The 144,179-nt window shown below is 42.4% G+C and overlaps 5 protein-coding genes across 7 annotated transcripts in view; 3 read left to right on the forward strand and 2 right to left on the reverse strand.

Moving 5' to 3' along the window:
- LOC117397352 (myotonin-protein kinase-like) overlaps window positions 1-39,266 on the reverse strand; it is a 48,487-nt gene extending 9,221 nt beyond the window's left edge. The window contains exons 1-13 of one of the 2 annotated variants that reach the window (XM_034911118.2): window positions 38,504-39,266; window positions 26,118-26,209; window positions 24,938-25,021; window positions 23,899-23,994; window positions 18,465-18,613; window positions 16,757-16,850; window positions 15,581-15,781; window positions 14,272-14,520; window positions 9,882-9,961; window positions 9,630-9,726; window positions 7,147-7,280; window positions 5,016-5,113; window positions 3,093-3,154 (exon numbers count right to left, since the gene is read on the reverse strand). In XM_034911118.2, the coding sequence (XP_034767009.2) occupies window positions 3,093-3,154; window positions 5,016-5,113; window positions 7,147-7,280; window positions 9,630-9,726; window positions 9,882-9,961; window positions 14,272-14,520; window positions 15,581-15,781; window positions 16,757-16,850; window positions 18,465-18,613; window positions 23,899-23,994; window positions 24,938-25,021; window positions 26,118-26,209; window positions 38,504-38,666 (1,599 nt within the window). In that variant the 5' untranslated portion in view covers window positions 38,667-39,266. Of the gene's footprint in view, window positions 2,135-3,092; window positions 3,155-5,015; window positions 5,114-7,146; window positions 7,281-9,629; window positions 9,727-9,881; window positions 9,962-14,271; window positions 14,521-15,580; window positions 15,782-16,756; window positions 16,851-18,464; window positions 18,614-23,898; window positions 23,995-24,937; window positions 25,022-26,117; window positions 26,210-38,503 lie in introns of those variants that run through there. The other variant, XM_059004792.1, reaches the window with a different exon arrangement.
- A 17,375-nt stretch (window positions 39,267-56,641) lies between these two features.
- LOC117397833 (relA-associated inhibitor-like) lies at window positions 56,642-94,530 on the reverse strand. Of its 2 annotated transcripts, none has more exons than XM_033996736.3 (13): window positions 94,239-94,530; window positions 78,671-78,774; window positions 75,692-75,804; window positions 74,000-74,486; window positions 73,136-73,225; window positions 72,030-72,121; window positions 66,079-66,391; window positions 64,215-64,639; window positions 62,857-62,988; window positions 61,313-61,446; window positions 60,458-60,624; window positions 59,803-59,996; window positions 56,642-58,316 (listed from the first exon to the last, which is right to left on the reverse strand). In XM_033996736.3, the coding sequence occupies exons 2-13, from the start codon at window positions 78,705-78,707 to the stop codon at window positions 58,278-58,280; spliced, it is 2,223 nt and encodes a 740-aa protein (XP_033852627.3). In that variant the 5' UTR covers window positions 78,708-78,774; window positions 94,239-94,530; the 3' UTR covers window positions 56,642-58,277. The 2 variants fall into 2 exon arrangements, with proteins under 2 accessions (XP_033852627.3, XP_033852618.3); XM_033996727.3 differs by having other exon boundaries at window positions 64,215-64,642; window positions 94,239-94,529.
- Window positions 94,531-97,904: 3,374 nt separating this feature from the next.
- Window positions 97,905-100,396, forward strand: LOC117395957 (optic atrophy 3 protein homolog). Its single transcript, XM_033994710.3, has 2 exons — window positions 97,905-98,097; window positions 99,415-100,396. The coding sequence occupies exons 1-2, from the start codon at window positions 97,956-97,958 to the stop codon at window positions 99,732-99,734; spliced, it is 462 nt and encodes a 153-aa protein (XP_033850601.1). The 5' UTR covers window positions 97,905-97,955; the 3' UTR covers window positions 99,735-100,396.
- Window positions 100,397-111,106: 10,710 nt separating this feature from the next.
- Window positions 111,107-115,733, forward strand: LOC117435708 (putative transcription factor ovo-like protein 3). The gene is made up of 4 exons (XM_034059081.3): window positions 111,107-111,716; window positions 113,063-113,241; window positions 114,232-114,415; window positions 115,313-115,733. Exons 1-4 carry the CDS (start codon window positions 111,617-111,619, stop codon window positions 115,609-115,611), a joined length of 762 nt encoding a protein of 253 aa, XP_033914972.2. The 5' UTR covers window positions 111,107-111,616; the 3' UTR covers window positions 115,612-115,733.
- Window positions 115,734-120,612: 4,879 nt separating this feature from the next.
- Window positions 120,613-141,257, forward strand: LOC117395678 (dapper homolog 3-like). Its single transcript, XM_059004793.1, has 4 exons — window positions 120,613-121,112; window positions 133,105-133,216; window positions 135,779-135,922; window positions 136,882-141,257. Exons 1-4 carry the CDS (start codon window positions 120,879-120,881, stop codon window positions 138,525-138,527), a joined length of 2,136 nt encoding a protein of 711 aa, XP_058860776.1. The 5' UTR covers window positions 120,613-120,878; the 3' UTR covers window positions 138,528-141,257.
- The last annotated feature ends 2,922 nt before the right edge of the window (window positions 141,258-144,179 follow it).

Consider the following 144,179-nt stretch of genomic DNA (forward strand, 5'->3'; position numbering starts at 1 on the left):
CCAGAGCCACAGAGGAAGGAGCCACTGCCATCTCCAGAGCCAGAGGGGGAGGAGCCGCTACCATCTCCAGAGCCACAGGTGGAGGAGCCGCTGTTGGCCCGAGAGCCAATGGGGGAGCTGCTGCTGTCTCCAGAGCCACAGGTGGAGTAGCAGCTACCGTCTCCAGAGCCAGAGGGGGAGGAGCCGCTGCCATCTCTAGAGCCAGAGGAGGAGGAGCCGCTGCTGTCTCCAGAGCCAGAGGTGAAGGAGCCGCTACCATTTCCAGAGCCAAAGGGTGAGGAGCTGCTGTCAGAACGAGAGCCAATGGGGGAGGAGCTGCTGCTGCCTCCAGAGCCAAAGGGAGAGGAGAGTCTGTCGGCCCTAAAACCAATGGTGATAGAGTTGTTGCTGTCTCCAGAGCCAAAGGGAGAGGAGAGTCTGTCGGCCCTAGAACCAATGGTGATAGAGTTGTTGCTGTCTCCAGAGCCAAAGGGAGAGGAGAGTCTGTCGGCCCTAGAACCAATGGTGATAGAGTTGTTGCTGTCTCCAGAGCCAAAAGCGGAGGAGCCACTGCTGTCTCCAGAGCCACAGAGGAAGGAGCCACTGCCATCTCCAGAGCCAGAGGTGGAGGAGCCGCTGCCATCTCTGGCGCCAAAGGGAGAGGAGCCGCTGCCATCTCTGGCGCCAAAGGGGGAGGAGCCGCTGTTGGCCTGAGAGCCAATGGGGGAGAAACTGTTGCTGTCTCCAGAGCCAAAGGGAGAAGAGCCGCTGCTGTGTCCAGAGCCAGAGGGGGAGGAGCCGCTGCCCTCTCAAGAGCCAGAGGGGGAGGAGCCGCTGCCCTCTCAAGAGCCAGAGGGGGAGGAGCCGCTGCCCTCTCAAGAGCCAGAGGGGGAGGAGCCACTGCCCTCTCAAGAGCCAGAGGGGGAGGAGCCGCTGTCGGCCCGAGAGCCAATGGGGAAGGAACTGTTGCTGTCTCCAGAGCCAAAGGGAGAGGAGCCGCTGCTGTGTCCAGAGCTAATGGGGAAGGAGCTGTTGCCATCTCTAGAGCCAGAGGAGGAGCCGCTGCTGTCTCCAGTTCCAGAATCAAAGGAGGATACGAGGAAACCGCCTCCATCACAGTCCTGACCACCACCCCTGTGCAACAGTCAGGTGCCTTTGGGCCAGTTCCCTCAATCCTTTCTCCCAGACATCCAACCTTCGTGTCTTGACCGCTTTTCGCTGGGCCTAGTTCCCAGGTCGCTGCACCACCAGGCACGGTCGTTCGCCTGGTCTCCCGTTCCGCTCCCCCTGGTGAACCAGCCGTCACCGCACAGTCGCCGGGGCTCTCACCTGCTGCTGCACCCGTCCGGTCACGGTTCTGTGCTTCTGATGCCCCATCCATGTCACCCGGGTCCCCTGTCACCAGTTCTTGGTCCCGGGCCGGAATGTGGACCGACTTGCCCTCCAACCCACCTGCAAGGTCTACAGGTGGACAATGGGGAACTTGTGGGAAAGGGTTTGGTTTTTAAAGGGGGGGGGGGGGGGGGGGGGGTTGGCTTTGGGATGGCCGGTATGTGTTGCACATGTGTGTGTGTGTGTAACACATACCACCAAACATACATGAATCACCATCCATTTGGAAGCCTCACATTTTGTTAAACTATCCTTCTTTCTCAGTGTGTGTGTTTTGTGGCTGGCAGCCCATCATGGCTCAGGAATAGAGGAGCAGCCTGGGGCCAAGATGGACACCTTTGCACAGCCACTCACTGTAAATTGGTTTGGGGGAAGTGTGTTACCGTTTAATTGTTTAAATGTTAAATTAGGTTATTGGAAAGTGTAGAATGTGGCCAGGTGTGGATTGAATTATGGATTACCAATGAACCCCTTGCCACACCATATAAAAGGAAAATGAAATGTTTGTTTGTGGGCAGCACATGCAAGGAGAGGGTTCAGTGAGAGCGCGTGCCAAGCCTGAACAGAGAGTGACCAGAGAAAGAGAGTGAAGAGGGGTACCATGCACTGCGATAGCTGAAGCTTTTGATTAGTACTTTAGTTTTTAGTGTTTTGTTTAAACCTTTTATTTGATCCTGTGTTTGTTTTGCTTGTTGTAAAGAAATAAAAGTGCATTTCTGAGTCTGGGTACTAATTCAAGGGTGCAGATCAGCCTTGACCTACACCACAGTAATATACATCACAAGACAATAATTCATTTAAAGAGAGTCATCATTTTAAAAATGAGGTAGAAGCAGGTTCCTGCATTGAATCTTGTGTTGTATACAGTTTTATACCATGACTAAGAAATTAACTGAAATAACTTCCCTTGGCACTATTTAGTCATTCCTCAATATTCTTTGCACAAAACCAATAAAACAGCAAATTCAAGGCTGTGGCCTCTATCATCAGTCACTACCCCACTGGTACTTATTAGCAGCAATTATACTTAGTTCAGCAAGAGTGTAGATCTGCACTCAGAATGACAAAGCATTCTAAATGTTTCTAAGTGTCCGGTTGCTCCCTCTAATCAAGTTCCTCTAATCATTCTCTTGCACACATTACATGCGTAACGAAGCAAAGAGTGCATGAGAAATACACCCTCAACTTGATTAGAGGCAGCCACCAAACATATATGAATCACCATCCATTTGGAAGCCTCACATTTTGTTACACTATCCTTCTTTCTCAGTCTTGCATTTCTAACAGTCACTTGAAGAATGCAGATACAATGAAAACACGTAAGGCATTGGAAAAACACAACTGATTACTGGGAAGGACTGCCAAAGAGAAGCGGGCTTATGGGGGTTGGGGTCCTTTGGGTGTCCACCTCAGTAACCAACAGCTGCTTTCCTTAATGTTTTCAATGGGTCTGAATCCCTCCATTTGGATCTGCAGCTGCTCAGATTAATTAAAGCCCATTGTTGTGTTTCAAAACAGAATTACAATTTAATTGTATTTGAAGAAATTACCACATTATATCCATGAATAATTTAGAACAAGGTTTGAACAAAGACCAGGACTGGAAAGCCAAACTTTGGCTACCCCTGTTGAACATGGATTGTAAATCCATGATTTTGAATGATCCACCAGCCTATTGCACTTCCATCCATCATACAAAGAAGGCAGAAATACAGGCTTACATCCCACATGTGGTCCAGGCTGCAGGCAGGGACAGAGTAGAGAGATTGGAGGATTCTTAGCTCTGCGATTGGAGGGAGAGAGAAGCAGGTTATAGTCTCAGCTCTGTGGTTGGAGAAGCAAGTAACGATCCTAGCTCTGTGATTGGAGAAGCAGATACACCGTATTGCCATAGGAAAGCAGACACTATGTGATTGGCTAAGGTGTGAAGAAAACAGACTGGCAAAGCTCTGTGATAGGAGGAAAAGAGAACATATACATATTGATAAGATAATTGGGTTATCACTGGCTGAAAAAAAACACACTCATTAAAACAAATATAACACATGTTGTTAATAGTTAAGCCTAATAAACGTCATATTGCTTCCACAATTTCTCAGCCTGCCTGAGAATGCTTTACTGCCCATTCTCCACACTGACACCTGAATGAACCTGCTGGCAGAGGGAGGGGAGGGCAGTCGCTGGAACAGCACAGTGCTTTACTGCCCATTCTCCACACCGAGACCTGAATGAACCTGCTGGCAGAGGGAGGGGAGGGCAGTCGCTGGAACAGCACAATGCTTTACTACCCATTCTCCACACTGACACCTGAATGAACCTGCTGGCAGAGGGAGGGGAGGGCAGTCGCTGGAACAGCACAGTGCTTTACTACCCATTCTCCACACTGAGGTAGAGGCAGGTTACTGCATTGAATCTTGTGTTGTATAAAGTTTTATGCCATAAAAAGAAATTCACTGAAATAACTTCTCCTGGCACTATTTGGTAAATCCTCATTGTTCGTGGCACAAAACTGGTAAAAAACAAAATTACAGACTGTAACACATTATCAGTCACGTGTGCTGTGAAGATGGACTTGTCTATTTGAGCACAGAGCTGTGAAGATGGACTGTTCTGGACTGCGCTGGAGATTTCACTGGCTAATACTATGAGCCTCTAAAGATGTGGTCTGACAGCCCTCTTTTTAAAAGCCTTTAATAACACAACTCTGGCCCCCCCTAGTGGCGCACCTGGTTACAACGTCCTTTGAAAATCATCTTGAAAGCAGAATTTCTGAAGAGAGGTGTTTTGAGAATTGACCCCTTGGGGTGTGCAACGGTATTTCCTGGCCTGCAACTGTGCGTTAGCAAATGGCAAAATCTTTGGTTTCAGAGGGAAAATAAGTTACAGCTTTACATCCCAAGTGGTTATTGTCCAGACCACTTCACTTCAAGAATTGAGCTCTAGGTGTCTCTTAGGAGAAGGACATTTAAAAAGGAAGACATTCTGAACACGTTCATTATACAAAGAAGCATCTTTTTAAAATTGATAGTAATATGTTTTTACCTGCTGTAAAAACAAAACCTTCACGACTGTCCATGAATACTTGGAAAACTGTAATGAGTTTCATTTTTTTTCAATCAATCAGATGTTCCCGTAAAATATTTAGTTAATACATAAATGTAGGAGTAGCAGATTAATGATCAAGTCATTTATGAACGAGGTAGCTGGTTGAGATCAAAACCTTGTCAAGTCAGATCTTAAAGGAGCCCAGTGATTGAAGCAAGGTAACCCATTCCATACCTTCATAGATCCCTCAATGTTGCATCTCCACAGCAGTGTGGAGTAGTGGTTAGGGCTCTGGACTCTTGACCGTAGGGTCGTGGGTTCAATCCCAGATGGGGGACGCTGCTGCTGTACCCTTGAGCAAGGTACTTTACCTAGATTGCTCCAGTAAAAACCCAACTGTATAAATGGGTAAATTGTATGTAAAAAATAATGTGATATCTTGTAACAATTGTAAGTAGCTCTGGATAAGGGCGTCTGCTAAGAAATAAATAATAATAATAATAATAATAATAATCTCTAGTTGATATGTTGATTAACGGGTTTAGAAAAAAACAAGCTCTGTTTTTCTAGGGAGTAAGTACTAGAGCAGAGCTGCTTGCCTTTCTCTTGTGCAGATTTCAGGGTCTTGATCTCCAGGTTTAACCTCTCAATCTCCTCTTCTAGCCCCCAGTTCCGTCTCTCTGCATCTCGCAACCGACTGAGGAAAAAAAAAAAAAGGCAACAATCACTTTAACACTCTCCTGGGACCAGTGACACAAAAGGGTTGTTCTGATTATTACTGTCATAATGCATTACTATAAAATGACACTAATTGTATTTCATAAACAATGTCTGGACGTAATTCTATTAATTTATAGCTGTTTTAGATGCAGTGGTTTCAAATATTTTGTTTTTTTGAGTGCTACATTTGAGAAATGCTTCTCTCTTGTGTATACTATTAGTCAAGATCTTCAAGTGAACTACAATGCCACATTAGTCTGGATATTTGAACCTGGCCTGAAGTTTTGTGGCGCATCTCATAGCTTTGAGAAGATATTTTTCTTTTGTAACTGTGACGCTGTCTTGAGCAGTGGCGATTATAAAATGAATAATGCATTTCAGCGAATATTAGGACAGCATATGAATGAAGGTGATCGTCTCAAATTCCCCATGAACAAGAGACAGCTCACTGCATTTGTGTTGCAGACACAAAGAGCACGCGTCATTCCTTTTGTAACCCAGTTCTACGCAAACAAATCTATTAGTAAGTCTACTCGAATGTCTCTGAAGCAAAAGAAAAGGGCAGATATTACCCCTGAACAATCCAGCAAAGGTGAATAAAACTGACTCATAACTCACAGACACACGTCTTCCCATTCCCACCCAGAGAGCGAGCTCTGTGGTCGAGGGGTAAGTGCTTGTCTTACACAGATGTCAGTATTATTAACACCCGCCACTGGGAGGAGATCTAATACAGCTGAAACCACACGTTTGCCATTCATGATCCCTTCTTCCAAGTGCAGTGTGAAAAGGGTATTAGTTACCATGAGTATTACAATAATACAGTAACTAAAAATGTAAGTGTGACACACAAACAGACAGACAGGCGTCTCTATAATATCCCCGTCATGGATATGCACCCCCTTCTGGGTATATGGAAGGAGAGAGTCATGTCTTTCACTGACGGCTGTAACACTATTAAAAGGCAACTGCTTTGTATTTACAAGGCTAGAGCTCAGCTCTCAGCTAAGATTCCACCGTGATTTGGGATTTGGGACAGTTCTTTTGGCTGCCTTTCACTTTTTAACAATAAATCCTGCCTCCCTTTCAAGCCCTTGAAAGGTTTTATTTCAAACAATCTCATCGCTATCATTTAAATACACACCAGGAACTCTTATGCAGGGTTTAAAAGACTTGTTTAGGATAATTCATCTGACACTGACGACTGTTTGCTTTTTTGGCAGCAAACTGTTTTTTTTCTTTTTGGATTAAATCCCAAAGGGAATGATTTCTTTTCAGATACAGTATATTACAGAGACATCAAGCAGATTGCAATGACAAAAACAGCAATGAATCTTATTTACAAACTTTAAAGGAGTTTCATCCTTTAAAGCGGTTCTAGCTAATTAAATACATTTTAATTTGAGTGTCATAAATAAGTAATTAATTAATATGCAATGAACCATGTGCTGAAGTGTAACTACATGCTAATAAACCGTCAATAGATGCATGAGTGGATCTATCATTAGTCTGCAACCTGAGCTCATATTTCCTATGTATGTAAAAAAAAAAAGAGACACACAAAGACTGGTATGTATGTGGCATGCCCCCCCTGATTCTTCTTTGTTCCAGACTAAGAGATTCATTTCTTTCATCTTGTCTTCGTAGCTCAGTCCTTGTCTGGTTGTGCTTCGTTGGAGTCTCTGCATTGACACAATGTCCTTAGTGTTGCAGCGACCAGAACTTCTTAGTGTTCCAAGTGTGGTCTCACTAGTGATGGATTTGTACTCTACACTTCTGGCTATATACCCAAGCATTCTGATTGCTTCCCCGCACTGTGTGGTTGCTGACAGTGGTGTATCTAGTACAACACCAAGGTCTCTCTCGTGGTGAGCCTCTACTAGTTCTATCCCCTCCATTTGGCATCCGCCACCACTGCTATAAATCCAAAATAAAAACTACCGCATCCACCATATCCTTGAGAATAACAATAGCAAAAAAAAAACAAAACATGAATCTGGTTCCCTGTACCTCTCCAGGTTTCCAATGATGGTCCTGCTGATGAATGCCTCTTCCTGGCAGCTGTCTGGCTCTGCAATACCCTCCTCTGGCTCCAGAGGGAGCTCTAGGCATGGGGGCAGCTCAGCCGGCATCCACACCTGACTCTGAAATATTAAGCACAGGGCCAAGAATATAAAGAGTCTCCAGGATGCGAACTTAAATTCAAAATCATCTCCTAAACACCTCTTCTTTCACATGCGCAAGTATTGGCATTTCAAAATGAAACTCTCAAATAGCTGAGGGACCCAATACATGAATACCCTGCTTATAAAATAGTTCATCTGAGCCGTTAGGCCCTCAGGCTCTTTGCCAAAATGTAAGTTGAAGCTTTGTGTTTTTTTTAATGATGTTAGTTATTGATTATTACTGCCGTTGTCGCACGATGTTTCTTTGTCTGTTGTGTATCGTGTGTGTTGTGTGTGCGAGGGTGATTGTGCTCTGAGTGTTTGTTCAAGATCCCTCAAGAGCTGAAAGTGGCCATGCACTATAATCACAAACAGACGCGTATGCTTCTGTACTGGAAGTGTGCTAAAGGTAAGTGCATGACCTTTTTAGAAACCTATTCAAAATCACATTGTAAAGCTTTACGGTCTTTTATCAATGCATGTTTAATAAACTTAAAATAGTAAGAGAAAAAAACACAGACCCAAATGGTAAAATGCAAGAGACTTTTTAGAAGTTGTCTAAAATGCCTAATTAAATGCGCAAAGTGGTCTAACATTTTCACACGAGTGCCTATTTTTTCTATATCACTGATAACTGACCTCAAAATGCATGAGGTTTTCATGCAGGTAGGTCTATGAAGGACATCAATGAGAAATCTTGAGGTGTTCAAATGCATTTGCACACGACTGTATCTTAAAACACATTTCTGCAGCAGAGGTTGCTGATCAGTATTATTAGTTTATAAAGAGGGATTATATATGAACTATTATCATAACATAAACAATGTGTGTTATGTTTAATAAAGTGATTCTTAACAGTTAATAAAAAAGCCCTTTAAAATAAAGCTAAACAGATTGTGTACACTCTCATTTTGGGCGTTTCTATTAAAATAATTTCTTAATTTATAATTCTTCCTGTCGAATGCTTCTTTATGAGCTGATTATTTTATTTCACCAGAATAGACGCCTCCTGGTATATAGCTCCTTTGCAAGGGGCCCTGGTAAGATTGATGGGGAAAGTTACAAACAAGTCCCGTCAGAAAGCAATTTTTAAAAATACATAGCAAGAACTCTTAAAATTCATGTGGTAACCTGTGTGTGTGTGTCATATTTACAGCCCTGGTCATTTATAAAACATTTAAAAGGTGTTCGTGAAACGGCCATTTCAATGTTTGAAAGCAATGTGTTCTAGAAATGCCTGAGCTATAGACCCATATTTGTTCTTAATTTAAAACTAGACCTACCTCATCGGACCTATTTTTTAAAAGCTTAATTTACCCTTCTTTAAGTATTCAGGTCAGTCCAGCAGATGGCAGTGTTGCTTTAGTTCTTTTATACTAAACCTGATTCGAATGTATAGTGTAAGTATAGCAAGGTGTAATAAAGCTCAGTGAAAGCGTAGGAAGCACACACAGTAACACTAGTTGGCAGTATAATAGATAGAAATCTAAAGAACAGGTAGTGATGAGAAGGTATTTTGCTGAGATGAAAGAGCAACTGGGTATGCGTATGAAATAGGGGTCTCTATTCACAGTGCGTTGTAAAGAATGATTTTCCAAAGTCTGTTTTATGTTTAAAAAGATGTATAAAAATGTTCTTTACTGTTGTTAATGAAAGCACCAGCAGAAAACCAGACTTTCTTTAAATAAGTCTTGATTTACAGCTTGTGAATAGAGCCCATCACTCCTCTCGAACTAATGCATTCTTCTTCTTCTTGTTAAAATGACTTTGCAAATTCTTTTTTGTTTCAGTCATCATAGCCTGGTGACTTTTTAAACGAAACCTTTTTGTGGCCTCAATAGAGCTTTAAAACACGCCTTCTCTAGGAACAGCTGGTACAGCAGAGTATAGCAGAGTATAGCTGGTACCCTGCCCCCTGCAACACTAAAAATACTTCAGTTAAAATGAACAAACATGGCATTGCCTGTGAAGCACCACCAGCTTATGTTGATGTAGTGTTCTGTGTTCAAAATAACATCTGTACAGAACAAAAGATACTGGCATTCTGATAAATCTTTTCTATTATTTGTTGATTTCTTATAATTTAGCAATAATACAGTGAGGGCTACAACACACGCCTCAGGTGTGCTTCTGAGGCTTCAACCTCTCTGGAAGTGGATTGGTTCAGTATCAGTACTCAGTGCTTATAAAATGGCTATGGATCTGTAACTGTGGTTTTCAGCACTGAACGAAATCAGAACCACTGGGATTGTGGAATGTCCGGCTCTAGTGATTTGGAACATATTCAGTGAAGCCAACCAGCTCTAAAAAGAAAGCAGCGCCCCCTACCAGGGTTTCCTGGAACAGCAGGTCCTGTTCTTCAGAGAGCTGCTCTCTGCTGATCATCACCATGATGTCTCTGCTCCGGTCCACAGCACCCGTCTCTCTGGGGAGATTCGTCATTTTACAGAAATCAACCACATCGTTAAAAACAGTCTTATTGTTTAATTCGCCCAATTCCCTCAAGGGGAACATTCCAATGCATAGCGCTTGCTGCTCACAGGTGACTAGCTCCCAGGATTAGGACAGAGGGCTGCTTACTTGGTTGCTGTGTATGAATAGCCCACGAAGGCTAGATGAACTCCCAGAGGCACATCCTCCAGCACTTCAGACAGGCTCTCCTGTGGGAAACAAACACCATATTCTAGATCGATTTTTAAACAGGAAAAAGGAAAAACATGGCAAAGGGTACACTTAGAACTCCTGTTTGAGGCCTAAAGTGCCTCCTCTGCACACCCAGGGCCATGGTACAGCATCCTAACCCCAGCCTTTCCTGTTTCCTTCCTGAGACGATTCATAAGATGATACCCTTTCTTCATCCCAGTCAGTTGCCATTGTTGTAGCTAAAAATGGCAGCAGTAAGCTTTTTTTTTCAAATGATCAAAACAAAAGATGAATTTTAAACAGGGATCCTTCCTTGACAAAGTTTTGAGATCAATCAGCTTCTAGGACCCACACAAGCATAGATGGGCTGAATGGCTTCTTCTCGTTTGTATATGTTCTTATGTTCTAACTAACTTACATCCCAGGTCACACCATGAGCATTTATAGAGCACTGCATTTATTTCACGTATGAGGATTACTGGGTAATCGCTGGGTTGTTTAGCCTCCTAAGTGAAATAGCCACAGAACTCCATGGACATACACAGAGTTTTCTGTTTATATAACAAGCATAATATGTGGAAAAGAAAGGATGTTTACTCTGAAATTAAACAATTGACTTTGGAAAATCACTTTAGAACACGTTCCACTTCTGCTTAGCAACGCGTTGTATTTTGGAACAAGGCGATTTGCCCGGTCAATCTGTCGGAGCATTTGAATGAATGCAAGCTAGACTCTAAAATGAGATCAAACATATTCGTTCAGCAGCATGGAATATGAAACCACAATTTGATGCCCAGTCTCGCCTCAGTCTTGTTGTTCAATGTGGGGCCGTATCTTAAAAGCGGTCTTTAATTATTATTTTTAAAGACTATTACTTTTTGAAAGAGATAAAACACTGGTTAATTTTACAAAACTGCAACCAAAAAGCTACAGTAAAGTCATTTACTGTATTTCAACTAAGCACTTTGAGGGGTTAGATAAAGAAATGAGGAAAAGCTTTTGAAAATATGGCTCTGAATTGGGTCTCAGAACTGGGCCCAGATCAGAAGCTAAAGCTCCTTTCACACTGGCACTCCGACCTGGGTTCTGGCTACCCGGGTCACAATCCTGCGTAGTGTGAAACCACGTACCTGGGTCGTACCCGGGTTGACTCGATGTGGGTCGACACGCTTTGACCCGGGTTGAGCGAGATAAAATGCATGACGGCTGTTCGTGAGCTGATGCAATAACAAACAGCCAGGCCTGCGCGAAGGTTTCTCTCCACTGTGAAAAGGGCTTAAGTTCACATTTTTATTTCCTAGTGAGAGATCAGGGTTTCACTTTTTTGTGTTGGCTCTTCCTCTCACCAGTGTATTGGCCTTTATCTAAAGCCCTTTGATAAATATTTGAATCTCATGGCTGTTTTCTCTATCTCCTCAGTGACTACCTCCTTAAATCCTTGACTTTAATAAGGACCTTACAAGTACATGGTAGTGTACACTATCAGGCTCAGAAGCAAGTTCTGTGTGATATTGTGATATAAAATTATGCACAGTACCTTTCTGTCAACATATTCAATGTAGCAGCCTTTTTGGTTGTGTAATAGAAAAAAAAAAAAAACAGTAATACTTTTTTTGATCACACATTATATTAACTTATTAATATTTTATAAATATATAATATATGCTTAATAACTATCTTAACATGTTAATAAAGCTTTATAGATGGTTTATAACCATGTACTAGCCATAGATGGAATTACGTTTAAACATCCCAAAGTACAATAGGTGGCTAAAAACTGTCTCCTTTATAAAAACATAATTCTGTCCATGGTTATTGTATGGTTATAAATCATCTATAATGCTTTATTAACACGTTAAGATAGTTATTAAGCATATATTATATATTTATAAAATATTAATAAAATGCTTTATTAATACTCTATGACATAGTTATTAAGCATCTATTATATATTTATAAAACATTAATAAGCAGCACCTTAATATAAAGTGTTACCCTTTTTTTAACCTTTATTGGAGCACACCATGCTGTTTTGTTTATGCACAGTAAACCCTGAAAATGTGAGTTTATCAAAAAATCTGAACTTAAATAAACACAAGAAGAGCAAAGTGAAAAATTCCAAATCGCAAGGCAAACTGTTTGAGAACATTCTGAAAAGAAAATATGCCTACTTAAAGCAAGAGCAAATCACCTGAAAGCTACAGTACGAACAAGGGAACATCCTTCTATGGGAATGGTTAAAACAGGCCCAAGGGCAGCAGTTTGGAGTAGTGGTTAGGGCTCTGGACTCTTGACCGGAGGGTTGTGGATTCAATCCCCAGTGGGGGACACTGCTGTTGTACCCTTGAGCAAAGTACTTTACCTAGATTGCTCCAGTAAAAAACCCAACTGTATAAATGGGTAATTGTATGTAAAATGTGATATCTGTATAATGTGAAATACTGTATAATGTGATATCTTGTAACAATTGTAAGTCGCCCTGGATAAGGGCGTCTGCTAAGAAATAAATAATAATAATAACACCAGGTACAGATTTTGCTGAGGCATTGCTGTGTTTAAAGTTTGCTGAGGCATTCTTGTCTTTATGATACTGTGCAAGTTCAGTAATAACATGTTTAAGTCATTCAAAATAGTTTTTTCATTTTACATTTTTTAGGTCCAGATCTTTTACAGTAACTCTGTAATCCAGCACACTGCCTAATCCAGCACAATGTTCCCGTTCCAAGACACGCTGGATTGCAGAGGTTTTACTGTAGTATCAGCACTTAATATTAAAATACTTTTTTCTTTAAATCAATTTTGTATCAATTATTGTACCTCATTTTGCTACCCAATTTGAAATGCTCAATTAGAATGTTGCCTCATCGTTGCCACCCAATTACCTATCAATACCAATCGTAGCCAATGAATCGGCTGAGCTACTGAACCACGTCACTGAGGGAGCATGTGTGAGGTGCTGTACCACGTCACTGAGGGAGCATGTGTGAGGTGCTGTACCACGTCACTGAGGGAGCATGTGTGAGGTGCCGTACCACGTCACTGAGGGAGCATGTGTGAGGTGCTGAACCACGTCACTGAGGGAGCATGTGTGAGGTGCTGAACCACGTCACTGAGGGAGCATGTGTGAGGTGCCGTACCACGTCACTGAGGGAGCATGTGTGAGGTGCTGAACCACGTCACTGAGGGAGCATGTGTGAGGTGCTGTACCACGTCACTGAGGGAGCATGTGTGAGGTGCTGTACCACGTCACTGAGACAGCATGTGTGAGGTGCTGTACCACGTCACTGAGGGAGCATGTGTGAGGTGCCGTACCACGTCACTGAGGGAGCATGTGTGAGGTGCTGTACCACGTCACTGAGGGAGCATGTGTGAGGTGCTGTACCACGTCACTGAGGGAGCATGTGTGAGGTGCCGTACCACGTCACTGAGGGAGAATGTGTGAGGTGCTGTACCACGTCACTGAGGGAGCATGTGTGAGGTGCTGTACCACGTCACTGAGGGAGCATGTGTGAGGTGCCGTACCACGTCACTGAGGGAGCATGTGTGAGGTGCTGTACCACGTCACTGAGGGAGCATGTGTGAGGTGCCGTACCACGTCACTGAGGGAGCATGTGTGAGGTGCCGTACCACGTCACTGAGGGGGCATTTGTGAGGTGCCGTACCACGTCACTGAGGGAGCATGTGTGAGGTACCGTACCACGTCACTGAGGGAGCATGTGTGAGGTACCGTACCACGTCACTGAGGGAGCATGTGTGAGGTGCTGTACCACGTCACTGAGGGAGCATGTGTGAGGTGCTGAACCACGTCACTGAGGGAGCATGTGTGAGGTACCGTACCACGTCACTGAGGGAGCATGTGTGAGGTGCTGAACCACGTCACTGAGGGAGCATGTGTGAGGTGCTGTACCACGTCACTGAGGGAGCATGTGTGAGGTGCCGTACCACGTCACTGAGGGAGCATGTGTGAGGTGCTGTACTACGTCACTGAGGGAGCATGTGTGAGGTGCTGTACCACGTCACTGAGGGAGCATGTGTGAGGTGCCGTACCACGTCACTGAGGGTGCATGTGTGAGGTGCTGTACCACGTCACTGAGGGAGCATGTGTGAGGTGCTGTACCACGTCACTGAGGGAGCATGTGTGAGGTACCGTACCACGTCACTGAGGGAGCATGTGTGAGGTACCGTACCACGTCACTGAGGGAGCATGTGTGAGGTGCTGTACCACGTCACTGAGACAGCATGTGTGAGGTGCCGTACCACGTCGCTGAGACAGCATGTGTGAGGTACTGTACCACGTCACTGAGACAGCATGTGTGAGGTACCGTACCACGTCACTGAGACAGTCGTCCACCACGTCGAAGTTGGAGGTGTCGGTGGAGTTCATCACCTCTGGCTGGAAGGGGGGCTGGCAGTGCCGCAGCTTCTCCCAGTTAATACCCGCAAAGAAGGGGTGCCCCTTGAAGTCCTCAATCCCGCATCTCCCCAATCGCTGCTGCCTCCCACAAACCAGACCACCTATAAGATCCCGGGCTTCTTCAGAGACCTCCGGAACTGACCTTGGGAACTCAAAGTGCTCCTGAAAAGAAACCGCATACAATGTGCTAACAATTACAAACAACTATAGGCATGCATTTATCTATGAAATAAACTTTGCTTAAATAAATGGTGAAAAATCACCTCTGTTTCTGAAAAAGTGCTCAGTGATATTTGCTTACCAATAACACAGACATGGAAAGGCAAAATAATGTATATTTGACTGGCTAGCCGTGTTGTTGCTGAATCATTTGTTTTCTTTAAGACCCAACTTGACAAAGTTTGGGATCAGCCAGCTACTAGGGACCAGAGGAGTAAGGCTGTGTTTGTTTCATGGTCTAAAAATAGGTATTTCAAGCTATTTCACAATTAAACATAATATTTATTAAAGCAGAAGAAAATAGCGTTGTCACATTCAAAATTGATCATTTCTCTAGTTATTATACAAATGTTCCTAAATATTGAAATGCTTACTGAAAAACAGTAAACGCTAAATTGTAGAATATAAATTTATGTAATTGTAAATGTAATTTTTGTCTACCTTTTAAAGACATTTTATTTTCACCATCAGTGAATTATCAAACAAAATAAAAACATAAATAAATGTAAAAATAACAACAGACACGTAGAATGTCCTCTTCTTGTACCGGACAGAGTGATCTTCAGAAATATTTCTGATCTTTGATGCAGCTGGTGTCTTTTTGTTTGAAGACATTTTAAAGAAATCTCGCAGCTCTATGCATTGTGTGTTCAATCATTAACCGGAAGCAAACTAAACTGGCTGCCAGGTTCCTGAATGCAGTGTAACAGGGAGTGCGTCAATCAGGCAAACGTTTGCTGGATTTATTTTTAAGTGATAAAAAATATGTATATTTCCACTAGTCTTTCAGAAATGGGAGTTTTCACAGAGAACTACATATTACCCGGCAATGGATATATTTCTTGAAAATTGTGACATCTGTGAAAAACAATACCGCCTTACAGACCTTCGGTTTGTAAATGTTCTTTAACTCCTTTTATGAGCTCACATTATAATTCAAGTACCCAGCTGGCATGACCCGGCTTAGTCTTTGAGACGTGACCACTTGAGTCTGAGTGTGTACCTGGAAGTTGATGATCTTGGCATAAGTCTCAGTGATGGAGTCGGCGTAGAAAGGGGTCTGCCCGAAGAACATCTCAAACGCACAGATCCCCAGGGACCACCAGTCACACTCGGGCCCATAGCAGCAAGAGCTGTCTTCAACAGCGTGCAGGATCTCGGGGGAGAGGTAATCAGGGGTCCCCACTGCCACCGACGAACGGATCTGTGGGGTACAGCGCCCCCCTCACCGTTACACACCTTTAACAATTGAGCTTCTGGCTTTTCTATATGTTATAAGCCTCGTATGAGAAATGAACCTTTCAGGATATGTCAAAATTCAAATACATCTTATTCTGATGTCATCCTGTTCTTAGAACACAAGGAATAGTTCAACAACAACGGTTTTTTTTAAATGTTTAATAGCAGTTCAAGGGTACAATTTTTGTTTTGTGATTTATAATCAGTCATGTGTTATTACAGTACTTCAAATTGTAATACAGCATGACGCAGAATTAAATAGTATGATGCGTTTTTGGTGCTAATGAAACACACTGTACAGATTGCAACACTACAGTTAAAAGTATGGTGCATTAATTCAGTGCACCATTCAGCACGCCAGAAACACTGATTTGTATTAGATTTATACATGACACAGTGTGGTTTAAATAGAGGCTACACTGTGGACATTAACAGAGTACTGTGGGGTTATTTCCTTCATGAGTACACTGTAGTTATGATTGATATAAACTCAGCACTCTATCACCATTGATGGAGTATTCTGTTTATATAACAAGTATAATATATGGAAAAGAAAGGATATTTAATCCTATATTTAACAGCTCACTTTGAGAATCACTTTTCTGCTTAGCAACGCAGCGTCATTTATAGCAGTGCAATTCGCCCAGTCATTCTGACTTTGGATTCAGATGAATGCAAGATGGATCCAAATGAGCTTCACGTGTGCTACAGAGAGCCATATTGTCCACTTTCTCAAATCATGCTGTGATTCTGCTTATCAGCTTTATAAACATTATGAAACAAGTGGACAGTTTGCGTTTGCAGAGTGAGTTTTATCAGCTTGTAGGAGAATGTGGATCATGGGAGCAGAAAGTGAGATGTAAAAAATAGTATTATTATTATTATTATTATTATTATTATTATTATTATTATTAATAATTCAAACTCCCTCCTCACTCACCATTCCGTCTTCCCTGAGTTTGAGACAGGAGCCGAAGTCTCCCAGTCTGATATGTCCCTGTGCGTCCAACAGGATGTTATCAGGCTTGATATCTCTACAACATGAAACAAGACCAACTCCATGAAAGAACTCCAGCGTTGAGCATTCAGTCTCAGTATGCCTGGCAACTGACCCTAGTAATCTAGACAGGAAGACTTAAAGGAGCACTAACAAAGCTTTCAAATCCATTTCTCAGCTGTATTTCCTGTTTAAAGCTTCTGTTTCCTTGCAGGAATGTGCAGATACTTCAAAGACAATGACATGCAGTAGATGAAAAGGAAATCAAGGACTTACCTCTCCACTATAGCCCTTACACTTCAGTTAAGTGGTAAAACATTTGTCTTTGAACTCTATGGTTTGCAGTTCACGTCCAGAACCATGCCTTTCAACTCAATGGGCTGAGACGCTAATTCATTGCAAAGTATTGCAGTTCAAATTCACTCCAATGGTCTAAAGTAGCTACAATCAGACCATCTTTTCTAATGATCTTAATACCACCGCCCTAATATGTATGAACTGGTATGGTATCTTTTCATTGTATGCTTGGTGTATGCAGACTCCATGTGATCTACAGACAAGGTACCAGTATGCAACAGCCATACTGATGGCCAGCAAGTTCCTAAAGAGGCAAAGTTTACTGAATAGTACAGTACCTTTCATTGAATAGAAACAGAGACATTTAAAAAAAGAGAGAGAAAAAATAGATCAGGTTTAACCAGACTGCATGAAGTATTGTACACATTTGTACAATACTTTTACAATTTCTCCATGCTTACACTATGCATTTATCATAGGTTACCGCAGTTTGCCACGCTTGTTTTAACTATCCGGGATATGCTTTAGCATGCATTCATTACACTTTGCTTTGCTGTTATCAAGGGCCTCTCCTCCTGGCCAGGCGAGGGTTAAAGGAACGGGATCCTCAGCATGTTTTCCTGGATGAGCTCAGAAAGGAAACGCGACACGCTGTTATTTTTACTTCATTGAGACAGTAATTGGACACCCCACACAGAAACACACAGAACCTGTCCTGACATTATCTCGCCTGGGGTGACATTATTAAAAGTGACATCATTCTGTCAGACAGCTTGAAGAGCAGAGAGCAGTCGTGTCACCTGTGATTGCCAGTTACATGCACCTGGACAGCCAGCGACTATCTGTTCAAAGAACCGCTTCTGAATCTCCAAGCTTGTTTCTGTCTAGGGTTGTTTTTTACATTTGGGTGCTGATGATTTTTCTCACACAATCTGCAAACCACCCCTACAGAAATCCCCTCTAAGACTGATGTAATGATTTGAAAATCTGCATTCATTCTCGCTAGCTGATTTCTAAGCAGTGCACTGCATGCAAACAGTTTTTGTCTAAAAGGCAAATTTTGGTACAGTATGAAATATCAGCAATATCTTCTAAGGCATTCTTCTTCTTTTTTAGATTCACTTTGTATAATTTTCTGCTTCATTTCTTACATCCTGGTGACTTTTTAAAACACATTAGCCTCAATAGAGCTCTCACAATCATGTCTAAATTCTAAGTACATCAGGTACACAAGAGTGTAACTATTTCCCTTTCAACACCAGCACCATTTGTTCTTAAGAGTAAAAGGCTGCGTGATCCAGTGGTCAAAGAAAAGTTTTTATCTCATCGCAGGGCCTGGTCCACTGCCCTTTACCTGTGCACGTAGCCCAGCCTGTGTATGGAGTCGATAGCCATCACCATCTCTGCCAGATAGAACTGGGACATCTCCTCTGGGATCCGATCTCCAAACTTACTGAGCAGAGTCAGCAGGTCACCTCCCACGTAATAGTCCATCACCAGGTACTGAGCAGAGACACACACAATATACAGAGATTACCAGCTGCACCACAGAACAGAAGAACAGTTTTGAGAGGATCCCACTCCACCTGTCAGAGCTTTTCGGGTTCCTAGTAGCTATTGATCTCAAAGCTTTGACAAGCCAGGTCTTAAAGGATCAACAACATGGCAATGTAATCCATGCTACACCCTCACCACTCTCTCTGTAAAGTACTGTTTCCTACCCTATCTTTATAACATGTGACTCCAACAAGCACTGTCTGCTTCCTGTGTTTTAACCAGTTATACAAACACTTGCTTCAATTTAAGGATTAAAGCTGCAGCACTTTTGTCAAACGCTTTTTGGAAATCCAAGTATAAATGAATTTGTGCAGAACGGCTGATCCTGTTTCAGACATTAATACTGTCATCGTCCTTTGGGCTAACAAGAATAAGTTGGTATTAATTATGGTCTTTTATATCATAATTAACAGGGCCAACTGTATGAACTGATTCTAAATCACATTACATAACCCATTTTTTAAATTCACTTTCTAATTAAATATCATTTTAAGTTCATGCTTCTTGAGGAATCAGTTTGTTATACAAAACAAGAGTTGCTTGGTAACTATGCTGTGTCACTGCTGGTGAAATAGGGCTGCCTAAAATACAACACACACAACTGACAAGACACTGTGTTGAAGTTCACTGTAAGTGAAATTAAGTGATTCCTTGAATTAACAGGCTACGGTTCTGCTCAGAAACTCCCATCTTTTCTCCTCTGATCCCCACTGATCCCTTCCCAAATCTAGTTTGGGGGTTTCGCAACGCATCTGGAAGAAGTCATTGCTGCCATGCATACTGCATTACTTACTTGAAAGGCGGCTTCTAACGCCATTCAGACACTGTACTGTATATAACATAGATCCGGCACATGTGTTATATACATCTGACACAGTGTAGGGGACTGTGTGGTCCAGCGGTTAAAGAAAAGGGTTTGTAACCAGGAGGTCCCCGGTTCAAATCCCACCTCAGCCACTGACTCATTGTGTGACCCTGAGCAAGTCACTTCACCTCCTTGTGCTCCGTCTTTCAGGTGAGACGTAGTTGTAAGTGACTCTGCAGCTGATGCACAGTTCACACACCCTAGTCTCTGTAAGTCGCCTTGGATAAAGGCGTCTGCTAAATAAACGAAAACCCAATCTCAAGCTAGCTTCTTGCTACTGCAGATTACTGTGTTTAGACAAGGTAACTGCTGTCAGTGACACCACATGAGGACTGCGATTACACTGTGCAACCATCCGTCACAGATCAGGCTTAGTTCAGGTCCCAGATATCCTGCCTGGGCTGCTGTTACCCCACAAGGCAGGAAACGGAGATTGCCATCCCAAGGGCAGTGAGGACAGAGCCGTGGAGTTTCTGTCCACTCCAAACACAGTTTCACACGCAGTTTCAGAGCTTTGCTCTGCTGACCCAGGTATATAATAAGTCTCCTCTCCCACATAAAGAAATACTTTGTCATACTATGTCATTTCTTACCTTTTAAATATGCTATTGTGTTCTCTATCAGACCTGCTACTGTAGTATTGTGACAATACCCCACAATTAAAATTGATTTAGAGGTTTTATGATTTTGCAAGCAATTGTGGGACTGGTACATACATTTTGCTGACTCTCCAGTTTGTGTATATTCCCCAAAGGTAGTTCTGTCAGCAGAAGAACACACTTTGTAACTTGCTAGCCACTATATCCAAAGAGGCATAAACCCTGCAATTATGTTGCAAGAACTCTTGATAACTGATAAATAGGCTTAAAAGGTAGAAATGTTTTACCAATATAGCATCTTCTGATTTTCACTGTTCCACCCCGACTTTTCTACTGTCCTTTAAGAATTCAATTGGTACCTGTTCAGCCATTCGTTTCTCTCAATCACAACTGAGAAACGTGTGAACAATAAAACTGATTTATGATAGGAGGCTGTGTGGTCCAGTGGTTAAAGAAAGGGGCTTGTAACCAGGAGGTACCCGGTTCAAATCCCACCTCAGCCAACTCATTGTGTGACCCTGAGCAAGTCACTTCACCTCCTTGTGCTCCGTCTTTCGGGAGAGATGTAGTTGTAAGTGACTCTGCAGCTGATGCATAGTTCACACACCCTAGTCTCTGTAAGTCGCCTTGGATAAAGGCGTCTGCTAAATAAACAATTAATAATAATAATGTTTTTTTTTTTTTTTTCTGTGAAACAACTAAATGGGCTTTTAAATCGTAAGTCTTACTTCTTCATTTAAAAGCAGAAGCGACTCCTCTTTATTAATGTCAATACAGTCAAGCAGAACGATTGTAATAAAGTGTGTCCGGCATCAAATACTTTTTCATTCTAGCTTTAATAAAGTTTAGTTGCTTATTAAATGTTGCGATCTCGTTTGTACGTTCTGATTGTAAATGAAGAATGAAGGCTTGGAGCTGCAGTAATGAGTGATGAGTTTGGAAAAGGATGGCTTTTTTTCATGCTCACAGTCTTGGATAATGATTAAAATGAGTCCTTAATGGAGTCAAATCATTCCACGAAGCTAATGATTTATTTGCGCTTTTAGAGAAATGGTATGCTTTAATTTCTGGCATGTACAGCAAAAGTCACTGGAAACATTTGGAGGTGCTCCATGAGAGATTGAGAGAGGTTCTATTACAGCGTTACACGTCCCCACGTGTTTTTACAACTGTTTAAATAACCTACCTGTCATTTTTTATTTTTGCTAATAATACCATATTATTTACAATTGATGTCCTGCCCATTAGAGTAGTAACACTAGGAATATGTCGTTCACAGGATTTAAGATTTATATAAGATATGCTGAATTAAAATGCATCAACTAAAATATATATTCACAGTATAGAATTTGTCTACAGCGATAAGTTAGCTAAATAAAATGCATAATGTAACAAAACAATGTAAGACTTGTCGAAAACAATCATTATAAAAATATACTTGCATTGCAAAAGTCAATAAGTATCTAGCAGTGAAACAAACTGGCCATTTCTAGAATGATCTCAGTTTTTTTTTTTATTACTGAATTTAACACATTGCTGAGCCCATTGCTGATGTTTTACAAGCAGATGGTCCTGTTTATTTTAGTCAAAGACATTTCTTTGGATCAGTTTACCCTTCTGCAGTGGATTGTGGGACACTAGAAGACTGATGGCGGTTCTTTATTTTTTTGGGGTGTGTTTAGTTACAAACTTGCTGGGACTGATAGTTGTGACATGACAGGCCTATTTAAGAAAAATAAAAAGTGTCATACAGTAAGTTAGATTGTCGACCAGTGGGCTCTTAATGGTGTGCTCTGTACCACCCCCTCCTTTTCCTTGACTATTTAATTTACAGTCTTTTTGACCGTTTTTTTTAGTTCAATTTAGTTAAATCGACAGTCTTTGTTAGCACCCCCTTTTGCTTAGGGGGTGCTAAACTGAATTTTTTCACCAGCTGCTACTAGTTACCAGAGCGTTGTATTAGCCCTTTCCAAATATATTGATGACATTTTACTCTGTTTCAAATGCAATAACAACATGGTCAGTATAATGTAATAATTGTATTAATGTAAAGCATGCAGAGGAATGCAGTGCTCGTTATCCATAAGAGCATGTAGTACAACAAACGCATCACAGGAATTACAACAAGTGCATGGAATGCATCAGAGATAGTTTTGTCTATCTGAAAATGACGGTACACTGATGAAGCCATTCAACGAAAATATTTTCCTACTTGAATCTGTTTCTTATTAGTTTTTTTTTACCATGTAAAACTCTAGACGAAAGTGGCTGATGCTGTAATGGTTGCCCACAGGAATACCAGAGTGGTACCAAAACAAAGGCTGAGAAGACTAGAAGGAGCCTTGGAGATGTTAAGAGTTGGTCGCTTGAGTTCACCAGACGCCCGGCCAGCAGGGGGCACTGTAGTGCGATGAGGTGAGTCCCTGCTTTGCCTCCCTAACCTGTGGTAACACCAGAGCTAGGTTGCCTATGGAATCCCCAGCAAAGACAGATGAGATGCCCTACCTTGACTGTAAGACTCACCCTGGACCCCCGATCATGCCTTTACCAGCTGGGCTCCTCAAGGATTCCCAATGGTGTTTTAATAATATTACCCGAGATGCCCACAGTCCTACAGCAGTAAGCTGGTACTTGTACTTCTGATAATCCATTTCCAGGTTCAGGCATGCCAAGTAAAACATATCTGGAGTAGATCCAGAACAGAAATTCCATATCAGTTAAACAAAATGTGAATTGCAGTTTGTTTTATATGTTGTCTGTTTTTGGCAGCGGTTTTGCAGCCAAAAATATAAAGTGGGCCAAGGCTGCCAAATATAATATTTCCATTCTTTTAAATACTTATGCTTTGACTCATAGGGAAAGGCTCAGAAGTACTTAAGGTAACTGTCCAAAAATAATCTAGATATAATATGAGCGTTGTTAATGTGAGTTTACCGTTAATGTGACAATTACATCATTAACAGGCACCAGGAAGCTTGGCCTGGGACGATGTGCGTGCTCGAAAATGTTAAAAACGACCAAAGAACCTTTACCACTGTCATTTAACACATCAAAACAAAGATAATATGTGTATACACATCATACGTACAGATGATAATGGATTAAAATACATTGTTTAATTTAATTTAATAAAAAATGCGACAACCGGAAGTCGACCTGAGAACTTTTGTATGGCTGGGAACTATTGTATCCTACATCGGTAGCACCTTATCTGTCCTGCAGACCTGGCAGTGTCTGTTGAGAGACTTGAAAGTGCGGTCTCACCAGTACATTAAACAACGTCAACCTAATTGGATTTTTACACTACACTTCTGACTCTATACTCAAGCATTCGGTTTGCCTTTTTCATTGCTTCCCTACACTGTCTAGTTGTTGACAGAGCTGAGTTTATTAGAATACCAAGGTCTCAATCCGATTGGATTTCTGGGGTCGGTGAAAACGTGTCAGCCACTCCCTCCAGTTGTGTGTTCTCTGCAAATTCTGCAAGCTTGCCAATTATCTTCTGAACTAGATCATTAAAGTAGAAAGAGTAAGGGTCCTGTACTGATCTCTGTGGCACCGCACTTAGTACATGGCCCCAACTAGAAGTTACCCCTCTTACTCTCTGCTTCCTATGTTTTAACCAGTTATGTAACTGCTTGTATTGATCCATTTGACTCAGAGGGGCCACCACCTCAATGCTAGGGTGTTAACCGCTGCATGATGGGGTGAACTCCAGTTGACTAGACTGAGATGAGCTGCCACTGCTGGAGAGAGGATCGACTCACCAGGTTATTGTCATCTTGGAAGGCGTAGTGGAGCTCAGTTATCCAGCGCCGATCACCCCTGACCATCACCTCCCTCTCCTCCTGGAAGCGGGCAATCTGTAGGAGAGAGCTGGGGTGTCAGGGTGTGCAATAAACTATCCCATCAGTAATGAGTGCTAAAACTAGGAGAGAGCAGGGCGTCAGGGTGTGCAAACATGCATACTCCTTCAAATGAATGTTTCGAACAGACAGATTCTTTGTACGCTCACAAAAGAGAACTGAAATGCTGCTGCAATTAAGAAGAGACTGACTTCTTTGGTGTGATAAAAAGAGAAAAGGATCAATGTTGTAAATCTCCCTCCTGACCTGAAAGGGCGCTGTGTAAGGACGGTGGTATGATGCCTCCTAGATGGACCACCTTGACGGTAGGTGGAAACCGGAAGGTGACCATATTAGGGGGAGCGCATATTTGCACGTACCCTGAAGGACTTGCAATCAGCTGCGGGACGGCCCTCTATTGGAGAAACCATGACGACGGGTTGATTGCAGGGAGGAGTTTGTGGGTACAAAGGGGAAGCAGCTACGTCAGTACACCCCCTTGCGCTGAGAACATAACCTGCGGACGGAGTGTTTGTTTGTTTTGTAGAGGAGGAGTAGGGAGCCAGGGGCTGCAGCCACGGAGCCAGCCCAAACAACTGAGCACTACCCTGACTGCACAACACCAGCCCTCACCTGCACCACGCTGACTGGAGAGCACACTTTCGTGCACGGGACTGTGGATTGGGGATTACCTGCTGCTATTGTTGTTTTTGTTTGTGACCTGCAAGCCAGCCGTGTTCCCCCCAGATACCATCGCTGGTAGAGGGGCGGTCCTTTTCTGTTTCTTTAATAAAACACAGACGTTTTTGGGAGTATAATACTGTTTGGACCTTCACTTTGTTCACCACACCACTCACACCTGTCACACCTGGTTTTAACAAATCAAGAGGCTAGCAAAAAAAGTCATGCAGAATAAATAATAAGATAGCTGTTAATTGAAACGTTGGGATCTGTGCAGTACCTCTCCACGCTTCACCATGTCCCATTTATTCATAATCTTCATTGCGTACACCCGCTCCGTGCATCTCATCTTCGCTATGGCAACCTGAGAAGAACCAGACAAGGACTGAGATATTCTGCAGGGAATGAATCCACAGAGTCAGTTATTATCTCATAATGCAACCGAACGTTCCTTCAGTCTAGGTAAGCCGGCTAACGTGTTTCTGTAGATGGAGGTTCAACAAAAGCAGTTCCCTTTTAATGCATTAATAAGCCTCAGTACTAAAAATGGATTTTACTTATCATTATACTTCTAAGGTGAACTTGCTTTGAAAGGTGGAGAACAACTCGGTATTGATGCAACAGAACCCAGAAACACTAAGAATGCAAATGACAAAAGATACATTTGAGGCTGCCGTCTAAGCAATGCCATTGTCTGAAGAAGGGAACTTTGAACACCACCATCCTTTACTGTCAATGTAAGCCTATTCTGGTATTTAAAAAGCAAGTGCAATTCCAGGTCTGTTCTTATTTAAATATTGAAATGATGATGGGGTCCGCCACCGTTTAGATTATTTGAATCATCCCCCTGTGCTCTCTCTCTTTCAGTCTGCTGATGAAGTTGCATCACCCTCATTAAACCCAGGGCTGTGTTCAAGATCACCAATCAGATCAGCTGTGAACAGTTTCAATTTGAAGCAGTGTGTTGAACAAACTGCTATCAACAAGCTATAAAACAGCTTTAAGAGGACACACACACACACACACACACACACACACACAATGTTGGTACTGGGATACCAGCCAGCAATACCTGAAGAGTCACTTTCCTCAGAATAATGTGTTTCACCATTTATTAAGGACAGCAGTGTGGAGTAGTGGTTAGGGCTCTGGACTCTTGACCGGAGGATTGTGGGTTCAATCCCCAGTGGTGGACACTGCTGTTGTACCCTTGAGCAAGGTACTTTACCTAGATTGCTCCAGTAAAAACCCAACTGTATAAATGGGTAATTGTATGTAAAAATAATGTGATATCTGTATAATGTGAAATAATGTATAATGTGATATCTTGTAACAATTGTAAGTCGCCCTGGATAAGGGCGTCTGCGAAGAAATAAATAATAATAATAATAATAATAATAATAATCCTGAACCCAACCCACTTTCCACACTGAGGCCCGCCCCCTGGCCCCTCCCCTCACCTCGCTGAAGTTTCCACGGCCAATCACCTTGAGGATCTCAAAGTCTTCCCTCTGGAGTCGCAACTGCTTCACGTGTCGTGCCAAGGGCTCCGCTGTGATTGGAGGAAAGGAGAGAGTTACAGCAATTACATATAAATTCTCATCCATTAAGCTGGAACAGATGGGTTTTTTCATGTTTTTTTAAACATAATGTGGTGCCAATATACTGATAGAAGGGCTATAGCAATACAACCCATGAGAGGTGAAAGAAACAATGGCATTGTAAAGCTCACCACTTGAACTGAAATCATACATGAAAATCGACACTCAAATGAGTTAATGCCAAATTGAGACACACACTAAATAAACACGATTTTCCTTTTGAACAGGCTCATTTTCTTTTTATCCTACTCAAAAAATAAATGCCTGCAATTTTTATTTCAAAATCAAGAGGTCGCTCTCCGCCAATCAAAACACCGTATTTCAGAACATTCCAGTTCATCTCACTTGGTGTTCTCCCGTGCACAGGAAAACCACCGACTGAAAACAATTCTGACGGCATGAATAACAGAATTTACAATGTAGTGTTTAAAAAAAAAAGAAACTTGATTTATAATAAGTTAATATGTACAGTTAACACAGTGTCTTTTGATGACTTTGGGTGACAGAACTGCTCAGCTTTCTATGGGCAGTCCTTGGTTTGCCCATCCAAAGTGCTTACAAGAAGAAACAGGATCAATTGTATATATAAACAACTGTACATATAGAAATACAGCTTTCTTCCTTAATGGAGCAGCTTATACTCATTGAAAAATGATGAACATTTCTGATCGAAAACACCGGTGCATGCTGGATTATGACAATACATTATCTTCAAAACTATAAATGATGTTGCTTTTCCCAGAGAATAAATGGTACAGCTGTCGACAAGCACCCAATTATTGTGTTTTCTAGAATGGGGTTAGGGCAATATTGATATCATTCCAGAAATATCGTTTCGTTTTTCTTTTTTAAATCTAGTAAATCTGCATTTATTATTTTCTTCCAATTTGGCATATCAAATTATTTTTAGGTTCAGCTCACCGCTACCACCCCTGCGCTGACTCGGGAGCGGCGAAGACGAACACACGCTGTCCTCCGAAGCGTGTGCCGTCAGCCGATTGCTTTTTTTCACACTGCAGACTCACCGTGCAGCCACCCAAGAGCAACAGCGTCGGAGGACAACGCAGCTCTAGGCAGCTTACAGGCAAGCCCGCAGGCACCCGGCCCAGACTACAGGGGTCGCTGGTGCGCGGTGAGCCGAGGACACCCTGGCCGACCTAAGCCCTCGTCCCCCGGGCGGCACTCAGCCAATTGTGTGCCGCCCCCTGGGAGCTCCCGTCTACGGTCGGAAATAGAATAACCTGGACTCGAACCGGCGACCTCCAGGGTATAGGGTGCATCCTGCACTCCACTCGGAGTGCCTTTACCAGATGCACCACTCGGGAGCCCCTTAATTTTGTTTTTCTGCTGTGAAGTGAAAGATCACTGGCCGACACAGTATTGTTGTTTTTTGATTCTGGGCAGACAACTTTGCTAAAAAAAACTGTGTTAAAATGTTTTATATTCCAGAAAAAAAGCTCCCATCCCATCACATTACAGAGCGTGCAGGACAGCAGACCCTATTCACAAAACTATTTCAACATAGTAGGAGGCTGTGTGGTCCAGTGGTTAAAGAAAAGGGCTTGTAACCAGGAGGTCCCCGGTTCAAATCCCGGCTCAGCCACTGACTCATTGTGTGACCCTGAGCAAGTCACTTAACCTCCTTGTGCTCCGTCTTTCGGGTGAGACGTAATTGTAAGTGACTCTGCAGCTGATGCATAGTTCACACACCCGAGTCTCTGTAAGTCGCCTTGGATAAAGGCGTCTGCTAAATAAACAAATAATAATAATAATAACATTGTTTGCAAACCTTCTCAAAATGTAGAGAGCATGTTGAAACTGAAGAATAATCTCTTTCTTAAAAAAAGGACATGTTTTATGAATACCAAACTTCATTAAAAAAAACAAAAAACATCTTTAAAAAAGCCATGAGTTAACGATTCATGAATAGAAGCCACGGTGTGTAAGTGGGAGCTCTCAATTGAAGGTGCAGTAGTGTCAATTCTCAATGCCTCTCACTGTCTTTCAGTGTTTACTGTTTCTGTTGTTTCCATGGCAAAGGCCCAGGCAGCCAGCCAGCTACTAAATGGAAATATTTGAAAACTAATAGCAAGGGAGAGACTGGGTGGCATAGTAATCTCCTTCCATGTAATAGATTGGGGTTACCAAGTTCATGGTCAAGTACAATGCTTGCCCATTTTTAATTCTTTATTTTCTGAACTGGAAATAAAACATCTGTGTAGGTGAAATCTCTTACATTGTTTTGTTTCTAGTTTCTCTCTTTTTACAATAAACTGTTTTACTCTTTTTAGGAGGACAGGGAACTACGGTCAAACTAGACTTTATCGGCCTTATTTAGATAAGTGCAAATGCAAACGACAAGGGTTTATACATGGAAATGTCCACCTACAACAGACATGAAAAAATGAAATATTTACTATAGATGTTTGTTGCAGAAATGAACATTTTGTCCTGCCATTAACCAATCAGCTGCTTCCACTATTGATTGACTTGCTTTTAGCCAGTAACATTCTTTGACCCAGAAGACACTGCTGAAATGGAATAGCTTGGAATGTAACATGTTTCCTGAGAGTAAGGTATGGAAACTAAGAACTTTATTCAATACCAGATATCATGATGTCAAAGGAACATCTGTGTTTGATATAACATAATGTTTATTTCAAAAGCTGAACATTTGAGACCTATGTTCTACAGCTAACAGAATGCCATTGTGACCTAGTCGTCTGTCCGGAAACAAGCAACAGCAAAAAAAAGTCATAACTCTACAAATCTTTCTGCTGCAGCTGGGATTATTTTAATGATGGGAAGCATTTGTACAGTCTCCAACACAGTTAGTCCCCCGCCTTCAAGCTTTGCCATTGTAGGGTGCTGGTAGGGAAAGAACACGGTAGGAGACATTAGGTACCGGATGTACTTTATTAGGTTATTCCTCCAGGAGATACAACACTGGAGCACAAGCCTTCCCTACACTATCTTCTGAGCGGGCCACAGAACGGAGCTCCAGATCAATCAAAAGCTCTCGCCACCACCGTTGAACGTCTTCACAGGCAGATCCCCTTCAGTTCTATGTCACCCGCTTGGCTATTTATATATGCCCATTTCCACCCCTCTGACGACCTACGTCATTGCCCAATTCGGTCCTAAACTCTCCACGAGAAACAACGTGATAAAACAAAGCAAACCAGCAAGGGTCCCTGGACAAAAGTCCAACAAACCCCTCCAGCTGGCCAGGGATTCCACCATGGACCAGACCAGAAACGAGTGTGTGAATTGAATTAAAAAAATAAGCCATGAAGTTGTATAGAGGCTACCCTCCCAGGACTGCTACACAATACATATACAGACCATCTCAGATTCCTGGGCTGTTTGTACCCAGCAGGCAAAGTATTCATCACAGAAATGGATAAAAAAAATAAGCAGTCAGCTCTCAGAGCGCCGTGTTTAGACTGGCCCTTCCCCTGGTGCCAGGAAGCCAGAGACGAGACAGAAAAGCTTTGTTTGAGTTCTCGGCAGTGTCCCTTTTATGGAGCAGTGAGACTCCTCCATCTCAGCCCCTTATAAAACAAAGCCTGTTCCCGGGGAGGCTGGCTGAGACTGTGCAGACTCGCAGAGAGGAGCTTGCCCACATAAGGACTGGGATTAGGGAGGAGAGTTCAGGGCGAGTGTGGGCAGCCTGCCAGCCAGCTGATGTTTGTTTGAAATGGTTCTGCTCTGCTTTAACAGCATCGTGTTCTTTAAGGTATATCAAATCAAGGCAGTGTAAATCCACATTCTGCTACATTTCTACATATCTATAGTGTAGACTTCCAAATCTATCATTTGGATTATTATACAACCATCAGGAATGCTGGGTTTCTATCAAATGAGTAACAAATATGGAAATGATGTCTTGATAACCTTTACTGCTCTAAAGGTGACATGATTTTATTTATTAAGTTAAATGAATAATTTGTAACTTCAAAAAACTAGAAACTACGTGAAGTGGACAAATATGTTACCTAGTACCCTGATGAAATAAAACTGATCTCCATATAAATCACAACTGCAGACGAGCCTGGCTCTTTTGCATAGTGGTTGAGACGCTTGCTTGAGGTGTATCTAACTATCACAACACAAATAGGACTGTTTTGCTACAAGGCCTGTCTAGGGTTCCCTAGTAACAGGCAGAGATGATGCTGAACACCTCACAAACCTAGATGCACAGTCTGGAAGGGCATGGCCTGGTTTCAAAAGGACCATTCTTCAAGGTCATTGGAGTGCCTGGAACACATGATTGATCCTGTGGGTCGACACAAGTCACCAGGAAACATGTCAGCTATCATTGATGCTCCAGCTTCAGAACCTGCTGAAAGAAATGCTGTGTGAGGGCAAGTCACGGATCTGGACTGTGACAGAGCATTTAGACAGAGCAGCTTGCAGCAGTTGATGTGTTAACCCACTGTAACCCAAACCTGCCAATCAAGCTGGCTTGTGATGCGTCACTCTATTGGGTTCTAAGAATGTTATTCCACCGTTAGCAGCAGCCAGGATGCAATGTTGGGCTCTCTTGTATTCCGCGGATAAATACAACATTGAATACAAGCAAGCTGTTAACCATGGCAATGCAGAGAGGCTCTCAAGACTGCCGCTGGAGGTGACACAGTGAGCAGGCTGATGAGTGGGGCTGTTGCCTGTGAAGTCTGCAGAGGTAAGAAAAGAAACCAGGGCAACTTACTGCTTCAAGTTCTTGATCATCTTAAATGGAGGCTTAGAAAGCAATACCAATTGCAAATAGTGTGCTAGCACCATTCTATGCCCAAAAGAGTTATCAGTAAATAAGGGATTTGTGTAATAATACGGTCAAAGCTTGTGAGCCGGGTCCTGGATCTGCATCATGAAGGACGATCTGGTATGATATGAATGAAGGCACAAGCATGAAGCTATATCTGGTGACCAGGAATCAATCTGCAAATTCAGCAGAAGGCTGAAGCATGTACAGAACACTGCTTCATCCCTGGATGTGGCCAAGAAATCCATGGGTACGTATCCTTGTAAATTTTTGCAGGACCTTTTGATGGACACATGGACCTGTTAGTGGTCGATTCACACCGAAAAGAGCCAGGGGTACATGTAATGGAATCTACCACGGCAAACAAGAGCATTCAGGTGCTACGAGGCTTATTCAGTTAATATAGCATACCTGAACAATGTGTTGACAATGGTCCTCAATTTGTTTCAAGCGATTCTAAAACATTCTTGAAAGCCAACAGTGGGATAAACATTCGGTCTGCACCATATCATCCAGAAACCAATGGACTGGCTGAATGGTTTGTCCAAACAATGAAACAAGCACAGAAGTCAACAAAAGGAAGCACCACCATCCATCAGAAGCTGGACAATGTTCTGCAGGTCTACCTAAACACTCCTCATGCAACAAGTAATGAGTCTCCTGCAATGTTGCTCTTCAAGTTCAAGATTCGCACACGACTGGATCTGCTGAAACCTGACATGTCTCCTCAGGTCATGCAGAATCAGGAGTCACAGGTGTCCTGTAGGCAATCAGACAGACAGTTTCATGCTGGATAAGCCGTGCTAGCTCGTGAATACCAGAAAGGAGAGATGTGGAGGCCTGGAGTGGTAACTGGTAAAACAGGACCAGTCTTGTATGCAGGGGACGTTGGATCTGATGTTGTCTGGCAACGTCATGCTCACCAGTTACTAGATCGCTTTATAAGTGATAGAAATGGTGAGTCAGGACCAGAAAGTCTTTACTGACTCCAACATCAACACCTGTGCACCATCGCCATCATCATGACAACTCCACCCAGTCTAGATGAGGCTGTGTTAGCAACCTTCATTAATCAATAGGATGTGCCAGCTGCAGGGACGCCACCTGCTCCTGTTGTTACAAATCGTTACCCAGCTCGGAGGGAAAAACCTCCTTACCGCCTGGACATTTAAAATAAAATAAAGGACAGGAAGAATGTTTATGTTGCTTATTAGGATCGTATGCAAGCCTAAAGTAAGGTGTGGAATAATCCCCTGGCTAGCTCGAGGATTTGGGGCAGTCTACCGCCTATCTCTAGTTATCGAAATGTTCATTTTGTTTGGTTACTGTACAACCATAATAAGCAGGGAGGAAATGTTACTTGTATACTGCCATCTACTGGCAATGGTATTGTTAATACTACTGAGCATGAGCGTGGAAGGTTCGAGAGAAATTAATGGTAGTTGTTCAGCTTACCAGCTCGTCTGTATCAGTCTTAATCTATAATACTGGCTCTCTCCACAGTACAGGGATATGATTAATACAGATATGGCGAAAAGTTTTGCATCACCATATCAAATTAAATAATTTTGCTTCAAAAAGTCTAATGAACCCTGCTGAAGAATGTTACGTTAACATATTTAATTACACACTGCTTTGTAGTTTTCCATATACAGTACTGTGCAAAAGTTTTAGGCAGGTGTGAAAAAATGCTGTAAAGTAAGAATGCTTTCAAAAATAGACATGTTAATAGATTATATTTATCAATTAACTAAATGCAGTGAGTGAACAGAAGAAAAATCTAAATCAAATCCATATTTGGTGTGACCACCCTTTGCCTTCAAAACAACATCAATTCTTCTAGGTACACTTGCACAAAGTCAGGAATTTTGTAGGCATATAGTCAGGTGTATGATTAAACAATTATACCAAACAGGTGCTAATGATCATCAATTCAATATGTAGGTTGAAACACAATCATTAACTGAGACAGAAACAGCTGTGTAGGAGGAATAAAACTGGGTGAGGAACAGCCAAACTCAGCTAACAAGGTGAGGTTGCTGAAGACAGTTTACTGTCAAAAGTCATACACCATGGCAAGACTGAGCACAGCAACAAGACACAAGGTAGTTATACTGCAAGGTCTCTCCCAGGCAGAACTTTCAAGGCAGACAGGGGTTTCCAGATGTGCTGTCCAAGCTCTTTTGAAGAAGCACAAAGAAACGGGCAACGTTGAGGACCGTAGACGCAGTGGTCGGCCAAGGAAACTTACTGCAGCAGATGAAAGACACATCATGCTTACTTCCCTTCGCAATCGGAAGATATCCAGCATTGCCATCAGCTCAGAACTGGCAGAAAACAGTGGGACCCTGGTACACCCATCTACTGTCCGGAGAAGTCTGGTCAGAAGTGGCCTTCATGGAAGACTTGCGGCCAAAAAGCCATACCTCCGACGTGGAAACAAGGCCAAGCGACTCAACTATGCACGAAAACACAGGAACTGGGGTGCAGAAAAATGACAGCAGGTGCTCTGGACTGATGAGTCAAAATTTGAAATATTTGGCTGTAGCAGAAGGCAGTTTGTTCGCCGAAGGGCTGGAAAGCGGTACACGAATGAGTGTCTGCAGGCAACAGTGAAGCATGGTGGAGGTTCCTTGCAAGTTTGGGGCTGCATTTCTGCAAATGGAGTTGGGGATTTGGTCAGAATTAATGGTCTTCTCAATGCTGAGAAGTACAGGCAGATACTTATCCATCATGCAATACCATCAGGGAGGCATCTGATTGGCCCCAGATTTATTCTGCAGCATGACAACGACCCCAAACATACAGCGAAAGTCATTAAGAACTATCTTCAGCGTAAAGAAGAACAAGGAGTCCTGGAAGTGATGGTATGGCCCCCACAGAGCCCTGATCTCAACATCATCGAGTCTGTCTGGGATTACAAGAAGAGAGAGAAGCAACTGAGGCTGCCTAAATCCACAGAAGAACTGTGGTTAGTTCTCCAAGATGTTTGGGCCAACCTACCTGCCGAGTTCCTTCAAAAACTGTGTGCAAGTGTACCTAGAAGAATTGATGCTGTTTTGAAGGCAAAGGGTGGTCACACCAAATATTGATTTGATGTAGATTTTTCTTCTGTTCACTCACTTTGCATTTTGTTAATTGATAAATATAAACTATTAACATGTCTATTTTTCAAAGCATTCTTACTTTACAGCATTTTTTCACACCTGCCTAAAACTTCTGCACAGTACTGTACTTCACAAAAATCTGACAAAAATTGAAAAATGTGACATTTCAAAATCTAACATGAAATACTACTGTGCTACTATTATGGCTTCCGGTAGACTTTTGCGAGATCATGTTGTAGTTTCTTTGATTACATGATGTTAATAAAATATCTTTTTGATTTTTTGATATCTCAATCCTAAAATTCTAGGTGATACAAAACTTTTGGCCACAGCTGTACCTATGAAAGGAAAGTACTGAAACTCTCTGATTAACAGTCAGAGTAGAATACCAGTGTCATGTACAGTAAGTACATGAAGCAGATATAAAACCTCACTCGGCAGAGGCTGGCACATGTAAAGTGGGCACTGACCCTCCCTGATGAACTGCAGAGTTCATTGATATTTGTTTAGAATTAAAGTGGCACATTCTGAGGGTGTAACATATCGCAGCTCCACAAACTTTTCCATTAAGACTCCTGCCTACTGTCTCTGCAGGGGCCCAAAGCCTGGATTTTTGCTCAGAGAGCCTCGCATCAGGATTTGTTTGCTTTGAACTTTTTTATAAAAACATTTTCACAGCTAACTAACTGTTCTGTTTTTGTAAACGTGAAAAGTTTTAATCAGATATTACTGCTTTTTTGTTGCATTTTTGCATGTTTTAAAATGTCTAATAATAAATAAAATGTATCAGAAGTGAAATTAAAAACCAAACATCCAGGAGGGATTTAAATCTAAATAATAATAATAATAATAATAATAATAATAATAATAATAATAATAATAATAATAATAATAATAAATGCTGCCCCTTAGCTACTGTCCTGGCTTCACGGGCCCCCAGTGGCCATGGAGGGTACTGTGGTTTAGGGTGAAGGTACTACTTTGGGTTCAAGTAATCTGTGTGTCAAAAGGGGTAATTAAACATAAAAACATGGAGAAAAATAATATTGCTACAAACCAATTGCATTCCCTAGTTTGTATCAATCTCTACCAGGATCCTGTATATGTGCTATATTTTACAGTAAAACACACTGTCAAATAGCAAAATAAAGAGGAAGCACTATATATATATTCTTCAAGAAACAAAAAACAAGATTTAACCCACTTATTGACTGCCTGTTTCTCTAGACATCACAATGCTGTATGCATGTGACGTTAGTGTCTAGATCTGTTCAGAAAAGATTAATGGCACCCTTTCAGTTAGAAGTCAGTGCCAGGTTACAAGCACAGGTGCTCAAGCTCTTACACATCTGTGTTACATGAGTCTTATTTCCACCTCTTTCTCCACTATTTCTAACTTGGCAAGAGTCGCTGTTTTATTTAAAACCCAACGCATGTTTTTAGCATCTGGAATTATGTAACATTGAATATAATTTTAGAATGAAAGCGGTCACATGCAGACTAAATATTTAGACAAAAATAATAAAAAAAAACTTTTAGAATCACAAATTATTTTCAGTTCTCTTTGCAGTGAAGCCTTGTATAGAAAATATTTCAGCCGAGAATATTTCCTAGCAATCCTTAGTGATGGAATGCATCCTTGATATTTGGGACCAGTTCTAAACAGTTATGCTTTAAAGGAGTACTTGCAAACATTAGAGCCTGCCAAATGTAATGTTAGTGCCTGTATCTGTTCTTAATCTAATACCAGTGCTTCCAGTTCCAAACCAGTCAATCCTTCAACTAAAACTCAGTTCTCGCCAATTTAAAACCAAATCAACCTGTTCTCACCAGATTCAACCAGTACAGGCACGTATTTATTATTGTGATATATGATTAGTTTACTTCCTATTTGTTGGCAATGTATAACTTCCTCTTTTTTAAATACTGTATATCACACACCCTAGAGCTAGGGAATACCTAACTTCCCTTTTCTTTCACTGGTTCTTTGTTCAATTTTGTGAAGTACGTTCATAGATAGTTCATAAATGAATTGAGATCCATAATTGCACTGAAACAAAATAATATACTCCCAAACCTCTAAATAATTTTCATCACTACCAAATCTTATTAACCTCCACCAAGGATGGCTACCTCCACAGGGGTTTATAGTGGAGGCATATACTGTCTCTACTGCTAGTCCAGCTGAGATGAAACTTCTTAAAGAACTTAGGAGGTTGTGTGGTCCAGTGGTTAAAGAAAAGGGCTTGTAACCCGGAGGTCCCCGGTTCAAATCCCACCTCAGCCACTGACTCATTATGTGACCCTGAGCAAGTCACTTAACCTCCTTGTGCTCTGTCTTTCGGGCGAGACGTAGTTGTAAGCGACTCTGCAGCTGATGCATAGTTCACACACCCTAGTCTCTGTAAGTTGCCTTGGATAAAGGCGTCTGCTAAATAAACAAATAATAAATAATAACTTCTTTAGCACAAGATATTGAGTGCGTCATAATCTGAGGATATATGGAAGATGAACAGTAAGTCTGTGTGACACTTACATTTTAACAAACACATTATCTCAGGAACAGCTTGCCTGATTGTGGTGGATCTTGCTAAGGACCTCAGTTATTGATAGTCTCATCATCTCGGGGGTTGTCTGTCTGTCAGTTTGACTGCCTTCCTATGTCTATGTTTAAAATGCATCTAGCCAACCCTTGTCAAATTCTAATGAAAGTTAGCACAGGCTAATAAGTGTATCATAAACTAAAGTTTATATATATACTCCACTCCGGTGCAGCAGGAAGTTAGACATGATTCTGAGAGCTCCTGTGAGGCCACAGAGGTGCTCTACACGTCTGAATTTTAAAAAGTCACCAGGTTGTGATGACTACAACAGAAAACGATGCAAATACACAAGATGCTGCAGTAGTGGGACTACGCTCTTATATTATATAAAAACTGGAGTGAATGTTTAATATGACCCAGTGTTTGGGAATGGGCTTACAGAATTACTAAAAGCACGCTGGCATCGCATGACCTGTTTTGAACCTAAAGGCCACACAGCGTGCGTTAGGAATCGGTTGTGGAATAGCAGCTGTTGAGATGCTCTTATTGTAGGATCATCCTGTTTAATGAAGGACAGCCTTTGTGTCGGCACGCTGTCACTCATTGGAGCACGTGCTAAAGCATGGCATGACTGAGTCACAGTGACAGGGGTTCTTCACAAGAGACACACACAGGGGTGACCTCTGCCCCTGCCTTTCACCTGCCATGTTCATTATAGTGGAACAGGCGTTGCCTCCACATGGAGGACCTTTTGCAGGGTTCCTAAAACCCTAAACACTAAATCTACAAACTTACATAAGCATTGTCAAGTCTGGTCTTAAAGGATCCCATTGATTCTTTGATTCTGCCTCCACAACATGACTAGATAACCCTTTCCACACCCTCACCACTCTCTGTGTGAAGAAGTGTCTCCTTCCCTCTGTCCTAAGTCTATACTTCAATATACATTACTATTAACAATACCGTATTAATAATAATACTATTAATAATACAGTGTTTTAGTATAAATATAAGCGTTGCTAAAAATAATACAGTATGTCACATTTGTGGGTTTTTTATTGGCCCCGGATTAGCACAAGTATTTATATAACCTAAACTGACCTCAATCATTACACTACAAAAGCAATATCCCAGCCTGACTAAATGTTATCATATACTTATGCAGACTGGGGGGTAAATGCATTTCAAGATAAATGCATAAAGTTGTGTCAAATTAGTCTGTAGAAAAAAAACAAAAACTCCAACACTAACATTTTGCCTTTAAGAAAAAAAATGTGCAACTTTTTGATAAGTCTGGTAATGCATGTCTTTTTCAAATAAACCCCTGACTTTACTATCGCTTGCACTTGCATGCCCTCGGTTTAATTGTAATAGTCTGAACAGATTTAGTGGATTGGTTCTTGTGGGCTGTATAAGTTTGAGGTCAACATGACCGCTTTTCATGCAGGTAAGTGGAATGTTGTTACCTTCCTCATGACAGCATCTGCATGTGCGGGGGGGCTCTAATAACCAGAGATGATCTCTGCAACATCAGTATCACTACTGGCTATTGCTGCAGCACATCAACATACAAAGATGCATCAAGTATGAAACTACAATAACAAAACAGTGGATGCATACATCTAGAGAACCATAGTAATGAAATTGGTGAAAGACCTTACTCTATATAACACAAGTTCATGAGTTTATCATAATCTCAGATAACACAAACCATTCCCCGAAGTAACAGTGAGTTTTTATACTAGACATGCACAGTTTTTTAACTCTTTAATGTGCAACCACAATAACAAGTTCAGCTGTTTAATAGTAACAAAAATCATTACTGACCCCACTGCAGGAAGCTTGCGACATGACTCTCCTGTGCAAACGGAGAGATCCGGAGCTCTTCAAAGACACACACCAGCAGGTCCAGCAGTGTCTGCAGACTGACTGGACTGCCGTCCTGCAGCACCCCCTCCTCCAGCCGCTTCAGACGGGACCCCCCTGACATCGTGGTGCTCTTCAGAGAAATGGCTCAGAGTGGCCCATGCTCACTGGCTGCTAGCCCCAGGTGGGGGGGTCTACCCTCCCAGTCACTAGGAAGTAAATGCTGGCCTTCAAATTAGTGACTTGTTCCTTCCTTTTTAACGTCTGTTTTGTGGCTTTGGAGTTCTCTCTCTTGTATTTCCCCACACTCCCTCTTGCAAGCTCGCCTCTCCTAGCTCTTCTGCTGCACTCTATTCCCAGCTTTTTTTGTCTTTCTCCTTTGCTCAATCCCCTTATCTCTGAAGTTCCCCTCTGATCCTGTTCTGTTTCCCTCTTCCCCCACTGTTTCGGCTAGTTTCTGTTCATCCTGTGCATTTATAAATGATCAATTTTCCTTGACTTCTCCCTTGCTCCCTGTTCCTGGTGTGTCAGTCCTGTTACTCCCTTCGCCTCTCCCTTGCTCCTGGTGTGTCAAGGCTGTTAATCCCAGTGAAACAGCTCATCTGAAAACATTTGAAGGTCTGACACAAACTTCTGCCAACAGCGAATACTGCCTGGGTTAACTCTCAGAAGCCCAGCCCTAGTTCACAGCCTAAAATACACTTCATCTTGTTTCCTGCTGACATCTCTCTCTCTCTCACACACACACACACACACACACACACATACTCTAAATACAGTCTAATCAGCAGGACAAAGCACAAATGAACCAGCACCAACGCACAGCCCCTCAGTGTGCAGCCCTGACCTCCTGCCAGGGGCAGTAACATGGGATCAATTGTTTTGTTGTTTCCTTGTGGAGCCAATTTCTTCAGCCAGTGCAGCAGCTGTTATTTTAAAAAATATCACACAGCTGAACTGTGATAGCATTAAATAAAATGCATGTTCCCAAATGTATCAGTATTTACAATTCCCTTGATTCAGTGCTTAACCTCCATCTGCAGACTCCCATTGCACAGTATAGCTGTGCAGTCATGCCAGCTTTTACTAAGTGCCTCAACAGCATGTGGTGTTTCCTACTTGCCCTGGAGTAGAGCAGGGCAGTACAGGCAATGTGAAATATCAAACTCGAATCAGTGCTGTTTTCTTTTTGTTTGAACATTTTATTTTAAAAATTCCATTATTTTGGGGGATTTATTTGTGTATTCGTGAGACACTTTTGTTAAGACCAAAATTGTTACTGCAAAACCACTTCGATCATAAAATCTGAATAAAACTCAATACACACAAATGAATGTTTCTTTACATTCTAGGGGGAAGGCTACAACCTATCTTACTCTTTCTACCCATCTGGGTGATTAACATCCTGGAGACCTTGAAACATCACTGACTGCTCCTCTATGCTAAGTATAAATAGCAGGTTTAACCATTAAGAAATGATGATTTGACAGTAGCATCCTCATTGGAACCTATTTGTAGCAACTACACAATCTCAAAGAAGTGGTGGCATATGAAAAAGATTCTTAGCATACAATTCCTTACTAGTAATCCCAAAAGGGAGAAAGGAAACAGAACACTGAGATAAAATATTGAGTTACAGTAATTTAGTGCCAGTGTCACGCTGGGCTGTGTGAAAGGAAAGCCATAGATAGCACCTATGACAAAACAGTTGTGATTCACATGTGACTCATATGCAATACTATGAAAATCTATTGAAATCCATAGGAATTTTAATGCACAATGTCCAAAAGAAAAGGTGGGGCCCTTGTGTAATTGTGTTTAATCGAGAGATGTAAATGCATCTACAGTGCAACACCCTGGATCAAAGGGACAGAAATACAAACAAGTTTACTCTCTTAGAACACTTTTCGTTCTAAGGTACCCAGAACGCTTCACAATACAGACTTGAAGTATATCTGTTATCCATTCCAGTCAAGAAAAAGCACATCAAACAGGCAGTCTGCGGGTTAACATGTGTCTGGGATCTCACAGAGCACAGATGCAGAAAATAAGGATTCCATTGTCATTTACCGCTGGGGCTGCACAGAGAGATTTCTTAAAAGGATCCTGCTGAACTGCAGGAGGACCTAATATAGTCTGAGATTGATGAGAGCGCAGCCTGGGCATGATCTGCAGCAGAAAGCTCATTCACACACTCTGCCTCTCTGATAGATGTAAAAAACCTTTATAACTACAAAGTATGGAAGATAATTGATGCAATGGCGCCACCTATCAGGAATTAGCGATACTGCCAACCAATTTTAAATAAATATATTTTTAAAAACTACAAACTACTTAAATTTACCAATTATATTAGTAGTCATTTCCCAATACTGTAAATTAGGCAATTAAGTAATTTCTAGTATTTCATGCTATTTATAAAAAACGATTTGTAAATTGCTATGTAAAGACATTGATAAAGACTTCAAGACATTTTTCTAAATTACTAAAAGATTACTTGTATTACTATAATGCTCATGTAACATTTTACTGGAGTTACTCAATGAATGTGGTTTTATTAAGTCTGATTTACAATGCTTTGAATAATAAAAAAATATCCTCACTTCTCATACTTTAAATTTGTGTTAAGTAAAATCCCAGAGGTTAAAGGACTGAGCTACGAAGAAAGGCTGAAAGAACTGAATCTATATAGCCTACGACAAAGAAGAATAGGGGAGACACGCCTGAACGTAGTCCTTGAAACCTTAAAAGGAGGTGGTTCTCTCAGAGTCAGGCGGGAGACCTCTGGCTCCCTCGCATGTTTGTTTTCTTTCCCTTTCCAGCAATCCCTTGACCAGATTCTGTCGCGAAGTAATTTCAGTCCTCGTTCTCTGTTGGAGGGATGCAATTTCAGACTTGGGTTCGAAAAGTTGCTGATTCTGTTTTCATTTCCGAACGATAGGCTGACGTATGTGATTTGATTTTCGAGACTTTACCAGCTCCACTCGCAATGCCTGGGAGTGAGACAGACTGTACCTGCACTATCAATACATAACAGCTTTTGCTTCCAGCTTTGAAAATGGACAAGCACACAGACACTCGGGATCTGAAACACACAGACACTCGGGATCTGAAACACACAGACACTGTGGATCTGAAACACACAGACACTCCGGATCTCCGGATCTGAAACACACAGACACTGTGGATCTGAAACACACAGACACTGCGGATCTGAAACACACAGACACTCGGGATCTGAAACACACAGACACTGCGGATCTGAAACACACAGACATTGCGGATCTGAAACACACAGACACTGCGGATCTGAAACACACAGACACTCCGGATCTGAAACACACAGACACTCGGGATCTGAAACACACAGACACTCGGGATCTGAAACACACAGACACTCCGGATCTGAAACACACAGACACTCGGGATCTGAAACACACAGACACTCGGGATCTGAAACACACAGACACTCGGGATCTGAAACACACAGACACTCGGGATCTGAAACACACAGACACTCAGGATGTGAAACACACAGACACTCAGGATCTGAAACACACAGACACTCCAGATCTCCAGATCTGAAACACACAGACACTGCGGATCTGAAACACACAGACACTCTGGATGTGAAACACACTGACACTCCAGATCTCCAGATCTGAAACACACAGACACTGTGGATCTGAAACACAGAGACATTGCGGATCTGAAACACACAGACACTGCGGATCTGAAACACACAGACACTGCGGATCTGAAACACACAGACACTGCGGATCTGAAACACACAGACACTCAGGATGTGAAACACACAGACACTGCGGATCTGAAACACACAGACACTCGGGATCTGAAACACACAGACACTGTGGATCTGAAACACACAGACATTGCGGATCTGAAACACACAGACACTGCGGATCTGAAACACACAGACACTCCGGATCTGAAACACACAGACACTCGGGATCTGAAACACACAGACACTCGGGATGTGAAACACACAGACACTGCGGATCTGAAACACACAGACACTCAGGATGTGAAACACACAGACACTCAGGATGTGAAACACACAGACACTCAGGATCTGAAACACACAGACACTCCAGATCTCCAGATCTGAAACACACAGACACTGCGGATCTGAAACACACAGACACTCCGGATCTGAAACACACAGACACTGCGGATCTGAAACACACAGACACTCTGGATGTGAAACACACTGACACTCCAGATCTCCAGATCTGAAACACACAGACACTGTGGATCTGAAACACAGAGACATTGCAGATCTGAAACACACAGACACTGCGGATCTGAAACACACAGACACTGCGGATCTGAAACACACAGACACTCGGGATCAGGAAACACACAGACACTCGGGATCTGAAACACACAGACACTCGGGATCTGAAACACACAGACACTCGGGATCTGAAACACACAGACACTGCGGATCTGAAACACACAGACACTGTGGATGTGAAACACACAGACACTACGAATCTGAAACACACAGACACTCAGGATGTGAAACACACAGACACTGCGGATCTGAAACACACAGACACTGCGGATCTGAAACACACAGACATTGCGGATCTGAAACACACAGACACTGCGGATCTGAAACACACAGACACTCCGGATCTGAAACACACAGACACTCGGGATCTGAAACACACAGACACTCGGGATCTGAAACACACAGACACTCCGGATCTGAAACACACAGACACTCGGGATCTGAAACACACAGACACTCGGGATCTGAAACACACAGACACTCGGGATCTGAAACACACAGACACTCGGGATCTGAAACACACAGACACTCAGGATGTGAAACACACAGACACTCAGGATCTGAAACACACAGACACTCCAGATCTCCAGATCTGAAACACACAGACACTGCGGATCTGAAACACACAGACACTCTGGATGTGAAACACACTGACACTCCAGATCTCCAGATCTGAAACACACAGACACTGTGGATCTGAAACACAGAGACATTGCGGATCTGAAACACACAGACACTGCGGATCTGAAACACACAGACACTGCGGATCTGAAACACACAGACACTGCGGATCTGAAACACACAGACACTCAGGATGTGAAACACACAGACACTGCGGATCTGAAACACACAGACACTCGGGATCTGAAACACACAGACACTGTGGATCTGAAACACACAGACATTGCGGATCTGAAACACACAGACACTGCGGATCTGAAACACACAGACACTCCGGATCTGAAACACACAGACACTCGGGATCTGAAACACACAGACACTCGGGATGTGAAACACACAGACACTGCGGATCTGAAACACACAGACACTCAGGATGTGAAACACACAGACACTCAGGATGTGAAACACACAGACACTCAGGATCTGAAACACACAGACACTCCAGATCTCCAGATCTGAAACACACAGACACTGCGGATCTGAAACACACAGACACTCCGGATCTGAAACACACAGACACTGCGGATCTGAAACACACAGACACTCTGGATGTGAAACACACTGACACTCCAGATCTCCAGATCTGAAACACACAGACACTGTGGATCTGAAACACAGAGACATTGCAGATCTGAAACACACAGACACTGCGGATCTGAAACACACAGACACTGCGGATCTGAAACACACAGACACTCGGGATCAGGAAACACACAGACACTCGGGATCTGAAACACACAGACACTCGGGATCTGAAACACACAGACACTCGGGATCTGAAACACACAGACACTGCGGATCTGAAACACACAGACACTGTGGATGTGAAACACACAGACACTACGAATCTGAAACACACAGACACTCAGGATGTGAAACACACAGACACTGCGGATCTGAAACACACAGACACTCGGGATCTGAAACACACAGACACTCCGGATCTGAAACACACAGACACTCGGGATGTGAAACACACAGACACTCTGGATGTGAAACACACAGACACTCGGGATCTGAAACACACAGACACTCGGGATCTGAAACACACAGACACTCCGGATCTGAAACACACAGACACTCCGGATCTGAAACACACAGACACTCGGGATGTGAAACACACAGACACTCGGGATGTGAAACACACAGACACTCGGGATCTGAAACACACAGACACTCGGGATCTGAAACACACAGACACTCCGGATCTGAAACACACAGACACTCGGGATGTGAAACACACAGACACTCAGGATGTGAAACACACAGACACTCAGGATGTGAAACACACAGACACTCGGGATCTGAAACACACAGACACTCGGGATGTGAAACACACAGACACTCGGGATGTGAAACACACAGACACTCGGGATGTGAAACACACAGACACTCGGGATGTGAAACACACAGACACTCGGGATGTGAAACACACAGACACTCGGGATCTGAAACACACAGACACTCGGGATGTGAAACACACAGACACTCGGGATGTGAAACACACAGACACTCGGGATGTGAAACACACAGACACTCGGGATGTGAAACACACAGACACTCGGGATGTGAAACACACAGACACACCGGATCTGAAACACACAGACACTGCGGATCTGAAACACACAGACACTGTGGATGTGAAACACACAGACACTCGGGATCTGAAACACACAGACACTCGGGATGTGAAACACACAGCCACTCAGGATCTGAAACACACAGACACTCTGGATGTGAAACACACAGACACTCGGGATCTGAAATTAATAACATATATACATATCTTTTTGTTACAAAAAAAATAATCATTCTTGCCCATAATAGGATATTAGACGGGTGGTAAATATAAAAACTCTAATATTGTGTCATCTGGAGTAAACCTCTGCCATTTTAGTGCCAAAATGTTGGTTTAAAAATGAATGATCACCTTCTTATACATAAAACAAGTTCTTTCATGATATCCTTACAAGCACATATTGAGCAACTATCATTTTCATTTGCATTTTATTTTATCACGATGAATCAAAATACCAGACACACATTCACTCTGTTTATAATTTGAATTGAGATTTGCCTAAATTATTGCTTCTCAGCTGAATGTTACAATGATTGATTTGACTAAATCAAGTAACTTGAAAAAGTACAAAAATTCCATAACACTTTTTTTTCTGGATCAAATAGCTAGAAGGAACTGGACGAGAACTGATGGGACGAATGGTTATCTTTATCATAACTGTTGTTTGGGTTAGTGCATTTGCACACTGGCTTGTTACTTGTATCTCTAGAAACAAATGAAATAGAGAGGTCTCTGTTAGTGTGCTATTGTATATGTAGCCGTTATCATCCCAGTGCTTGATCCCCAGTGTAATCCAAACCCATGCTGATGGCAGTGACAGCTCTAATATCCATACTGGGGATCTCTCTCTCTCTCTCTCTATATATATCCTAATGCTACTGCAATACTCTGATAGGATTTCTCAACAAAGCACACTGGGGTCTCGTGGCTACTGTCCTGTCCACTGCTTTAATTTAAAATGACATTAATCCCATTTCTCTGCAAATCCAGCCAGGACAAGCAAGCTCAGAGAGAGAGAGAGAGAGAGAGAGAGAGAGAGAGAGAGAGAGAGAGAGAGAGAGAGAGAGAGAGAGAGAGAGAGAGAGAGAGAGAGAGAGAGAGAGAGAGAGAGAGAGAGAGAGAGAGAGAGAGAGAGAGAGAGAGAGAGAGAGAGAGAGAGAGAGAGAGAGAGAGAGAGAGAGAGAGATATGTGGGGGAGCAGATTGTCTGTCCATGCAAAACCTCACAAGTCGGATAAGGTCTCCAGCTTCAGGATCAGTCAGTGGGAACTTTTCGTATTCTCTTTCCGTTTGGCTGTTTTGTGAGGCACCGGAGCAGTGGAGGGTGGGTCTGTCCCTGTGAGTTTGGGGGAGATGGAGGGCAGGGGCAGCATCGGGGACTGTGCCAGGGAGGCAGGGAGCCCAGAGTCCCGGGAGTCACCTGAGGTCAGGGAGAGGTAAGTATGGCAGAAGAAGCTGACACACTTGCACACTGTTTTGCAGTGCTGTGCGAACTGATTACTGTATTCAAGAATTCAGACTGAGCTCCCCACAGAAATGAGACGCTGAAATTCAGTGTTATAATTTGAATTCATTAATCTCAAGCCCTGTTTATACTTATGGAATGGAAACCCACAGAGCAGGAGAGCAGGTTTTAACCCTGAAATCCTGCGAGCTGCAGCCCAGGGCTCACCCTCCGACAGTTATAGTTTCATGCGAAGTGTGTGTCACAGACAGTTACACCATTCACCTAAACCTGCTGGCAAACGCCAGAGGTAAGTTTTATATAAGTTTTATATAATTTGTGTGTATATATATATATATATATACACACACACACATATATATATACACACACACACATATATATTTATTTTATTTATTTATTTAATTATTTCTTAGCAGACGCCCTTATCCAGGGCGACTTACAATTGTTACAAGATATCACATTATTTTTACATACAATTACCCATTTATACAGTTGGGTTTTTACTGGAGCAATCTAGGTAAAGTACCTTGCTCAAGGGTACAGCAGCAGTGTCCCCCACTGGGGATTGAACCCACAACCCTCCAGTCAAGAGTCCAAAGCCCTAACCACTACTCCACACTGCTGCCCATATATATACATACACTGTTCAACAATAGCATTCTTTCTTTATAAAGCAGCTTTAAACAGGAATACATGAAATAGTCATGGCATCTCTGTACACAAACATATACACAAGAGTCGAGTTAGAATAAGCAGTGTGGAGTAGTGGTTGGGGCTCTGGACTCTTGACCGGAGGGTTGTGGGTTCAATCCCCAGTGGGGGACACTGCTGTTGTACCCTTGAGCAAGGTACTTTACCTAGATTGCTCCAGTAAAAACCCAACTGTATAAATGGGTAATTGTATGTAAAAATAATGTGATATCTGTATAATGTGAAATAATGTGATATGTTGTAACAATTGTAAGTCGCCCTGGATAAGGGCGTCTGCTAAGAAATAAATAATAATAATAATAATAAAGACCAGTCATATAAACATGTGATATCTACTAAAGGGCCAAGTTATATACAAAAAAGCATCCGCACTGCATGATTTCCATTACAAGAGAGTAGATGTTAAAACTTCATGCTGATTTGAACTCGGCTCTCGCCAAGATAAGCACCAACTAAGACGTAGCTTTACAGTAAACTAATATGATCCATACGTGTCTCCATCCATTTGCGTTGTAATGTAAAAGTATCTAAGTTGTACAAGACAATTGGGGCAAACTTGGTCCCCACCTTTTGTATTTATGTTGTTACTAGTTACTGCAATAGAAATAGGGGTTAGAGTTTGTCTCAATTGTGTCCTGTTAAACTTTTTACAGTATTTACAAGTATGCAAAAAACTGTACTAGTATGTTGTACAGATTTCTTCTAATAAAGGAAAGCAGTTTGGGTTATTTATAATATTTTATGCATATAATATTTTATATATATAAGTTGCTTTGCTTCAGTAAGGTAAGAGGTTACCAGTGCAGGAGACTGAAGGTAAAAGGAAACACACTGGAAAGCATCCTCCTCATTTTATCTGATCAAAACATTTTATACAACAGTTACAAAAATAGGTAAAGGGATCTGAAAGAAATCGATATCGACAAACAGGGCCACGTTACAAAACACAAGTGACATAAGGCACAATTGGGGTAGACTTGCCCACCTATTTAATTCATAAACTAAAAGTAGCTATCTTTTGTATAAGAACACTTAACTGATATACACATTTATTTAAGTTTATTCATAGCGGTTAAAAGATAAACGAAGACCAGGAGACGAGAGTTTGAAATGAAGTGGAGACAGACGTAGGACAGAGGGTAGGAGGTAGAGGATATTTCTGTCACGGACAGGTGCAGAGATGACAAACGAGCCCGTCATGGATTTCCATAACAGAAATATAACTCATGGAAATGCTGCCGCATGAGTGGTCTTTCTATACCATGGTGAGGGTAAGGGGTGGGCTGCCTAGCCACATTGTTGATTCTTTGAACACAACTTTACAAAGTTTTGAGATCAACCAGCTACTAGGAACAGGACAAGCACTGATGGGCCGAATGGCTTCCTCTCATTTGAACATTTTCTTATTTACAAATAAATCAGCTTGTTTCTTTCTCCAGAGTCATGGATGTGATATAGTCCTGCTATAGAATAAAATCTTCAGGATCACCTCAGTTTGTAATGCATCTCGTGGCTGATGAGTTATTAATACTGGTATCAGTGTAAAACATTCTGGTTCACTTGTCTTTCCATTCAGTTCAGTAAGCTGAGATGCCAAGCCATTACCAGTTACAGACCTCCTCACAATAGACCCCCTCACAAGGAAGGTTCCTTTTTTTTAGAATCAATTTGTTTCTATTTAGAGCAATGTAAAGTAACCTTTAATGTTACTGCAGCCCCCAATTTATGAAATTCCCCCTCTATTAAGAACATTCAGTTAACTACCAATCTTTTTTTAAAATCTGAAAACTTTGATTTTAATAGTAACATCTATGGTTAAACTGTTCAATAAACTATTATATAGTTCCATTTGCGAATGTTGACAACCCAGCGAAGCGTCTCCACCACTATGCAGTAGAGGCACAAGCTGCTATGGAGATCTCTCACCTGAGCTGGGCTCCGCTGCGATACTTCATATCCAGGTTTCATTACCTACCAACAAGGTCTTTAGTCTTCCAGAGCTGCTCGTTCCCCAGCTGTACCCTGTGCTCTCTCAATCTTCTTGTCAGCATCAAAAGGAGCCCATACCTTTTCAAATTATGCTCCAAATCTGTTTAAAACTAATTTGAAAACATGTTTTTATAACTTGGCTTTTGCAGTTATATTGCTGTTTTTTTCACTGCAGACCTTTTGAGTTGTCTATACCCTGGCCTTTGAAAATGATTAGGCGTGTGCAGAATAGAATTTGCCACTTTTTGTCTCATTTTCATTTTACTCTTTGTGGTATACAGATAATACATCATTCAGTACATGGCACCCTTAGTTGCTCCAAATTGCATCAAGTTCTGTTGAGGATGTGAAAATACATAAAAACAAAAGGGATTGTCTATGATGTTATACATTTAAATAGGATACACAGGGACCACTGATGCTTATTAGATTTTTACACATCAAAGAACAATAAATCAATGAGCATAAACAAAAGGGGTTTGAAACATTCCTGAAATAGGATACTGTAGCACCATATTTCCAAACCGTTACTCTGTGACTGCTAAAAACACCCGGTTCACCTTTGAGATGGTTGTGAACCACTGCCATAACCCTCAACAACATGATCATTGATGAATTCAACATATCCGCCTCCAACATGTTAACAGAGGCTCCATCATTTCCTCAGATCTTCCCGGATCCAGTGGAGGTGGCAGTGGAAGGGAGGCACTTGACAGCCGACCTGGGCTGCACGCGGCTGAAAGAGAGGCTGCCGTCGATTGTGGTGGAACCGACAGACGTCAGCGAGGTGGAAAGCGGGGAGCTTCGCTGGCCACCTCAGGGCCTGGGCTCCTTCGAGGGAGAGGAGGATGAAGATGAAGACCTGTTCCTTGATCAGTGCATCCCCCCCGCTAACATCGCCGACTGGGAGGAGGAGGAGGAGGAGGAGGAAGAAGAGGAGAAACACAGCAGCCTCACTGGTATTGATTTATAATTGTATAAATCACGTATGAGAAAAGTGTTATTTTTTTGGAATTACACACCGCAGGGGATTTAAAGAAAAGGGCAGACCATTGTTTAATACGCAGGGAGAGGTAAATGGCAGATGGTGTGGCAACTCCTGCCTAAAGTATTCAGCCAGAAGCGGCTCTTAACTAAATGGGGGAAACAACACCTGCAGCAAATTAGAATTAAGGCTGCAAGGTTTTAAATGGTAAATGTAAATAAAAATCCTACACGTTATAGCATTTCACTGAACAAATCTTGCTTTAGTCAATATGTTTGATCTCGTATATATCTTGATGCATTTAAAAACCAGCTGTGAAAATTAATGCAACATAATGTGAAGAGCACTATACATTTTAATTCAAGTTTAGTTTCTCGTTGAAAATGTGTCTGACAATTGAAATGCTAAGCATCCGTTTAGACGTTTAAATCAGTTAAAACATAGTTACAAAATTACTAATCTGATCAGACATTACTTCATGCTCCAATTAAAGCAATGAACAACTACCACACAGCAGGGCCCTATCAAAGCAAAAAGAGAGTTGGGTTTACTGGCAACATGATGCTATGGTCAGACGAATTAGCCCTTCACCTTATGACAGCTGTCCGATCTGCCGAGTCGTGATTTGACCAGCTACTACACCGGAGGCTGAATTAAATACCACTAAAGGGTCAGCAGTACAGCTGATCAGGTGCTTGACACCAACCACCCAATTATAAATGATCATAATGACCTTTAATTAGAATAAACATGGCAACTGAAAAACAAGGATGCCCATTTACTGGCGTAAACTTCAAGAAATGAATCCAACCTGTGATGGATTGTAATGAAGGATCTTCTCTCTTCCCCTCTCAAGACTTCCAGATGAAGGATGAGCTCAAAGAGGAGTCCCCAGCATGCCGTTTGCTCCAGGATGACTGAAGTAGAGACGTTACCCCAGGGCCAGGGGCAACAATGAAACATTTTGATGTGGGGTCAAGCGACACAGTGGAACCCAGCGTAACCAAATACGGTGCTAGACTTAACTGCATTAAAAATGCTACTAATACAACATTAAAATTAATTGTAGCCAACAAAACAGTCCCAAACATTTCTACATCCATGTTTAGCAAATCTGTATTTTCATTTTAAAATGGATCATCTGGTACTGCACTGGGTTGATGATATTTCTGTTTGCAAGCTATGCTTTTAGACTCTTGCACTTCCTGGGTCTCCTGGAGGGTAATATTTAAATTGCACTGGCTTCTTTCCTGCCAACAATTGACTGACATGCTTACAGCCAATCTCAGGCTTTGACCCAGAAGACACTGCTAGGGTGAAATGACCAATTAAGTAAAGCTATAAAACAGACTTCCTGGGAGGCACTGCAAGCAAACTTGGAACTTTAAAATGAAAATACATGTTTTCTAGAATTTCAGACCTATGTAGCCAACGGCAGGGCAGAATGGGTAAGATATAGGGAACTACTTTGTCATCTACATTTACTTTAACGTTTCTGCTCTATAAAGTAATAGCAAAACATGTTTGTTTGCTTACTGGGTGAAACTGTACTGCGATTACCCATTGTAACAAAAGTCCAAATATATTTTGTATTAAAAGAATACATTGAACATTCCTGTTGTGTTACTTCAGGAAATAACGCTAATTTATAGTAACACATTTTAGTATTCTCAAGCGATAATATTGGTGGTAATAGACACTGGTGTAGAACCGATAGTCAACTTGTCCAATGGGAAAATAACAGTCTGTAGTGATTGTGAAACACGCAGTTTCAGATGGACGGAATACAGTTGGGGTTGCAATCTATTAACTATGAATGACATTTTAGAACACTAATAGTTTAAAAAAAAATTCAAAGCAGTTTTATAAGTGTTATGAAAACAGTACAGTCACAAAAGCACCAGACATTATCAAATAAATGTTTTTGTTAAAAGTGGGGACTATTCTATGATTTTTTTACTCTACTGTTAGACTGAAATTAGTAGTCATTCAACCACACATGACAGACATGACTGAGTGGCCATCCACAAACAATGCTATAGAGTCAGAGGACATCAGAAAGTAAAGCCTCACTCAAGATGCATGCACACAAAGCAAAGCCTCATGCAGGATGCACGCACGCAAAGCAAAGCCTCACGCAGGATGCATGCACACAAAGCAAAGCCTCACGCAGGATGCACGCACACAAAGCAAAGCCTCACTCAGGATGCACGCACACAAAGCAAGGCCTCACTCAGGATGCATGCACACAAAGCAAAGCCTCACGCAGGATGCATGCACACAAAGCAAAGCCTCACTCAGGATGCACGCACACAAAGCAAAGCCTCACTCAGGATGCACGCACACAAAGCAAAGCCTCACTCAGGATGCACGCACACAAAGCAAAGCCTCACTCAGGATGCACGCCACAAAGCAAAGCCTCACGCAGGATGCACGCACACAAAGCAAAGCCTCACTCAGGATGCATGCACACAAAGCAAAGCCTCACGCAGGATGCATGCACACAAAGCAAAGCCTCACTCAGGATGCACGCACACAAAGCAAAGCCTCACGCAGGATGCATGCACGCCACAAAGCAAAGCCTCACGCAGGATGCATGCACGCCACAAAGCAAAGGTAGAGAAGGATGTAGGAGGTGCTGGAAAACACTTATAATGAACTAAAATGGTGTCAGGAAGGTGATTATGGAAACAGGCGGTCAAATAAATCTGTACCACACCAGGTTGTCATCAAGGATATTTCTGCAGCAGACAGACTTTAGGTGCCAAAAACTGAACAAACCTGAAAGTGCACTAAAAGCAAAGCACGCACAGTTTAATCAAGTCCAGGAAGCTGTCAAATAAAATAAACACAATCCTGAGAAATGATGTGACACAGTAAGAAGAATGCCTCAGGGAAGCAGATGCACTACAACTTGTGATTAGACCTGCAAAAGAAACTTTCAGTTGATTTATTTTTAGTTTTTCCAGTTACAACATGACAAAAACCATACTAGATATGTGTGCTTTCATGAAAGAAAAAAAAAAAGTAATGAGAAACAAAATAACTAATCCTAGTGGGATTATTGATGTAGTCTGGTTTAAGTGCATTCAAAGACCATTTTGATCAATTAAAACAAGTTGCAGTTTTCTTTGGACTGTTTTACAGAGTGTTACAGGTACATGGCTCTTTAGATGTAAAAACAAGCAATTGAAGCTGCTACTCATACTTGAGCACAGCACCGAAACCAGGACCAGAAGACACAGTGTGGAAATGAAGTGGAGACAGACTTAGACAGAGGGCAGGAGACACTTTACACAGAGAGTGGTGAGGGGATGGAATGGGCTACCTAGTCATGTTGTTGAAGGAGACACTTCTTCACACAGAGAGTGGTGAGGGGATGGAAGGGGCTGCCTAGTCATGTTGTTGAAGGAGACACTTCTTCACACAGAGAGTGGTGAGGGGATGGAATGGGCTGCCTAGTCATGTTGTTGAAGGAGACACTTCTTCACACAGAGAGTGGTGAGGGGATGGAAGGGGCTGCCCAGTCATGTTGTTGAAGGAGACACTTCTTCACACAGAGAGTGGTGAGGGGATGGAAGGGGCTGCCTAGTCATGTTGTTGAAGGAGACACTTCTTCACACAGAGAGTGGTGAGGGGGTGGAATGGGCTGCCTAGTCATGTTGTTGAAGGAGACTCTTCTTCACTCAGAGAGTGATGAGGGGGTGGAATGGGCTGCCTAGTCATGTTGTTGAAGGAGACACTTCTTCACACAGAGAGTGGTGAGGGGATGGAAGGGGCTGCCTAGTCATGTTGTTGAAGGAGACACCTCTTCACACAGAGAGTGATGAGGGGGTGGAATGGGCTGCCTAGTCATGTTGTTGAAGGAGACACTTCTTCACACAGAGAGTGGTGAGGGGATGGAAGGGGCTGCCCAGTCATGTTGTTGAAGGAGACACTTCTTCACACAGAGAGTGGTGAGGGGATGGAAGGGGCTGCCTAGTCATGTTGTTGAAGGAGACACTTCTTCACACAGAGTGCTGAGGGGATGGAATGGGCTGCCTCGTCATGTTGTTGAAGGAGACACTTCTTCACACACAGAGAGTGGGGAGGGGATGGAATGGGCTGCCTAGTCATGTTGTTGAAGGAAACACTTCTTCACACAGAGAGTGGTGAGGGGATGGAAGGGGCTGCCTAGTCATGTTGTTGAAGGAGACACTTCTTCACACAGAGAGTGGTGAGGGGATGGAAGGGGCTGCCTAGTCATGTTGTTGAAGGAGACACTTCTTCACACAGAGAGTGGTGAGGGGATGGAAGGGGCTGCCTAGTCATGTTGTTGAAGGAGACACTTCTTCACACAGAGAGTGGTGAGGGGATGGAAGGGGCTGCCTAGTCATGTTGTTGAAGGAGACACTTCTTCACACAGAGAGTGGTGAGGGGATGGAAGGGGCTGCCTAGTCATGTTGTTGAAGGAGACACTTCTTCACACAGAGAGTGGTGAGGGGATGGAAGGGGCTGCCTAGTTATGTTGTTGAAGGAGACACTTCTTCACACAGAGAGTGGTGAGGGGGTGGAATGGGCTGCCTTGTCATGTTGTTGAAGGAGACACTTCTTCACACAGAGTGGTGAGGGGATGGAATGGGCTGCCTAGTCATGCTGTTGAAGGAGACACTTCTTCACACAGAGAGTGGTGAGGGGGTGGAATGGGCTGCCTAGTCATGTTGTTGAAGGAGACACTTCTTCACACAGAGAGTGGTGGGGGGGATGGAAGGGGCTGCCTAGTCATGTTGTTGAAGGAGACACTTCTTCACACAGAGAGTGGTGAGGGGGTGGAATGGGCTGCCTAGTCATGTTGTTGAAGGAGACACTTCTTCACACAGAGAGTGGTGGGGGGGATGGAAGGGGCTGCCTAGTCATGTTGTTGATGCTGAATCACGAGGATCCGGCAATTTGATGAAGTTTTGAGATCAATCACCTACTAGGAACTGGATGCGACTCGATGGGGTGTATGGCCTCCTCATTTATAACTTCTCATGCACACGTACAGAATACAATTCCAGCCAATTGCCAATGTTAATTTTGAACTCCCCAGCTGAAGAACTCCCACAGGCTTCATACAGCGATGTCTTTACTGAAACTCACATTAGTTTGTATTTCATTGTTGCTTACAAGACAATGGCTTTATTGAAGCCTACAGGAGGGGTGGGATGGCATGAAATTTCCATGTTCTGATAACCGTAGCAAATACAGCGGTTATCATAATATCACAGTATTAAGCTATTTTTTCAAAGAAAAGTTTAAAACAAACACAAATTGCAAATGAACACAAATCTGTGGTTAATAACATGTACTTCATTGTACACCATGACAATTTATTTTCTATTAATATCCAAAACAGAATTCCAAATTAGCAACACTCAAAGTATTTTGGTCTTTCATAAAACTGAAACCTCTCTTTTACTGCAAAGTTAACCTGCATAAATTGCATGTTGTTTATATTTTCAAACATACTAAAAAAACACACAAAAAAAACAAACAACTTTACTATTATTAGTTTATTTAGCAGACGCCTTTATCCAAGGCAACTTACAGAGACTAGGGTGTGTGAACTATGCATCAGCTGCAGAGTCACTTACAACTATAAGACGGCGCACAAGGAGGTTAAGTGACTTGCTTAGGGTCACATAATGAGTCAGTGGCTGAGGTGGGATTTGAACCGGGGACCTCCTGGTTACAAGGCTGTTTCTTTAACCACTGGACCACACAGCCTCCTGCTTATTGATCATGCCAAATACACTAAGATACACCAAGGGACCAGCTCACCTATCATTCATTATATGTTAACCTACATGTGTCATGCTAATTAAACATACAAAACATATATATATTTTTGCACACTGGCACGTTTTAACCCTACCAACTGTGTGAAACAGTGTCTTGTTCTAGGAGACCACACTGCAACAAATGGCTTTAAAGAAATGGTTTCAGTTGATGATCGAAAAACAGAAATGGAAGACTATTTAAAATATCGTGTTTTGGTGAACTGGAATTGAAAAGAAAGAACATTTCATTGACGTTGTCCGTTATAATTTTGTTGATGCAAAAGTATTAAAGTGTTATGTGAGGAAGGAAGAAAAACGATTTGGAGATATTCAACAATATAGAAAAGTTGTAACAGTCTGCTTATCTGAACAAAATTTTACCTCTTGCTTTTGCTTATTTATAAATCAGCTTTTGTGTTGATTTGAAAGTGTTTTAAATTGTGATATACCGTCCCACCCCTAGCCTACAGTATAGTCAGCAATAACAACGACTTTACAGTAGGTTGGTTTGTAATTATGTAAAGAACGCCACATAAGGTTAGTGGAAATTAAAATCAACACATTTCAGTTGCGTACATTTTGGTTTATTTAGTTAACATCATGCAATCTGGAGAAACGTACTACATACACTGCAAGCATCTTTGTTCTGTTTTGTAAAAATAAGGTTGTGTAAACATCATTTCAGAGCGGTGCATGACTACACAAGCATGCTTTCATAACTTACTCCACTTTTAGTAGCATAGCTCCAACAGAAATACCGTAACGTTATTGCCCCTAGCACTGAGCTGTCAAACAGGAAAAACCAACCATGTGTTATTATTATTATTATTTAATTCTTAGCAGACACCCTTATCCAGGGTGACTTACAATTGTTACAAGATATCACATCATTTTTACATACAACTCCCCATTTATACAGTTGGGTTTTTACTGGAGCAATCTAGGTAAAGTACCTTGCTCAAGGGTACAGCAGCACTGTCCCCCCACCTGGGATTGAACCCCCAATCCTCCGGTCAAGAATCCAGAGCCCTAACCACTACTCCACACTGCTGTTGCAGGACAAAAATGTGTCTGCTCTGAGATCTCGATACCTTGAGTCTTCCGCCTGTCTGCTTTGCCTTGCAGCGTTCCCTAAATACTGTACAGTCATTGGTCAGCACTGTTCTTTGATCTGGTGAATATCATCTGATGCCTCCAATTCTATAAAATGCAAATCATATTTATAGACAGCATTTGTATGTATCCTTGTCATCTATCATTACATATACAAAAGTGATACAGTTCATTTATAAGAATAGAAAGTGTACATTTCTACTAAAATAAACTCCTCATGCCCATGTTTTTCTACTATAAAGCCACTAGGTGGTAGAATACTGAAGGAATGGTGAAGTCCAATGAGGGGGACACAGCATGTGTTAGCAGTAAATGGCCATTGACTATGTGAATTATTTGAAACATAAAAAGACTACTGGTCCTTGTTTACATTGTAAACAATTGTAAATCAAAGTCCCTCCAATCAAAATTATCAATACATCTCATAATGCGTTTTCTTGTCTATAGAAAACAAATTCATTGTAAAATACATAAAGAAAAAAAAAATGTCAATACTACATGTGCTTGTGAGTTTACCTTAAGATTATTTCTAATAGAATAACATGCCCAGTTGTGTTGTACAGTATAAAAGCCATCTTCTCACACAAACTGGGTAAGAGAACTCTTTGACACTTACAGAAGGCTATTCCAAAAAACAGGATTAACTAGTTTAACTAATAAAGAACTTTTAGCATGAAAACTTAATTTGCTGTAACAAATTTAATACAAAAAAAATGTTGTGTGTGTGTGTGTGTGTGTGTGTGCGCACGCGCGCGCGTGTGTTAGTGCCAGTGTGAATCTGTCAGTGTGTGTGATCCACAATCATAACCAATACCTGTGAGAGTGCATTTGAAACTACCACACAGTCAGTTCCAGTGTTATATTTACATACATGCCAGTAGCAGGTACAGCACCCACATGGGTAGTAGCATCAATGCAATCGTGAATACAGCAGCAGTGCCAGTACAGACCCAGTTGCACACAGCACCAGCACAATGTTGAGTTAGGGTGCAGTAAATCTGGTCCAGCTGGTTCCAGTCAAGCTCCAGGGGGTTCAGCGGATCCTTGTCTGGGTTCAGAACCAAGGAGGCTCATATCACTCCTGCCTAGCTTCAGGAGGACATGGATTTGGGTCGGACCCGGGGGAACAACTGCAGAGGATACAGAAAAATAGTTCAGTCACTCGGTAAAAAAAATAGAAATATATCATTGCACCATCATTTCAGGAACGGAATATCAGATGAAATATATATATATATATATATATATATATATATATATATATATATATATATATATATATAAAATTTGATATTGCAATGATCCAGTTGCTAGATTACAACATCACACTGTAGTACCCTTTCATAGAATATCATAATTCATTTAAATATTGAGAAAATAGTCATTCAAATTAGAACACTTGATATATATTTTGTAAAAATGTACAAATATTTTTTTACAAATTATATTTAACAGAAATATCGCATACTTATTAAATTGATACATTGCCAGTACAACTGCTGTCCGCTGCTGTTGGTTTTGGTTATTAAAAATAAAAAAAAATACTAATAAAAAAATATTAACCATAAAATCTTAACAAATCAAAAGCTGAATACACATGTAGTCATTGAGCATGCCATTATTGCATTGGAAGGGAGTGTTATGCAAACTGTAGCTATGTCTAATATCCATTGTGTTCTCTTCAATCCCCATCGACTCAAACTAAAATACACTGCCATTTACATTTTAAGTGGAATTCACCTATTTACACAATGCATATGCTTAAAATAGTGTCGTCTTTTGAAGGGCAGTCTACAATATATTCTATATTGTAAAAAAACAAACAAACAAACAAATGATTCAAAAGATACAGTTTAGTGAAACCTCACTAGGTGTGTCTAGGTTGGATAATTACAGGGAGGCACGGTAGCTCCTGTAATACATAGAAATGCATTGGGTGAGGTTTCTTGTTGATCCATTTCACGTAAAGGAAGAGCGATTCACACCTGCGGAGGATGGTATGCCCAAGAGGGTCGAGTGGGCAGAATGTGTCCGTCATGTCTTTGAATCAAATTGTATGCCCATGCTAATGCTGTATGGGCTACACAATTTTGTTTATGGCTGTATTATTCCAGTAATGATTCAAGAATTATTATTTTTGATAATTATATGGGGCAGTTAGAGTATTTGATTGACATAGATACATGACATTAGGTTTTAATGAAGTGTCCTGTCCGGGTCGAAATGTGCTGGTCCAGCTTTTACCCGTTCTCTACATTTTTATTTGACCTGTAATCATACGAAGAGAGAGCCCATGATGGGAAAAAAAATAAAATAAAGAAGTACACATACATGAATATAAAATATAAATCCAATTGCTTCCCATTCATTATTACATGGTGATCTTAGTTTTGTAGCTGCACCGTTTAGCGTTTTGACTCCCAAAAGCATTCACCGGAAGATCACAGCGACCCCTGCTGTCTTTTCAATGTTTATTTTTCTGTTTTCTTCTGCCACCTGGTGGCAGGTATAATGAAGTTCTGCCGATTCAAAGTGGCAGACGGCATGGGGGTGCAGAGGTAGGAACATGCCGATCCCACTGCACATGGCTGCTGTCTGACATCATGCAGCACCTACCCCAAAGTATTTCTTGTGGACGAAGCCCTCCCGGCCGCAGAGCGAGGCCCACCACCAGTCCCCCTCATCATCCCGCTGCAGGATTGTCACCATGTCTCCATCTCGGAAAGGTAACTCATCCGGATTGCAGGGAGTATAATCCCACAGAGCGTAGAGCATCCCGTTGTACAGCACACCCATGGACTCCTCCGCACCTGAAAAACACAAGAGAATCGCATTTAAAAAAAGAACACTTCAGAACGAGGTACGACCAGTTGGCCCAGTTCCTAGTATCTGATTGATCTAAAACTTGCTCAAGTCGTGTCTTAAAAGGATCCCAGCGATTCAGCATCAACAACATGACTAAGTAACCCGATGCCATACCCTCACCACTGTGTGTAAAGAAGTGCTGCCTTTGTCCCATCTCTCTCTACTTCATTTTAAACTGTGCCCTAGTTTCTGTGCTGAACTTCAATCAAGTCCCCTCTAATCCTTCTTTGTTCTAGGCTATCTAAAAATCAGTTCCCTCAATCTTCAGAGCTCACTTCTTTCAAACCTGGGACCAGTCGGACTCGCCAAGCCCACAGCGACCTACTGATAGCGCAGTGACAAGAACTGACCAGTTACACAAGCTCCTCATCTCACAGATTTATCAGGGGTAACTCAAAATCAGTACCTCGCAGGAACTGCTCACACTCCTCGAAGTTTGGTGCGTATGGGTCGCATTTCTGTGCTGCAGTGGCTCCATCGCTCTCTGTCACAGCTAAGATGGCAGCCCCGTTCTGCACCAGAAACTCACAGAGCAGACGGTCATTACAAGAGGCTGCACACTGTAGAGGGGTCCTGGGGGAAGATAGAAATCTTAGAATCACAAATCAAAGACATGACAGTAAAACACGGCCTGAACCACTGAATCAAGCAGCAATCTGGGGTAGCTGACAGCCTGCTTTGGGTGTGTCATCTACAGATCGCACATTGCTTTCCACTGTCAGAGCCTTCAAAGAGTATGGACAGTGGTAAGTCACTGACGAAGACTTTAAATCAAGTCCCTTTATCAAGCTGTGTGGTTTATTGGGCTACCAATGTAGTAAGTGCAATCAGATTTAAAATCAAAGTCACATACCTAAAAAAACACAATCAAATTGTACTCCAAACTTATTACATTTGCTTGTCTGTATATAGATGTTCTAATCTTTTCTCTCTTCACCCAATACCATACAAATATTAATCAAATCGACCATTTAGGGAGATGCAAGTATACCCCTAGATTCTGAAACACTCAACAGCTTGGGCTACAGTAGGTTTTGTCACAATTAGACAAGTGGTTCTCTATACAGGAAATGTAAAATAAGTGTGACGCATATATGTACTTAAAGACAGTTATCTGGAATATCCATTATGAAAGTCATAATATTCATTTTCTTAGAATACATAATTATGACGCAGCATGCTTTTGGCAATGAGGGGTGGAGGGAAGGGGTTGTGAAGCATGGCGCAAAGGGAAAGATTTGGGGAGAAGGGGTGTACATACCAGCCGTGACTGTCCGCAGCATTGATGTTAGCACCAATCTGTACCAGGAACTCCACCACAGGGGGGTGTCCCCCACATATGGCATTGTGCAGAGCAGTGATGCCCTCATCATTGGGCTGGCTAGGGTCACTCATCTGAAATCAAACAGGACAGCATGGTAGAAACCTTTTAAAAACGATCTTATTGTATTCTTAATGTGTTTTGAAAAATGGAATAGGTTACACACAGATTCATAAGAAATGGGCGATTATAAAGCTTTACCAGGAATCCACACAGGTGTACACACTGTGTGCATCTTCGCAGGTAATGAAATAATGTGACATTTCCGCAGTGCACCCTGGTTGTACACAACACATGCCAAGCCTGTACTGTGCAACACAAGACAACCTCAAATTTACACTGCACACCAGGTAATCTGGTCTACCAAATCATTAAAAACCTGGGTTGGTTTGTGGTACTGTGGGGCATTTGACACTGTCGGATGATGGACTCATCCTAAAGTTGCAGTCTGTGGGAAGTTGTTTAACATAGGAAGCAGAGACTCCTCTATCTGGCTCTAGCTGGGACCCTGTACTCAGTGGGGTGCTGCTGGGCTCTGTCTGGACATCTTTTGCTTCTGTTCAACCACTTGAGAGATAGGGGGATAGATGAGCAAGTTTGTCAAATTTTACGACAACACAAAGCTTGGGGGAGCTGCCGACACTTTCAGCCACCGATGAAGTCCCAAAAGACCCGTACAGAATGCTTGGGTATATAGGCAAAAGTGTAGAGTACAAATCAAAGGAAGCGATGGACTGGTGAAACTGCGCTTAGAAAACTGTGTTCAATTCTGGTCAGCACAGTACCAAAGGGACATTGGTACCCTGGAGAGAGTCCAAAATTAAGTGGAGATAGACTGGAGATAGGAGAGAGGGAAGGTGACACTTCTTCAAGGAGAATGGTAAGGGGATGGAATGGGTGACCTAGTCATGTTGTTGATGCTGAATCACTGGGATCCTTTAAGACCAAACTAGACAAAGTTTTGAGATCAATCAACTACCGGGAACCAGACATGCTTAGATTGGCTGAATGGCCTTCCCCCACCATGGATACATTTCTTATGTTACGGACTTAATATCTGTAACAAGTTCAGTGGTGCTCCTAAATCAGATTCCCAATGCGATATGATTTGTATTTAACTCTTTTGGCTCCATCTGCTTTTTAAACAGTGGCGGGTACCTCTGAACTTGCAGGGGCATTCTACTCCAGTTCAATTCAATTACACAAATGAAGAACATTGCAGTAGAGTCTGCTGCAGTACAATGAGGAGGAACAGTCTCTGCTAATTTTGCCTTCCTAATAACCAGCCAATGCAGAGTTTCTTTTGCAAACTCCAGTGAAGACCAGCAACTTCACACAGCCAGGTCACAAACCTGCACCCCCCTGATTGTAGGAGACCCCCATGGCACATAAACAATATCATTCCAAGTAGGACTAGATTTATAAATAAAATACATTGGAAAAAATAGTAGCAGAGCCTACATGGTCAACCCTTGCTCTCTCACCTCTTGGACAGCACTCTGGACCACATCCAACTCCCCCACTAGAGAGGCATCTAGCAGCATGACGAGAGGGCTGAGGCGGGCTCTGCGGCCTGAGCTCTCTGACTTGGGTGTCTTCAAGATGGAGCGCAGACCCTGAGAGACAGCGTGTGAGGGAGAGGCCTCACAGTTACTTCTTGCTTTGGAATTTGGAAACATTTCACAATACTGAATCTACTAAGCTCTATACAGAGTTGCGTCAACCCAAGTGTTTTCTAAATGAACAAACATTTCTTTGAACTATTGAACATTGAAAGGGTATACAAGGACCTTTTTATTTGATTGTGTTACATGTTCCCATGTGTTGCTACAACTGTTTAAGCAAGGTGTGTGTATTGTTTTAATTTTTTTTTTAACATTTTGTCCACTTTAATTTTTAAATTGCATTCCCTGCCTCAAGATGGCTTCACATGTACCCGTGTGGACCTCTCAGAACTACATTTCCCATCATCCTCCTGCTCACATAAGTAACCGAGATGGATTTACCAGTGAACAGGAGGATGATAGGAAATGTAGTTCTGAGAGGTCCACGTGGGTACATGTGAAGCCATCTTGAGGCAGGGAATGCAATTTAAAAATTAAAAAGAAAAGTGGTCAAAATATAAAAACCATTAATAATTAAAACAATACACACACCTTAAAACAGTTGTAGCAACACATGGGAACATTTAACACAATACAATAAAAAGGTCCTTATATACCCTTTAATATAGTGTGTGTGTATATATACACACACACACACACACACACACACACACACGTCTACAGATGTAACATTTGAGAAAGTGACGTGAAGTAGATGTGTAGATAAAATACTGTTTTTATTGATATCATTTTTTTTTGTTTAATTCAAATTTCAGTTATTTCTGTATAGTTACTGTTTTATCAAGGTTGTTCCTCCTAGTATCTTTATTGAAAGCAAGTGCAGGTAACATTTATGGAAAGATGTTGTTAGTTTATAACTTCAATGGTAATAATTTGACTTCTGTTTTTATATTAGGAACATTAAACATTAATTTGTAATTAATTTGTAAAGGAGGCTTGGTGGTCCTGTGGTTAAAGAAAGGGACTTGTTACCAGGAAGTTCAGCCACTGACTCGCTGTGCGTGATCCCAAGCAAGTCACTAAAGTGCTCTGTCCTTCGGATGAGACGTAAAACAAACGAGGTCCTATTGCAAGTGACTCTGCAGCAGCAGTTGAAATGCATAGTTCACCCCCTAGTCTGTGTAAGTTGCTTTGGATAAAAGCGTCTGCTAAATGACCAAATAATAATGATAATAATAATAATAATAATAATAATAATAATAATAATTTCACCTTACCTTGGCTGCATGTGTTTGGGTGACTGGCTCAGGAATGACAGCAGCCAGACTCGAGTTCTCCCCCAGGTCTGAGAGGCCTGCATCACTTCCCAGATCCTCAATGCGTTTGTTCCGCTGGAACAGCTTGCTGGTGAACTGTTGGTATTTCTTGTACTGGGTTGGAGGGTTGACCGGTATGGGGTTGTCGATGGAGCTGCGTTTCCTCAGTGCTCGGGGGATCTCTGCTCGTATTCTCAGGAGCTCCTCCATCTGAGGCAGAGGCTCAGCATCAGGGGGTAGCACAGGCTGCAGGCGTGTGGGGCTGAGGGGCCTGGGGGCCACCTCCATCATCTCCCCCACCCCCAGCCCTTCCAGCTCAGGCTCTACCGCCCCACTGTCCAAAACTGGAGCAGGGGGGCTTTCAGGGGTCACGACCTTCACCCCTGCTGCTGAGGTAAAAACAAATTCAGTGACCGAGATTGCAAATGGCGTATTTGTTAATGGTTCTTAGAGTTGTTTAAAAGACGAGTACAGTCCGTCCCACCTGATTGCACATCATTTCAGTGTATAGCCCACCTAAGTGTTTTGAAATTCCCAAATTCAAAACCGTCACCAATGCTGCATCATTACATTCACCCCAATGAAGTGTAATATTGTAAGTGTATATTCCTGTTTACTTTTTATACTGTTAACTGAGCATGAGCATCGTGAACTGACAAACAAGGCGGCTTTAAATACATCCCCCACACTAAAGTGGCTGCAAATGAAAAAAAAAAGGAAAAAACTGAAAGACTTCAGTAAGAGACTATAAAGGACTCTATGTGCTAAAATGAATGCAGCACTTGTTAAAGGTGCTTTGAGAATGATTTCTGATTTCTGTACGCTAAAATTACATGTAGAGCTGTGCACATTCTGTGAATGCATACAGTTGTCTGACATACATACAACATTTAAGTAATAATTCATTACATTCTTGAAAGAAAAAAACAGGTATTTTGTTGTACGTTTAAATGAAATATGTTATAAAACTGACGGATCTGCGTTTTCTTATTGAAGTAAATTAATTGTTGGCCTGAATTAAGTGGTCTCTCAAAGAAACAGTGAACACTGTCGCGTAATGCATTCTTTTACCGGTCCAGAAATATTTAATAAGAATTGGGATCTCAGATCACCAACCCACTTAACAGTATACTCCATTTAAGTGTACAAATATTTACACTTAACCGGGTTAGACTGCTGCTTCAAATGACATTTTATTTTAAAATTGTAAAAATAATGTGATATCTTGTAACAATTGAAAGTCGCCCTGGATAAGGGCGTCTGCTAAGAAATCAATAATAAGAGTTCAGGTGTTTCTCTTTACAATGGAAGTGTAATAAAAGCACAGTGAGATAGATAAGCTCTGTAAAGCTCAGAGAGGTATGGTAAAGCATATAAAACAAATGCAAACCATGCTAATCGATGGTACCTGCACAGTATAACCATGGGAAAAGCATACTGACTGTGGTAAAGAGATCAACCAAAGTGTACCTGCCAGCATCACCTAGTGTACAGTCTGGGTATTGCCAAAGCGGGAGATCACAAGATAGCGCTGGCTCTTTCTAGAGCTATAAAAGACACTTTCTATGATATATCCTATGTGTTACATATGTCTGTGGCAGGCAACAAAAACTGAAGAGCAGCTCCTGAACGCAGTCAAAGCACCTTTATACAGACTTACTAAAATATCTGAGAAATGCAGTAAGAATCATTTAGAATTACTGGAATAGGTTATTTACAAAGATTTGTTATTGATTTTGTTTCTTAAACGCTAACCAGTTTTCTGTTAGGTACTTCTATTAAAACAGCTTTGTTTGAGTTTCTTTACCCTCTCCTCTGTACAGACCTGGTCTCTCAAACTGGGGCTGGGGCTGGGGCTGGGGCTGGGGTTGGGGTTGCTGTGTGTTCCTGTAGGTTGCAGTATCCCCCACCTGCCCCCAGGTGGCGATGGCGTTCTCTCTGGCCCAGTAGGGGTGTTGGAGCCTCATTATGACGGAGAGAGGTATGGGGCGGTGCTGCTGCCCCTGTGGAGAGCCTGGCGGGATGGCGATTCGGGAGATGATGGCCGGCTGGCTGTACCGAGGGCTGCCCCGTGGAGAGTGCGGAGTGGGACGGGGCAACGTGGAGACATAGGAAGCAATCATCTGGACTGGCATATCCTGCAGGGGGCATCAATGATCGTTTACACTCTTTACAGGACAGAAGCATTGCATCAGCTGCCAATGTTTTGTGCATTCACTCAGGGCTCTGAACACCAGGTCAAAAGCCAGGACACCTAGCAAATTCCCCCAAGGTGTATATTAGGGCTGTGCAAGTACTCAGAGGTCATTCCCTTTAACATGTTTTTGACAACAGGTATTAAATGAAGCCCATTTGAAATGTATACAGTTTGTATTTCCCTTATCTGTACAATTGAGTACCAATCAGTGTTAATTTCTATACTGGCCGATTTATAAGCTGCTTTGAAGAACACTGTCCTCTTTGACATTGGTACTTAACGTGGTACAGCAGTAACAATCAAACCAACTAAAACCACTCATTTATCTGTGACTATTTGTCTTGCCTTCCTTTTATATGTTTGATATACAGTGTGAGTACTTGCACAGCCCTAGTTTATATAACATCTGTATGGTTTTAAGTGAAATAACCAAATCATATTGTGGGGGGAATACAAATCAAATCACAAGCTACATATTTGTAATAACTTTTGTTATGACTTCTTTGATCTATGAAGTTTCATCAAATTGGAGAAGCAGTTCACAATATACAGTCTTTAGCTGCTCAGTCAATCGAGGATTAGCTCTGTGAAACCATGGCCAAGATACCAATTCAGACAATGGGTTATGAAGACACACACACACACACACACACATCAGCAGAAAAATACATCCAGCAAGGGGATCAAGAGAGGTCCCTCCATGAACATTCATGAAGTCCTATAGTCTGTCCAGGAAGCGAGTGCCATGAGCGAATAACCAACAAGCGAGCACCAGAAGAGGATGGTATCTTTATCTATACGAAAAGTACAATGTATAGAAAAGAAAGTATTTAGCAGCAGAAGCTAGAGAACTTTAGACCAAACTTTGAATCTGCTTAGCAATGCAGATGAATTTCCTCTACCCAAAATCTAATTGGCACACCTTTATAAGAAGGGTGTTAACTTTTTGAAATTCAGCAGTAAAACCTACAAGATGCATTTTAAAATATGTAATTAAGGGCAATGTACACAGTTGCTGAAACAAAACAGACCCAGAGAAAACTGCGGCAGACACAGATGCTCCATAAACATCATCAAAAACTATTAAAACCTTTCAAACAGAGAATAACATTCAGCTTAGAATAATAGAATGAGGCATGACTTCTCCCGTTCCCTCAAGATCTCCTGGTCCACATTGGTGTTCCTTCCTTTGTTTGAAGACAGAACTCTGGCCAACTCTGAAGAAAGAGCCCAACCCTGTGATCCTCCGTTTATCTAAAGCTCAACTTGTTCCCAAATAACACTCAAGAAATGTTTCCTTTTTTTTCTGGAAACAAAACATCCAGAATACACGCAGAAACATTGCTCCTGGAAACACGTTTCTGGAGACAAATTTGCTTATATGCTGGGCTTATGTAATACAGACACATTCAAACAGTTAGGGAAAGGAGGGAGGTTTGACCTGGGAATGGGGGTATTTATCTAAAGAATGCATCTCAGGTAGAAACACAACACTGGTCGAAAGTGTATTTTACTTCCTAAGCATAAAATTATTATCATCATCATTTAATAAATACATACATACATATTTTACTTCTGCTTCTTTTTTAATATAATTACATTGCTTGATTAAAATTTCTTAATTACCAAAGTGTTTATTTAATGATCGTTATTCACAGCAAATAATTTACTGTCCAGCTTTATACTGCAATCGTTTTTTTTACCAAATGATTAATTTACTGAACAGTGTACATCTACACTAGAGGTGTTCGTTATTCAAGCAGGCTTTAACTAAAGGAGAACTGATGGGGTGAATGGACTCCTCTCATTGGTAAATTTGAAGCACTACCTCACAAAGAATTGTAATGGGACAGACAGGGCTGAAAAGAGAAATGTATTAAATGAGATTGCAGAAAATCCATATTAATATGTATTACTAACAAACAGCTGGATCATTATCAAACTTAAAACAAATATATTATATATATATAGCAGTGGAGTTCAAGCATGCCAAATGAGAAGGGGCCCAAGGCTGTTTCCATAGTGACAAGTCTGCGCTGTGCAACAAGGTAATACAACTGCTGGTCTTTGAAGGCTGAGAGAAGAAAACGTCTAGAGTGCCAGCGAGATTGTTATTTGTGGATACCGGTACTGAGAAAGACAAAGAACACTGGCATGGACTTTTCAAAATCTCCTTAAGACAATATTTTTTTTTCTTAAAACAAAAAAACAGTCAATTCAATGCCAAATGTTTAGAAGAGAAGAGACATTAAGTTTCTTCTTAGTTTTTTTTTTTTTTTTTTAAGGAAAAGCAGCAAGTTTTGTCTGAGTTTAATACTTAGTTTAAGGTTCTACAACAGACTCTGTAGTTTAGCAGACCTAGTTACTGGAAATATTAACCATTGTGAAATGCAGTTTAGGAAGCCTATGTATATATAAATATAGAAGATGTTGCTTTTATGCCTGGGGTATTAGGAGCCGAGGGTCTTCTGATCTGCAGGTGTGGTCCTCACCTGTCAAAAAGATCACTGGAAACACAACCAGTGAAATGAGACCTTCCCATCTAGGAGGTACTGGTTTTCCCAGAGGAGTCCAAATACAGAAATACAAAACCTGCCAAAGATAGTTTTAAAAAAAGACACCAAGAAAGCCTAAAATACTCCAATCACTTCAAAACCTGTTCAACATTCACACCACGTTTCATCTGGTTCTAAAAGTCTGTGGACAAAACATGCATGTGCTATTCTAGCATTAAATTAGTAACAACCATAGACAAAATGCTAACGAAAAACAATTCCTGCCATTCTAGGAGATGAAGTCATTTTTAAAATAAGTTGTTGTTTACCAAGGAAAACATTTCTGAGCCAAAACTCCTGTCTCAACAAGTATTGTGAGCTGGAAAGACAACATGCACCCTCTACCAGCGGATGAACCACTTGTCTGGGCAGGTCTAGAGAAGCCAAGAACAGCTATGATTTTCTACAGGAGGAAATCACCAGGATAGGAGGGAAGGACAACTCCCCATCAGAAGTCTACAAATCAACAACTTCGATGAATTCCAACTGATTTGCGTGAAGTTCCCTTAGGTATGGAGACCAACTGTCAAGACATGGCTGATCAAACTTGTAAATGGCTATACTGTAACTTAATCTGTTGGACAGAAAACTGCAGGCATCTTTCAGCAGGAGACACATCTATTTGTTGTCTCAATCTTTGTTGTCTCAATCTCGGATGCACATAATGAATTTTATTTGAATACATTACAAATGAAATATATGGTATACCTATCTCTGAAGATTGTGATGATCACAGAGGGTTTGCAGGTCAACAAAATAAGTAACTGTATATTATATTTTAAACAAAATCTAATTCTGGAGTGCAAGGGTATACAGCAGCCTGTGGAACTGTACATAACCATGCCCAACAGCCTTGGACAGGAGTGAGTGCTGCTTTTATCATAAGTGATGTTCCTCCCCAAAAAACAACTTGTAGAATTGATTACATTTATCAGTTCATACAATTAGTTTGAGTGCTATGGTCGGTTGTTCCCAGAGGTACCATGGTTTCTATTGTATTCACCCTGACCTTGTTATTTGTGAATACTAGGTCAAAGCACCAATCATTTCAAGCACCAATCGCTCTACAAGTTGTGGGGTCGTTCCAGTTGACACCTGGAAAGTTTGACCATCTTCTCATCTTTGGTTTTTTGCCATGTCGAATTCTTTTACTCTTTTAGTCCAACACCAACACCTCTATGCCCTAGGCTGTTTTTACTCAGCGAAACCTGCAACAGCCAAAAACAGAAGGGATGACAGATCCATTCATGACCAGAAAAGCTATAGATTCAGACCCACCTCAGGGTTATTTGTCTGTGGAAAGGGTTTAAAGCACTTGTAGATGCAAAATATTTCCATAAAAGTTCCACACCATACACGTCCCTTCACTATATAGTGGTGAATAGTGCAGCTCACCCCTCTGCTCTACCATACTGAAGATTCACATGCTGGTTTGACCTGGCGCATGAACAGGTTTCCCCTCATCACAGGGTCCCATTCATACACAAAACAATCCAGCATCTGGGACCGCCCGAGGCCACATTCCTCACATTCTCGCTTTGCTCCTGCAGCTGACTGATCAACCTGACAAGCAGCTCTGCTTTCTTCCTTTCACTGCGCTTTAAAAAAAATGATTGGCAAACTTCCCGAATGAAAGCTGCACGAAGCAAATAAAGAAAGCAGTACGTTGGTTCACAGCAACTCTACAGTCTGTGCCTAGCGCATGTAACATCAATGCAGGAATCAAGTGAAATCCTAAGGTGCTGTGGAATTTTCAGCGATTTATCTTTCATTTTTGTAGCTACCAGTACATCAAAATATTACCCTTTTAATAACTGTGGTATACACTCAGAAAGTAACAACCACCAGAACAAAGTAGAGAGATGTTTACCGCATTTAGGAGGAAAGGATATAGGGCAGCAGTGTGGAGTAGTGGTTAGGGCTCTGGACTCTTGACCGGAGGGTCGTGGGTTCAATCCCAGGTGGGGGACACTGCTGTTGTACCCTTGAGCAAGGTACTTTACCTAGATTGCTCCAGTAAAAACCCAACTGTATAAATGGGTAATTGTATGTAAAAAATAATGTGATATCTTGTAATAATTGTAAGTCGCCCTGGATAAGGGCGTCTGCTAAGAAATAAATAATAATAATAATAAAGGAACAACTATATGCAATGCCTGGTTCTTTGTACTCGTTACTGCTCTATACTTGCTTTCACACAGCACTACTGATGCACAGTGCGGGATTAGGAATTAATTGGTTTCGAAACCACCTTGAGGGGTAGGATTAGTCATTTTCAATCCAGTTGTTAAGCAGTTAGGCTGGGCATGAACCATAAAACTAGGATTGAAAAGTCCCTTGTATCAGAGTTTAAGACGGAATGTCAAATCAGATTGAATGGTTTGTAAAACTGAAGTAAAATAAAAACATGAAAAAGATTGTATCATTTATATACCCTGAGGTTAAAGCAACGTGGCACTGAAACACCTCCTGTAATGGAACGTTGTTGACAGAATCAACGATAAAGACCTGGTCTCGAAGTGCGTGGTCTGTACCGTCCATATGGCTAGAGGTCAATACAGTTTCTACTGGACAATACCAGTAATGGAACTAAAGTAAGAATTAAAACACAGCTGTGTACCGTACAGTAAAAGAATAACAAAGTGTACATTCTCTATACAGAAGAAACTTTGCACAGAAAGTTATTTTTTTGTTTGTACACCCATGATTGAACTTGACAGAGAATAAAACTACGTACTGCGTATGAAGCCAAAAATCTCAAAGTCTTACAGCAGGTCTTTTTTTACCTTGGAAACCAAAAAAAGAGTCCAAACTTGGGTGCCCAAGTATATTCTATTTCCATGTACAAATATAAGGTTGGCATTTGAAAGGGTTTTAGGAGATATTCATGACATAGCAGTGAAAGGTGTGGCGAAGGTGGAGGATTTTCAAACACATAGAAACTCCCCTCAAAAGGTTTTACCTAATAAAGGCAGCACCATGTGATCTTAAAGATATGTGACTAAGTATCAGCCCTGCTCTTACCTTTGCTTGAGAGGGAGACGCGTCCAGGTTCGACTCCCTCCAATTGCCGAAGGGCATGATGTTAGAGGGCAGGGTCCTGTACTTGTCTAGACCTGAAAACAAAAAAGGAGGAGAGTGAGGTTGAAATCAATTACAAAACTAGCACACACACTTGCAGATCCTCCTAATCTCCCACTACATGAATGTGTAATGTGTGATTCAGCACTGGTTCATTTTTCTTCAAAAAATGTTGTATTTCTGGACTGATGGGTCAAAGCCAAGTTACTTGACATTCTATATCAAGTCAAATCTTGTTTTAGTTCAGAACGGTTTCAAAACGTCAGTCATTTACTGAACCCAAACTGTTCTCAGGAGACCCAGTCAGCCCTTCAAAATGACTTGCATATCTGTATTGTATTAGTAATGAATCACAGAGATACTGCAGAGGCGGCACATCCTTTTTAAAAGTGACACAACGACAGAACAAAGAAAATGAGGCGTGTGTGATTTGATCACTGCATTTTCGCACACTCCTTTTGTAAACTCTGACAAAAGTACTGAAATATCATAGTAAGCAAGGCAATTCCATGTGCTTAATTTATGAAATGGACAGTTTATGGTTGATGTGAACTCGTTTGAATTTGGATACTGGTAGTGACTATCAAACTAAATACATGTTCATGTCCTACAAAAATACTACTGAAAAATGCACCTTAAAAAGGGCACATAAGGACCTTTTTATTTTACTGTGTTACATGTTCCCATGTGTTGCTACAACTGTTTACGTAAGGTGTGTGAAATTATTTAACAATTACCACTTTTTTTTTAAACTTTTAAATTGCATTCCCTGCCTCAAGATGGCTTCCCATGAACTACATTTCCCATCCTGCTCCTGCTCACATATGTAACTGAGATGGATTTACCAGTGAGCAAGAGCATAGTGTAAAATCTTTTAAAATTATTTATTTGACTTCTGATTGATTTGACCCGTTTGTGCTTTGTGGCCTTGAATCCCTGGGATCCTTTTAAGACCCAAGTTTTGAGAACTAGGAACCGGACGAGCACTGATGGGCCAAACGGCCTCCTCTCGTTTGCAATCATTTATTTCTTATTTTTGTGTGACTTACCCTGCTGCTGGCGGGATGTCCTCTTGTAGCCAACGTCGAGATCCAAGTCATTCCAGGGACTGGGGGATCTCTGTCTGCCAAGCGAGTCATCTGCGAAGGACCACACTGTCAAACAACCGCCTTATAGAGGAAAGTGCAGCACGAGAAGACACTGGCAGGATACATGGAGTTTCAAAAGACATACAAAGAGGATCGCTGCTCGCTCTCCAGCATATAAGAATTAATCGGCATTAGCCCTTTTGAAGCTGCAGTGGAAGTTAATGGGTTTGTGTCAAAACAGCAAATTCAGACACCTTTCCCTTGGTCTCCTCTCAGTGTGAGACGATATGGTCAGCACAAGTCAAATTTGCCAATCTATAGTTAATGCGCCAAAAATCTCAGTTTGCAAGCTGCTTCAGTTTCAGGGGTATACAGTTTTCACGGAAACCATTAAGTTTTGCATATGCTGAAATGAGTTACTAGTCATTTGTGAATAGTTTTATGAACCATAGTTACACAATTAAACAATGACACAGGGTTGGATGAGTTGTGCTGTGAAGTTTACCAGGGTACATTTGCATAGTAATTTAGCATTCCACTCCCCCCCAATGGTTATACCATAATTTACTATGTTTTCAAATATGCTTTACCGCATCTGCTTTACAATGCTTACCTACAGTTTGCTTTACTATACTTTGCCATGCTTTTACTATAGCAAACATTTATAAAGGACACATATACTACCTCTATGAGGCTGCACTAAATGACATTCTCATTGTACTGCAGAACACTGAGATTTACTTTAATGCAGTCTACAGAAACAGGCATATCGATACCTATTATATTTGGTCTAAAATTCCGCATATATAAAAGCTATGTTATTACCCTGAGACTTGCAGGTTTTGAAGTTCCGTGGCAGTGTGCTGGAGTTGGCTGGGTAGCCTAGGTGAGGGGAGGGGCTTCGCTCAAAAGGCAATGACCGCGGAGAGCTGAGTCCTGATTGGCCAGATTCGTACACAGGAAAGGGAGGATTGCGCCTCATCACGCGTGGGGAGGGGGAGCGGCTTAACTGTCGAGGCAGGCTACGCTGATCATAGCTGGAAAGGGAGTCCGAGCTGAATGTGCGAGGGGGGCCACTAGGAGGTGGTGTCTGCCTGTCAGGAGAGTACAGGCTGGTGGGCCGGGGGCTACCCTGGTATTTTCTGGCTGTCGTTGAGTCCAAAGACTTTGCGGACTGGCCGGGATCAGGGTGGCTGGTTGGCTTATATGAGAAGTAAGAGGCCTTTGCAGGCTGATCTCTGCTGCTGGAAACAGCAGCTGGTTTACTCAGCTTTTCATTGGACCCCACCGGACTGGACCTGTACCCAGAGCTCTGAAACAAAATGACAAAACAGAACTGCTTAGAAATGCAAACCTGTAACCCTCGTGTAAATGTGTAATATTTCAGCGTTATCCTATTCAGCATGCGATTCCCGAGACACGGTCACCAATGGCTCAGTAATTGAAGGGTCTGTTCTTATCTTGTTTCAAATAATTAAATGCACAGGAAACTTTAAAAAAAAAAAAATTAATGATTCATGGTCACAAAATGGTGGGAAGGATAAGCCAAATTTAATTGGCAATATCAATGTATGATTCAGCTTCGGAAAAGGCGTAACAACTGGCGCAACTCTCCCGCCTGTAAAACTGGTAGCATTTCACAATCCTGTAGTTCAGCTGAAGCTGCAAGAGATTTATTTAGAAAATCAGAGAAAAAAGTCAATTTAAATTCTACCCAGTTTCACCCTTTTTCGTCAGTGTAACCAAATCACAATTGAAATATTGTGTTAGTAAACCAAGTGTCATCATAATACAGCGAGTGCCAATACGTGCAGACTGAGCACTCACACACACTGGCCAGTACTCAAAGACGCCCAGTACAGCAGATCTCCCTCCCTCCTCCCATGCCCTGAGCAAGGTAATCATTCCTCTCACATGCTGCGCAACTTTCTGGCAACTGTTGATGTTGTAGACGATCTTTTTAAGTAATATTCCCCACATCCAAATTACACGATCTAAGCAAATGGTCTACATTTGCTTCAACAGCGAACGCAGTAGCATGCACATGTTCCTTGTGTAGATCACCAAGTCTCCAGTACAAAGTATGTGATGATATGTAAAAATAATAACTGGGCATTCCAAATTGGAGAGAAAACCGGGGTAAAAACCATTGGTGAGGACTAAATACAAAAAAAAAATGAAATAATGTCCAAACCAATGTTCTAGTCATCTAAACTGGATAAGCAGTTATTTAGACATCTGTAAAAATAGACAAATTAGCCCACATATGTACATATTGACCGACACATGCCTCCACAGATTATCTCAATACTTTCATAGCTTTGTAAAATGTATGTTTGAGTACCTACACTACACTCCATTACCTGTGGAAGACAACAATGACAGAGATCTTGTTCATACCTCTCTCTGTGGTCCCAGCAGGTAGACGACACTTCCTACACAAGCCCTGAAATCAGACGGCCCTTCGGCTTGGATCACACAGCTGTAAAAATGAAGTGGTGTCCTGAGCAGACCTACCTTGTATTCTGGGGTGTCAGTCGCTGGGGAGCACTCTTCCCACATGCTGCCCAGCTCCTTGGACAGCTCATCCGCAGTGGCAAGGGAGGCATTCAGCTCCATATCCATGTTCACTGCCAACAGAGAGGAAAGTCAGCTCATTTCACTGTGCGTTTTATCAAGACAGGATCACTCATGCTCACTGCACAAAAACACCACACGTTACCTTCTGTGCACTGCCTTTTTATAAAGAGTTTTGAAAGAAAAACGTATTGTATTTAACATGCATTTTTCATTTGACAGTATGATATCTGCTAGGTTTCAGAAATGCATTTGCACACCATTCTTTCAGAGTGTGTTGCACGCACTTGGTCATTTCCCCTGGAGGGCTTCTTTCCCATCATTAAACCAGCCGGCTGCTTCCCCTATATTGACCGACATGCTTTCTCAGCCCATGCTTTGACCCAGAAGACACTGCTGAGGTGAAATGACCCAGGAAGTGCTAGTTTAACAGATATCCTGAAAATAAGACATTAAAACTGAGAACTTTCTGTATTAAAAAAAAAACAACTTATTTGACCTCATTTTTCTCTGTTACAGGTCGATAACCATGTCATGCAAACAGAGATCACTTAAATAAAGTGAATTCACATGTGGTCAATTACGGTAATGCAATAAAGTGCAGGTGCAACAGAATTGGGGAAAACAGACACACCTGCCAGTCCGATATATCCTGAAGCAGTGTAATAAAATAGTGCCTTGAAATAAGAAGAAATGCATTGACATTGAATTAGTAATACTTCACAGTGAGGCAAATGTTGTATTCAGTTTGTGTCATTTGAATGCAGGGCTTGAATTTCATTTTTGTGATTTCTCCCCTATGCTGCAGCAGCCATTGGGGGGCAGATTCCAAAATTTTAGAAAAGTCACTGCATGCAATACACATTTTTTTTTTCAAAACCGTTTAATTATACTGCAGTGTACTGAGTTTCTATAATGCTTAAATACAGCGGCCGAGAACCACGTACGAAAGAATAAGTGTCTCACGCTATTTCTTTTTTTTTTTTTTTTTTTTAATTGATTTATTTTAACCAGAACTACTCAGAACACGGCTCACAGTGCTTTCGTCACTGACACCCACTTCCTTCGAGATTGTTGTAGCGTTTCAGGCATTCTAAAATTGGGTGAAAAATACAGTATCTTGGTGTCTTCAAATATCTCAGCGGGATTTTCCCTGCACTGAAAGTTGCAGATATGCGGGATTAACTTGGAAAATGCGCGATGCCCACGCTGAAATTCATGCCTTGGAATGGATGCTATATTTGCAATTAGAAAGGCGAAGCACAGTAATTATGTTAAATATATGGTTAGAGAATAGAAATGCAGAAAGAGATGGGCTACACCTTAATGATATGGGAGCAGCTGTACTGGCATTCAGCACACCGTAGAAAGAAGCCTTAGGGAGACCAGACAGGATTTAAAACTAGGCAGGGGGTGGGTGGCAACCAAAAACAGGTTCTGTGTGGGCTAAAGGTGTAAGTCAGTGTGACAGTGTCGATTCTTGTCAGAGTGGCTCCTACTTAGGGTTGCAACAGTCCCGTATTATAAGGGACTTAACTTTTTTTATTACTACCTAACCTTCCAATGATAAAGTTTGTAAAATTAACAGAATCATTGATTTACTGAACCAATGTACCTATAGTGGAACTCATATTAGTTTATTTAGCAGACGCCTTTATCCAAGGCGACTTACAGAGACTAGGGTGTGTGAACTATGCATCAGCTGCAGAGTCACTTACAATTACGTCTCACCGGAAAGACGGAGCACAAGGAGGTTAAGCGACTTGCACAGGGTCACACAATGAGTGAGTGGCTGAGGTGGGATTTGAACCGGGAGCTGCAACACAATGTGTGCGCGTCAGGAAAACAGAAACTTCAGACAGTACTGGTCCAACAGAAAAAAAATGAACTGTGTAGATGTAAATGTCAAATGGGAAGAAAAATACAACTGGGTCTGACGAACAGCTAAGAAAACAGTCTCGTATTTTTTAAACACAACGCTGGCAACCCTACTCGCCACACACGGAACAGAAAGCCTTTTCCAAGTTGGAAGCCTGTTTTATTATAAGAAAACCTAAAAAAAATAGTTATGCTCAAAGTGAGCTAAATTTACACAAAGGGCTACCTATAGGGAAAGGCCAAGACTTTTATCCATTTTTTAAACAAACCAAATCAGTCTGGTATACACAGTTCCAGACCATAACCACTGAAACGCACGCAGCGTCTCCCTTAAGTCTGGGTTTAGATAAGGCCAGGCAACTGATTAATTCCTCCCAGCTGTTTTGAAACTGGTGGCCACAGCTAAATTGTTAGCACTAGAAGCACACTGAAAAGTATGACGTTTTTGGAATCTCAAAGTTGGCTGCGATTAGTTCTGAAGATGGAAAGGTGTAAGGACAGGAATAATGTAACCATGGGTGACTTCAAATTTGTGGGATGTGCTACAGTAGAAATTGAACTGCTGGATGCAGTAAAAGATTGCTTCTTGACGTAGCGAGTCAAAATGCAACAATAGACAAGCCATTTTCGATCTGGTGTTCTAGATACTGAGGTTAACAAGAGACTACCTCGGTATCTAATTTTGAACTGAAACGGTACAGATAGCCAACCCAAGACACTACTAAGTTTAAAAGGGAAGGTAGGAAGCACTTTTTATGCAGGGATTTGTAAATGCATGGAACAGGTGATGCAGTATGATCTAAAACACTGGGACCATTTAAAAAAACAACTAGATTCTGTCCTTTCAAATTAGACCCCATTAGTAGGGGGTGAATGGTGTGCTAATAAGGCACAAGCCTTGATGGGCCAAATGTCCTTTTTTCGTTCCCAAACTTTTCCTATGTTCTTATGTAATGGAAAAATCCCAACAGTGCTTGTCCAATTCCAGGACAGTCTACACAGTTTTACAGAGAGTTTTGCAATTTGAAAGGTTACACTTACTTAGCAAGCTGCCAGTCATGCCTCTTTGTTGATTCATCGTGGTGTTCTTGGTGTGCTTCTGTGCTCCCTAATCTCTGGTACTGAGGTCAGCCTGGAAGACGTACCTGTAGAGGAGGCATAGGACTGTATTATTCACCATGTAGTAGCATCAGATGACAGAAAACCTTCTAGGAAAATTACCTGGTAAAAGTTTAGTAGGATGTCTTTATTTTTATTTTTTATGATGTATTTTGTAAATGCTTTTGACAATACTTCTGATGTATTCATGTCAATAAAGTATATTTTAATTGAATATATATAGGAGAGAGAGAGAGAGAGAGAGAGAGAGAGAGAGAGAGAGAGAGAGAGAGAGAGAGAGGAGAGAGAGAGAGAGATATTCCTTCTCTCTCTATCTCATTATTATAAAAGAACCCCAAAATCAAACACCTATTAAATAAACACAGAGTCAGTGACCACAAGAAATTGGCTATCGAAACGGGCAGCACAGAGCACAGTGGAGACCCAGAGAGGACCGACTCTGTACCCAGTGCCACAGTGGAGAGATTGAGACTGACACACTTCATCCTCCACTGGGAGAGGTACTGTTGTTTCAAAGTAAAAGTTAGTTAGAAGTTAGTGTTTCGTGCATCCGTGAGTATAAATAAATTATTGCGATTCTGAACTCCGTTGTAGATTTCAACAAAGATATTTTATTCAGTACAGTCATTCCATTTCTCCCTAAGCAAAGGTCATAACAGAATCAAGACAATACAATGTTGTAGTTAATATAGACTTAACCTTATAACATCACTTATTTCCTTTAACCCAATCAGAAGAAAACAAGTTTTAGTTACAGTTATACAAATATCTTCTCAGCCCTTGAAGTATCTGTCTCTGTCCAGATCCCCTTAAAGTGGCTAGCTTTTATGAGACCCTCATAACTCACCTGTTTATATCTAGTTTACTATTTGGGAAGATGTTTATCAATAGTTTTGTAGCTCGGATACAAAAGAGTGGTCTTCCCAAAAGGCAAACATCTTTCATGTCAGGGCTGGACATCAAAGGACTTGTTTTTGCAACATTGTCCTGTTGGTCAGTCTTTTGTTCTAAAGACAAAAGCCAGGATACAACTGACTTTCCATATTCTAACCAGAATTCGGGAGACTAAAAGATGTTAATCAGATCCCTAGTCTCATTAGAAATGTAACCAGAACCTATGCTCAATTTATGAGTTGTATTCCAAGACCTAACAATTCATTTATCTCTAAATAAAATGTTCCAACAGGTACAGAAGAGGGGCTTTCTGCTCCAGAGGCAAGAGGAGAAACTGCAGGTCTTTCTGGGGAGAGCAGGAACAGCTGCAGAGTTTGTAGCGTCCTGCCACAGGGCCAGAGACACATAACAGACTAGCCAGGCTCATAAATATCATTGTTTATTTCATGTCTCTTCTTTTGTGTTAAAGGGGATCTGTAATGCAAATGAATACATAACCATTTCAATAGAAAACATGTTAACTAAAGCTTTTGACACAGCCTCTCCTTGAGCAGTATATCGTATAAAAACATTAAAACAAATGAACAGCTCTCTTCCGCCACACTTTGAGTGACACCCTGTCGTTGACTCTACAGTCACACATAGTATTCTATTGAGCGTGTGTTCCGTTCCTAGATTATGTAGCCATTGTTTTGTTATGGCTGCTCTTTGTTGGTTTAAAGGCTTAGGCACACAAATACTTGTTACTGTTTTTCCTTTTGTTATTTTTGCACCCGAACACTTTGCATTCTGACAATTCACCCTGCCGGCGTTCACTGGTGCGGGGGGGGGGGGGGGGGGGGGGGGCTGTCAACGATGACAGAACAGCGGCGCCAGAAAGGTTCCAGTATGGCGGAGGCCTGCATTTCCAGCTGACCCAGAGCGGGGCGGGTTTGAAGACCAGCTCATGTTTCCTCTGCTTTCTGATTGCGTGTGTTCCACAGCATTTGTAAATTCCACAGGCAGTGACATCATCAATAGAATGTCCATCGGTATTAAAATGTATAACTACAGGTGACCAGGTGGATTTGATCTTTATGATGTGTTCTACAGAAGTGATCTACTAAACGTCTTTTAGTCTCTCCAACAGTTTTTGCAGATGATCCAGTACACAATTCCCTTGGAAGTGGAAGTAAACTGTTCATTAATGAGGATAGAAGAGCCCAAATCTTTATCTGAAGATTCATTAAAGCTAGTTTATACCAAACAAAATAAAACAATACTTATGAAAACCACACAGGTATTTGTCTGGTTGCTCACGTGGGGTATTCTGTGACATGACAAAAAAAAGTCTCCATTTGATTTTTTTTTTTTTTTTTAATATTATACTTCCAACAGTAGTAAAGGTCAATACATGAAGACTTGGTGATACAGTGTTTTTTTTTTTATCAACTCTGTATTTAGATTTACTAGTTTAAATTGCAGGTTTTAAATCAAGCAGCTATAATAAAGCATTGATGTAAAACACCCCCATGTCAAACACAGGATCGGAGCCCCTCTCAGGTCCTACAGCATTCCAGCAGCCAGTGGCACTGCCTGCAGGAGAGGTGAGGAAGCCTCTACTACAGCTTTCAAACACATTCTGAACTGTGAAGAGATTATAGGGATAGGTCAACCTAACCTCAGTAGTAGCGGCCGAGGGAGAGCTGGATTCCGGATTAGATTCTATCTCCTACAGAAGTAAATTTCAATGGAAATTTGCAAAAATGATCCCTCCAGCATTTCACATGAAAAACAGTGTTTAAAACTATGTAAACTAAAACAACAGCATATCTGCATAATTACAAATCTGTAATAATAAACCTGCATTTTCAGCAAGCAGTGTAACAATTAAACTGGTTCGAAAGAAAAACAAGCCTGTGATTCATAACCGGTTGAACAAGGGAGAAAGGAGATGCTCATGTAGCATCAGACTCCAAAAAGACATGCCAGACACGTGTGGAGAACGTAACTTCTCCTCCTATATATTCCCTGTATATTCTCCATCCTCCTGTATATTCCCTTGAGATGATATGCAATGCTTTTTTCCCCAAATTGTCCTTGAAGCAAAACATATGTTGCTAAATGCAAAAAAAATGAACTGCATGAGTTCAGATCTGTCTCCAACAAGATATTGTGCTTAGACTATTAAATGTTTGCATAGCTTCCTCAGCAAGTTAGTCTGTATAGTTTTAGTTTCTAAAATATGACTTACAAACTTGGCAAAAAATTAGCAATTTATATGCTTCATCACAATTCTCCAGATGAATGCAATTCATGTGTGATGGACAGATGGATGGATGGATTAATGGATGAACAAACAGACAGACACCCCTGTATATATCTAGAATCTAATATTCAATAAATGATGCTAAACTATGTTAATACCAAGTTTCATGACCATTGGATAATTGGTTGCAGAATGTAAGTATAAATGTAACTGGATTGGTCTAACTACCAAGAGTTTTTTTTTTTTACTATCAAAATGAAAAAAGTACAGATGAACCTGTTTTATATTATCTTGCTTAATATCATGCGCCATTTATTATCATGCTTTTTCAAAAACCGCTCGCCAGGCGCCATTGGCTCTTGGAGAAATTACCTCTCTTAATATCATCTCACAAACCTGCTTATTATCACGTTTTGTGCAGCCTGTCAAATGCTGCGTGGGTGGGCTTTACTAAGCAACCACAGGATAGAATTAATTCCCATAGCAACTAACAACCAATAATCATCTTGGATCATAAACTGACATTTTGTGCAGCTTGTCAAATGCTGCGTGGGCGGTCTTAACAGGATACAGTTCAATTACAAAACACCAAATGTCACCAAAATTATTTTTTTAACAGTTATTCACAAAAAAAAGCACCAAGTGCAACACCTAATTGATAGCTCTCATCAGACGACAGTTCATGCCTTTTTATTTAATGACACAAAGTGTTTTGTTCCAGCTAATGATACACAACGTACTTGTCCTGTAGTAAACGATGTGCATTTGTTTAAATGTAAAGAACGACTAAATGTACAGTATTAAAACACAGCTCTTTAATTCAGTTTAAAAGCCAGCTTTTATAAAAATATCCCCAATTCTGTTGTGCAACCTTTTGAGGTTCGTTATTTAAATAGAGGATTATTCTAAATGTACACGTTGTAGGGTACTTGGCGAGGAGTCCTGTCAGCATTGTTAGTGAACCCAGCTAGAGAAACATTACATTTATTTAAAAAAAAGATTACATTTATAATAATCACTTCCTCTAAGGCAAGCACTTCAAGGCTACCTTACAATCAGGGTAAATACAAAATACATGCTTGAGGAAGGGTAATCTGGTTAGCTCTTGGTTGGGCGTGACAGGGTGAGGTTGTCCTGTCACATTATTAGTGTTTTTTATGTAGGGTTAAAATTCCTGATCCCTGCATGCAAATTGGTTTCTGGCTCCCTGGAATTGAGGAAAGTGGGAGCTTGATTTGGCAAAGTAACAACCATTTGAAGATGAATCAATCCAGCAGGTGGATATAAGGGAGGCTGCAGAAAGTCAATGGGGGAGATAGGACACTGCAGCAAGTTGTACTGTACAGAATACCACAACGTAGTCTAGTTTAGCTACCTGAAGGCTATGGGACACATTTTCAAAGCATCTAATCCATAACAAGTTAATAAAAAAAACAATAAAAGTACACTTAGAACTACACAAGAAAGTTTACAAACGAGAGGAGGCCATTCAGCCCATCTTGCTCGTTTGGTTGTTAGTAGCTTATTGATCCCAGAATCTCATCAAGCAGCTTCTTGAAGGATCCCAGGGTGTCAGCTTCAACAACATTACTGGGGAGTTGGTTTTCAGACCCTCACAATTCTCTGTGTAAAAAAGTGCCTCCGATTTTCTGTTCTGAATGCCCCTTTATCTAATCTCCATTTGTGACCCCTGGTCCTGGTTTCTTTTTTCAGGTCGAAAAGGTCATCATTTGTGATACAAAGCGGGTCATGATATAAACAATATATTGTGTGGGACTACCGCCTACCCGACCACCAGCTGGAGAATTGTGATGAAACACATGAATTGCGAATTCGTATTCTGTAATACAGTCACATATTTATACTATGTTTAAGATGAAAAATGGGAGTAGTTTGGCAGACTGAACACATTGAAAACACTGCTTTATCACCTTCAGGTGATAAAGCAGCAAGAACCGGTACAAGTATCAAAGACATGTGAGGCAAGAGGAGGTGGGATAGAGCAGGGAGGGAGGATGAACAGAGAGGGGGAGAGAATGATAAAAGGCATCACATTTTGATTAATGGACAAAACTACAGGGTGTTTCATACAAAGCCCTTTTCCACTGAACTGAAACTAATCTCCTCAAATACCAGATTGTATTTCCTGGCAGGACAGCTTGTAACCTAAATCACAACACTAATCCCAACCTAGTTCTACCCCAATATAAACCAAGCCCAAAGAAAAAGCCAGAGGGTTTAGTGATCTTAGGTGTGGTGTGAATGCATATTAATATATTAATTGCAGTATTAAAGCTGGCATACATAAATACATCACTGACAACGTTCTCAAGGATCAACACACAGCTGAAATAAGATTCCAGTGAAATGCTCTCAGACGATGACTATGGTAAAGCATGTTAGCACAGCATTTAGGAACGCTCAGGAAATTAATGGTAAATGTTTTCCAAGTGCTAGAGTGCTTGGTATTACTTCTCAAATGGTTCAAGATAACACAGGTGTCCACAGTGATTGTCCATATAGAACATAAGAACCTTTACAAACGAGAGGAGGCCATTCGGCCCATCTTGCTCGTTTGGTTGTTAGCAGCTTACTGATCCCAGAATCTCATCAAGCAGTTTCTTGAAGGATCCCAGGGTGTCAGCTTCAACAACATTACTGGGGAGTTGGTTCCAGACTCCCAGAATTCTCTGGTATCATTAGGTACTAATGATGTTAGGGACAGAGAGTCCGAGACTCAAGAATCATTTTCAATCACTTTGTTGTAAATGAAAAGAACTCGGTAGGGAGATTATTGTTTTGGGACCTCTACCCGTTATTGGTAGGGTTGTGAAGCTTCAAGTTCTCCTTAAACAGATGATCAGCAGATTGGTGTACTTCTAAGAAACTGAGTATTAATAACTGGGATAGCTTTAAAAGAGAGACCTGTTTTTAACACAGATGGTTTCCACCCCATTAGAAGGGTTCAGTTAAATTGGCAGAATATACACTTAAAGATTGACTAAAAAAAAAAAATGACCTCAATTTAAATGACGACAGATGAATGACTCTATTGATGTAGCGACCCAAGGGTTCTGGTCCTGAGAATGTAATTAAAATTGCTACTATGACGTTGTTGAAATATCTCCAAACCTCTTACCCTATGCTTGGCATTACTCAATACAAGGTCTTTAGCTAGGAAATCTGTCTTAGAATGAAATCTAGATATTTTAGCCCCGGTAGTGACTTGGTTGAAAGAGAATGAGAGCGCAGCGCTAGCAGAGGCTTGTCCATCAGGGTTCTCTTCTCAGACAGCGCCTCCTTGGGGCGAGGAGGAGGTATTGCCACTATCTCTGGTAAAGCGTTTGTTCTTAATCATGATATCATCGAAGGCTATTCATTTGAAATACTACATTTTGCTGTTTGACATCCGTAATAAAGAACTGTTTCTCCGATTTTTTTTGGTTTGTTTCCATTTCCAAGGTCTATGATCTCAATACTATGAAAAATATTTTCTATTTGAACATTGTGATCTTTTTATCATAGACAGGCTGTGAAACACTCCCTTCTGTATTGTTCAAATGGTCTTGTCTGATCGTATCACCTCCCAATGTATCAAGCAATCGATTAACTTCAAAAGTACACATTGTTCCACCCTCTGAACGTCAAAAGTTGTGGAATAATTTGCCACGATTTGCAAAGGAGGCAGCCTCTCTTGCTGTTTTTTTAAATTAAGATTGAAAATACATTTTTTATAAATTTGTACTTTGAAGGGAAAAGGTTATCTTATTTTATACAACTTATTTGTATGTATTTATTTTGTACACTACTGATTTTTATCACTGCTTTTTTTTAATTTATTTTGTAGTATTTTGTTATTATTTTCTCCCACTTTAGAATATCCAATTATTATTTAAGCTCGGCTCACCGCTACCACCCCTGCTGACTCTGGAGCTTCGGAGGACAGCGTGTGTTCGTCTTCGCTGCTCCTGAGTCAGCGCGGGGGTGGTAGCGGAGAGCCGAGCCTAAAAATAATTGCTTATTCCAAACTGGGGAGAAAATGAATTGCCGACTACTAAATTTTAAAAAAAAAATGCTGTTTTGTACACTAATTTTACAGAGAAGGATATAAAAAAGCATAGTTGACATGAATAAAAATCATTATTAATTGTGCGGTAACATTGAAGTGCAAAAGCAACCCTCCACATTAATAAAGTGTACAAGATGTAAATCATCCTGTAAGGTCGGGTGGTTTTTGAACAAACAATAAAAAACCGTGTTGCAGAAGGAACAACCAAAGTAGCACTGCACATAAAACACTGAGTCACTGTTTACCCAATTCCTGTACAAACTGGAGAGCCTTCTTTAGAAATGTTATCTATTGTTTGAGCACTAAAAGTGTGTAAATATCAGATCTCTACTGTCTTCAGATTACTTATGCAGAGTCATTTACTGGGATTTGGTTTCCCACCCCACCCCCCAAAGAAATTAATTTCTTCTTTGAAAGCATGGAAATGAATTTCTGCACTGCGGAGACTGGTACAGCATTAGGTGTGATACCCGTCTTGGCAATCCAACATGCATTGGTAGTTCATATGATAATGTGATGGCCTCCTAATTAAAATCTGTTGTTTATATTAAAGACATTGTTAGATATTTAGCAAGAAAGGGTTCTAATTGGGGTAAAGCAATTGAAAATCACTAGTTCTGTTTCAAAGCTGGTGTCCCATTACAGGGTATGTTACAATTGAAACATCTGTGTATTTTACTGTTGTGTCCAGTGCTTAACTTCGTATAGAAGTAAACCTCCTCACACTTTTAAACTGCTTTTGTAAATTCTGACTGCTAGCAGCAAAGGGGTTTAATCAAGCCAGAAGCATTATTATTACTATTGGCATTTATTATTACTATTGGCAAGAATACCTGCAAGAACTACATGGAATGAAAGTGCATGACAGGTAAGATGTATTCAATTAATGTATTATCTACAGCACAAAGTCACCATTTGACACTTCGCTGGCAGACAGCCACAGCATGTTATTTTTGTTCTTAAGCTGAATCCATGGCCCAGTGGAAACTCTTTGGGTGGTATGCGAATGGTTTTGCTGAGGGGTTCTTGAAAGCTCAAGGTACTTCAGAAGAGATAAGCAGTTGCATTCCTGGTAACAGTGATCTGATTGGCTGTGTACATGAGGCCAGTGCACACATGGAATTGCAAAGCCAGGATTGAGTGCATGCTGGGATAGAGGGGCTAAAGAGCAGACACTAAACAAACAGACATGAACAGGGTCACAGCAACCTTTCACTTCAAAAGCACCAAACATTACAGCAGTTTAATAAACTGTAAAAAAAAAAAACCAACTTCCACACAATCCGAAGAAAATAAAATAGTGAAACTAGAAAATAAAATAGTGAAACAAGTATGTCAATAGTGCACATCCCTTCACGACTGTTACAAAAGAAAGAACTGAATCTATTTCTAAGAACAAAAGAAGAATCTGGGGGGGCATGATTGAAGTCTTCAAAATCTTAAAAAGCATTCAGTAGTGAACCCTAATCAATATTCACAGCACAGCACAGAAACCAGGACCAGAGGAGACCATTGGAAATTAAGTGGAGATCGACTCAGGATAAAGGGAAGGAGACACTTCTTCACACAGAGTGGGGAGGGGATGGAAAGGGCTACCTAGACACGTTGTGGATGCTAAATCACAAGGATCCTTTAACACCCAATCGGACAAAACTTTAAGATCAATCAGCTACTGGGAACAGGAATCATAATAACCTTTACAACAGCGTTATTGTACTTTCAATCTTCAGTCACAATTGTTTCTCTGTTACTTTGTATTTGCTATCACTATGTGGGGTCTGTTCACTCTATGTGGCTCTATGCGGGGTCTGTTCACTATGCGGGGTCTGTTCACTCTATGTGGGGTCTGTTCACTCTATGTGGGGTCTGTTCACTCTATGTGGGGTCTGTTCACTCTATGTGGGGTCTGTTCACTATGTGGCTCTATGAGGGGTCTGTTCACTCTGTGTGGCTCTATGCGGGGTCTGTTCACTCTGTGTGGATCTATGTGGGGTCTGTTCACTCTGTGTGGATCTATGCGGGGTCTGTTCACTCTATGCGGCTCTATGCGGATCTATGTGGGGTCTGTACACTCTGTGTGGCTCTATGCGGGGTCTGTTCACTCTATGCGGGGTCTGTTCACTCTGTGTGGCTCTATGCGGATCTATGTGGGGTCTGTACACTCTGTGTGGCTCTATGCGGGGTCTGTTCACTCTATGCGGGGTCTGTTCACTCTGTGTGGCTCTATGCGGGGTCTGTTCACTCTGTGTGGCTCTATGCAGGGTCTGTTCACTCTATGCGGGGTCTGTTCACTCTATGCGGGGTCTGTTCACTCTGTGTGGCTCTATGCAGGGTCTGTTCACTCTGTGTGGATCTATGCAGGGTCTGTTCACTCTGTGTGGATCTATGCGGGGTCTGTTCACTCTGTGTGGCTCTATGCGGGGTCTGTTCACTCTGTGTGGCTCTATGCGGGGTCTGTTCACTCTGTGTGGCTCTATGCGGGGTCTGTTCACTCTGTGTGGCTCTGTGCGGGGTCTGTTCACTCTGTGTGGCTCTATGCGGGGTCTGTTCACTCTGTGTGGGGTCTGTTCACTCTATGTGGGGTCTGTTCACTCTGTGTGGCTCTATGCGGGGTCTGTTCACTCTGTGTGGGGTCTGTTCACTCTATGTGGCTCTATGTGGGGTCTGTTCACTCTATGTGGCTCTATGTGGGGTCTGTTCACTCTGTGTGGCTCTATGTGGGGTCTGTTCACTCTGTGTGGCTCTATGTGGGGTCTGTTCACTCTGTGTGGCTCTATGCGGGGTCTGTTGCTCCAGTTTTGAGTTATTTGTCTGTATACATCCCCTGCAAATCCGCAATTTGTATCTTTTTATTTTTGGCAATGAGCTTAAATACGCATAGCAAAACCATTAAAAATATATCTATTTAAACACAAAGACATGTTGCTGGATGTACGTCAACTGTTCACAGGACAATGAACATTGCAGAATTTTTACAAAAACCATTTCTTCACTTGAAGCATTTTGAAAACTGTGAATAACTTGTTAAAACATAACCACTTTGAGAACAAGGCTGTCCTGCTGCAGTCGCTTGTTTCTGCTATTAAACTTAGACAAACTGACAGTATTACATTTAGTAGAGCTATCAGTAAGAAAGTATTAATGTAGCTTTTATTAGGAAGCATTATAATTAAAACATAAAGTAATCCAGATGTGCCATCATGGATAGAAAAGTTGGAGGAATAGACCTATGCATAGACCCTTCCTTTTATTTATTTTTTTATATAAAAATTAAATGCAACAGCATAGCAACCTTTTCTATTTAATTCAAATCCTTGAATACTGTTCTGAATATTGTTTCTATTTATACATGCAGAAGTGATACAATATTGACCTTTAACTAAGGCCAGCCGGTCACAATTGACCAACGGGACACATGCAATGTATTTTATGTCAATACTAAACAGCTTCAGAAGGTGTGGTGTGCATAAGAAAACATATTTAAATAGTTTAATTTTGCTGCACTTGTGAAAACCAAAGAATCTGGAGCTTGTTACCTATATAGCAACAAAATCATACAATTCAATCTATGAATACTATGCAATGTGTCATCACTAACCTTTTAAACAACGTGAACAGCGATGTTGGGGTCTTTGAAGTCGGAACTGATAATTTCATGCGAGTGCCAGCTGCAAATCGCCAACACCACTGGTAAAGTTTAATGGCTGTGAGAACATTCAAAACGGAGGTGTTCAGACTTGCTTCCTTTCTTCATAATTAGGCTTGGTAGCTCCTGAAATGCATTCCTACCAAACCTACTTGCTTCAAATGTGCCGACTTAAAAAAAATCGATTAACAGCAAGATTGACTTAATGAGTCTTTCTTTTCACTCCAGAAAATGATGCACAGGAAAAAAAGTGGTGTGCTAACTGACTAGTCGCTCCAACGGGTTCACTGCTCAGTATCACCAGAATTATATTGCACCCTCTTTAATTCAAACGTGTAATGACGCCCCCCCCCCCTCCATTGTTTCTTGCTAATTCTGCATTTATGTGCTTCTCCAGGCAGAATGTATTTAATTTATGATACAAGCAGCACATAGCGTTGTGACTACATCTTCCTAACAGCGAGAGGAAAGCGATCAGTTTTGTTCAAGGAATGCAGAGCTACAAAAATGTTTGAGCTCGTTTCATCAGTACAGAGGACAGAAATAAATGTTGAAAAGTAGCAAGCCTAACCTTTTTAGCAGCCTAGGCTAAAACACAACTGTACATTTGATAACGTATTCCTACAGGTGCTACTGTACAGCATTCACTGAACTGATCCATGCATATTGCATGTAAAACACATAGAAATCAAATCGTAGACTGTAATTAGCTGTATAAAACAAACTGGGTTCCATCACATCATCTAATATTGTTTATTTTAAAGTAATATTTTCAAAAACATTGCAAAGCCAAAAAAAATAAGGTATATATATATATATATATATAGATATAGATATAGATATAGATATATATAGATAGATAGATAGACACATTATATATCTATATCTATATAATCTTACTAAAGATCTTTTGAAAAAAAATCAAGTTTAATTCAGCTCAGACTCAAAACTGCACGCCCTAATGATCCTAAATAAACAGATTACCGCAGCCTTGTTTCTTTAACAGTAAAACAAACACGGTCACGCAAACCCTACATGCTGCTTTCTCTCGCTGTTTAAATCTGAATGGAGGAGTATTTGCTTCTCACAATGAGACCAATTATTTTAATTATAGAAATGTACAGACAACAGCAAAAAAAATATTTACCTGATAAAATAAACGCTGGTGTGCATAATAGAGTTTCTGTCATGCAGATCGGTAGATTCAATCTGACATAAAACCGTTTAGTTTCAAATCCCGCTAACAATGTTCCATACTTCCGTTTTCCTTTCCCATAACCAAGGGTTGTCTATGACTATAGAAAATGTTTAATCTAAATTATTCACCGTTTATGAAAAACGTGCATTAATACACAACAGTGCCACATCACCACACAGAGAACATAAAAAAAAAATTAAAAGTAAAAGTATGCGGGCCAAACAATATACTTGCCTCCCCCTGTCAGAAAAGTGGGGGGCCATGGCCCCCTTGGCCCCCGTGGTGGCGGCACCACTGAAGTAATCTAAGGTTTAAATGATAAAAGCTATGCTGCTAAACCGATGTAACTTACCCTAACTCTTCTTCTGCTATCTGCAATGCTTATTCTCATGGTGTAAAATGACCCTTTGTACCCAGGGGCCCTGCCTGGCATCTCATATCTATCCCCTGGCTGTGAGCTTTCTTTGAGCTCACCTGCAGATCCTAAGTCCCGGTACTGAGCAGATTTCCTCATCCCATCCTTAAGAGCCAACATTCCTTTTTCATGTTGTTGACACTGTAGCTCTAATTTAGAATTTACAGCCAGAGGTGAGGAATGACTGGTCACTGAAACTACAAACACAAGAACGATTCTGCTGCTGACTGACTGACTGAGCCAACTATGGGGACAAACTGATACGGAACAAATATCTGCCTTTAATTAGCATGCATTCTCAGCATACTAAACCCTTCTTCTCATACCTCACACATGCTGCTACGACTAATGTGTCTCACTATTGGCTAGCCTGTTTGAGCTCATTCCCTTCCATTGGCTGCATGCCCAGCTGTGTTTCAAAGATTGAGGGATGATGCTTTTCAATGCTGCTGTTTCTGCAAGCACTGTCTGGCTATGACAAACATTTACAGTTTATTCTGCATCCTTAATCACATTGTTAAAATCGCAAACATATTTCTCTTCCACCACAAACAAAAGAAAGTTTGCATTGCAAAGCTACTGCTCTAACAGGATGGAATTTGATGTGGAGTTCAGTGTGAGTTTCCAAAGAAAAGTAATAATGGTCTACAAGCTTTGTAAAACTAATAAGACAGGATCTGATCAGATTCCCTGTCTACCAGATCACCTGCAGTTTATTTATTAGATTGCTCTTGAAATGGTCTTCTGATGTGAAGACAAGAATATTAAAACTACAGCAGGTACACAATGGTACACACTGTTTGACGGTTGAACAGGAGCCTTTGAACTGAACATAGTGTTTATTTTACCTGTATTTTGTGTTAAATAAGAATTCAATTTCAAAAGAATGCCTAGTGTTTGACTTTATAATCACATTGTTGTCATAAGAACATAAGAAAGTTTACAAACGAGAGGAGGCCATTCAGCCCATCTTGCTTGTTTGGTTGTTAGTAGCTTATTGATCCCAGAATCTCATCAAGCAGCTTCTTGAAGGATCCCAGGGTGTCAGCTTCAACAACATTACTGGGGAGTTGGTTCCAGACCCTCACAATTCTCTGTGTAAAAAGTGCCTCCTATTTTCTGTTCTGAATGCCCCTTTATCTAATCTCCATTTGTGCCCCCTGGTCCTTGTTTCTTTTTTCAGGTCAAAAAAGTCCCCTGGGTCGACATTGTCTATACCTTTTAGGATTTTGAATGTTTGAATCAGATCGCCGCGTCTTCTTTGTCATCTACTCGGTAATCACTCTCATTTCCAGCAACATAATTACTTGTATGAAATAGTTTTTAAAAAAATAATAAATCACCTTAAATGTTAAACAGTACTAGCAAGGTTCGGTACAAGCAAACGATGCTGTCATTAAGACGATTGTAGTAACTCAGGAAATGACAAAGCACATTTGTAGTAGCACTATAACACAATAACAAGGTGCACATGCAAGTCCCTACATTCCACATCTTACATTTTGACCGTTATTCATTTTAGCAAACTTCTCACTTGGCCAAGCAAATCTATAGTCCTTAAATTTGCCATTTCACATAACAGCCCCAAAGTAACCTAGTATGTAGGTTTAAAGACACACTAAACTATTAAGAAGCCAGTTGCTTTGGAATTCGCACCACACTTCTCAAAATAACTGTTACTGGTTCGCTTGGCTTGCACATTTTTTCTTAACGGTCTTTGCTTTCACATTGCACTGAAATAAAACACAACTCAGTCTGCATGCCCAAAAGAATGTAAAAAAAAAAACATCAGACAAGTGTGTTTGGAACTGCACGCAGTAGCGATTAAACTGTCAAAAATGACCTAAGTGTGAATGAATCCTGAAACACCAAGGCAAACTCTCTCTTTATTCTACATTACACCATTATAGATATTTTAGATTATGATATTATATATATATATATATATATATATATATATATATATATATATATATATATATATATATATATATATATATATATATATATATATGCGCTTCACCAGGGGGAATAAACACAACACTGGTATCCGATATCGTGTACCTGGCTAGTGTCCAATGTATTACTGTTACCACTTTTAAAATGTGTACTCTAGTATCATGAAATAAGTAAATAAATGCAATAGCATCATGATCATAACATACGGGTTAGTATTGTAGAAGAATTTATTGAGCTCCTAAAATATATTGTGCGCAAGTAAAAATAAGACTTCTTAATTAAACAAATCTGTCAATTTGCTGCATTTGTAATGTCTGCATAAAACCAAGCGCACATGCAATGTCCTAAAAACCCATATCAAACGTATGTTTGTTTTTTTTCTGTAGCCAATAAATAAATAAATAAATAAATAAATAAATAAAACGGGTTCAATTTGCCAGTGAATGCTTTTACCGACTCAAGTCTTAGGGCGGGGTGTCGATAAAAATGCTTGAGAATCCAGCGCTGAACCCGGTCGATTCTGCTCACTCGCATCGCTTACATTTACAAATCACTCCAAGGTCTGCCTAGGATTTAACGCAACTTACACAAACCCCCCCCCCAAAAAAACAACGTTCTTTAGTTGTGCAAAAGTAAAACAAATACAAAACTCAGTGTAAAGTTATATGCGTGTTTCTACAATAACTCATAGGGCAGCAGTGTGGAGTAGTGGTTAGGGCTCTGGACTCTTGACCGGAGGGTTGTGGGTTCAATCCCCAGTGGGGGACACTGCGTTGTACCCTTGAGCAAGGTACTTTACCTAGATTGCTCCAGTAAAAACCCAACTGTATAAATGGGTAATTGTATGTAAAAATAATGTGATACCTTGTAACAATTGGAAGTCGCCCTGGATAAGGGCGTCTGCTAAGAAATAAATAATAATAATAATAACTCACTGTTAACAACGCATCAACTTTGCTCCAGAAATTCACAAAAAAAACATAACTTTTACTCCTTCGATCCGTTTACTTTTCCCCAAGTCTAACTTGTAAGAAAAACTAAAACTCGAGGTCGGCACTCACCTTAGAATATTCTTCCGAAGTTTTCTGCAAATCTGTGTTTGTTTAATAACATGAATCTATCACAAGGCAGTCCCCCTAGTTGCTGCAGAAAGGCTTCCTAGCCGATGCTATTTCGCTGTAATGCGTCCGTTCTTCTGCACGCTCTCCCTCTGTCTCTCCAGCCCATCTGAATGCTTTCCTGTAATGTGATCCAGGTGATGAACAGTCCAGGTAAGCCCTCCCAGTCACGCTGCAACTGCATTGTGGGAAATGAAGTCTGGACGCGAGGGATCCTTTTTCCTTCTCGAACACTTTATTTGATCTTTAAACTAAATTTAATTGAAAGGAAAATCCGACTGTGATAAAATGCAACACAGAATATCGCAAGTATTCAGACGCTGTTACAAATTCATAGAGCGTATACTAACCTAAAATGGCGAATTATTTGGCAACGCAATTGATATTACATTTTCGTTTTTAAAAAAAAAAAAAAGTTTTATAATACTTTTAACGGCCACTTAAAAGTTGTTTAAATGTAAATTATTAGTTAGAGCCGGAAAAAGAGCAAACACGGAGGACTGGTCAACATATATCTGACTAAAACATTTCACATGTTCAGAAACAAGCACGTACTGGTATTATCTGTATAGCGTTGCTGTATCTACAAGCACATCGGTCCAAGTTTGAGAGAAGGGCCAATTTTAAAAGATCAACGGTTGCATCATCACGTGATCTGATGTTGCCTGGTTGCAGCATGTATAGTTTAACATCAAGGACGTTTCACAGTAACAGTAATTTTAATATGTATTTCCATTATCCCTTTGCAATCGTTCTGGACACTGTTTCTTCAATACTGAGCCATTATTATTTATTTCTTAGCAGACGCCCTTATCCAGGGCGACTTACAATTGTTACAAGATATCACATTATTTTTACATACGATTACATTATTTTTTTACATACAATTTCCCATTTATACAGTTGGGTTTTTACTGGAGCAATCTAGGTAAAGTACCTTGCTCAAGGGTACAGCAGCAGTGTCCCCCACCTGGGATTGAACCCACGACCCTCCGGTCAAGAGTCCAGAGCCCTAACCACTACATCACACTGCTGCCTTTTTTTTCCCAGGCTTTGAGTTTGTCGAGAAAACCCAGCTCTAATCAGTCCTCATTTCATTCAAATCATGCATACCTGTCAACAGAGTTTTCAATATAAATCTTAGTGGCCTGAATTGAAGGGGATACCTACATAAGACAAAGGCATACAACCATTCCACTGTATTACTTGGTAGAATGATAGACTGTTGATACAGTGCTCCTTCTAATTGCTTTGAAAAAAGGAAAATATCAAACAGAAAAACAACCAGCTTCACAATACAGTTCTATCTTGGCCCCTGTGGTTCTTACTGTACTGTAGTTATAGGTGGCTGATTCGGAAGCAGTCAGCACTTTGTAAACAGGTCAATAAGTTAATCATACATTTTAAAAGAAGCCAAACTACACACCAACGTGGTATTGCAGCATTATTCACTACACTGCGCATGTTTTCAATCAATCTGAATTTCTAAAGCAACTGATGTTGAAATTGTAATAGAAACGCAATAGCGTTGCTGGCTTTGTGGTGTGTTTTGTGATCTCTCGTGCTTACCACAAACATCATAATTTTTGCTCCCACGTCCCACCGTTAAAATCAGTCCTGCAGAGTTTACAGAAAGTATGTCTTTTCCAACGTCGCTTAGGATTATGTGACAATATGAGCTTGAAATTTGCATATCTCTCTCTCTCTCTCTCTCTCTCTCTCTCTCTCTCTCTCTCTCTCTTTATATATATATATATAGAGAGAGAGAGAGAGAGAGAGATGGTCAACTCTGTGAGCTTGCCTCACGCACTGAATGCATGCCTGCCACAGGGCTCCACTGCCTCCTAAACCCTGCTGGGTACAGACGGGGATTGCAGTAACCACAGACAATACACGCCTTTTGCAGAAATTAAAGGTTTGCTGACATAAAGGGGGTTTACCGTAGAGTTTGAATCAAAATACGGGACAAAATCCCAGGAGTTGTCTGGGAGGTGTGTCCAAAAAACGGGAGAGTCCCGGCAAATAAGGGAGAGTTGACAGGTCTGCATTAATGTGTGTTGTTCCTAAAATTAACAAGTGGTATGCCTGCCCCCTCTGGTCAAAAATGCCAAAGAATGCATGGATAAGGCACAGCGCTCTCTAGGAATGTCGTTTGCATTGTGGGCGAGTTCTGGTAAAACTAATTTAATAAAGGTGAGCAACAACATAAGTTGCGCAAGTCTGATGTGGGTGGAGTGGCGGAGCAGTTGCGGCCGTACCCTGCATGCCCCTGTTATGAACACATTACAGTTTGAATAGTAAAATGTTCAATGAACATGCAGGTTTTGTGCAAACCCATCTGCCATATTACATCTGTGTGCCAAAGTCTCTGAATCGAGCCATGACGCCTTCATTTATGAGTAAGTGATTTGAGACACACCCGCATGTCGGTGATCGTGCCTATAGTTAAAATACCTGGTTAATGACGTTTTGTGCTTTAAACCCTATTCTACTAGCAGTTCCAGCTCAGCGTCTGTAAATCGAGGAGTTTTGACTGTCTTTAACATTCTTTTTTTTCTCTGTTCGGTCGTACTTGCTTTATTATGTTCTATTAAATGTATATTCTCTTCTTTCTCTGTGTCTCCCCAAACACACGCATGTTTCGTTTTTCTCCGCATTTACTACCTTACAATCCCACCTGGCCGTTGATTGAAATCCTGAAATGACGTAAAAATTTCTGGAGCAAAGTTGATGCGTTGTTAACAATGAGTTATTATTATTATTATTTATTTCTTAGCAGACGCCCTTATCCAAGGCGACTTACAATTGTTACAAGATATTACATTATTTTTATATACAATTCCCCATTTATACAGTTGGGTTTTCACTGGAGCAATCTAGGTAAAGTACCTTGCTCAAGGGTACAGCAGCAGTGTCCCCCACCTGGGATTGAACCCACGACAAGAGTCCAGAGCCCTAACCACTACTCCACACTGCTGCCCCATTTGCGTCATTAACAGGTATTCCACTGCCTTTATGTAAATTGAACCCATTCCACCTGTCGGAAAAGACATTATTTGTGGAAACTTCGTTGGAGCTAAGAGGTTAAAATAGACGGAGCCAGCGAGTTTCGGACTGTCGGAACTTGATACTTGATATTCAGGGACTGTGTCACGGTCACCGACACATTTTGCCTTGAATGTTAACTGGAATCTGCTGCTATAAAGTACATTTTTAATACTTAGGCTGCAATACTCTTTGCATCAGTATGCACTCGTGGAAAGATGAATAAGAAAAACGCGATTCTGGGGTTTGCAAAACAAACACAGCCTGTCCCCACACATCTAGTAGTGCTCGTGGGGTCAGACTGTTAATATATGTTTATGAATGTATTTGATTACAAGAGGTTTAATATTTGACTTTTTAAATGAAAAAAAAAAAAACCCAAAAAAACTTAAATATAAACAAATAACAAATTAAGGTTATTCTGCGCATCAAATCATATTCCCCCGGTTGTTTATTTGAGTTCTCCATATGCAACAGTTCCCTTTTGTTATTTGTTAACTAAGCATCTACTGACATCTAACATAGACTAGTTTTTGGGGTAAAATATTCATGACGCAGTCACGTTGCTCTCCGCCCATATCCCGCCTCACTTCTGACGTCTTTCCGCACAGTAAGATGGTGGCCGGAGCTTTCCCCATAGCTAAACTTCTCTACCTGGGGGTAAGACAGCTCAGCAAACCCGTTGCCAACCGGATAAAAGCTGGGGCACGCAGGAGCGAGTTCTTCAAAAATTACATCTGCCTGCCGCCGGCTCAGTGTAAGTACATCCACGGCATATATTTCAAACACCCAATGTCATCTCTGAACCGACACAGGGTACAAGTGGGCGGCAACAGGACGGGAAATAAGCCGAAGAGCAGCCAATAAAACACAGCGGTGGCGTTCATCGAGACCTGATTGGTCTTGTAGCATTGATAGACTGTAAAGTAGGCCAATGGAATTATGAGGTGGGCGTCAATGTCGGGTTGTGATTGGCCGTACAGCCAATAGGAACAGGGAAGGGCAATTGCGGGCGGTACAAGTTGTCATTGAAGGTTTTTACTTTAGTATTGGAGGACGGTGACGTGTTTTAAATAGCATTGTCATTGTTTTTACACGAGAATGCATATAAAAGTGCATATATCAAAGTCCACTGTAATATTATTACCAAAGCACCTGTCGGCTATCCCTGTCTGTCTTCGGTTCCGCGCAGTGTAAAATAAACAGTCCTTGTTTTATATTAGGATACAATCGACAGGTGATTTTTTAGTGAGCTTTTGGGGTAAATTAGTAAACAAAGCTCGACAACTTTTTATAGTCGGCTATGAAAATGAAAATAGCGCAGTGTTTGTTAAAACGATACAGACTGTGGCGGAGCCAGCGTATCTGCATGAACTGCACCCCGAGATCATAGAACCTGATGGTAAAACTAAACTCTGTTAGCTCTTTCATTTCTAAAATATTAATTAGCCCCATAAAATCTACTCTATAACTGACATCTGGAATTTAAAACGTGTAGGTAATTTGGAGTATAAGATGCAGATGCTTTATCTGTTATTTTTAATAAATATCCTATCATGTATAATCTGTGTCCATCTCAGCACTTATTAAAGTGTAGCTAACAAAATAATTAAATACATCATTTTGCAGATCCATTAGCTACATAGGTCTCAGAATGTGCAATTTTGAAAGAAAATCGATTTAGATTTTTAAAACATCCTGGTAGACTTGGTTCATCAAGGCTTGGTGACACAGTGGTTAAAGAGAATGGCTTGATACCAGGAGGTCCCTGGTTCTAATCCCCGCTCAGCCACTGACTCACCGTGTGTGACCCTGAGCAAGTCACTTCACCTCCTTGTGCTCCGTCCTTCGGATGAAACGTAAAACAAACGAGGAAGTGACTCTGCAGCAGCAGCGGTTGTGATGCATAGTTCAACCCCTCTTTGTCACTTTGGAAACAAGCATCTGCTACTGAATAATAATAATTAAAGAAAGCTCCCAGTTTGCTTGTCTTGTCTTCCAGGAAGTCTGTCACACAATTAGAGTGCTACTCCAGTGTGGTTCAGAGCTGACTCGTGCTGTTGTGTTTCCTCAGTGTACCACTGGGTGGACATGCGTGCCAAGATGCGGATCATGGGGTTTCGAGGAACACACATCAAGCCGCTGAATGAGGAGGCTGCGGCCGAGCTGGGTGCAGAGCTGCTGGGGGAGGCAATCATCTTCACAGTGGGAGGAGTCTGTATGATTGCTGAATACGCCCGCCAGAGCGCCAACACACGCCATAAAGAGGAAGAGCTGAACGACACACTGCAGAGCCTTCAGGATCAAGTGACGCAGCTGAGCCTTACCGCTGAAACGCTGGACGCCCAGCTGAGAGAGGTCAACAGACGCTTGCTCGCTGGCCCCACCAAATAACAGCCACTGTACTTCATTCCTTCTAGCCAGTTAACATGGCCCAGTGTTACGTTCTAATGCGGAATAAGGACTGATCATGATTTCTGTCTGCAGTGTTAAAGATGTCACGTCCTTTATCAAAGTGATTATCAGTGGTCACAATAAACTGTGGTCATTTAGTGTAGGTTGGGCTTTAAGGGAGTGCTAACTAAGGGTTTCTTTGTTTTTTTGCATTAGCAGATCTGTAGAACTTCATCTATTCAGCTATCAAAGATACCAAAAAGGATCAGCAACAACTTGGTCTAGTAACCCGTTCCAGAACCTCAACGCGTTCTCATCTGTCTCCACTAGTCCTGGTCTGTTTTATGCTGGAAATAACGAGTAGGGTAGGCATTTTAAAAACTTTGATCAAGTCTCAACCAATGTTCTAGGCTAGATTCACTCCCCTCAAACTTCATAATTTCTACCTTTATACCCAAAGAACAAAGAGATATTCAACACAAGAAAAGGGGGGGCCAATCTGGGGTACTAGAAAGGGATTTAAAAACCCGGGTTAGCACTCAGTTAATGTTTGACAGAATTGTGTGCGCTTTGATCCTGTTTAACATAGAACTGCTGGTTTGTGTTTTGGCTCCTTATCAAGAAACGAAATGTACATTAAAGGATTGAATTATTTTTTTTTATTATTGTTTGTTGGCCCATTTGTTTATATCTATATTAAGAGGCTGTGTGGTCCAGTGGTTAAAGAAAAGGACTTGTCACCAGGAGGTCCCCGGTTCAAATCCCACCTCAGCCACTGACTCATTGTGTGACCCTGAGCAAGTCACTTAACCTCCTTGTGCTCTGTCTTTCGGGCGAGACGTAGTTGTAAGCGACTCTGCAGCTGATGCATAGTTCACACACCCTAGTCTCTGTAAGTTGCCTTGGATAAAGGCGTCTGCTAAATAAACAAATAATAAATAATAACTTCTTTAGCACAAGATATTGAGTGTGTCATAATCTCAGGATATATGGAAGATGAACAGTAAGTCTGTGTGACACTTAAATTTTAACAAACACATTATCTCAGGAACAGCTTGCCTGATTGTGGTGGATCTTGCTAAGGACCTCAGTTATTGATAGTCTCATCATCTCGGGGGTTGTCTGTCTGTCAGTTTGACTGCCTGCCTATGTCTATGTTTAAAATGCATCTAGCCAACCCTTGTCAAATTCTAATGAAAGTTAGCACAGGCTAATAAGTGTATCATAAACTAAAGTTTATATATATACTCCACTCCGGTGCAGCAGGAAGTTAGACATGATTCTGAGAGCTCCTGTGAGGCCACAGAGGTGCTCTACACGTCTGAATTTTAAAAAGTCGTAGTTGTAAGTGACTCTGCAGCTGATGCATAGTTCACACACCCTAGTCTCTGTAAGTCGCCTTGGATAAAGGCGTCTGCTAAATAAACAAATAATAATAATAATAATAATATCTAGGACTAAAAAGCTTGGTCGTGTGCAGCATGTTTTATCTCGCCGGCAGCCATACTGCACTAGCGATCAGTAAGGGTGTTTTTCAGAGTTATCACAGATTTTACAATTTCTGTGAAATGTACCCATTGCCCTGTAATATGTAGTTCCTTGTGAAAATCCCCATTTCTGAAAGAATACTGTAATTATACATATTTTTTGTCACTTAGAAATAAATCCAGCAAACATTTGCCTGATTGATAAAGACACCAGCTGCATCAAAGATCAGAAATATTTCTGAAGATCGCTCTGTCCAGGACAAGAAGAGGACATTCCACGTGTCTGTTGTTATTTTTACATTTATTTATGTTTTTATATGTTTGAATTCACTGGTGGTGAAAATAAAATGTCTTTAAAAGGTGGACATACAAAAAAATTCTACAATTTAGTATTTGCTGTTTTTCAGGTAAGCGTTTCAATATTTAGGAACATTACATTTCAGCACAAGACATAGTGCTGCCACATGGCCTCATAACAACAGGAAGCTGGTGCAGGATGAAAAGGATTCTCACAGGAAGTAACCACGGCCCAGGGCAGGTGTGTGCTTTTAGTAACTAGTAATTAAAACAATTGAATTCATTGAGCGATTCAGCTTAAGCAATTCACACTCATTTAAGTGTTCATTACAATTAATGAATTTGTTGTTTTGAGGGAGACCCTGGTCTGTTTTATAGTGTCCCGTGATTATATGACCTGGTGGCAATCCTAACAAGACCACAGCGGGATTTCTGTCTTTTGAACGGTGTTAAAAAGGGTCATGTTTTTAGAATGCAGTGTCTTTTCACATTTCTTCAGCGGTGAAAGGGCAGTAATGTTGTTTGTAACAGAGCTTCCATCTTAACTGTTTTCATACATATTTCTTATTTTGTGGTGTTAAGAAACTCTGACCCGAGTTTAGAAGCTGCTCTTCTGTTCTCAGACATGGTGTGTACCACAGGCTAGATCAGTCAATGTCTGTAGAAAACTAAAGGCCAGCGCTGTGAAGAGAATGGGTTTTAAAGTTACATTTTCTTTGATTATTTTGATCATTAACAAATGGGAAAATGACATTAAAAATGGCTCTACTAACAGACAAGTTCTGTATGATATGCTTTAATAGCATTAAATAACTGCACACCGTTATCACCGTGTGTTATTTTGAAAGACACATGAATACAAATATTTCTATTAAAATGCTCAACATTGAGAATGCATTCCTTGTTCTCACCAGTAGGTGGCAGTATTGTTTTAGAAATGCACTCTCTTGTTTTCAAATAAATGGACTCTTCTCACTACAGTTTTCACGCGCTTGTAAAAATGCACTGCAGTAGGATTAGTGTGTGTGATACAGTTCAGTATTGCAATGTGCCAGCACCCCCACTAGGGGTCAGGGTGGTTTTGCATGAATGGCATGCGCCAGTGCGTGTGTCTACAGCACGTTGAGGGTCCTATGGGTGTTGTTCGTGGGTTTTATTTGGGTTATTATAGGAGTTTGACTGCCAGGTGGGAGGGAGAAGGGGTTTGAGTAGGTAGGGAGTTGAATTGAGACCAGTAGAGCGGGCTGGTTTGTAATCATTGAAAAATGTCGGAACACACACAAGAAAATTTTGTTCAGATAAGCAGACTGTTACAACTTTTCTATATTGTTGAATATCTCCAAATCGTTTTTTCTTCCTTCCTCACATAACACTTTAATACTTTTGCATCAACAAAATTATAACGGACAACGTCAATGAAATGTTCTTTCTTTTCAGTTCCAGTTCACCAAAACACGATATTTTAAATAGTCTTCCATTTCTGTTTTTCGATCACCAACTGAAACCATTTCTTTAAAGCCATTTGTTGCAGTGTGGTCTCCTAGAACAGGAAAGACACTGTTTCACACAGTTGGTAGGGTTAAAACGTGCCAGTGTGCAAATATATATATATGTTTTGTATGTTTAATTAGCATGACACATGTAGGTTAACATATAATGAATGATAGGTGAGCTGGTCCCTTGGTGTATCTTAGTGTATTTGGCATGATCAATAAGCAGGAGGCTGTGTGGTCCAGTGGTTAAAGAAAAGGGCTTATAACTAGGAGGTCCCCGGTTCAAATCCCACCTCAGCCATTGACTCGTTGTGTGACCCTGAGCAAGTCACTTAACCTCCTTGTGCTCCGTCTTTCGGGTGAGATGTAATTGTAAGTGACTCTGCAGATGATGCATAGTTCACACACCCTAGTCTCTGTAAGTCGCCTTGGATAAAGGCTTCTGCTAAATAATAATAATACTAATCAACTGAATAAAGTCAAGAGAAAGCTGACGAGTCATATGGAAGAGCAAAGATTGTGTGTGTTTAAAGTGTATAGCGAAGTAGCAATGTTGATTTTGTAATTGAATTCAGAATTGTGAAGCACAGGGTCTTTACATAGAAATTATATTTTTAGACTATGAATAGTTTAAAAAAAAAATGTCAGTTTTCAAATATAGTGTGCAAACAGCAAAGTGTTACAAACTGCACGTTCCCAAACAGAGCGCCAGACATCAAATATTCAAAATCCTAAAAGGTATAGACAGTGTCGACCCAGGGGACTTTTTTGACCTGAAAAAAGAAACAAGGACCAGGGGTCACAAATGGAGATTAGATAAAGGGGCATTCAGAAAAGAAAATAGGAGGCACTTTTTTACACAGAGAATTGTGGGAGTCTGGAACCAACTCCCCAGTAATGTTGTTGAAGCGGACACCCTGGGATCCTTCAAGAAGCTGCTTGATGAGATTCTGGGATCAATCAGCTACTAACAACCAAACGAGCAAGATGGGCTGAATGGCCTCCTCTCGTTTGTAAACTTTCTTATGTTCTTATGTTCTTATGATCTAATAATGCTTTTTATGAGTGGCCGATTATTTTTACCTTAACTATTCAACATTGGCAAGTAGGTAGCGATTCTAACCCTACAAGCCACAGTAAGCGATTTGCAGGTCAGGGTTTGTCCTGTCTGGAATAGGGGGAGTGAGTCAAGGTTTGTCCTGTGCAGGTTGACCTCTCTGTGACCAACAGGATTTCAAATCATAAACAAAAACGGTGTTGTCTCCCGAGCTCAGATTTCCCTAAGCCTGGCCTCTCTCCTCTCTGCCTGAATCTGTGATTTGAATAACCTTGGCAAGGACAAGGCGAGCTGAATCCACAGCTCTCTCACACTGATTTCTCAGCGTTTACAAGAATTCCCTGACACTGAGCAGCATGCATTATTATTATTATTATTATTATTATTATTATTATTATTATTATTATTATTATTATTATTATTATTATTATTATTATTATTATTTAGTAATTTAGAAGACACTTTTATCATATAGGGACTAAGGGGGTGAACTATGCATTACAAATGCTGCTGCAGAGTCACTTCCAATAGGACCTCATTTGTTTGACGTCTCATCCGAAGGACGGAGCACAAGGAGGTGAAGTGACTTGCTCTGGGTCACACACAGCGAGTCAGTGGCTGGGATTGAAATGGGAACCTCCTGGTAACAACAAGCCCCTTTCTTTAACCACTGAGACCACCAAGCATTGTTAAACTATATGAACTTTACTGTTTGCAAAAGTCACTGCATGTTTTTAATACAAGACAAATACAACTATCATGTATTGCTTTTCATAATATACACTAAATAAATGCTATAATGTTTTCAGTTTATTTAAATCTATTTATATATGTATATATAAAAACTATATTGAGTTTATTGTACAAATATTTATGGATGCAGTGTGGAGTAGTGGTTAGGGCTTTGGACTCTTGACCGGAGAGTCGTGGGTTCAATCCCTGGTAGGGGACATTGCTGCTGTACCCTTGAGCAAGGTACTTTACCTAGATTGCTCCAGTAAAAACTCAGCTATATAAATGGGTATTTGTATGTAAAAATAATGTGATATCTTGTAATTGTGAGTCGCCCTGGATAAGGGCATCTGCTAAGAAATAAATAATAATAATTTATCAGACATTTATAATATGTTCATGTAATTCATTTACATTTCCAAATAAATGTTCTATATTTTTTCATAGGTGACTCATTTTTTAAATAGACTGTCTTTTTAAAATGAGGTTTGCATTTTACAAAACTCTTCTGGACTATTCGAGAGTGTTAGAAGTTCATTCTCATTCTTCAAAGCACTGTGTTACATTAGAAACACAAAGATAAAAAACGAACCCAGTCCTTAAATGTTTGTGAATAGGGGCTATAATCCTGCAAATCTCTTCAGTGTTCTAGTGGCTTCTGTAACACCGTAAATGAACACAAAGCTTTATTTAATTCATTAGAACAGACACAAAAAAACGTTCTTTCACGAAGTCATGTAACGAAATAACTGCTCTTAAACTGTGCATTTCCTGGTGCAGGGTGCAGACACTCATGCAAATGAGCGCCGTGCGAGGGAGCGAGGTGGGATAGGGAAATGCGCTGGGGTCAGCTGGGACCGCTGCACCCCTTCATTCACACACAGCACAGCGCTCTCCTCAACCCAGAGCACGGCTTTAAACAGGGAGCCCAGCAAAGCAGCCAACACTGAAAACTGGGGTGACCTGCTGAGAGTAGCGAGGCAAAACTGCTTTTGTCTGGGGACAGTTGGCCCCCAGAATCCTCTTGTTGTGAGTACGGCTATCACACACACACACACACACACACACACACACACACACACACACACACACACACAGTATTATGACGTGCATTTTACATTAAGATAATACATATATTTACAGAACGAAGATGCATAAACTACAGTATTAACTTTTTGAGCTGCTACACTAAGTTTTGCATTAGAGGCTACTGGTTCACTATAGGCCCTGTTTAAGAATTGTATGCGCAACACACTTCTGCGTTACCATAGTTTTGTTTAAAGGGAATGTCATACAGTTCAATCAAACGCCACATTACTTCATGTCACTTGTTATTATTTGTATTATTATTTATTTATTTGGTAAATGCATTTTCCAAAAGTGACACAATTCACAATCTACAGTAAGAAATCAAATTCAGAGTGCAGAAATTAGTATTATTGTGTTTAAGTATTGTAAATTCATTTTCGTTTAGTCTGTAATCCATATATTTATTTATAAAATAAATATATGGATTACAGACTAAAATATATTTTAAACATATCCTATATATATAAAGGGGCCAATTTCTACATATGAAAAATATAAGGATCATACTTTTCTACCATATATTAAAAATATATGTTTTTTCCATAAGGGCAAGTTTTGCCTTTGTGATTTAGAATAGCCCTCTGGATAAACGTCTTTCGAAATATAATTGCAAATGAATGTAAATGTGTAAATATATATTGTAAACATATATTCAGGCCATGTATCAGTCCATATCACAGTACAGACCTATGATAAAACACACACAACTCAATAGCAACAGTACATACACGCTTTCCTACCAATAATAATAATAATAATAATAATAATAATAATAATAATAATAATAATAATAATAATACCTTTAGAAAATAATTTTACAAAGGTGTACTTAGAGCTTACTTATATTGTAAATAAAACGCTATTATTACATGTGGAGTAAACTGTAACTTTACAAAAACACGCAGGGAGCAGTTTTTCTCATCCCAAAAAAATAGGGAGCAGTTTTTGATGAGCGTCCTCGGTCTTACTGGGAAAAGAAAATCTGGGCATGCGCAGTGCATGGTGAAAACAGTGTGGGCATGCGCATTACGCAAAGTAGGAGCGTTTGATAGGTAGCATAAATTGACGTGACACCTGTCTTAGCCTCCTGCTGAATCACTATAGTCTGAGGTGTACAAGTACTGTACAGGCAGTATAAATACATTCATCTTATAATAAGGACGCTGCAGATCATTTCAGATGCAGTCATCATCTTGTTCTAAACGGGTCTGGACCATTTAAACTTCCATCCAGACCCCACAGTTGTTAATGATCTCATTTTATTAATTTGAATTAATTATTTCTTATCCAGGGCGACTTACAATTTATCAGTTAAACATGGAGTGAAAATATATCTAATGCAATACTAGCTTTTCTGTATGAGTTTATAACACCGAGTTTGTGAAGATAATAATAATAATAATAATAATAATAATAATAATAATAATAATAATAATAATAATCAGCAGGTAGCTATCCAGCTATCTTATACATACTTTTTCATAGAGCAAATAGAATGCACATTGTATATGTACAGTGTTGCTTTTTCATCATGTAATGTATATTAAAAGCACAGGCGGAATACACCACAGAGAAACCACGGTAAAGAGTGACAATGTTCAGTATACAGGAGGCTGTGTGGTCCAGTGGTTAAAGAAAAGGGCTTGTAACCAGGAGGTCCCCGGTTCAAATCCCACCTCAGCCACTGACTCAATGTGTGACCCTGAGCAAGTCACTTCACCTCCTTGTGCTCCGTCTTTCGGGTGAGACGTAATTGTAAGTGACTCTGCAGCTGATGCACAGTTCACACACCCTAGCCTCTGTAAGTCGCCTTGGATAAAGGCGTCTGCTAAATAAACAAATAATAATATATGAAACGGGAAGGAGCTGTCCTGTTTCTCGCTACAGCAGTTTCCTCTCATTGAAATGATTCCAGATGGTTTTGCATTTCAAAATATGTTTCGTAAGGGGTCAGCTTTTTGTTTGGTTTCTTTTTTTTTTTAACTAACTGAACTTTTTTTTCTGTTATAAATACAACAACAACAACAAAACCTAAATAAAACCGTTGCAAGGCCTTTTAGAAATGTGTGGTTTTAAAAAGTCGCGCTCCACAGAGACAGGTAGCAGCGTGTGTGTGTGTGTGCGTTTGTGTGTGTTTGTATGTGTGTGTGTGTGTGTGTGTGTGTGTGTGTGTGTGTGTGTGTGTGTGTGTGTGAGGTGCAGCCCTCCTTTCATCCCTCTGTGAAGATGCTTTGCATAGCGTGTGAGCCGTTGCATTTTAGAAAGCTGCTAGACCAAGACCTTTGGGATCTGCATACAAACCCAGCTCTTTGAATAGCAGTCCGGATGAGGAGGGCGGAGAGACAGTGTTCTCTGGAGAATACTGTTCCTTCACAATGAATGTTGTATAGAAAACACGGGTGCAGGGGTACTCCAAATCTAGCCCATTGAAAACCAATATAAAATGACTACAGGTGGGTCTTTATTGCCCCATCTCCCCATATAGAGATGCCTTGCCCACTAAAGCACCAACAAAAAAAATGCACCAAAAAGTGCCTGAGTTTGCTAAGCAGCATAAAACTGCATGAATTCAACAAGGGACAGGATTTGATTGGAAACACAATAATATATATTGTGTCTATGCTACAAGGATGATTTAGCCACTAGAAAAGCTGCAGGATTGGGGCTCTCAGTCTCCAGGACCAGGGATGGAGTCCCCTGGTGTAGAGGGACTTGAAAATATGAAAATAGAGGAAAGGCAGAGAGCGAGTGGAGACTGGGTGATTGCATGAAAAAGTATGAAAACAGAGGAGATTGATCAATCTGATAGATTTCAGGCATTGAGCAATGATGACTGCGTGATGGATGAGAACAGGGGTGAGGTGGTGTTAGAAGGTGATTCAATTATACGCTTTGTCGACAGTGATTTGAGCCATAAACTAAAATCAAGAATCAAGAATATAAAATCAGAGATATTGAATCATGAATTTAAAATCAGAGATATTGAATCATGAATTTAAAATCAGAGATATTGAATCATGAATGCACACATTACTAAATCATGATAAAAAAGAGCCTGTGGTTTGTACACGTTGGTACAAATGAAATAAGGGACAGAATATTTAATTTAAAATCCTTAACAAGGACGCTGAAAGAGTTAGGATGCAGAATTATTTTGTCAGATTGACTATCTGTTAAATTGCTTGGGAAGGGATACCAATATATATGAGAAAATAGATACAATTGTGACGGATCATCGCTTTCTTATTTAAGAAAACGTTTTGTTTGACAAGCTTCTAGAAATGTTTATTTTTTTATAATTATTATTATTATTTGTTTATTTAGCAGACGCCTTTATCCAAGGTGACTTACAGAGACTAGGGTGTGTGAACTATGCATCAGCTGCAGAGTCACTTACAACTACGTCTCACCCGAAAGACGGAGCACAAGGAGGTTAAGTGACTTGCTCAGGGTCACACAATGAGTCAGTGGCTGAGGTGGGATTTGAACCGGGGACCTGCTGGTTACAAGCCCTTTTCTTTAACCACTGAACCACACAGCCTCCTACCGCTAATGCTGCCGAATACCTTTTTGTGACCTTTTCAGCTGAAATGCTTTAAGAGTTAAAAAATAGAGCTTGCACAGAAAGGGTAAGGGGATCAGTTGGGACTTTCACAATCAGAGGAAGGTTAATAGGTAAATGTGCCATTTGTCATGTAAAACTAGCTTGTACATACTCTCACAGAACAAACTGGTCTATTACAGGTCTTGAAACAAATCCTTCAGTTATGAAAAGCAGTCTGGTCTCGGGTTACACTGTGAACTGGAATCAGACATGAGCAGATTAAAAACACAGCAACCTTCTATCACCTTGTTCTCCACTGCGGAGCAAGCCTTTCACTAACACCCAACCCCTCCCACGCCTAAGAGCTAAAAACCAGAGCTGTCAGTGTGACGAGAAGGCTGATGACCATGGAGTTTATAAACAGTATGTACAGAGTAGGATAAGAATTAATTAATTTGATAAGTGTTTCTTCAGATGTATGCAAAAAAACAGGGCTGGAGGGCATGCAACTGTGTGTAAGCAAAAAATGCACAGTCTGATCTAAAAGATCCAAACTGAAATAACATTAAGGCATTGCCTGGTCATTTTCTGGATGACCTTTTTTGTTTTTATCCCAAATCAAAATGATGGCGACGCCAAATCCATTCTAAGGTATTGTTATTACAATGCCATGAACTTTCATTAAAAATGAGTTTGAAGGTGAGGGCAGCAGTGTGGAGTAGTGGTTAGGGCTCTGGACTCTTGACCGGAGGGTTGTGGGTTCAATCCCCAGTGGGGGACACTGCTGCTGTACCCTTGAGCAAGGTACTTTACCTAGATTGCTCCAGTAAAAACACCACTGTATAAATGGTATGTATTATTTATTTCTTAGCAGACACCCTTATCCAGGGCAACTTACAATTGTTACACGCTATCACATTATTTTTACATACAATTACCCATTTATACAGGTGGTTTTTACTGAAGCAATCTAGGTAAAGTACCTTGCTCAAGGGTATAGCAGCAGTGTCCCCCACGTGGGATTGAACCCACGACCCTCCGGTCAAGAGTCCTAACCACTACTCCACACTGCTGCCTATAAAAATATAAAAAATAATGTGTAAAAAACAATGTAATTGTATGTAAAATTTATGTGAGATCTTGTAAATTGTAAGTCGTAAAAGAGACACACCTTATGGGATATGCAAGAGAAATGGAATATTAGGAACAAGTAGACTATCTTGGTGTTCCAGCATTGTGAAGCTCACTAGCTGTCCCAATGAATTTCCATAAGCATGTCCCCTCTGAGCACACTATTTGCCCCTTGTGAAGATATCTTTAAAAAGTGCTTCCAGACTCAACTTGTTCTTACTCAGGTACAGCACAGCAACCTAACAGGTGTGTGTCGGACTGATCAAATAATCTGCGCAAGTCACTTCTGTTATCAATTTGAATGCTCCCTGCTGCAAGAACAATAGTTTCAATAGCAAAAAAAACAAACGCTCCAGCTGTCTGCAGTGAATTTGCATGGGGAGGATGTTGTCATTGGCTGTTCAGCGAATGCATTTGCAAACATCGACATGCAAAGAGGAGCAGGGACTGTTAATGCAAGGGTGCTTTTAAATACACTCTGTGCGTCTGCCATTGGCTGAGACACAGAGTTAGGAAAATCACTGCTAGAAGGCAAGGGGGAAGGAAAATTAAAGTTTCCAAACTACCAACAGAACAGGTCATAACTGGAATACAGATCCCAGCACCCAAAGCAAGGTTACTGATAAAGCAACTGGTACTGAATAGGGAAGATCAGAGATATAGTGAGGAGTAGCGATATACTGGGAAACATTTTCCTGGGAGGAATTACTTTATATGCTTCAGTAAAGAATAGAGATTTGTCCTGCGAGTTAGGGACTGATAAGTCAGTAACTGGGAGATAGTATTGAGGATGTTTTGTGTACTTAGGGTTAGGACTTAGAAACTGGTTTCTACTGGCACTAAAGGATAACGTTTTTTAATTGGTGCACGGTACACAAGGTTATAGGAATGGTTCTCTGCTGGTAGACAGAGAAAGTGAGAGTGACAGGGACTGGTACCCAGTTTGAAGCTGGAAGTTTGTGTGCACTGGGAAGGAGGGAGAGTGAAGCACTGGTGTGGAGAGACTGGTGCATACTGGGAAGGAGGGACAGTGAAGAGGGTCCATTGGAAAGATGCCACGCTCGTTCCTGGTGAAGAAGCGACAGGGTCTATCAGGGGCTCGACGCAGGAGGGAGACCCCCGAACAGCAGCATGGAGACGGATACATACCAGGTAAGCAGTGCTCCATTGTATCTATAGCAGTGAACAGGGCTTTACTGATGCAGTATTTTTACAATACTACAAGTGACATCACGCCAACATACAGGGTGATCACGTATGACATCACATATGTAACAGGGAGCAAAAATGCTATATTACTGGTAAACAATACGTTTATTTAATTAGTTCTGTATTTGTTTCAGAGTGGGCTGCAGTCCAGCCCCATTCATCAAGCTGTCTCAATGCACAGATTCATTGTGGGGTATTTGTTCATTAGGACTGACTTTTAAATTTTTAATAATAGACAGGGCGAGAAAATACACACGCGCTGAGCGAGCGACCATGTGATCGCAATAAGAGGGTCGTGCGATTGGAATCAGCGATGCATGACGAATTGAGTGAAAACCAAGCAATGTTTGATTAAATAAAGCAAGCAATTAACCAATGCTGTGTTTTATTATGAATTAGTCATTTAGCAGACGCTTTTATCCAAAGCGTCTTACAGAGACTCGTTTATGCATCACTGCTGCAGAGGATGTATTTTCTGCATTGCCAGTATCACTCACAGCTTTGTCACCGCAAGTGTTATTAATTTTCATAAAGTGCAACCTGGTTCATGAAACTATAATTGAATAATACATTATTATTATTATTATTATTATTATTATTATTATTATTATTATTATTATTATTATTAATAATAATAATAATAATAATAATAATAATAATAATAATAATAATAATAATAATAATAATAACAGAACATACATTTACAAAATTACATAAAAATAAGCTGTCTAACTTTTTTTCTGTTTGTCCTGATGTACTTCAATCCCACCTGTCCATTGATTGAAATCCTGAAATGAGGTAAACACGTAGAGGTTTCTCATTTTAAACACTGAATAGTTATTCCGCCACCTTTATGTAAATTACACCCTTTCCACCTGTCGGAACCAAACAGCAGAAAAGTGTTTCATTTGACTAGTCGTGTTAAAACAGCGAGTTTCAGACTGTCGGAGGACATGATATTCAGGGTCAGTGAGTCGCTGAGCTGGGATTGAACCAGGTACCGTCTGGTAACAACCACTGGACCACCAAGCCCCACACGTTACAAAAACAAACCGGCTCCTTTGCAAAGAGCGTATATCGGGCTTATGTGCCAGAGTGTGATTACGTCATCTACAAGCCCTGCTGCTGCCTTCCCCGTGCACGCTACACTCTCCCCTATATATAACACTGTTTAAGTGTATTCACAGTACAGTTCAAAGACTAATATGGTGACGTAGTGCCACTTTCTGCAAATGTCTGTTTTTAAAAAGTAACTTGGCTCACGTCTCTCTCTCTATCTCTGTCTTCAGAGCCTTGCCCCCTGCCAGCCCCTGTCCTCGAGCCAGCCCCAGAGTCACAGACTAGAGAGGGGAAGACAGCGGAAGAGTGGCGGACACAGACTCCCGACCTGGGGGGGCTACAGCCCCCCGGAGACAGCCTGCATCAGTACAACCCCAGTGTGGTCCCACATCCCACTCCACGAGCCAAGGTGAGAGGGAGAGAGAGAGAGAGAGAGACAGAGAGAGAGAGAGGGAGAGAGAGAGGGAGAGAGAGAGAGAGACAGAGAGAGAGAGAGAGAGAGAGAGAGAGAGAGATTCTGTGTCTGTGTGTGTTGTATCTAACCCCGATCTCCCCCTCTCCCCTTGTCTCTGCCTGTCTGTGTGTATTCACAGTGTGTGTGTGTGTGTGTGTGTGTATTCACAGTGTGTGTGTGTGTGTGTGTGTGTATTCACAGTGTGTGTGTGTGTGTGTGTATTCACAGTGTGTGTGTGTGTGTGTGTATTCACAGTGTGTGTGTGTGTGTGTGTATTCACAGTGTGTGTGTGTGTGTGTGTGTGTATTCACAGTGTGTGTGTGTGTGTGTGTATTCACAGTGTGTGTGTGTGTGTGTGTATTCACAGTGTGTGTGTGTGTGTGTGTGTGTGTGTATTCACAGTGTGTGTGTGTGTGTGTGTGTATTCACAGTGTGTGTGTGTGTGTGTGTATTCACAGTGTGTGTGTGTTGTATCTAACCCTGATCTCCCCCTCTCCCCTTGTCCCTGCCTGTCTGTGTGTATTCACAGTGTCTGTGTGTGTGTGTGTGTGTGTGTGTATTCACAGTGTGTGTGTGTGTGTGTGTATTCACAGTGTGTGTGTGTTGTATCTAACCCTGATCTCCCCCTCTCCCCTTGTCCCTGCCTGTCTGTGTGTATTCACAGTGTCTGTGTGTGTGTGTGTGTGTGTGTGTATTCACAGTGTGTGTGTGTGTGTGTGTATTCACAGTGTGTGTGTGTTGTATCTAACCCTGATCTCCCCCTCTCCCCTTGTCTCTGCCTGTTTGTGTGTATTCACAGTGTCTGTGTGTGTGTGTGTGTGTGTGTGTGTGTGTGTGTGTGTGTGTGTGTGTGTGTGGTGTGTGTGTGTGGTGTATGTGTGTGTGTGTGTTTGTGCGTGTGTGTGTTGTATCTCACCCCGGTCTCTCCCTCTCTCCTTGTTTCAGGGTCGCTTGGCTCACTCGCATGGTGACTTCCTCTGCCCGGTCTGTAACAAGGTGTTTCCGCTGCAGCGCATGTTGACGCGTCACCTCAAGTGTCACAGCTCTGTGAAGAAGCACGTGTGCTGCTACTGCACCAAGGGCTTCAACGACACCTTCGACCTCAAGAGGCACATGCGCACGCACACAGGTAGGGGGCGCTCACCATGCAACCCAGCACAGCTTGAAACAGCAGTCTTGAAGTAGAACACTAGACTGGTGTGTGAGAAGGGCTTCATTCTCCTCCTGTCTCTCCCTCCCATCTCCCACTCTCATCTCAGGTATGTTTTAATACCTCTGTGAGTGTGTGAGAAAGTCTTTCCTGGAGTCTTCCCCCCTCCCTCTAAGCCCCTCCTCCTCTCTATCACTCCATTACCTCTCCCCTTCTCCACTCCCTCTCTAAGCCCCTCCCTCTAAGCCCCTCCCTTTCTCCATGCCCTATCTAAGCCCCTCCCCCTCTCTATCCCTCTCTAAGCCCCTCTCCCTCTCTAAGCCCCTCCCTCTCAGCCCCTCCCTTTCTCCACGCCCTATCCAAGCCCCTCCCCCTCTCTATCCCTCTCTAAGCCCCTCCCCCTATCTATCCCTCTCTAAGCCCCCCTCCATATCCCTCTCTAAGCCCCTCCCCTTCTCCACTCCCTCTCTAAGCCCCTCCCCTCTCTATCCCTCTCTAAGCCCCTCCCCCTCTCTAAGCCCCTCCCCTTATCCACTCCCTCTCTAAGTCCCTCCCCCTCTATCCCTCTCTAAGCCCCTCCCCCGCTCCACTCCCTCTCTATGCCCCTCCCCCTCTCTATCTCTCTCTAAGCCCCTCCCCCTCTCTATCCCTCTCTAAGCCCCTCCCCTTCTCCACACCCTCTCTAAGTCCCTCCCCCTCTATCCCTCTCTAAGCCCCTCCCCCGCTCCACTCCCTCTCTATGCCCCTCCCCCTCTCTATCCCTCTCTAAGCCCCTCCCCTTCTCCACGCCCTCTCTAAGCCCCTCCCCCTCTCTATCCCTCTCTAAGCCCCTCCCCTTCTCCACGCCCTCTCTAAGCCCCTCCCCCTCTCTCTCAGGTATACGTCCGTACGGCTGTGAGCTCTGTGAGAAGGCCTTCACTCAGCGCTGCTCCCTCGAGTCTCACTTGAAGAAGATCCACGGTGTGACTCAGCAGTACGCGTACCGCGAGCGGCGCTCCAAGATCTTCGTGTGCGAGGACTGCGGCTTCACCTCCGTCAGCGGGGAGGAGTACTTCCTGCACATGCGTGAGCGCCACCCGGGCAGCCCTGCGCTGAGGCGATACTTCCGCAGGCACGGCGCCAGCGCTGCCAGCAAGCTGGGAGCAGTGCTGCTGTACCCGGGGTACTATCTGTGACAGCCAGCCTCTGGGACCCAGTGCAGTGCCTGGGACTCACAACCAGTGAGATCGAGGACACTGCCTGGGACTCACAACCAGTGAGATCGAGGACACTGCCTGGGGCTCACAACCAGTGAGATCGAGGACACTGCCTGGGGCTCACAACAAGTGAGATCGAGGACACTGCCTGGGACTCACAACCAGTGAGATCGAGGACACTGCCTGGGACTCACAACCAGTGAGATCGAGGAGACTGCCTGGGACTCACAACCAGTGAGATCGAGGAGACTGTCTGGGATGCACAACCAGTGAGATCGAGGACACTGTCTGGGGCTCACAACCAGTGAGATCGAGGACACTGCCTGGGACTCACAACCAGTGAGATCGAGGACACTGCCTGGGACTCACAACCAGTGAGATTGAGGACACTGCCTAGAACTCACAACCAGTGAGATCGAGGAGACTGCCTGGGACTCACAACCAGTAAGATTGAGGAGACTGCCTGGGGCTCACAACCAGTGAGATCGAGGAGACTGCCTGGGACTCACAACCAGTGAGATCGAGGACACTGCCTGGGACTCACAACCAGTGAGATTGAGGAGACTGCCTGGAACTCACAACCAGTGAGATCGAGGAGACTGCCTGGGGCTCACAACCAGTGAGATCGAGGAGACTGCCTGGGGCTCACAACCAGTGAGATCGAGGAGACTGCCTGGGACTCACAACCAGTGAGATCGAGGACACTGCCTGGGGCTCACAACCAGTGAGATCGAGGAGACTGCCTGGGACTCACAACCAGTGAGATCGAGGAGACTGCCTGGGACTCACAACCAGTGAGATCGAGGAGACTGCCTGGGACGCACAACCAGTGAGATCGAGGACACTGCCTGGGGCTCACAACCAGTGAGATCGAGGAGACTGCCTGGGACTCACAACCAGTGAGATCGAGGACACTGCCTGGGACTCACAACCAGTGAGATCGAGGAGACTGCCTAGAACTCACAACCAGTGAGATCGAGGAGACTGCCTGGGACTCACAACCAGTGAGATCGAGGAGACTGCCTGGAACTCACAACCTACTAGATACAGTGCAGTGCACTATCTGAGTCCCACACCCTACTAGATACAGTGTTGGACTCACACCCATAGAGATAGGCAGCACTACCTGCTTCAAATGAATCTTGAAAGCAGTGCTGACTTGCTGGATATAGATGTGTTTTACTGTAAAGGTAGCACTGTATATTCATTTTTTTCCCATGTAAAACCAAGCTTTGTGTTTTATTCAAGGTCAGTGTGTTTAGAAAAATAAGGCATTTTCTTATCATACGTTTAGAAGCAGTTTTGAAAGAAAGCCGCTTAAAGAAAGCTCTGCTTGCAAGGAAGGGTTTCTTCCTGGAGAGCGCAATTGTCCACATGACTTCACTGGCTTCTTTCTTGTCAATAACCAATCAGCTGCTTCCCCGATTGACCCAGAAGACACTGCTGAGGTGACATGACCCAGGAAGTGAAAACAGATGTGAAAACGGGATACAAACTGAGAGCTTCACTTAACCCAAAGCAGTACCAGTTTTTAAAATGAAAATGCAAGTGTGCTAATGGGTGTGTTTATTTTAAAGATGCACGTTTGATACCTATGTAGTTACTGGATGCAAAACAGCAAAAGATTTCTGGAATTATTCTAGCTAAAATGACTTTACTACTGATGGCATCATCACTCCACTCTCTTCTAGTGCTGAAAAGCTTTGAATATATTATTATACTGTTTATGCAGATGCAGTGTTCTTTAAGGAAATAGGCTAAAATTGCTGTTGCTTCGTGGTAGCCATTCACTTCCTGTGGAGTAGGTCACGATCACTCCAATAATTTAGCGACAATCATATCGTGTGACCTGCAGCACAGGAAGTAACTAGGTACCTAGGAGGCAGAAATATAAACTTTTTATGGATAGTATTCCATACTATCAACATGCATCGAAATCAAGGTTTTAAAGTACATATAAATAATTCCAGTCATGTATATTGACATATTAAAATTGATAACACATGCATTAAATTATTACAGCAGTCCCATTCCCCCATTGGTATAGATATCTACAGGTCAGTACGGCTGGAGCAGGGGAGTGCAGCCAGGTTTCTGTGCAAACACACCAGTTCCCTTCTCAACAGGGAGCCCCTCACTCAGTCCAGCAGTGGGAGGCAGGTACTGGGAACAGCACACCAGCCAGCTCTGTTACTGCAGGACTGCTAATACAGACTACAAGGTCTGTTAGTGGGTGATGGTTAGTGTATATAGTAATACTAGAACTGAAGTCATTGTATTTGATCTTGCTCTTAATTGTATTACGACTTGTACTGTGGTTCTTGAAATGTATTTTTGTTTAGGACTCTAAGTCACCCTGGATAAGGGCGTCCGCTAAGAAATAAATAAATAAATAAATAAATAAATAATAATACATTTGTAATTTTTGAATTAAGCGATAAACTACAGTATAGCTATATACAAAATTAAGCTATAACTAAAATGAGCTCTGAACTGCTCGCTAGTAAAACACCAAAGATGTTTTCAGCTAGATTTTTAGATATTGCCTTTTAATAAAAAGAAAGAAGGGAAAAAGAATGTGGGCAGCAGTGTGGAGTAGTGGTTAGGGCTCTGGACTCTTGACAGGAGGGTTGTGGGTTCAATCCCAGGTGGGGGACACTGCTGCTGTACCCTTGAGCAAGGTACTTTACCTAGATTGCTCCAGTAAAAACCCAACTGTATAAATGGGTAATTGTATGTAAAAAATAATGTGTAAAAAATAATGTACTTGTATGTAAAAATAATGTGATATCTCGTAACAATTGAAGTTGCCCTGGACAAGGGCGTCTGCTAAGAAATAAATAATAATAAAGGTAATTAGCTCAGCTTTCAGAGTGTGGGACTGGAAGAACACCGCCTCCTTGTGGCCAATCCTGGAACAACAGTGTCGGGATTAAAATAAAATCTAGTAATGTCAGTAACATATATCTGTTTAAGAGTTCGGTGTCTCTTGATTAGAGGCAGCCAGCAAACAAACGCATTGCTTGAATAATAATAAAAAAAAAAACAGGTGAAAAGCTGAAATGAATGCACTTAATCTTTTTATTAAACTGTATACTCAACAGCATTATAATGCGTGTAAGTGCACAGGAGGTAAGGATGATACTGTGCGAGTCGTGTTTATTCACTCTAAGGTAAGCAGTGCTTTGAAGCACAGTATTTGAACACTCGTTAAAAGATATTTCATTGCTGCACTTTGAAAATCAGCAGAAAGTAAGACAGAGATGTAGAAAAAACACGAATCATATATAAATCAACAATCGGTCACGGTACTGAAATGAATAAACAGAGTCAGTAATAATGACTTTATAATAAATAGCTAAATATAAACTGCTTTCAAAGGTCCAAGGAAAGAGTTTGCGTTGCACTACACACAATTTTCCACAAGAGGGAGCTCAACCCCAACCTTCTGTAACATTTAGAGAGCAGAATTCCTTCTGCGCGCGTGCCCATTTACAACACTTTTATTATTAAAAGCAAAAATGAATAATGTTGTTAAACGAAATGTTTTGAAGCGCTCATTTAAAGACTTCTCTGTGCACAGTAACCTGGTTTGTCTTTTAGAAAGGAAAAATGATGCAAACTGAGCTAAAGAATAAGGAATCTGACCCTGCACTTTGCCAAATAAAATCGTTTGCATTATTATTATTATTATTATTATTATTATTATTATTATTATTATTATTATGTATTTCTTAGCAGGCGCCCTTATCCAGTTACAAGATAAAACATTATTTTTGCATGTAAGGTGGAACGATCGGCTCATGGATACAATGATATTTAGTGAGTAAGGGGTCTGAACTGGCTCCAGTAGACCCATCCCCAATTGTTCTGCCTTTGTGGCAAATGGATATCATTTTGGGGGTACCACTGCACTGTCTGGACTATTTTCTCATTCAAATCTTTTGAATTGTTCTGACCCAGTCCTTAAGACACATTTATTAACCCCCATCCCAGTTCTGCGATATCCAATTATTTAACTGAGAGAAGCATTCAGAGCACAGCTAGACAGCAGCCTGACTAATCTCATTACATAAGAGACACTTTCACACAAGCGCATAGTAACAGCAACAACATGACAGCCCTCATGTCTTTGTCCTGGTATTTTAGATTGTGTTTTTATTCTAGCAGCTCATTCTGCAGACCCAGGTTAGCGCTGGTCTTAGATACTGTACCTAAATTAACACCAGGTGGTCCAGCCTAATGCTAGATATCCTGTGTCTGTCTGTGTGTGTTGTATCTGACCCCGGTCTCTCCCTCTCCCCTCGTCTCTGCCTGTCTGTGTGTATTCACTGTGTGTGTCCTGTTTGAAGTGACCCTGCAGCAGCCACTGACTCACTGTGTGTGTGTGTGAGACTCTGAGCAAGTCACTTCACCTCCTTGTGCTCCGTCCTTCGGATGAGACGTCAGACAAACGAGGTCCTATTGCAAGGGACTCTGCAGCAGCAGTTGTAATGCATAGACCACCCCCCGAGTCTCTGTAAATCGCTTTGGATAAAAGCGTCTGCTAAATGACTCATTAATAATATGTTCTTGTGCTACACTGATCTCCGAGATAACAAAACATTAAGATTAAAGTTAAAGTTACAGCAGGATCCTTTCTCAGGTAAGCTTCTGTTGAGGAGGTCTCATTCATTATATGGACATCTTTCATTGAAAAATCTCAATCAATGACGTAATGGCAAAAGCATGCTGACCAATCCAGTTCCAGGAATGTGTTTAAGAAGAGAGTGGCCCCGTTCGAAATACAGCAGGGAGCGCTGCGACCAATCAGAGCCGCGCAACCTGAGTGGAACTGCACATGAACCCGATACGATGGCAGAACCGGGAGAAGGTGTGAGGGCGGGGTCTTAGGGGAATAAAATTCCATCATTGAGAGTCAGACAGCCAATGAGCGTGAGGGGGCGGGGATATGGAAATGAGAGTCTGACAGCTGCGGCGTGTAAAGCGGCTTGGATTTGACAGACCACAGCGGCGCTGGCTTGGGATGTGGAGTGTGTGCGAGATACGAATGCAACAGGAATGCGAAACAGATTGGCTTATACTGTTGCTCTGAAAAGGAGACACATGGAACTCATCGAGCGTTGATTTAAAAGAAAAAAAAACACAGGACAGGAGGATATAAAACAAAATAGAAAAGAAAACACAAAACTAGAGTATCGTTCTGGAAGGAAACTTAGAAAACAGGGCTGCTGAAAATTAAGAAAATGCTGCGGGCGTTCTCCTTTCCTATGAGCCTGGAACGCATCAGGAATAAGGAGAGGTTGGAAGCGAGTCTGGCCGGGCTGTGTGAGCTGGACTTTCTGAAGCAGAGGCAGGAATACCTGGTTCACAGCGCGCTCCGAATCGGGCTCCAGGGCAATAAGACAGCCGACCCCCGAGCGCTGCAAGCCGAACCCGCCACTCGGAGCCAGGAGGATTTCACTTTGAGACAGCAACTGGTAAGAAAGGATCAATCGCTTTAAAATCCCTTAACATCTGCAACAGCAACAGTTTAGACACCGGGCTGGTGTTGAATGTCTCTTCTAGAATTGCATCCCCCGTCCCCCGTCCCCCCAGACAGAGCACGCATGTCGATATGCATTGGGTGCAGTCTGGCTCTAAGGGAATGTTTTCTTAGTATGTGTGTGCGTGTTTTTATTTTCTTCCCAAGTGTATTGCATTCGATATATTTGTTTATGTATTTGTTTGAATATGGTGCTAGTATTCGAAAACGGCGACGTGCTAATTAAGAGATTTATCGGACGCCACACACAGGAAAAGTGCGGCGTAAAAATAAATGATTGTCTGCAGCGGCGCTTTTGTGGCACGCGCCCCTGACCATTTATGGCAAACTTGATCTGTTTTTCGATTTTCTTTTTCTTTCTTTCTTTCTTTCTTTCTTTCTTTCTTTCTTCCATTCTATTGTCTTCAGTTTCACAGTTGAACGGGGGCCGAGAGTGTCGAATTAATAGCTTGTAGAAATTGTGATTAATGACGAAGTCGTTTCGCGAGGATCAAGTCGGACATGTCCTAAGGATGCGCTCGGGTTGGGCGCAAGCGATTTGTTTATTGTGGGCAAACATTTAAAAAATATATACAAAAAAATAAAAAAAGCAATGTTCACGGTACTTGAAATGGGAATTGTTCGGGTTTTTAATATTTTTTTTTTTTTACCAAAGTCAATACAATTTGGGTGGCCGTTATTAAAAGGGAGATTATGTCATCGCTGTAATTTGTTTTGAAAAGAAAGCGGTAGTGCTCTAAGAGACGCGTTAGTAAATCGCTGTTGCTGGCGACTGTAAACTAGTATTTACTGGACTGTGTATCGATGAGGAACGAATGAATGTGAACACAGGCTACACAGATTATAATTATTGTTGTTGTTGTTATTGTTATTAAGGACGCTTTGCAGTTGTACGCATTGCTAAGGTAGAAGGAATGTGACAGCTCGTCTTTTCGATGGTTTCTATTTGAAAACTGCCATTCATAAAACATGAGATATTTGGTGTCATCGCAATATAATGATGTCTACATTTAAAACGAATCACATATAACTTATTTTTTTTTTTGTTATTATAATTATATGTGCTAAAACGAAAAATGTTAAGTACCAGCGGTTTTATTATTTTCCATTATATTATATGACTTCATGCACGAAAAATAAAACCAATTAATCAGTCTATAGAGAACCCTCCCCCCTTTTGAATGGACGGTGTCTGTCTGTCTGTGTTCCTATTGAAATAGCCTTGCCGGGAGTCTGTGGGAGACGCCAGGCTCACACACTGTCAAGCGCAGGGATGGGGCGCTCATTTCAATGGGCTCTTATCACAAGCACAGAAACATGAATGCGGGGTTTGCCTTGTCCCGGGGTAAACAATGGACGCTACTGGCCTTGAATACTAATGTCCGCAGACTGCTCGAACAATGACTGAGCTGGGACGAGAACTCTTACAGATCCAGTGTTATATCGAATACTATCTCTATGATCAGCTCGGTTTAGCAGAGATTATTATTATTATTATTATTATTATTATTATTATTATTATTATTATTATTATTATTATTATTATTATTATTATTGTTCATTCCCGGATGGTTATTCATAAAACAACTTCAGAATAAAAGACAAAAGTTTGACAAGTTTGCTGGCCTCTTACAAGAATTCTGACTTGCACTACTCCCTACATAACCCGGGTTCTTATGTGGGCACCGTTTTGTAAGGTTTAGCTTTTGGTTTACACTGCAAGGCAATTAATGCCTTTGGACCTGTCTGTTTGTTTAGTATGCTTCTCACTGCCACTGCAAACGCAGATCTTTTGCCAGTCCCTTGATTTCTATTCCGAGTGATGCAGGGGCTTTCAGCTGCTTGATCTGCAGCTCTGAAATTTTCTCTCCTCAATAATAAGTGTAGAGACAGCTGGTCTCCCCTGTGCTGTACTCTGCTCCCCTGTGCTCTGCCCTGCTCCCCTGTGCTCTGCCCTGCTCCCCTGTGCTCTGCCCTGCTCCCCTGTGCTGTACCCTGTTCCACTGCGCTCTGCCCTGCTCCCCTGCGCTCTGCCCTGCTCCCCTGTGCTCTTCCCTGCTCCCCTGCGCTCTGCCCTGCTCCCCTGTGCTCTGCTCTGTTCCCCTGTGTTCTTCCCTGCTCCCCTGTGCTGTACCCTGTTCCCCTGCGCTCTGCCCTGCTCCCCTGTGCTCTGCTCTGTTCCCCTGTGTTCTTCCCTGCTCCCCTGTGCTGTACCCTGTTCCCCTGTGCTCTGCCCTGCTCCCCTGTGCTCTTCCCTACTCCCCTGTGCTGTGGCCTGTTCCCCTGTGCTCTGCCCTGCTCCCCTGTGCTGTACCCTGTTCCCCTGTGCTCTGCCCTGCTCCCCTGTGCTCTGCTCTGTTCCCCTGTGTTCTTCCCTGCTCCCCTGAGCTGTACCCTGTGCCACTGTGCTCTTCCCTGCTCCCCTGTGCTGCACCCTGCTCCCCTGTGCTCTTCCCTGCTCCTCTGTTCTGTGCCCTGCTCCCCTGTGCTCTGCTCTGATCCCCTGTGTTCTTCATTGCTCCCCTGTGCTCTGCCCTGCTCCCCTGTGCTCTGCCCTGCTCCCCTGTGCTCTGCCCTGCTCCCCTGTGCTCTGCTCTGTTCCCCTGTGCTCTGCTCTGTTCCCCTGAGCTGTACCCTGCTCCCCTGTGCTCTGCTCTGTTCCCCTGTGTTCTTCCTTGCTCCCCTGTGCTGTACCCTGCTCCCCTGTGCTCTGCCCTGCTCCCCTGTTCTCTGCCCTGCTCCCCTGTGCTCTGCTCTGTTCCCCTGTGTTCTTCCCTGCTCCCCTGTGCTGTACCCTGCTCCCCTGTGCTCTTCCCTGCTCCCCTGTGCTGTACCCTGCTCCCCTGTGTTCTTCCCTGCTCCCCTGTGCTGTACCCTGCTCCCCTGTGTTCTTCCCTGCTCCCCTGTGCGTCGGTATTACGGTTCTGGAATAGGATTACATGGTTTGTGGTTCGCATGGATTAGATGGTCTGCTCCACGAAGAGAACAAGTGAGGATTACAAGCCTCTCTGTCAGAGTGAAAGAGAAGAGGCAAGTGGAAATGGATTAGACACTAATAAAGAGCTTGAGTGAGATGATTATTATTATTATTATTATTATTATTATTATTATTATTATTATTATTATTATTATTATTATTATTTCAGTTTATGCCACTTTGGGATATTTTGTTTTTCAAAACTGAAGACATAGACACAAGGCTCTATAAGATTTAAGATGGGAATTATTTTTACCATGGAAGTACCGCAGGGTATGTTGACAGGAATGAAGCTGTCATGTGATTCCGATGTAAGCCCACTTATTAATTCCAATGTCGTTTACATCCCTGCTCTGTTGAGCATTATGAGATGTATTGACTATTAAATAATAATGTGGCAATAGACACAAAGTTCATTCCTGTTCCATTAAAGGTGAAGCAACTTCCACTGTAAATATTTCATTTTTCTGTTTCATATCCTAGTTTTAACTTTAGGATTAAATGTTTAAACTTGAACATATTGGGAATGTTTGTAAACAATTGGGAAAGCCTTCATGCTGTGAGAAACCGTCCATCCCTTTTTTAGAGATATACTTGTACTGTCGAGAGACAAGACTGCAAATAACATCGAAGAAATCCTCGCTGGACTCCGAGGTCCCAGCCTGAGGTCGTGTAGAAATATATGTTCTCCTGTGTGTTCAATAAAGGAGTCCTTCTTTAGCGTGACAAAAACAATTCAGGACTGAAAGGGTTCAACTCTAAACTGTAAACACAAATTACAACGTCTATACACAGAAAGAGCAGCTCGTAAGACTGCAGGGACAGACACTGTTCAAAGCAGCTCTGAGAGAGTGATGAGGAGCCTGTGCTATTTACATTGCACTCCCCACAGACACACTATATCATGCACATCCTCCCAGTACAGCCCCTGGGACAACTGGAAGCACGCACTGTGGACACAACACTCCAGCGACACACATCCTGGTTTGTTTAGGGGCTGTAAACCCCCCCCCCCCACTTTCACAAATACCAACTATGTGTGAGAGAAGCACATGTGTCTGACACTGTGGGACGAACTCAGACACAGAAACAGCACACACAGACCCCCCAGTGCACACAGACAGGGGCTCTGTAGTGGACAAGGCTGTCATTGGTTGAATAGAACCACAGTATACTAACTGTACCCTTCCTAAATGTTCTTCAGTGGCAATACAATGGCAATGCTGCCACTGTAACAATACTATAGATTAGATTATTTTTCATTCGACTTGGTAGAAAAAAAGTCCCAATGAAAAGCGTGTGTGTCTGCCCTATGCCGTTGTCAGTATGGTGTAATATTGAGGAGCTGGTGAGCACAGCAGCAGCAAGTACTGTCTGTGAAAACAGATTTGCTGACTTCCTGCTAACTTCACACTAACACTGAAGCACTTGCGTGTATGGGGAGAGGGTACTGTGTAGGGAGCTGCTGAGGACTCTGTTTATAGCTTGTTTGTTTGTTTGTTAAAGAGGGGGGTCACTTAATAACCCAGGGAGGGGGGGGGTGTTTATACATCAGGTTTTATGTTCACAGACTCACTGACACACCCAGACACAGACAGACACAGACAGACACAGACAGACACAGAGTCACTGACACACGCACACACAGACTCCCTGACACACACACACATTCACACACACACACACGCAGACACACACACACACATAGACTCACTGGCACATACAAACAGACACAGAGACTCACTGACACACACAGACTCACTCACACACACACACTGGATCATGTGCACTTGGATCTTGATGAATTATTGATTATCGGCTCAAAACGATCACAATAATCACGTTTATATATCGATTGACGCTGTATCGCCCCCACTGTCAGTAGCTCTCACACTGTTGTGTCCTTTTGTCACAGTTTGCTTTTCGCTTGTTGGTTCGAATTTCTGAGCCCAATAAGTATGAATTATCGATAATATCACAATCAAATGCTGATCCAACCCTGCCGCTAGGGAATGGGACACAAACTGGACAAGCACGAACTGGACTGCAGGACGAGGCACTAGATTTTGGACAGAGCTCTGGCATAATGTCATAATGAATCTCTGTCATTCACTCTTGCAGTGGTGCACAGCGTTCAAATAATAACAAAAAACAAAAAAACTAAACAGGGATGACTATAATTACTGTACCGTTAAAAAGCTGAAACTAGATTTTGTTTTCTCCGACCTCCAGTTTGTCTTTGTACTTTGGCATGACTGAGAAAGCCTGGTATGAACTGTTTTAGGAATGCTGCTCTTTCAGTGGCCAAATACGGTATTAGAGTGCTTTGTTTTGCAATGATTTGCAGTGGATTTCTTGGTATGCTATACATTCAGTTCTGTACTTTGGTGTTTTAGACACACTGATGTACCTGACATTGTTAACTTGTAACGACTCCCTCTGAGATATTTCTACATATCCCCTGGATATGACAGGTCCTGCTGGACCTAAACATTGTGAGAGGCATCTGGACTATCAGCGCAGCGCACTGCAGTGTGGGAAATAAAACAAACTGAGAGTGTGGGATCAGGAACAGACCACAGGGCAGTGTGATCCGCACAACTTCAGAAGAGGTCACAGATAGACCACAGAGCAGTGTGATCCGCACAGCTCAGGTAGAGATCAGGAATAGACCACAGAGCAGTGTGATCCGCACAGCTCAGGTAGAGATCAGGGATAGACCACAGAGCAATGTGATCCGCACAGCTCAGGTAGAGATCAGGAATAGACCACAGAGCAGTGTGATCCGCACAGCTCAGGAAGAGATCAGGAATAGACCACAGAGCAGTGTGATCCGCACAGCTCAGGAAGAGATCAGGAATAGACCACAGAGCAGTGTGATCCGCACAGCTCAGGAAGAGATCAGGGATAGACCACAGAGCAGTGTGATCCGCACAGCTCAGGAAGAGATCAGGGATAGACCACAGAGCAGTGTGATCCGCACAGCTCAGGTAGAGATCAGGAATAGACCACAGAGCAGTGTGATCCGCACAGCTCAGGTAGAGATCAGGAATAGACCACAGAGCAGTGTGATCCGCACAGCTCAGGTAGAGATCAGGGATAGACCACAGAGCAGTGTGATCCGCACAGCTCAGGAAGAGATCAGGAATAGACCACAGAGCAGTGTGATCCGCACAGCTCAGGAAGAGATCAGGAATAGACCACAGAGCAGTGTGATCCGCACAGCTCAGGAAGAGATCAGGGATAGACCACAGAGCAGTGTGATCCGCACAGCTCAGGTAGAGATCAGGAATAGACCACAGAGCAGTGTGATCCGCACAGCTCAGGAAGAGATCAGGGATAGACCACAGAGCAGTGTGATCCGCACAGCTCAGGGAGAGATCAGGGATAGACCACAGGGCAGTGTGATCCGCACAGCTCAGGAAGAGATCAGGAATAGACCACAGAGCAGTGTGATCCATACAGCTCAGGGAGAGATCAGGGATAGACCACAGGGCAGTGTGATCCGCACAGCTCAGGGAGAGATCAGGAATAGACCACAGAGCAGTGTGATCCACACAGCTCGGGGAGAGATCAGGGATAGACTACAGGGCAGTGTGATCCGTACAGCTCCGGAAGAGATCAGGAATAGACCACAGAGCAGTGTGATCCACACAGCTCAGGAAGAGATCAGGAATAGACCACAGAGCAGTGTGATCCGCACAGCTCAGGAAGAGATCAGGAATAGACCACAGAGCAGTGTGATCCGCACAGCTCAGGAAGAGATCAGGGATAGACCACAGAGCAGTGTGATCCGCACAGCTCAGGGAGAGATCAGCTGATAAGCAGCGTGGCCAGGACTTCCACTGAGACTGGGATGAGATCTCACAAAGATGACAGTGCTTTACCATGCTTTATTATGTATTTTATTCATTTATTAGCAGACGCCCTTATCCAGGGCGACTTACAATTGTTACAAGATATCACATTATTTTTACTTACAATTACATTATATTTTTACACATTATTTTGCTTTGCTGTGCTTATACACCACGGGATACTACAACAGTAAACTTTGAGAAGGGGCTGGTTCATTATCTTCTCTGTGCTTAACTACACTGTGCTGTGCTTTTACCAGGGGGGGTACCAAAGCAGTAAACTTTGAGAAGGGGCTGGTTCATTATCTTCTCTGTGCTTACACTGTGCTGTGCTTTTACCCGGGGGGATACCAAAGCAGTAAACTTTGAGAAGGGGCTGGTTCATTTTCTTCTCTAGTCTTTATAATAACACAATCCATAATGGTCTGGGGTGGGGTTAGAGGTTAGGTTGGGAGGTTAAGTTGTAAAATGCCTCATCCCAGATCATTACAGACAGACTGTATCTTTGGAGGCGTACCCTGAATACAGCAGCATCTAGGAGAGAAAGATGGAGGGAGGGAGAGAGAGTAGGGTGAGAGAGGGGGGGTGAGGGACCAACATTTCTTCCGCTCTCTAACCCTCACTCCCCTTCTCTTCTTCCTCTCCATCACTCCCCCCTCCACGTTCTCACTCTTTCTATCTCTCTCCCTCCCTCTCTCGGCCAGCTGCAGTTCCGAGTTGCCATGGTGATAACCTGTTGTCTTCGTGTCGTTTAGTCGAGATAATGAACATTCTGGTCCTCCACTTATTTTTTATTTTTAGGACTCAGAAATCTTGAGATTTGTTTTATTTTTTTTATCACAGCCTGAGCAATCTGCATGAAACTGGATCTCAGGCAGCACAGGTCTTTATCATTCACTGAATAAAACAAAGACAGGAGGAAGCTCAGTATTGCATTTCAATAGAAACGAGGCACAGCAGCTTAGAAATCTTTTACGAGACCCGGTTTGCTTACATCAGAAATGCTATTTTAGCACTGAAAGTTATTGTATCTGTATTTCATCTTGGCCATGCTGTAACCTCTCTTTCAATCGATTAAATTTCCCAGTTCAACTGTGAAAGCTGTGGATCCATCAAAGAACTCAACATATCCACTGCAGTGAACTGCTCCTTTACCAGATCAAAACCAATATTAAACTGGCAGTACTAGCATGGTTTAATTGCTATTAGGGCAGCAGTGTGGAGTAGTGGTTAGGGCTCTGGACTCTTGACCAGAGGGTCGTGGGTTCAATCCCAGGTAGGGGACACTGCTGCTATACCCTTGAGCAAGGTACTTTACCTAGATTGCTCCAGTAAAAAACCCAACTGTATAAATGGGTAATTGTATGTAAAAATAATGTGATATCTTGTAACAATTGTAAGTCGCCCTGGAATAGGGGCGTCTGCTAAGAAATAAATAATAATAATATTAGAGGCTGTGTGGTCCAGAAAGAACCAGGAGGTCTCCATTTCAAATCCCAGCTCACTCACTGACACTGTGTGACCCTGAACAAGTCACTTAACCTCCTTGTGCTCCATCTTTCGGGTGAGACGTAGTTGTAAGTGACTCTGCAGCTGATGCATCGTTCACACACCCTAGTCTCTGTAAGTCGCCTTGAAGGAGTTGAAGTAATCCACAGTTTCTCTGCCTGCCAGATCTTGTAGCATGAACTAAACTGTATTATTTTGTCGGTTCTTGGGGGCCCAGGAAAGCTGGCTGGATACACGGGATAAAATAGTGGATTATTATCTCTGATTCACAAAACATCATAGAATTATTTTAGGGGCTGTTTTTTTTTTTAAAAGTGTGTTGATAAAAATTGTCTTAGATTAAACGGTGCTTTGATAAACGAGAATGGACTTCTAACTCTGAAACAGAAGAAAACCATACAGAGGGTGCATACCTGAAATGTTAAAAAGATTTGCCTCATAGGAGACTAGGAGTGTATGGTAAACGTCTGGTGAAAATTGGTACACAAATCATGGCATTTCTGGTGTTCACCAGGTAGAGTGTGGCAGATGGACTTCCTTAAAATACAGTCCTTAAAGTTGTGTGAATGGGGCTTGTCATTGCTTACATATAAGATCTTGTCGTGCAGTCATAATCCTGTGAACCTCAGTACGCCCCCTGGCTGATGGCCAGGGTATTGCACTGCCTGCAGGTTAGGTGTTTAAACATGGCCCTTGCTGTTCTTTGTGGATTCTTCCTGTTATCAGATACAGAGGTGTCTGGGTTAGCCGGCTTGTTTGAGGAGTCGAAGCCTCTCTTGTCAGTTTGAGTTGGAAAGGCTGCTGTCTAAGTTACCCAGGCCCTGAGAGGGGGTCCCAAGGGGCTGACCTCTGACCTGTGACCTTCACACAGATGGGTAAAGCGTTTAAACCAACGCCCACCTTTCAAAACTCAGTGTGGCTCTGTCAGTCATACTGTGTGTGTGTGTGTGTGTGTGTGGCACTGTGTGTGTGTGTGTGTGTGTGTGGCACTGTGTGTGTGTGGCACGGTGTGTGTGTGAGACACTGTGTGTGTGTGTGTGGCACTGTGTGTGTGTGTGTGTGTGTGTGGCACTGTGTGTGTGTGTGTGTGTGTGTGTGTGTGTGACACTGTGTGTGTGTGTGTGTGTGTGTGGCACTGTGTGTGTGTGTGTGTGGCACTGTGTGTGTGTGTGTGTGTGACACTGTGTGTGTGTGTGTGTGTGTGTGTGTGGCACTGTGTGTGTTTCATAGTGTCTGGGTAATACTGTGTGTCTGTGTATGTATGTAGGTCTGGAAATAGTTTTTTTTTTAGAAAACTAAAGATTATTGATTGAAAAAAGTGATGCATTTTCAATACAATGCAGAAAGACTGAGCTCTGGTTTCCAATGCGAGGGTCTAAGGAGCACACCATCTTGGTCTTTGGTCTCAGTGCAGCCCCCAGACAGACCGTGCGCATTAATACAATCCACATCTCAACACAAACACCAGCACACGATTGAGAGATTGAGAAAGACCCAGGGCTGCATGGCAGGCAGGCTGGGGGTGTTCTGGACTGGAGTGAGGTGCGCTCTCCCTCCCACTTCCTCTCTCCCTCCCTCCCCCTCTCTCTGGTGCCTGCCTGCCTGCATCCATTGCCACTGTCCCTCACCTCTCATGAGCACTCAATTAAAAGAAAGAAAATAATGATTAAACACGAGATGTGTGATGGCTTCCAAAAGCTCTAAAATCCATTTTGTTGTCGACAGTCTGGTGATTGATTTTGGATTAGAATCAGCCTAACTGTTCTGTGTGCTTGCACAGATGGGGCACTGGTATAATGAGCTTGTATAATTACAGAGTGACACTCCGGCAATAACTCTAACCCAGGGCTCAGATAAATATAAGGACTGCCTACATCTGGGGCTCTGAGAGCCAGCCAATTCAATACAGTGTAGTGTGGAGTAGTGGTTAGGGCTCTGGACTCTTGACCGGAGGGTTGTGGGTTCAATCCCAGGTGGGGGGCACTGCTGCTGTACCCTTGAGCAAGGTACTTTACCTAGATTGCTCCAGTAAAAACCCAACTGTATAAATGGGGAATTGTATGTAAAAAATAATGTGATATCTTGTAACACTTGTAAGTCGCCCTGGATAAGGGTGTCTGCTAAGAAATAAATAATATAGAGAACTCCAGTGCTGTACTGGGGATCTGATAGCCAGCTAATTCAATACAGTCTAGTATAGAGAACTCAGTGCTGTACTGGGGATCTGAGAGCCAGCTAATTCAATACAGTCTAGTATAGAGAACTCAGTGCTGTACTGGAGATCTGAGAGCCAGCTAATTCAATACAGTCTATTGTAGAGAACTCAGTGCTGTACTGGGGATCTGAGAGCCAGCTAATTCAATACAGTCTAGTATAGAGAACTCAGTGCTGTACTGGAGATCTGAGAGCCAGCTAATTCAATACAGTCTAGTATAGAGAACTCAGTGCTGTACTGGAGATCTGAGAGCCAGCTAATTCAATACAGTCTAGTATAGAGAACTCAGTGCTGTACTGGGGATCTGAGAGCCAGCTAATTCAATACAGTCTAGTCTAGAGAACTCAATAGTGTACTGTTCAGGCCTGAAGAGTGGGTTAACTGGAAACGGCACAGCCAGTCGGAGTCTTAAGGGAGCTGGGAAGTAAATTAAAAACGATCGCTGTGTGTGCGTGCGACAGGGTGTTCTCATATCCAGTCTTGCAGTGGGGGTCGTGACCTCGACTCGATACACGTTTGACAGGGAATGGTGTTTGATAACACTATCTGATGTGAATCCAGAGCTGACAGGGAGTGGCGTGGCCACTGGGTTTTATTCAGAACCATTTTGCATCCATGGGAATGCCTATATTATTATTATTATTATTATTATTATTATTATTTGTTTATTTAGCAGACGCCTTTATCCAAGGCAACTTACAGAGACTAGGGTGTGTGAACTATACATCAGCTGCAGAGTCACTTATAACTACATCTCACCCGAAAGACGGAGCACAAGGAGGTTAAGTGACTTGCTCAGGGTCACACAATGAGTCAGTGGCTGAGGTGGGATTTGAACCGGGGACCTCCTGGTTACAAGCCCTTTTCTTTATCCTGGTCTCTCTGACAGAACATTATGAATGCTGCAGTTACATAAACAGTAATGATACAATTGTTGTACATACTGCCATTTCTCTTATAAGAGTTTACAACAGTACAGTTGCACAGTCATTTCCACACTTATACATTTATCATAGTTTACCGTGGTTTCTTTTTTAATATGCTTTACCATACCCCTCTTGGCTTTACTTTATTATTTTTTATTTCTTAGCAGACGCCCTTATCCAGGGCGACTTACAAGTGTTACAACATATCACATTATTTTTACATACAATTACCCATTTATACAGTTGGGTTTTTACTGGAGCAATCTAGGTAAAGTACCTTGCTCAAGGGTACAGCAGCAGTGTCCCCCACCTGGGATTGAACCCACGACCCTCCGGTCAAGAGTCCAGAGCCCTAACCACTACTCCACAATACATCACGCGTTCAGTTTGCTCTGGTTTTAGGGTGCTTGTGAGATTGATTCTCGGTTTCTTTCTTGTTTCAGAATGGGCTGGTGTCCGCGTTGGAGCAGCAGGTGGGGGAGCTCCATGTGCACGGAGGTGGCCCTCTCCTCACGGACCCCTCCTCCGAGCTGGGAGACAGCCGGCCAAGCTCAGGTACTGACCAGCTAGTCTTACGCAAAGCCTTTGTGTTTAAACATGTTAAAACAGAGCCTGTGTTACACTAACATTTTCTATTATTAAATATATCTACGTAAATCAGTATTTGTACATGTTTAAAACCCAGGAATTTTCGGTAAAAACTAAGAATAAAGGGGCTTGGTTACCACAAAAAGACGCTTAGATTGTAGCTCACAAAATAAACCGTAGGTCTGAAGTTCTGAAGGAAACACTTGCTGTATTTTCATTTTCAGACAGGATGATATCTGGCACTACGTCAGTTTAAAGAAAGTTCTCAGTTTGCTTGCCTTCCCATCCATCCATCCAGGAAATCTATCACATTTCCACTTCCTAGATCATTTCAGCAGTGTCTTCGAGGTCAAGTATCTTACTGGCTGCCAACCATGTCAGTCAAGAGAGGAAGCAGCTGATTGGTTACTGACAGGAACGGAGGCCCAATGTCCCTCCTTGGTAAAGTGACCATGAAAGTTCAAGACTATCAGAAAGCAAGAACTGCAAACAGCTTTCTTTAAGCTAGTGTACCCTTCCAAAGGTGACCCATAGTAAAAACACAGCAAAGTGTAACAGAGCACAGTGAAAGCATAGTTAAGCATTGTAAAGCCGAGAGAGGTATGATGAAGCATATATACAAAAAATAAATGGAAAACTATAAATTATGGTAAATGCGTAGTATAACCACGGAAAAGCATGGGAAAACTGCAAAATTACTTTACAAATTTACTGTGGTAAACTTTTATAACATTAGTTCCAGATATCATGTTTTAAAATGAGAATACATGTTTATAAAACAGATTTTTTTTTTTCAAAGAGACCGGTACAGTGAACAGCTTGTACACAGAGTACAGTGTCTGGAATTATTTTGTTAGAGACAAGATTGCCAACCTTTTGTAAAGTCGATAGAGGTTTAGTGAACAGAATACTGAAACAGCCTACAGGACAGGTCACTTTCTCAGACTGAACTATCATCTCTGATCACATAACTTAGCTTTTTCATTTCTTCAAGGGGTAGCAGTTTTCCTACAACATAAAACACAGCACCCTAAACCACAAATACAGATCCAGCGGAAATCGTACAGAAACTGCCATTAATTAATGTTGACCCACTCCAAAGAAAATTAAAAACAAGTCTGTCGTGACAGTCATACAGTCAGGGGAGCGCAGGGTTCCCTGAGGGTCTCACCTGGTAGAGACACGGCCGCAGGGTGAGTCATACAGTCAGGGGAGCGCAGGGGTCCCCGAGGGTCTCACCTGGTAGAGACACGGCCGCAGGGTGAGTCATACAGTCAGGGGAGCACAGGGGTCCCCGAGGGTCTCCCCTGGTAAAGACACGGCCGCAGGGTGAGTCATACAGTCAGGGGAGCGCAGGGTTCCCTGAGGGTCTCACCTGGTAGAGACACGGCCGCAGGGTGAGTCATACAGTCAGGGGAGCGCAGGGGTCCCCGAGGGTCTCACCTGGTAGAGACACGGCCGCAGGGTGAGTCATACAGTCAGGGGAGCGCAGGGTTCCCTGAGGGTCTCACCTGGTAGAGACACGGCCGCAGGGTGAGTCATACAGTCAGGGGAGCGCAGGGGTCCCCGAGGGTCTCACCTGGTAGAGACACGGCCGCAAGGTGAGTCATACAGTCAGGGGAGCGCAGGGGTCCCCGAGGGTCTCACCTGGTAGAGACACAGCCGCAGGGTGAGTCATACAGTCAGGGGAGCGCAGGGGTCCCCGAGGGTCTCATCTGGTAGAGACACGGCCGCAGGGTGAGTCATACAGTCAGGGGAGCGCAGGGGTCCCTGAGGGTCTCACCTGGTAGAGACATGGCCGCAGGGTGAGTCATATACAGTCAGTGGAGCGCAGGGGTCCCCGAGGGTCTCCCCTGGTAAAGACACGGCCGCAGGGTGAGTCATACAGTCAGGGGAGCGCAGGGGTCCCCAAGGGTCTCCCCTGGTAGAGACATGGCCGCAGGGTGAGTCATACAGTCAGGGGAGCGCAGGGGTCCCCGAGGGTCTCCTAGTAAAGACACGGCCGTTTCATATAGGCTGATGAAATGGTTGCCATGTTTATCTCTCTGTAACAGCAAAGCACAGCAGAGAAATGCATTGAGAATAAAGAGAGGTTGGATTGACAGCTTTGTGTGCACGCGTCTTGTTTTTCAGAATGATCTGAATCTGGTTTAAGTTTGTTAATGAGGATGATAGGTTATTAGGAACCGCCCCTTAAGCTAAATAAAAAGCCTTTTGTAAGAGACAAGGCATATATTAGACAGACCCTATTACCTCTCAATAGAATGGCTCAAGTTGGTTTTGAGCAGGAACAACAGGTTGTGCATCGGATTGTGACTCCTGCCTTATTTGGTTAGACTTTAAAATAGTGGCCACGCATTGCCCTGAATTCAGTTGCATTAGCTGCAATTCCTACTTGAATTCATTATGAATTTGTGGCCATTTACTCATCATGTTTTAAAAATCATTACAAAATAACAAACCATTTGTTATTCAGATGTTGCTTCTATGCAATCTGATTAAACATTTTTGTGTTGTTGCTGTTTTCAGGTTTTTACGAGTTGAGTGAGAGTCTGTCCCCCATTGGCCAATCAGATTCTTCTGTTTTCGGGGACTTCCTGCCTGGCTACTCGAGGATGGGGGGGCTGGCCGAAGCCCGCATGAATTACGCTAACGAGCGCCCCAAGTCTGTAGGTAAACAAGCATTCTTTATTTATTGTTTGTTTGTTTGTTTTCTTCTTGTGTTAAAACACACAGTTATTGCCCTTAAAGTTTCCAAATCCTTTCCCCCGGCCTTTGAGTTCGATCTGCTACTAGGAACCAGACCACCATCCTCTTGTTCCTAAATTCTCTTATGCTCTTGAGCATGTTTCCAGAAAGCATCCATTACGTCCTGGTCTGGCAGTGATTAGGTTTTGTTATGATTCCATCAGCTCACTTCCTCTGCTGTGCTAACTGAAGGACTGAGGCTAGTCACAAGAAACATAAGCTCCATTGAAACACACTGTGGCCCTGTGCACAGGGAGGGGGCGGAGAGGAGGAGGGGTGCAGGGGAGGGGGGAGAGGGCGAGGGAGGGGGGAGAGGGGGAGGGACAGAGGGGGCAGAAGGGGGGAAGGGAGAGAAGGAGAGGGGGAGGGAGGGGGAAGAGGGAGAGGAGAAGGAGAGGGGAGAGGAGGGGGAGGGAGGGGGAAGAGAGGGAGAGGAGAAGTTGAAGAGGGGGAGAGGGAGATGAAGAGGGGGAGAGAGAGATGAAGAGGGGGAGAGGGAGATGAAGAGGGGGAGAGAGAGAGATGGGGAGAAAGAGCTAGTCTAGAGAAAGGAGGGACAAAAGTGAGGGAATAGGAGGAGAGAGAAGAGAGATAATATAGAGCGTAAGAGGACAGAGAGAGGAGAGAGTTAGAAAGGGGAGAGTGGAGGCAAGGGAGAGAGTCAGAAAGAGGGGTGTGTGGGAGGGCAGTGAAAGGGAGCTGGAGAGAGGGTGAGAAAGAGGACACTAGTGTAAAGAGTAGCAGTACTGAAGGCTGGCTGTGTGAGCACTGGGTCTCCAGGGCCAGAATTGTCAATCTCTGTAACAACTGCAGCAATAATAATAATAATAGTAATAGTAATAATAATAATGCTGATAATGGGATGTGGTTTGTTTGTTTCTCAGGTGACCTCTTCCTGATGGATCAGGACTGTCTGGGCCGTCTCTCCGACAGCAGCCCCCTCTCCCTGGTCCCTCGCTCCTTCTCCTCCCCCTACCCACACTCCCCCGAAGGCACAGCCGAGGGGCGCTACCCCTGGGACTCGCCCTACTCCTTCCCCGGGCCTAGCCAGCTGGGTTCCTGCTACTCTGAGCAGCCCTACCAAGACTCCGGCGAGCAGCCCAGCGCGGGAGACTTCCAGCAAGCGCACCGCGTAGAGAGCTACATCCTGGGGCTGCTTCAGAGGAGAGCCCTGCCTCCCAGACCCTCCATACCTCGCACCAGCCTCTCCTCTGAGCCTCCCAAGGGCCTGGCCAGGCAGAGCAGCCTCTGTCTCAGGCAGGCGGAGTCTGGAGAGAGCAGGTACACCCAGGGAGGGAGCATAAATCCCTCCCAAGGCTTCGAGGGCAAGGTCAGGCCACTGTGGGCAGGCCAGGGGATGGAACAGGTGGAGAGCTACCAGGAAGAGGCCCTGTCCCAGCTGTACCAGAGGCAGCCCCTCAGACCAACCTCCCTGGAGTACCGCCACCAGGAGCAGGCATCCCTCGAACCAAACCTGGGAGAGGCAGGGAGTGAGCCGGAATACCAGGAGGAGCTGGAAGAGCAGGAGTACCCCCAGTCCCCGACCTCAGCCTTCCAGTACTGCGAGGTGTACCAGGAATACCGCGGGCAGAGGTCGCCCCTGGCCGACGAGGAGATGGTGAGCGCTCAGTACATCCCAGCCCAGCAGTCCGGCCGCAGCTCGGGACCACACAGCTACCAGAGACACCTCAGCAAGCAAGCCTCCTTCGGGGGCCGGAGCCGCGGAGAGTCGCCCCGCTCCCCGGAGAGGTTCCCTTTCCAGCACCCCAGCAGGGCTAAAATGACACCCAAGAAGTGTCGCTTCACAGAGGACGGAGGGCCCAGATCCGGGGCTAAGAAATCAGGCAAGCAGGCCTGCAGGTCCCAGTCTGAGAACAGCCTAATGGGGCAGCGAGGCGCCCCAGAGCGGAGGTACAACACAGTGGAGAAGGAGGAGGTGTACGGACGGGGGGCCCAGCAGCAGCAGCAGCAGCAGCAGAGGCCCAAACGAGCGAGTGGGAGTGGAGGCAGCAGTGGCAGCAGCGAAGGGGGTTACCGGAAGTGGAGGTCCACTCTAGAGATCAGCCAGGATGAGGATGAATCTCAGTCTCAGAGGCGCTCCCGGAAACAACGCCTCCCTCCACTCCCCCTGCCACCTCCCCCCTCCAGACCCCTGTACCAGGCTGATTTCGGGGAGCCCCTCTCCCCCCCGCGGGCCCCAGTCTGCCTCCCGGAGGAGGACCTGCGAGGCTATGCTGTGCCCAGCCTGGGAGACAGCGAGTCCAGCCTGAGTGAGGAGGCAGACTCCCCGGGGTCAAGCTCGCTGTCCAGCGATTCGGATGAAAGCGGGGGGCTGGTGTGGCCCCAGCAGCTGCCTCCCAAGCTGGGGGGGGCCCCCTCGTCCTCCTCATGCTCCTCCCCCTCCTCCTCCGCCTGCACCCCAGCAGGCGCCCAGCCCAAAGTCTTTGTGAAGATCAAGGCTTCGCACGCTCTGAAGAAGAAGATACTGCGATTCCGGACAGGGTCCCTCAAAGTCATGACCACCGTGTGAGGACTGCTACATCTATCATGTAGAGCCAAATCCATGGGCCACTGGCTTTCACAAAGCTTGTTATTGCTGTGCTTATTCCTAATATCATAGAAAACTAAAATCTCCGGTACCATTTCCAGTTAAGCATTATGATTGCCATTATTTCATAGGTCTGAGATTTACGTGTATGAAAAACACATTCATTTTGATAAAGGTGAATTCGATTTTTTTCAACAGAGAAGAATATTTATACTTTACTTTAATGATGTACTTCCGGTCAACTTAGTCAGCTCGATTAAAGAAAATTAATGGCAATTAATGGTTATTTTTTTTTCGGATTGAAACGTATATATTTAAAAACATGCGCACAGGAAGATTGATCTTGTTTAAAAGTTCCGAAGCAACGCACGTGTGCTGACAGCACAGCATGGAAAAGAGCGCAAGAGAGTCAGTTTTATTGTTTAGAAATGCTATGAAAAAATAGCATTCAAAATGAAATTTGACGTAATGTGTCATGTAGGAAGACTGAGATCTATGAAGTGATGGCAATGCATATTAGGCAAACTTGACTTTTTTATAGGGTTGGCTCACTAAAACCAGAAATTAGATATAACTGAGGTATTGCTTCAGTATTGCTGAAAATTTATTGTGACTCTATTTTCTATCAAAAATTTGCCTTGTATTCCCTACTGACAGAATTAAATGGGATCAAAACCAAGAGGCTTTTTGTAGATCTCAGTGAATCGTATCGACAAGATGCCAGGTCAAAAAAAACATATATGTATTATAAAAGAGATGCATAAATAGTGAAACTAACATGGCACAAGCGACTGAAGGAGATTTAAATTATACACAGTACAGCATTCTATTCCTAAACTGGTTCTAGGCTATTGCTGAAGAAGCCAGTCTAGAACAGTTTGAAACATTCTATTTTTCTTATTCCGTGTTGCAGCTTTGTGAACAAGGGACCTTGCTGTACTGTATTTCACATGGTTTGTTAAAACCCAGTCCTAGTGGTGCAGCAATGTGATTCCAATCAGTGTACTGTCTAATGGGAGCATTGTCAAGGCATGGTTGATGGATCTTCACACAGAGTCTCACTATATATCTGTGCAGGGTCACTGTATTAGTTCTTGGGCTGCAGTGCACTGTAGCTATTGCTTGGTGTGTATTTCTCTCCTCCCTTTTCCTGCAGTCCTGTCAGAACTTCGATGATGAGATTGAGGTCCTGTTGGAAGTGACTCTGCAGCAGCAGCAGCAGTTGTGATGCATAGTTCACCCCCTAGTCTCTGCAAGTCGCTTTGGATAAAAGCGTCTGCTAAATGACTAATTAATAATAATAACTACACCCAGGTAGGATTCTGTTATTAAAACAATGGCATGGACACCTGTGTGCTTTTTTTTTATATATATAAATTTAGTCGTTGCCAATTTTTTTCATTATTCTCTCCCAATTCAGAATGGCCAATTATTTTATTACGGTCGGCTCACCGCTACCACCCCCGCACTGACTCGGGAGGGCGAAGATGAACACACACTGTCCTCCAAAGCGTATGCCATCACCCGACCGCTTTTTTTCACACTGTGGACTCACCATGCAGTCACCCAAGAGCTACAGCGTCGGAGGACAACGCAGCTCTTGGGCAGCTTACAGGCAAGCCCGCAGGCGCCCGGCCAGACTACAGGGGTAGCTGGTGAGCGGTGAGCAGAGGACACCCTGGCCGACCCAACCCTCCCTACCCCCGGGCGGCTCTCAGCCAATTGTGCGCCGCCCCCTGGGAGCTCCCGTCCACGGTCGGCTGTGGAATAGCCTGGACTTGAACTTGCGACGTCCAGACTATAGGGTCATTCCTGCACTCCACGTGGAGCGCCTTTACTGGATGCGCCACTCGTGAGCCCCCTGACCTGCGTGCTTTTTGAAGATAACGATATATAATACCACTCCCTGCAAAGATTCATTCAAATATTGCCTTTTAAAAAGGACGGCACCAAAAATGATTCAGATAGTTACAGGTTAAGTTGTGGAAAAGTTTCCAGTGAAGCTGATGCGGTTATTTGGTGACACCTCGCCGGGATAAGATGAATTTTTAGTATTTTTCAGCACCAGAGAATCTTATGCAATGGCATTAGGCTAGTTGAAGTAATTAATTAGAGACAATCTCAGTATCTGTCTAGCATTTCCTTGTCCAGATTCAGAGGTGTATTTGTAGGGTAATATGGAAGGCTGTGCAAAGACGACAAAGCTCCATATCGATGTCACGGCTCTAAAAAACTTGGGGAGATTTTGTGGGGTCTGCGTAGGACGTAATGTGTGATTACGAAAGGGAAAGGTTCTGTAAGTCAAGAAGGAGGATCACTTTGTGTAGAAGGAAGTCTACAGCTTGAAGGAATTGTGTATAATATATAAAACTATAGACAGGGGAACTCTGGGAAACTGAATAGTTTTTGGTGTCACTTCTATATTGAAACGTCAAAGCTCTATCAAATGTCTACCAGCAACAGTATTATTATGTAACTGCTGTGTACGTTTCCTAAATATCACACAATATGGTTGAATATTTATACTACAGTTTATTGTATATTCAGTGTTATTCTTGACAGCATTTTGATAAAGGTAGCTTCTAATGTATTTATTGACTTTGAACAATGAAGTAATTTCCTTGTATTTGTATGGTGATGCTACAGCTCTGTATATACATGTAAATAACTTGTGTCTCGTTGTATTTATGAGTGCATCCTGTAAATAAACAAGTCAACTTTTCCACTGTCTGCTTTTTAATTTGGTGGGGTATGATGGTGAATGGGGTGCATTTGAAAAGAGCTGGACAGTGGCAAATCTTAATAGCACCATCCACGATTTTCCGTGAGTCTCATTTGACTGTTGAAAGTGAAGAGTACCAGGCATCCCCCTTCACAGCTGTAAATTCAAATCGGAGCGATCTCATGACAGAACCTTTACCATGACAGAATAGTATAGAATGAGAATTAGCAATGGAATGATGACCTCACAATGAGGTCATCGCTTCTCTATATGTATGCAAAAATCACCAAAAACCCTGTGCTGTACTTTACATATCTCTAAAGAATCACAAATCCAATTGTGATGAAACTTTATTTTATCAGAATCGGGAGACCTGTATCTGTTAGTCTGTATGTCACACTTTCACATAAAAGGCATGTCGTATGCAGACAGGCTAAAAGAATTGAATCTGTTCAGTCTTGAACAAAGAAGACTACGCAGCGATCTGATTCAAGCATTCAAAATCCTAAAAGGTATAGACAATGTTGACCCAGGGGACTTTTTTGACCTGAAAAAAGAAACAAGGACCAGGGGTCACAAATGGAGATTAGATAAAGGGGCATTCAGATCAGAAGATAGGAGGCACTTTTTTACACAGAGAATTGTGAGGGTCTGGAACCAACTCCCCAGTGATGTTGTTGAAGCTGACACCCTGGGATCCTTCAAGAAGCTGCTTGATGAGATTCTGGGATCAATAAGCTACTAACAACCAAACAAGCAAGATGGGCTGAATGGCCTCCTCTCATTTGTAAACTTTCTTATTCTTATATATCTTGAAAACTGCTTATCCAACTGTGATGAAACTTGGTCATTCTGTAGCTCAGTTCATTGAGAGTTTCATACCTATCAATAATACATTTTTACATACGGATGGATGGTATATGGAGGCTGTGTGTCTTCCACACTTTCATTGTTACACGTGTATACAGATGTTCTTCTGTGAATTCCTCTGATTTTGTAGTTACAGCTGTTAGTGTTTTTGGGACCTCAGTTCCACACAGGTGGTTTTCTTGTCCAACTCAGGGTCCAGGCCTGGCTGCTCAGGGTTCTTCTCTTTTAAGGAATGAATGCAAGCAGCCTTCTTTCACGGGCCTAACGAGGTAATTGTCTCCAGCTGCATCCTAACGAAGCAACAAGGAGCGCTCCAGAGATCCACGAGACACATCCGACACATCAACAAAGAACAAGGGCTCCCCTCAGAGACAGCCAACAATACAAGCCCTGCCAACGTTTTCTTAAAGTATGCAATTAATAGGAAAATGGATCTAATTATTATGTACTCAGGGAGAATGGAGTCTCCATGCCTCAAGCCTGCCCTGGACTGGAGGGAGCACCCTTTCTCTTAGGGGGGGAGGGAGGGAGAAGTCTAGTCTCCATGCCTCAGGCCTGCCTGGATTAGAGGGAGCACCCTTTCTCTTAGGGGGGGAGGGAGTAGTCTAGTCTCCATGCCTCAAGCCTGCTCTGGACTGGAAGGAGCACCCTTTCTCTTAGGGGGAGGATGGAGGGAGCAGTCTAGTCTCCATGCCTCAAGCCTGCTCTGGACTGGAGGGAGCACCCTTTCTCTTAGGGGGAGGAGGGAGGGAGTAGTCTAGTCTCCATGCCTCAAGCCTGCTCTGGACTGGAGGGAGCACCCTTTCTCTTAGGGGGAGGAGGGAGGGAGTAGTCTAGTCTCCATGCCTCAAGCCTGCTCTGGACTGGAGGGAGCACCCTTTCTCTTAGGGGGAGGAGGGAGGGAGTAGTCTAGTCTCCATGCCTCAAGCCTGCTCTGGACTGGAGGGAGCACCCTTTCTCTTAGGGGGAGGAGGGAGGGAGTAGTCTAGTCTCCATGCCTCAAGCCTGCTCTGGACTGGAGGGAGCACCCTTTCTCTTAGGGGGAGGAGGGAGGGAGTAGTCTAGTCTCCATGCCTCAAGCCTGCTCTGGACTGCAGGGAGCACCCTTTCTCTTAGGGGGAGGAGGGAGGGAGTAGTCTAGTCTCCATGCCTCAAGCCTGCTCTGGACTGGAGGGAGCACCCTTTCTCTTAGGGGGAGGAGGGAGGGAGTAGTCTAGTCTCCATGCCTCAAGCCTGCTCTGGACTGGAGGGAGCACCCTTTCTCTTAGGGGGAGGAGGGAGGGAGTAGTCTAGTCTCCATGCCTCAAGCCTGCCCTAGACTGGAGGGAGCACCCTTTCTCTTCTTTAAAGCCCATTTTCTTACCTCCTATAAGCTCTTAAGAAGAGAATGGATTTTAACCTTTGGGTGAGCACTCCTTTAAGAAGTTCTACTCCTTTGATCCTGCAGTATATTTTACAGCCCTGAAAGCTACAAACAGCTGGACAGATTATAGAATTGACACAAATTAGTCCGCTCAAAGTGTCCTCAAAGTGTCAGGCTGAGTTTGTTATGCTGTATATTCCAGGTTTGAGATACACTGTTGCTGCTCTGTCCAGGCTGTTTTGTGACAGTGCTAGAGAAACAATCCAGCTTGCATTCTCAGACTAATTGAAAACAGATGTGCTGCTGAGTTAGGGGAAAGCACAGCACTCTGCCACACACAATCTATAACTCCCTCTGTCCCCCCTCTCCCTAACTCACTCACTCTCTTTACACTCTCTCTCACACACACTATCACTATCCCCCACTCTGCATCTCTCTCTCTCTCTCTCCTCTCTGGCTGTCACTCTCTCTCTCCTTTGTAAAAATGAATACAGAACTTTAAATACTTCAGCGAGGAATTCTGACAGTATTCAGAATCAAATAGGAAAAAGAATCAAATAGGCCGACATGTTCATGTTGTAAAATGTTATTAATATGTTATCAGTTTTCAACTGCACTGCATTCTATCTGAAACCACATACTACATATGGCTTCCCAATCATGTGACGTGCACAGATGA

This window comes from Acipenser ruthenus, chromosome 30, assembly GCF_902713425.1.
Source record: "Acipenser ruthenus chromosome 30, fAciRut3.2 maternal haplotype, whole genome shotgun sequence".
Classification (NCBI taxonomy): domain Eukaryota; kingdom Metazoa; phylum Chordata; class Actinopteri; order Acipenseriformes; family Acipenseridae; genus Acipenser; species Acipenser ruthenus.

Coding starts and splice junctions, on each gene's coding strand:
- LOC117395957 (XM_033994710.3), top strand. CDS start 97,956: ATGGTGGCCGGAGCTTTCCCCATAGCTAAACTTCTCTACCTGGGGGTA. Junction 98,098..99,414: donor CTGCCTGCCGCCGGCTCAGT/GTAAGTACATCC, acceptor GTGTTTCCTCAG/TGTACCACTGGGTGGACATG.
- LOC117435708 (XM_034059081.3), top strand. CDS start 111,617: ATGCCACGCTCGTTCCTGGTGAAGAAGCGACAGGGTCTATCAGGGGCT. Junction 111,717..113,062: donor TGGAGACGGATACATACCAG/GTAAGCAGTGCT, acceptor CTCTGTCTTCAG/AGCCTTGCCCCCTGCCAGCC. Junction 114,416..115,312: donor GCACATGCGCACGCACACAG/GTAGGGGGCGCT, acceptor CCTCTCTCTCAG/GTATACGTCCGTACGGCTGT.
- LOC117395678 (XM_059004793.1), top strand. CDS start 120,879: ATGCTGCGGGCGTTCTCCTTTCCTATGAGCCTGGAACGCATCAGGAAT. Junction 121,113..133,104: donor TCACTTTGAGACAGCAACTG/GTAAGAAAGGAT, acceptor TTCTTGTTTCAG/AATGGGCTGGTGTCCGCGTT. Junction 135,923..136,881: donor CGAGCGCCCCAAGTCTGTAG/GTAAACAAGCAT, acceptor TTTGTTTCTCAG/GTGACCTCTTCCTGATGGAT.
- LOC117397833 (XM_033996727.3), bottom strand. CDS start 78,707: ATGAATCAACAAAGAGGCATGACTGGCAGCTTGCTAA. Junction 60,625..61,312: donor GCTGCGGACAGTCACGGCTG/GTATGTACACCC, acceptor ATCTTCCCCCAG/GACCCCTCTACAGTGTGCAG. Junction 59,997..60,457: donor GTGTGAGCAGTTCCTGCGAG/GTACTGATTTTG, acceptor TGTGTTTTTCAG/GTGCGGAGGAGTCCATGGGT.